Source organism: Centropristis striata, chromosome 19, assembly GCF_030273125.1.
Source record: "Centropristis striata isolate RG_2023a ecotype Rhode Island chromosome 19, C.striata_1.0, whole genome shotgun sequence".
Classification (NCBI taxonomy): Eukaryota; Metazoa; Chordata; class Actinopteri; order Perciformes; family Serranidae; genus Centropristis; species Centropristis striata.
In genome coordinates, this window is record NC_081535.1 from 30582104 (window position 1) to 30726282 (window position 144179).

At 37.3% G+C, this 144179-nt stretch overlaps 7 protein-coding genes across 8 annotated transcripts in view; 3 read left to right on the forward strand and 4 right to left on the reverse strand.

Moving 5' to 3' along the window:
• LOC131992196 (scavenger receptor cysteine-rich type 1 protein M130-like) overlaps positions 1-1793 on the forward strand; it is a gene marked incomplete at its 3' end in the record, with an annotated part of 6950 nt that extends 5157 nt beyond the window's left edge. Inside the window, exons 3-6 of the mRNA XM_059357682.1 lie at positions 1-22; positions 591-905; positions 999-1283; positions 1723-1793. The exon at positions 1-22 is cut by the window's left edge and continues 116 nt beyond it. Of these exons, the coding sequence (XP_059213665.1) occupies positions 1-22; positions 591-905; positions 999-1283; positions 1723-1793 (693 nt within the window). The remainder of the gene's footprint in view (positions 23-590; positions 906-998; positions 1284-1722) is intronic.
• A 13729-nt stretch (positions 1794-15522) lies between these two features.
• stc1l (stanniocalcin 1, like) lies at positions 15523-19424 on the forward strand. Its single transcript, XM_059357914.1, has 5 exons — positions 15523-15804; positions 16651-16793; positions 16872-16979; positions 17062-17165; positions 18701-19424. Exons 1-5 carry the CDS (start codon positions 15687-15689, stop codon positions 18984-18986), a joined length of 759 nt encoding a protein of 252 aa, XP_059213897.1. The 5' UTR covers positions 15523-15686; the 3' UTR covers positions 18987-19424.
• Positions 19425-25296: 5872 nt separating this feature from the next.
• fgfr1b (fibroblast growth factor receptor 1b) lies at positions 25297-50850 on the reverse strand. 2 transcript variants are annotated; one of them, XM_059357908.1, is made up of 17 exons: positions 50572-50850; positions 42331-42451; positions 38518-38619; positions 37929-38104; positions 37712-37835; positions 36564-36754; positions 35494-35638; positions 34330-34520; positions 33985-34130; positions 32069-32190; positions 31763-31873; positions 30831-31021; positions 30551-30673; positions 30392-30462; positions 29176-29313; positions 28074-28179; positions 25297-25926 (listed from the first exon to the last, which is right to left on the reverse strand). In XM_059357908.1, the coding sequence occupies exons 2-17, from the start codon at positions 42437-42439 to the stop codon at positions 25861-25863; spliced, it is 2112 nt and encodes a 703-aa protein (XP_059213891.1). In that variant the 5' UTR covers positions 42440-42451; positions 50572-50850; the 3' UTR covers positions 25297-25860. The 2 variants fall into 2 exon arrangements, with proteins under 2 accessions (XP_059213891.1, XP_059213890.1); XM_059357907.1 differs by having other exon boundaries at positions 37929-38107.
• A 24047-nt stretch (positions 50851-74897) lies between these two features.
• kctd9b (potassium channel tetramerization domain containing 9b) lies at positions 74898-82047 on the reverse strand. Its single transcript, XM_059357910.1, has 12 exons — positions 81906-82047; positions 81615-81736; positions 79690-79733; positions 79021-79114; positions 78866-78924; positions 78407-78535; positions 77451-77518; positions 77273-77368; positions 76919-77068; positions 76264-76369; positions 75452-75585; positions 74898-75270 (listed from the first exon to the last, which is right to left on the reverse strand). Exons 1-12 carry the CDS (start codon positions 81951-81953, stop codon positions 75154-75156), a joined length of 1167 nt encoding a protein of 388 aa, XP_059213893.1. The 5' UTR covers positions 81954-82047; the 3' UTR covers positions 74898-75153.
• A 3477-nt stretch (positions 82048-85524) lies between these two features.
• Positions 85525-91509, reverse strand: marchf5l (membrane-associated ring finger (C3HC4) 5, like). Its single transcript, XM_059357913.1, has 7 exons — positions 91374-91509; positions 90112-90201; positions 89646-89848; positions 88781-88911; positions 88525-88696; positions 87807-87967; positions 85525-85987 (listed from the first exon to the last, which is right to left on the reverse strand). Exons 2-7 carry the CDS (start codon positions 90138-90140, stop codon positions 85814-85816), a joined length of 870 nt encoding a protein of 289 aa, XP_059213896.1. The 5' UTR covers positions 90141-90201; positions 91374-91509; the 3' UTR covers positions 85525-85813.
• A 1152-nt stretch (positions 91510-92661) lies between these two features.
• On the forward strand, positions 92662-108554 carry actr1b (actin related protein 1B). Its single transcript, XM_059357912.1, has 11 exons — positions 92662-92841; positions 96675-96739; positions 97461-97536; positions 101055-101180; positions 101281-101405; positions 102403-102619; positions 103842-103934; positions 104023-104197; positions 104340-104401; positions 105036-105076; positions 107451-108554. Exons 1-11 carry the CDS (start codon positions 92794-92796, stop codon positions 107551-107553), a joined length of 1131 nt encoding a protein of 376 aa, XP_059213895.1. The 5' UTR covers positions 92662-92793; the 3' UTR covers positions 107554-108554.
• Positions 108555-128831: 20277 nt separating this feature from the next.
• On the reverse strand, positions 128832-133607 carry npy8ar (neuropeptide Y receptor Y8a). The gene is made up of 4 exons (XM_059357911.1): positions 133052-133607; positions 131670-131911; positions 129823-129969; positions 128832-129652 (listed from the first exon to the last, which is right to left on the reverse strand). Exons 1-4 carry the CDS (start codon positions 133358-133360, stop codon positions 129202-129204), a joined length of 1149 nt encoding a protein of 382 aa, XP_059213894.1. The 5' UTR covers positions 133361-133607; the 3' UTR covers positions 128832-129201.
• Between the last annotated feature and the right edge of the window lie 10572 nt (positions 133608-144179).

Genomic DNA, 144179 nt, shown 5'->3' on the forward strand with positions numbered 1-144179 from the left:
ATTGTGAATCTCACCTGCTCAGGTAAGGCCATCAGCAACACCTATGTATTCTTTCACATAAAGTCCTTTTCAAACAAGCCAAACTTATTCCTCTCATAATGGATGAAACTTGCTCACTTATTTGCTATTCATTTTTTACTACTCCTATCATGCTTGATTATGACAAAATCTTTGACATCATGTCAATAAAGTACTTTCATTACATGAGAGACAGACGGGAAGAGTTTAACTTTGAATCTCAATATTAGCCCACTCTACACTTTAGCAATATTGTAATTGTTACAGCCATGCTAAAAAAGCGTACTGAATTGAAATTTATAGGAAGGTCGATAGGTCGACAGACATCTAATGGGACGTGTCTTTTATGCCAGAAGGTTCTCCACTTTTTCTTATTTTATTGCATGTGGTAAAGATTGTAGAGTATATATATATACCTGAGCAGAACAAAAAGAACAGAACATGTTGCAACTGATAAAACAATTGATGTTACAGTGAATTCAATCTGTGGTTTGATTAATTAAATGATTGTTTCATTTTAAATAATGTCTAGTGTCTTTTATCTCCCTGTTTCTCTTCTCTCATCTCTCCAGACTCTGTCAGACTGGTGAATGGGACCAGTCTGTGCTCAGGCAGACTGGAGGTGAAGTCTGACCAGTCTAACCAGAGCTGGTCCTCAGTGTGTGAAGCTGACTTTGACCAGCAGGATGCAGAGGTGGTCTGCAGGGAGCTTGGCTGTGGGGATCCTTCAGTCCTCCAGGGGGCGCTCTATGGAGAAGTGGAGACTACAATGTGGACAAAAGAGTTCCAGTGTGGAGGAAATGAGTCTGCTCTCCTGGACTGTAGAAGCTCAGGCTCAGATAGAAACACCTGCTCACCCGGCAGAGCTGTTGGACTCACCTGCTCAGGTAGAAGAGGAGCTGCAGCTTTCATTTGGTTCATTTCTGTTCTCATCAAACTCACTTTATTCTTTTACTGATGACTCTCTTGTTTCTGTTCAGAGCCTGTCAGGTTAGTGGGAGGAGACAGTCGCTGTACAGGAACACTGGAGGTGAAACAGGGAGAGTGGAGACCAGTGAATGGCACTGACTGGACCCTGAAGGAAGCAGATGCTGTCTGCAGAAAGTTGGGCTGTGGCTCTGCGGTTTCTGTAGCACGGAGAGAGGAGTCCTCAGAGAGATCTGCATGGTCGATCAGGTCTGACTGTTTTCACGCTGGATCTGCTCTGAGGGAGTGTGTAACATCATCACTGAGTTCTTCCTACTTCCTGGACCTCACCTGCTCAGGTAATGCCATCAGTGACACCATGACAGTAATGTACCCAGGTTGACTCACATGCAGCAGCTAGAATGGCAGCAGACTGTCTCCAGCAGTTCTGCTGCTGCAGGAGTCCCCTGGACTGACCACCAACCAGCTTGAAAGAACTCCTTCAGCTTTTTTGGCCACTGGTTTCCACCAGCTGTTTCTTCACTTATCACCATAACAGCCATCAATGACCTACTGGCCCCAACTGTAAGCAGCTCCGCTCAGCCAGCCGGGGACTCGTCAGTATCTCCACACCCACGTGGTGTTCATCACCCTGGGCAACTCCATAAAAGGAGGAAGTCCAGCCCCCATCACTGTTAGGTTTCAGGAAGTCCAGTTTGAATCACTGAATGAATGTTTGTTAATGCCTTTTTATTGAGTGTCTTATCTTTCTCTGTTTCTCTTCTCTCATCTCTACAGACTCTGTCAGACTGGTGAATGGGACCAGTCTGTGCTCAGGCAGACTGGAGGTGAAGTCTGACCAGTCTAACCAGAGCTGGTGCTCAGTGTGTGAAGCTGACTTTGACAAGCAGGATGCCGAGGTGGTCTGCAGGGAGCTTGGCTGTGGGGCTCCTTCAGTCCTCCAGGGGGCGCTCTATGGAGAAGTGGAGACTCCAATGTGGACCAAAGAGTTCCAGTGTGGAGGAAATGAGTCTGCTCTCCTGGACTGTAGAAGCTCAGGCTCAGATAGAAACACCTGCTCACCTGGCAGAGCTGTTGGACTCACCTGCTCAGGTAGAAGAGGAGCTGCAGCTTTGATTTGGTTCATTTCTGTTCTCATCAAACTCACTTTGTTCTTTTACTGATGCTCTCTTGTTTCTGTTCAGAGCCTGTAAGGTTGGTGGGAGAAGAGGCCCGCTGTGTAGGTAACCTGGAGGTGAAACATGACGGAGAGTGGAGACAAGCGGATGACTATAACTGGACCCTGAAGGAAGCAGCGATCGCCTGTGGACAGTTAGACTGTGGCTCTGCTGTTTCTGTATGGAGAAATTCCTCGCACAGATCTGTGTGGTGGATCAAATCTGAATGTGTTAGGTCTGGATCTGCTCTGAGGGAGTGTGCAAATTCATGGTACTCTTCAAAAAGCCTGAATCTCATATGCTCTGGTAAGCCCATCAGTCATTACATCATTAGGTCATCTCTCTGTTTACAAGCTTGTTCATTCATCCAGTCATCTCTCTGTATTTACAGACCTTTTGCATCAGCCCAACATCTCTGCATCCTCCTTCATGGATGAGGTTTCTGAGGCCCAACAGCAGCAGCATCAGGAGGAGTTTCAGGTGTTCAGAGGCTCCAGCTTCACCATCAGCTGCTCCATCCAGCCACAGTACACAGGAGGCTCCTTCCAGCTCTCCTTCACCCCCTCCAACTCTGCAATCAACTACACCCAGCCAGCTGTCAATCACTCTGCCCACTTCCTGTTTCCTGCTGCAGAGCTCGCCCACCGAGGAAGCTACAGCTGTGTTTATCACGTCTGCGTTTTTTCTCATAACTTCTCCTCTGAGAGCCGTCAGCTCTCTCTCACTGTTGTAGGTAAGCTGAGTGTTAACATGCATGTAAAATAGAACAGGTCCAAACTGACGGAAATGCTGAACAGTTCTTCCTGGAAGACACTGTGACTATATTGTGTTGCATGTGCCATATCGTAACTAAATTTATGGCCTCAGTAAACAAATGGGCCGTGTTTGCCATGAACAGTCGACATTTTAACAATAAGGGCTGCAACTAGCAACTAATTTGACAGTCCGATAAAAGTTTTTGACCATTTAAAATAATGGACAGATAAAGTGCAAATATAAAATAGTAAATAAAACAGTAGTACAGTGCTAAAAGGCTACACAGTTAGCTCTGTAGCAGTACAGTGTGTATGTGCTGCTGCAGGAGATGTTCACTTAGCGATCTCTGTTTCTTTACAACAAGCACCGGACACTGTGCACAGTTAGCGATGTCGGTTTGTTTACAATCAGCAGCGGACACCATGTGTACAGTTAGCATGCCGGTTTGTTTACAATAAGCGGTGGCACTGTGCACAGTCATCGACAGAGGCCGCAGCTTAACAGTGATGACTGTCGGACCAAGTGGGAGGTTTGTGTTAGACATCACACACGACATCAAATATCCCACTTCGATGTCCTGTTCATAGTGGTCCCGCTTCCAACAGTCCCACCAGTTTTCTGCCTCTGTGACCTCTGGAGGCAGAAAGTTGGTGGATCATTTGATCCGGGCATCCCACTTCGGGCGCGTTCATCGTGGAGGCGAGACATTACAGAGCTGTAAATGTCCCGGCATGAAATGGCACTATCAAAGGGGCTAATGTTTTGAACACACAACTCTCAGCAAAGATAATAATGATGTAAGATTGCTCATCACTCAAAAACTCAACTCTGGAAAACAACATCAGGTCAACACACAGCATGAGAAACTTGCCCAATGACTTAACCAAATAATTAATGAACAAAATCATCTGCAACTAATTTTATCATCAATTTTGGCCTAATTGCTGCACCTCTTGTGTAGATAATATAAAGTAAGGAAAAGCATAATGCATCGCCCTTCACAGATTAGACAGATGGATCATATGACAATAACTATTAATCCTCTGGGCCGACTTTAATTTACTACCCTTTAAGGCCATTAAGGCTGAAAATGTACACTTCCAAAAAACGCTGTAAAAAAACTTTACAGATTAATATTTTTTCTACTTTTTCCTGCATAAACCTCTTCAACAACTTCCGCCCTGCTCAAAACTACTAAACATACAGTCATTTTGAGGATTTTAACTCTTTAAATGCCAGTTTGATTACAGGATGTCACTGGTTTCAAAGAAAAACACAAAAATGTAGTTATTTTCCATATAATAAATAATTTTGGATGGGGCATTGGTTTTTATCACAGCCTTAGATATGTCAAAGTTTAGCAACAAAATTGATTTTGATGCATTAATATGTTGAAGGATAAGCCTCCATGTTGAAGTGATCAGGTCACTGCAGTTTGTGTGATGTATTGTCTGTGTTTGAACAGATCCAGCACCGTTTATCATCAGATCGGTCGTCCTGCCGCTGAGTTTTCTGTTGGTGAACGCTGCCATTTACTGCTACTATAAGGTACTGACACACATCTGTTGTTTCTTGATTAAACCTGTTGGGAATACGCAACGGGGCGTCCAATATTTGGGGTATACAGATACCGATTGCCTTCATCGCGGATCACCAAAAATGTTGGGAATTAAGGATGGCTCTTTTATGAATAAATGATGACCTTGCACAGGGCGTCAAATATATTAATAAAAGGGCGTTATCATAAATGCTATCCCTCCCATACGGATACCAAATATGTAGGGATGAACCTGAGCACCACTTGTATGGATCTCACGGTTCAAGTCAGCTTGTTGAGGGGCACCATCTGTAAGAACAGAAAAATATAGCCAATTCACCTAAATCAGTCTCATAAAGTTACTAAACTATCAATTTGGAACACTGATTATTAATTATGTATATAATTATAATCAAATTACCATATTAATATTTAGTAATGGTTGAAGGAATCATGAATTCTTGTCACAGCAGAGGCCATCATATCGTTCAGAATGTACAACATTAAATAGACAGCATTTGTAATCAAAAGGTATTTATTCTAAAACAAGTAAAGCAAATAAAGCACACATCTATAAAGTATTGAGAACTACAATACAAAAGTTCCAGCTGTGAAGTCAGGTGACTAGTCAGTCCTTGCCGTGTGGCAGTGTGAGCTGTTATAAACTGTGTCCTTTTAACAGTTAATTTAAAATATATATTATGTGAAATCAGTGTATGAGCAGGTCAAAGGTTAGTAAGTTAGTTGCATATAAGACTGACATTCTATAAAGCAAGATTAACATACAACTTTGCTTGTAACACAAATATCACACAAATATACTTAAAACACACAAATCATTAATTACAGGTCAAATCCTTTCTGCTTAAGTCCTTGCTGATTGCTTATCTAAGCCCAGTTACATTACTCACAAATCTAGTTGAGGGGGGGGGGGGGGGGGGGTCCTTTTCCAGTGGCGGGCGTGGAAGAAAGTTGAGTTCAATAATTTGCCGTCTTGCAAATTAAGTTGCTGGTTGTCCTTGTTGTAGAGGTAAAGCTTTCTCTGGCAGTTGCAATGAACTTTGTGTTCATTTATGCAACTTTGGTGCGCAGAGAAGGTCAGAGTTGCATTTGTCCAGAATTCCCTATGGAAAGGAGATTCTGAATGAAGTCTCAGCAGGGAGGAGGCCTCACCTCGGCAGGGCTCTGCAGGAGGTGAGGGGAAAGAGCTGGTGGCTCCAGGCCTCTGGATCCCCTCCTGAAGAAGAGCTGTTACTCCTCTGGGGAGCAGTGGAGAAAGAGAGAAAAGGGAGAAGGCACTGGCCCCCTTATAGCAGACCAGTGGGCCTCCTGTAGTGTCAAGAATGGCTTGACCAATGAGGTGACCTGGAAGGTGTCGTAAATGCAGTGCATTCTGGGAGGGAAGTTCTTGAGAAGACACAAAATGGCTGTGACCTGCCATTTTGTGAGTTGCACAAATGTTAAAGTCCACAAATGAACCCAAGATTCACCTGTGGTACAATCCCAACAAACCGAAGAAAGGAGTGATGCAGGAATTCATATCTGAGTGCTGTCATGTCTCTCCAGGCCACCAGGGGGCAGAAGCCGATCAGACAGGAGAACATGGAGATGGATTATTATAACCTGGGTGTTCCTGCAGCTGAGGGAGGGCCGGTTGAAGAGGAAGCAGCTCAGGGTGACAAGTAGCATCCCAAGGATTTCATCTCATACCCAGAGGGATTTACACCATCAGACCATGTTTATGCTCAAGCTCACTTTGAACAACTCCATGCAATTTATGGCAATTTGCATTATCAATTCAATCCATTATCAATCAGCAGATTAATCTCTTGATTAAATGATTGGCCTATAAAATGTAAGAGAATAGTGAAAAATGTCTCCCAGGTTGTGAAATCCAAGGTGATGTCTTTAAATGTGTCATTTTTTAGTCTCTAACCCAAACATAGGTTAATACGATTTAAGAAAGAGAAAATCGGGAAATCTTTATGTTTGAGAGGCTGAAAACAGCATCTTTTGCCATTTTTGCATGAACAATTAAGCCTAATCAGCTTTAGGCCCATTGCTTTCTACTCAAGATTGAAATCTTTAACAACACCTCATAGATATAAAGTTTATTCAGAAACTAGACTTGAAAGCTGGAGTCTGAGCAGCAATCCGTGAGCAATGACACAACCACCAAGACCGACTGGGAACAATGTTGGCTAATGAATATTCTGTATTAAGTTGCAGTAAGTGGATGGATAGTCAGATATTAAGACTTCACCTTCACACTCTCTGTTGGTTCCCATGCATCATTTATTTTGTCAGCAGAATAAATAAATAAAATAATAATAATGATACAAATGAGAGCAAAAGGTTTAACACCTTTTTTATGATGGACTTTTTTCAGAATTTTAGTACATTTGTACTCTACTTATTGATTACTTTATTTTGTAATTTAGGTATTTTAATGCTTATTTTGCTTATTTTTGTACTCAAAAGCTTTAATTATTAGAATTCTGTTAAATTTTGTACTCAGGGATTATGCTTATTTCTTAAGAATATAGCTCTTTTTTTATTTAGAATGTTTTATTTTTATAAGGATTTAACTTAATTTTGTACCCAATAAATATATGTGATTTTGTAATTAAGGAATTTTGTTATTTCAAAAGAATTTTGCTTATTTTTAAACAAAGGAAGTTTATTATTTTAAGAGATTACTACTTATTTTCGTACTCAATAGCAAACTTCATTTTTGAAATTAAGGAATGTTGCTTATTTTTGTAATAATGACTTTTGCTGTTTCATAACATTTTTTACTTTTGCCGAGTTTTTTAATGAATTCCCTTGTTTCAAAAGTATTTTACCCATTCTTTTACTTAAGGATTGTGTTTAATTCATTAAAAAATATGTTTATTTTGTGATTAAATTTACTTTTGAGTAATTAAGTTTCATCCTCATCTTTTGTAATCAAACATTTTTGCTTGTTTCATAGGGATTTGCTTTTATTTTTTGGGAGTTTTGATGGATAAATGTAATACTCACAGGAGATCCATACAAAGTATTCTTATAACTAACAAAACAATCGGAATAAAAGTATGAACATGTGTACAAGGACTGAAAAGTGAATAAAAATGAAGTTTGTTCCGCGTGGAGAAGCGTAACTTTAAGATGTCTGCTCACAAACAATTAAAGGCAACATGAAAATATTTTTATGGCAGATTAAAAACACATTTACCAAGCAGATAAATGAACTACTTTAAAGGTTTTTTAATTCTTTTCCAAGCGGATTATTACTGTGGAATAATGTGGAAAGGACGCCATCATGTGACCAAAAGAAAGAAGAACATTACTCACCTGTGCAGATCTGTGTTCTATTATGTGCAAATATTCAGTTTTCATGTCTCCATTGTTGCTGTTGAATCAGGACTATGTGTTTTCTGGTAGGTTCAATACACAAAGAGATGAAATGATTAAGACTGCTGCAATAAATGTTTCACTGTTTATGTTCAAAGGAAAAAAAAACACTTTAATAAACAATGGAACTGTGTGAGTGAGCTGATTTTAGGTGGTTTTCTCTCCGGTATGGAAATGTTTTGTTTGTGCCGTCAGGAGAACTTCAAGGCGTGTTCATGACTTGATGTTTCATTATTTCCATTCAGACAAACGTCTATTTATTATAAGAACCAGATGTTGGAATTATAAGAGAATGTTACGAAGGTTATGGATCATCTACATTAGACAAGAGGTGTGATGGAGCCATCTGGTTCAAATAGCTTTTATTTCCTTGTTAGTTTGAGACTGTGGGAGATATTTCTGTGGCAGAGCAATTTGGATAGTATTAACATTATTTGTACACAATAATCTGTATAAAGTGTCTGGAAACATTGTGATCAGCTCTGAGTTGCTGTGTTGGGTCAGAAGCAGCTAAACCAGAACCAGATGTTTCATGGAGACAAAGTCAGACATCTGAGATGCATTAAAACTGGGTTTCCACGTTTCACATTTTAACATCTGTGGAGCAAAACACACAAGTTCATATATTCAGATGTTGCTTAAATAATCTGTACTGCATCGTACTGCCTTACTCCTCGGGTGAAGTTTTCTGTTTATAACCAGAATCCTGGCTTGTAGATAGGGATGATGGGGTGGGAGATGATTGGGGACATAATTACAAGTTGAAACCATTTAAGTTGCGGATGTATCTATTTTTATGTTTCATAGATTTATTGTCATATTCTTGAGAAAAATAAAATTTCATGAGTCCAAGTCCAATTTATCCCAGCCGCCTGTGCACATCGTAGTTATAAGATGTTAAGTCATGATTTTAAGATATTCTGATATTATTAGGAGATATTGAGTACTAAATATTATTGGTCGATTGATAGGGGTTTTTTAATGCCGATTATTTTGACATCAGTCTTAACCGATCCCTGATATGTGCTGTAGATTTTTTTGGGCCGATTCTTGAAGCCGATATTGCCTTTTCTCCCTCCATTTACATGATAAAAATGACACAATGATAACAAATGTTACACAAGTCTCAATTTAAACAAAAAAAGAAACATTTATTAACAAAACATATTAACAGTTGGATAGCAAACAATGTGTATGTTGTTCTAGGCCTGGAGGTGGTGGCGCCTCAGATGATTCACATATTTGATGCGTTTTTCTTTTTTCGATATCAGCAGCAGCTCCACAGAGAATGGCAGATGTTGCACCGAGCCTCGCCTGGTGTTGGCTCAGTGAAATGGGCTCATTGATTGGCGAACGCACGCACATATCGGCCAATGCCGATACAAGAAAAAAACACAAATATCGGCCTGATATATATCGGCCGGCCGATTTATCGGTCTACCTCTACTAAATATAAGGCCTGTCACCATAACACATTTTTTAGGACGATATATTTTCCCAGAAACTATCACGATAATCAATAGTATCGTTGTCGTTTGAGTTTTATAACGATATTAGAGCATAATAAGTCCTTCCTTTTCCATAGCAATGAATTTTTAAATCTTGAGAATATTAAACATTGGAATTGAAATGTGGAAAAGAAATATTAAAATATCCTAGATAAATAAATAAACTACAACCAAAACAAATAAAATGGACTTTCAGGCTCTGTTAACAAAACATCGCACTGAAATAATCATTATGTATTATGATATTTTATTATTAAAATAACATATAAACAGCTGGAATGGCTGATTGGGAAATATAGTTTTTTTTTCGGCAGTTCGTACTGCCTCTTAAACAGCAGCATTACTTTAAACACAACACAAAAAAAAGCACAAAAAGTCACACATGTACACAACAATATATTCAGCCCAGAAAAAAATGTCCATTTTTATATATTGAACGGTAAGTCGATATAGTAATTATCGTGACAGGCCTTCTAAATATCATTCATATCTGACTATTTCTGCTGAATTTTGTGTCCATGAGGATTTGGTTCACTGTGTTCAGCTGAAGTAATATGAAGTAAGATAAAATAATGAAAAATTTGACTGGAAATCAGCTTTAACAAGCCTCAGAGGTTGTTTTTTTGGCTTTGTTTGACGAGGGAGGTGAGTGTGTGCTGGAGGGGGAGTTAATGAAAACTAAAAGCGTGAGAGGAGGGAGATGTTTATCAGCCCGTTGACCTCCAGCCTACCGAGGTTCATTGCTCCTGTGTTAAAAAAGAAAAAAAAAGGCCATGATGGAAACGCAGCCACATTCACTAACGACTCTCTCACAATCTACTGATAACTGAGTGACAGATAAGACACACAGAATTTTCCACAACTACTTCAACAACACACTCATTCTGCCGGACAACTGACATCTAAATTTAAGTTGAGCGGTCTGACTTCCTGTTTCATGTGCAACACGCCTGTTTGATCGCTCGCCTCAGTCAATATAACAGGCTTTACTCGTCTATTTAATCATGTTGTGGGAGCACTTTAACAAAAATCAATAAAAACTCTAAAAGGCAGGTTGGGGCCACACCCTCAAACTATTTATGAGTGAGAGGACGACATGAAGAAGTGTCCACAGATAACATACAAGGACATTTTTAACCATTTTGCACTGCAAAAAAAAGAAAATTTGGGTGAACTCAAAATTTCAAGGCAACAAACTTCGATAAAATTTCAAGTTGGACAATTAAACTAAATATTTTAAGTTTTGTTTTTGAGTTTGCTCAACTCTGAATTTCTCTGGCACGATTGTAAAGCCGCTATGAATGTCAGCTAATGTTGTGACCACAATTTTGAGTTAGCATTGATACGCTAATGGCTACTCTTGTAGCTGTAACAAGGAGCGCCGCTAGCATCAGTTGGCCGCTAGCATCAGTTAGCCTCTAGCATCAGTTAGCCACTAGCATCAGTTAGCCGCTAGCTTTCGCTAATGACCGAATTTCACATTAAAGAAATAAGAGTTAGCAGAACTATTGTCCCTTGTTGTGAACCCCAACTTAAAGATATAAGTAACAACAACTCACAAACTTGTTTTTGAGCAGACAACTGGCTTCCTTTGTTGTGCTAACTTACATTATTGCCCTAAATGTCAGTAATTTATATTTCCAAGTTTTACCAAATTAAATCACTGTTTTAGGCCAAAAAATACAAGTTGGCTTTTCTGCAGTGTGTGTCTCTTGGTTTGAACAGCTCTAGAGTGAACAAGTAATAGTACAACAGAAGCTTATTGGTACCTCCACAGTGGAAAAGATGGCAATTTATTGTAATACAATATGGAGGATGGATGGAGTTTTTTTTCCAGAATTTTATTACATTTGTACTCTACTTAATGATTACTTAATTTTGTAATTTAGGAATTTCAATTCTAATGAAATTTGCATATCTATGTATTCAAAATCTTTAATTATTTCAGAAGAATTCTGTTAAATTTTGTGCTCAGGGATTTTGCTTATTTCATAATAATATAGCATAATTTATTAAATTTAGAATGTTTCATTTTTTAAAGGATTTTACTTATTTTTGTACTCAATAAATATATTTGATTTTGTTATTAAGGAATTTTGTTATTTTTTAAGAATTTAGCTTTTTTTTAATGAAGGAAGTTAATTATTTCAGAAGAATTCCACTTATTTTTATACTCGATAATGGCCCAATCTTGCTTCAAAATTATTTTACCCATTTTTGACAGATGGACTTTTCTCTGGATTTTATTCCATTTGTACTCTACTTAATGATGACTTAATTTTGTAAATTAGGAATTTTAATTCTTATGAATTTTGCTTATTCAAAAGCTTTAATTATGTCCTAAGAAATCTGTTAAATTTTATACTCAGGGATTTTGCTTATTTCATAAGAATATAGCATCATTTATTAAATCTAGAATGTTTTATTTTTATTTTGTATTCAACAAATATATTTGATTTTGTAATTAAGGAATTTTGCTTATTTTTAAAAAAAGGAAGTTCATTAATTCACAAGAATTCTACTCATTTTTGTACTCAAAAACAAACTTAATTTTTGAAATTTAGGAATTTTGCTTGTATTTGTAATAATGAAGTTTGCTGAGAGAGATTCGATTTTTAATACATTTTCTTGTTTCAATATGTTACCCTTCTTTTTTACTCAAAGATTGTGTTTATTCATTAAACTATGTCTATTTTGTGATAAAGTAATTTACTTTTGTGTAATAATTTTGTGCAACTTAAAAACAGTCAATAAAAAATCTCGGCAACGCTTTATAATCAGGTCCTTAATAACCATTAATTAACAAGTAATAAGGCATTGTTCTCGCTTTAGATCCGGTAGTTGCAAAAAGCATAGTTAACTTATAGTTAATTTATAATAGATGAGCAATAAAGTATATTTTAATATCAATAAGCAAACAAAATAAGATTAATAAAAGCATGGCAAAAACATTATGGGTCATGGGTGTTTGTAATGCCATTATTAACACTTATATAAGCTTATAAACACACAATAATGTTAATAAGCATCTTGTAAGGATTTACAAGGGCCTTATTACTTGATAATTAATGGTTATTACAAGGACCTTAATATAAAGCGTTACCAAAATCTTAAAGACAGGTTGGTGCCACAGTTGAACAGCTCTACAGTGAACAACTAATCTTACAAAAGAAGCTTATAGATGCCTACACAGTGGAAAAGAGGGCAATTTTTTACAACAAAATATGGAGGACCTGGTTTTTATGAAAGCTGATGTCCAGCCTGGTATTCAGGGATGTAAGGAGGGCCTGAATTAGTGGCCTCAGATCATGTAAAAAAGCATATTTTGCTAATAATTGACTCTTTTGCTGACATTACACCAATGCAAAAAGTAAATAATGTAAATAAAGACCTAAAATCCACATCAAGTGTCCACAGATAACATACAAGGACATTTTTAACCATTAATAAAATATTAGACCACTGTTGTTTTCTCCTTGCTTTCTTGTTCATTTTAATGCCTGGTACAACTAAAGGTGCATTTGTTTGGACAATCATATTGATAACAACAAAAATAGCTCATAAGGGTTTAATTAAAGAGCTGATATTGAGACATTTTCCAGCTTTCCAACATGGCATTCAGGGATGGAAGGACAACCTGAATTAGTGGCCTCAGATCATGTAAAATGCATACTTTGCTAATAATTGACTCATTTGCTGACATAACAGGACTGAAAAAAAAGTAAACAATGTAATTAAAGACCTAAAAAATCGATTTCAGTGCAAGTGTACGCTGTATTTATAATGTGTACGCTGTATTTATAATATCTCCTGCAGTTATACAGCTTTCCAAATGGGAATCTAAACTCTCTTCAAACAAACCAGACTCCATTGACAAAAACACAAATTTTACCTCACTGAACAGGGGAGTTGCTGGTTTATCTCTCCATCAGTTAGTTTGTTGGGTTGCTTGGCACATTTCCTAAATGTTTTTAATCACCAAAGTCACACAACAACACAAACACACTACCTGGTGGATGCAGCAGTGAACCAGCAGCTCCTGTGTCATGTGATCTAAAAATGACAGAGTTTTAAATGGAGTCTGGTATGTTTGAGGCGAGCAAAGATGGACGTTAACAACTTCAGTTGTCCATCGGAAAAAATGCTGTCAGGCAGAAATGTAAAGTGGAGAAAATATATTCATAATAATATTAATAATAATCAACACACACACCCCTCCTCTAGGCTATTTAACAGATTTATTACAAAAATAAATAAAACTACAACTCTTAAACGTTACAATGCCAATACACTAACCTTATATACGTTTTTAAATTCATTTAAAGTCACATTTACAAAAACACGTAAAAAGAGCAAATAATTACCTTCCCGCCAACCCAAACAGGAAGTCAAGCTAACAGACGATCCGCAAACGCATTTTATAAAATAAGATTCATAACCCTCAAATATTTCCCTTCATGGAAAGGTTTCTAACATTATCAATGAACACAATATACCCATTTATACATTTAAATATGATCATACCTAGATTAGATCAATAACATTTAAAGAACACTTGGAAACATGATAGTGGAAATGCTAACCCACATACTTCAAAATAAAAGTCTGTGCTTTGAACCATATTAAGAATACTTCATTAAAAATAACAGGAGGCCAGATTCCAGTTGGTAAACAAACATTAAGAAATAATTAATCATAATAAAATGAATTTAAAAAATAATCAATAAAAAACTAAACAATTATTTGGAATTATTTAAGTACAAATAAAGTGACTTTTTAAAAGGGAATTAAAGTTGAATGGGGTTAAAAATATATTTTTAAAATCGATATCACCATAAATTAGGCCTGCATAGTGTAAAAAAAATTGAGCAGAAATGTGCAAATTAAAATGTAAAAGTTATGTAAACAGTATAAACATTATAGATATATAAAAGTATACATTACCATGGAACGTCTTCATTTGGTTAATTAGATTAAAATGAATTTTTATATATATAGCCTATACATACATAGATACACACACACACACACACACACACACACACACACATATATATTTGTATGACAAGTAAGTCTTCTTCTTCAAAAAAGGAAATCTTAATCTTAAAAGTTATGTAATGTAAACAAGTAAAGTAAAGTTTTAAACAAATGTTATCCCCACGAAACTTCCCCATTTGTTTAATTAAATAAAGATGAAAAAAATATTTATATTTTTGCATGACAAGTTTTCTTATAGTTTATCTTTAGACATGCAAATGAGGTGATATGATATTCAAATGATGATATGTGCCAATTTGTATAAAAATTAGAGCAGAAATGTGAAAATTAAAATGTAAAAGTTATATAGGGCCTAATGTAAATTTATGTTACCTAATTTATGTTACATAAATTAAGGCTTATTTTTTATACAGTTTGATATTTTATGTTAAGATAATTATCTTATTTAATATGTGTTAATACGTTTTTAAAAATAGAGCAGAATTGTGAGTCGTGGATATTAAGTTTTTATAAAGGGAATATTAAATGCCTCTTTTTATCACTTTATTCACCAGAAAATACTGTCAACAGCCATTAAAAAAATCAATTATTGCCATGTTTTTAGTGATAAAATGTTTAATCTGGCTATACACGACTTTTACTGATATTTTTACATTGTTTTAAAACACATTTAATGTGACCACTTTCCAGGACATTACAAGCGTCCTGCTGTGTTCACAATCACTGATCAGCTTTTTCAGCTCGACTGAATCACTTCACAGGAAAAACAACAGTCGTGACTGGAATTAGAAACAGACGCATCCTGTTTCCCTCTCGTCTCGTCCTGCTATTTTTAGAAAGTTTGACTTTATTAGACCTACAGATTAAAAAAATAATAATAATAAAAAACAGCCAAATAAACGTATGTTTTGCTCTCTATTACGGTCTGAATTGGAAATAATAATTTTACAAAATACTGTAGTTGGAGATTTGAATCATCCTAAAACTTATTTTCTCCGCTATTGTTGCACATTGTGATTAGTTTTATTGAGTGTGACCCATTTGTTTTTACATTTTATTCTTATTATATTAGAAGTATAGGGATATATTTTCATTGTGCTTTAAAGGAAACAAGTCTAAAATTATGGTGGGAGTTCACTCCTGCTGGGAAATTCCGTGTAACTTGTGGAATGTGTGTAAATATCCAATTATCTGCGTCAGTTAATTACATCCATGAATAAAGCATTAAACTGCCCCCGCAGCAGCAGCAGCGGCGCGCTCTGATTGGTCAGACCCGGGAGGACCTGGTATAAATACCAGGTGTGGGTCTGTGTGTCGGTACAGTCCGGATCTGATCCAGAACGACCTGAACTCTCCTCCTCCTCCTCCTGCTGCTCTCAGAGAGACACCATGCTGCCAGGCTCCGCTCTGCTCCTGCTCCTCCTCGGCCTCAGCGCCGCCTCCTGCTTCGAGCTGCTGCCGGAGGAGGCCGCTCCCCGCCGGGCACGCTTCTCTGCAAACAGCCCGAGTAAGTCACGGTTCTTTTTTATACCTATTTTTAACCTCCTATTATTTCGGTTAAGTATTATACTCAAGTACAATTTTGAGGTACTTGTACTTTACTTGAGTATTTCCATTTTGTGTAGGCTAACTTTATACTTGTACTTTACATTTAGAGGCAAATATTGTACTTTTTACTCCTCTACATTTAGCTGACAGCTTTAGTTACTTTCCAGGTTGGGATTTAACATAAAAACATAATACATTTACTTCTTTATTAATTAAACCAAATAAAAGTATATTAAGTAGTTAGAATCTAACTCTACTTTGACAACAGTGCAATTAAATCTTACATAAATGCATCAAAAATTATAATATATTTTGACAATCTGAGTGGGTCCATTCTGCATAGCAGATATTTTTGATACTTTAAGTACATTTTGATGCTGATACTTTGCATTTTAATGCATTTCTCAGATCATTTATTTATTTAATTTTAATATTTTTATAAAATATATATTTTAGCAGCTTCTACCCACATTACCATAGTTATATAAATATTCAAAACGTATTGAGGTTAATACTTAAAGTATATATGGAAATATAATAAAACTACAGAATGTAAAAGTAGTCATTATGCAGAATAATATACATATATTATTTGGTTATTATTGAGCCATTATTGACAGTTGTCTCCTTGTCGTTGAAGCTGTATGGATAAAACGCTCACTTTAAATGTTTTGCAGCCTTTTCATTGAAAACTTGCAGAAGTGTTCTGGGGACAGTTGACTTTATCCCTTTATGTTCTTATATACTGAAGGCAGTATTGGTGTATTTATGTGTATTTTTAAGATAACTCTGTTTGTTCTTGCAGCTGATGTGGCCAGATGTTTGAACGGAGCCGTGGCTGTGGGCTGTGGATTCTTCTCCTGTCTGGAAAACTCCACCTGCGACACGGACGGGATGCACGAAATCTGTGAACTCTTCCTCCACTCTGCTGCAGCCTTCAACACAGAGGTCAGCCTGTCCATCCATATACCTGTCAGTGTGTGTGTGTGTGTGTGTGTGTCTCACTGTGTGTTTGTTGCTCTGCAGGGCAAAACTTTTGTGAAGAAAAGTCTGCACTGCATCACTCAGGGAATCTCAGCGAAGGTTTTCCAAACGATCCGCCGCTGCAACATCTTCCAGAGGATGATCGCTGAGGTGTGTGATGTCACACTCGCACATAAAAACGACAACACTCCTCTCTGATGTTAGATAAGCAAGTTTCTGTCTCTTTAAACAGGTGCAAGAAGAGTGTTACACCAGTATGGACATCTGCACTGTCGCTCGAACCAACCCGGACGCCATCGGAGAGGTGGTGCAAGTTCCTGCGCACTTCCCCAACAGGTGAGTGAGCACACACACATTTTGTGCGATTGTATGGCAGCATCTAGAATCTAGTGTGTCAGCCATCCATCCTCTGAATGCTCTAGGTCTCTAGTTTGTGGTTGTAAAGTTTCATGAGGCTGATTATCCTAGAGGTCACAGCAGCTCATTTTATACACTGAGCTCAAGTTTCACTCACTAACATCATCACACACGAAGAACATTGGGCTCATTGAATCCACAAGAGTCTCAGCTTTCAAGTCAGACCCGATTTATGCAGCTCACAGACTGTTTAGCGACCCAGGATGCACAAATAATCACATACAAGAGGACACAATAACACATTTTACTGTATTTCTCCTGGAACGTTAATGTGGTTGGTACAAATTGGTTTGAGGCCCCAGAACGGAGCCTTGTGGAACTCTGCATGTAATTTTTGCTCGCTATCGTCTTGAGAAAACCTGCATGGTTTCTATCCCAAACTACATTTGATTGGCATAAAGTGGGCATTTATGTAAAGAGGAGACTTTTGGGTACAAATAGCACCTTTTTTTTTCAGATATCTTTATGCAAGAGGTCAAGGGTGTCAGCTTTCCAGTCAGACCCAATTAATGCAACTCACAGACTGTTTAGGGACCCCAGGATGCACAAAGATTCATATACAAGAGGACACAATAACATTTATATGCATGGAATTTGCATAAAGTGGGTATGTTTGTAAAAAGGAGATTCATGGCTATCCATAGAACACATCTATATTTAGATATCTTGAGGTCGGAGGTCAAGGGACTGATTTAAAATTCACCATTTCTGATTACTGAATGCACAAGAGTCTCAGCTTTGCAATGATACCCGATTTATGCAGCTCACAGACTGTTTAGGGACCCCAGGATGCATAAATAACCACATACAAGAGGACAAAATAACAAACTGCATGTTATCATTATAAAGTGGGCATGTCTGCATGAGGAGACTCGTGGGTACCCATAGAAGCATTTTCATTCAGATAACTTGAGGTCAGATGTCAAGGGACCCCTTTGAAAATGGACATTTGGATTTCTTGAATCTACAAGAACCCCAGGATGCACAAATATCCACATACAAGAGGTGAAAATAAGACATTTTACTGCAGGTTTTCTTGCTACAAACTGCATGTTATCAGCATAAAGTGGGCATGTCTGTAAAGAGGAGACTCATGGGTTTCACAAAGGACACATTTTCTACAGGATGCATAAATAACCACATACAAGAGGACAAAATAACACAAACTGCATGTTATCAGCATAAAGTGGGCATGTCTGCATGAGGAGACTCGTGGGTACCCATAGAACCATTTTCATTCAGATATCTTGAGGTCAGAGGTCAAGGGACTAGTTTGAAAATGGTCATGTCAGTTGGTCATCTTGTCTTAAAACTGAGTCCCTATATACTCTGAAAGTAAAAATCGGGCTGACTGGCGGGCCAATTAAAAAGCCAAACTTTTCCCAAGTGATGCACAAAGGTTGAAAGAGAGTTTCCTGCACATTTTGGTCACCATCGTCCCCTTCTGTGTGCAGGTACTACAGCACCCTGCTGCAGACGCTGCAGGCTTGTGACGAGCAGACGGTGGCGGCGGTGAGGACCGGCCTCATGGCGAGGTTAGGCCCAGATATGGAGACCTTCCTGCAGCTGGTCCAGAACAAACCGTGCGCCACGGGCTCCAACCCCGCCGCCTTCAACAACCCGTCCAGCTGGAGGAACATGCCCGTGTTCAACATCCAGCCCGGCTTCAGGGGCCGCGACCCCACCCACCTGTTCGCCAGGAAGAGGTCCGTGGACGACGGGGTTAACGGCGAGCAGTAGACGCCACACGCTCGCTGTCGCGCACGCTCACATGCAATCCACACATGCAGCTTTCTACTCAGATTAATGATTACCTTCAGAGCTTTAGATGGTGATTCGGGGCCACAGTTACTATTAAATATGTTTTTATTGGAGTGATCTGCTCAGTCCGACTACCTGACAACCTGACTGAGCCGCTGGTGTTACAGACATTTGGACAAGAAGAGGCCTACTACAGTGATTATATTTATTTTCTTAAACGAGTTAATTTATGAGGCTGTTCTATTTAACGTAGTGAGAGGATAAAGAGGCGGCGGAGGGCGGAGGGAGCTCCGCGCTGGTCGTGGAGCTCCTCATGACTCCAGGTCACTTTATATTAGCTGTACGTGATGTTTAAATGACAAGTTGTGGAACATAAAACCTGAGATGGAAGCCGACTCGGCTGGTTGAAATAAATGATGTTATATGATTTATTTTTGGCTCGTGTCATTTTTCTTAATCATCAAAACCAAAGAAGACTTTAACACACATTATTTAACTAATAGTGTAATATATTTATAATGTTGTTAGGTGCTTGTTATAATCTGCATCATAAAGGCAAAAGTTTATTAATTATGAAGGTAAAGAATTATTTTTTGTTATATTTTTATTTGTGTAGTTTGTAGTTTTAACCACCAGGGGGCGTTAATGCAAATAGAAATAATTTCATCATTCAACCATTTTCTTTGTACTTTTTTTTTTTTTTTCACAGTCTGGAGCCATTAATAATTGCAACATTATTGATTTTAATGCTATTCTTTTTAATTATTTTTTAGCTGTCAGAGTATTATTATTATTTTCTTTTTTCCAACGTGTTACCTTTGGGCGGATATGTCAAATGCCTAAAACTGCTATTGAATAATACCCTGTTATGATCAAAACCAACAATTATAATTCATATATTTATTATTTCTCAGAATTTAAACTTTAAAATGATAGTTTGTTTACATAATACTGCTTTTTTTGATAAAACCAGAGAAAAATTTAATCTTTTTTTTTTTTTTACTTAATGCTAGGAGGATTTTTTATATTATATTTTTTACAGTCTGGAGCCAGACTCTAGAGAAATCAAATAAATGTCATACAAATGTGTTCAAGTAAATAAATATCAAGACTTACCTTTTTACTGTAGCTCAAGTTCTATCTTAGAAAAAAAAGTTAAGAAGAAAGTTAAGAAAAAAACTAAGGAAAAGATTAGAATTTCTTCATGAATACCAAATCTTCTTAAACTTTAGTATTTGTTCCCTCCCTGAACCTTCCCCTCATCATAACAAAGCTCATAACACTTTTCCATATCCTGAGTCATGTAGAAAGAAAGGTTTTAACCACACGGTGGCAGCAAAGTTAATGATGTCACAGACTGTCATTAAACTGAGCCTGAGAGGACAGAGGATCTGATTTTATTTTTAGAAAGACGCTCCTCTTCTTTATTTGATCTCCTGTTAGTAAAAGCTGCTAGATAGAATGAGTGCAGGTGAGAGCTGTGTGCTCAGTGTTTGTCCAGGCTGCTGGAGGTGTTAATGTGTCTCACTCACCATATGTCACAGTAACGTCTCTCACCTCCGTTTAGGCCCATTAACCCCATCAGCAGGAGACTCCCTCCTCCCTCCTCCCTCCTCCCTCCTCCCTCCTCCCTCCTCCCTCCTCTCAGGTGTCCCTGCTGACGGCTGTTAACGCTCATTTCCAGGAATCAGAGAATCTCTAAGAAAACACTCAGTGTGTTTACTGAAGAGGTCAGAGCTGCAACCAGAGGAGAATTTTCATTTTGCAGCAGAGAAACTAAAGACTTTGGATGGAGTTAGTCGATTATTCAACTTTCCACGCTGAATTTTGGAGCAAAACTATCAACAGTGCAACTAAAAAATGTTTGAATGCAAGAGAAATAAGTCTGTGATTAAAATGCATCAATGCAAATCTAAAAGTCTGTTAAAAATCAAAAGTTTTGTTTGCAAATGAGCGTTTGTTTCTCTTCATAGTTGTTTTTTGTGTCTTTTTTTGGTCATTTTATGTGTTATTGTGGTCGTTTTGTGTCGTCTGTGGTCAATTTGCGTCTCTCCCTTGTCATATTATATATATATTTTGTTCATGGTGTTTCTCTTTTAGGTCATTTTGTGTTTTTTCTATAGTTTAGTGAGTCATTTTTAAAGTCAGTTTGTGATTTCTGTAGTTTTTGTTGTCACTTTTTGATCATTCGATGCCTCTTATAGTCATTCTGTATCTTCTTATGGTTGTTTAATGTCTCTGTTGTCATTTTATGTATTTTTCTGGTTGTGTTGTTTCTATCTTTCGTTCTTCTTCATAGTCATTTTGTGTGTTTTTTCAATAGTTTGTTGTGACTAACTTCTCTGATTTCTCTAGTTTTTGTCATAAATTTTGATAATTTGGTGTCTCTTTTTAGTAATTTTGTGTCTTGTTTGGTTAGTGTCTCGTTGTCGTCATTCATGTCTTTTTTTTTTTTACATTTTGTGTCTCCATTGTCTTTTAATGTGTTTTCTTTCTATTGTTTGGAGTCTGTCTGTAGTAATTGTGTGTTTCTGTAGTAATTTTTTGACCATTTTGTGCCTCTTTTCAGTCATTTTGTGTGTTTTCTGGTTGTCTAGTGTCTCTGGAGTCATTCTGTAGTACTTTGTGTCTTTGTGGTGTGTCTGACAGGGACGACCTGATCCTGGAAATGTAGAAGACTTTGGGAGTTTGTTTGCAAATAAGCCTTTGTTTCTCTTCATAGTTATTTTTCTGTGTCTTTTTGGTCATTTTATGTCTCTTTTAGGTCATTTTGTGTGTTTTCTATGGTGTCTCTGAAGTCATTTTTAAAGCCATTTTGTGATTTTTGTAGATTTTGTTGTCTTTTTTTTAATCATTTGGTGTCTCTTGTAGTAGTTTTGTATCTATTTTTGTTGTTTAGTGTCTCTTTGTTGTCATTTGTGTCTTTTTTTTTAAACTTTTTTCTCTCTTTTAGTTTTTTTTTAGTCTCGTTTCTCTTTCAGGTAATTTTGTGTGTCTTTTTCTGTTGGTGTCTGTTTGCAGTAATTGTGTATATCTTTTTAATCTTTGGTGCCTCTTCATTGTCTTTTTTTGTTGATCATTTGGTGTCTCTTTGTTGTCATTTGTGTATTTAAAAAGAAAAAAAAAAAGAAAATTGTCTCATTGTAGTCATTTTGTGTCTCTCTGCTCAGCTGAACATCCAGCTGAAATATAGTTAGAGATCTAAAAAAGTTTGTCATAAAAATGTGGCTTCAAACTGGATAGAAAGTCAGTTTATAAAGCTTCTGATGCTGTTATCTTTAACAAAATTACACATTTCTGTGGTTTAAAAGTATTTCCACACTGCATCAAAATAATAGATTTGAGAGCAAGACTATCGGACGTGCCATGAAATGTTTTAATTCAAAGTAAAATAAGTTTGTGTTTAAAAAAGCATTAATGCAAATCCATTTTTTTTTTGTTTGCAGATCAATGTTTGTTTCTCTGATAATTCATCCACAAACTAAAATCCTTCATCCATCTAAATATAGAGTTAAAAACCACCAAGATCAAGAAAGTGGATCATTGAAATGTGGCTTAAAACTGGATAAAAGTCCATTTATGAGGCTTCTGGCAGACAAACACAACATGGACTAAGCGGCGTCGCAACGGGATTGCAGCGTGATGAAAATAAAATATTCTTTCATGCAACTGGCATGAACACTTCCAGGGGTGCAGAACAAGTTTGCTTTTGAGTTCGAATGTTCTTAGCGGAAGCAGAACTTTCATCTTAATGCATTATTTTCATGCAAGTTCTCTGCCATTTTTGCATGAATCAAAATAGTTCCAGTTGCATATAAAACTTTAAGACAGTTTGAGTCCTGGTGCAGCTCCGTAGATCTGACTGGACAGAATCTGCAGAGAAAGAAACATTTCTGTGGAAACGATTCTCAGTGAGATGAAGTTTTTATGGCTGAACAGGAAGCAGAGGAAGAGTTTGTTCTGATTCACTTTATGATGAAATAAAAAACTCAGCAGGTATCAGAGAGGCTCATCCAGAGCCTGTGTGTGTGTGTGTGTGTGTGTGTGTGTGTGTGTGTGTGTGTGTTTCTTTGTGCATGTGTATGTGTGTGTGTGTGTGTGTGTGTGTGTGTGTTTCTTTGTGCATGTGTATGTGTGTGTGTGCGTTTCTTTGTGAATGTGTGTGTGTGTGTGTGTGTGTGTGTGTGTTTCTTTGTGCATGTGTATGTGTGTGTGTGTGTTTCTTTGTGAATGTGTGTGTGTGTGTGTGTGTGTGTGTGTGTGTGTTTCTTTGTGCATGTGTATGTGTGTGTGTGTGTGTTTCTTTGTGAATGTGTGTGTGTGTGTGTGTTTCTTTGTGCATGTGTGTGTGTGTGTGTGTGTGTGTGTGTGTGTGTGTTTCTTTGTGCATGTGTACGTGTGTGTGTATGTGTGTGTGTGTGTGTGTGTGTGTGTGTGAGAGAGATAGAGACACACACAGACACACAGACACATATAGAAACACACACATACACACACACACACCTCTTGCTGTTGTTCTGCTTCTCTTTGTGGTTATGACGCAACTTTCTGTCATTCTGGGGTTTTTTTCTCTTCTAGGTCATTTTGTGTGTTTTATATAGTTTGGTGTGTCTTTAAAGTGACATCTAAAATTATTTTGTGATTTTTGTAGTTTTTGTTGTCATGTTTTGATCATTCGATGCCTGTTTAATGTCTCTTTGTTGTCAGTTTATGGTTTTTTTTAGTTGTGTTGTTTCTTTTTCAGGTAATTATGTTTTGGCACTGTTTTTCTGGTGTCTCTTCAGTCATTTTGTGTGTTTTTTTTGTAGTTTGGTGTGTCTCTGTGGTCATTTTTGACATAATTTTCCCGATTTCTGTTGTTTTTATGGTCATTTTTTGACAATTTGGTGTCTTTTGCAATATTTTTTTGGTTGTTTAGTGTCTCTTTCTCGTCATTTGTGTCTTTTTTAAAAATATTTTATGACTGATTGTGGTCATATTGTGACTCTCCATTGTAATTTTATGTGGGGTTTTTTTAGGTAATTTTGTGTGTTTTTTCTATCTTTGGTGTCTCTTCATAGTCATTGTGTGTTTTTTCTTTCTATTGTTTGGAGTCTGTAGTAATTGTGTGTTTCTGTAGTAATTTTTTGACCATTTCGTGCCTCTTTTTAGTCATTTTGTGTGTTTTCTGGTTGTCTAGCGTCTCTGGAGTCGTTCTGTAGTAATTTGTGTCTTTGTGGTGATTCAGCGTTTCTGTGAGCTCAGTGTGTGTGTGACAGGGACGACCTGATCCTGGAAATAAACTCTGTCATATTCCTGCTGAGAAAACACATTTATCTGAATATTGCTGTGATAAGAGGCAAACTAGAACATGTGAAAAGTCCATTTTGGTGTGTTTTCTATAGTTTGGTGTCAGTTTGCAGTAATTGTGTGTTTTTGTAGCAGTTTTTTAATCTGTGGTGCCTCTTCATAGTTTTGTGTGTGTGTGTGTGTGTAGTTTGGCGTCTGTTGTCATTTTTAAAGCCATTTTGTGATTTTTGTTAGTTTTTGTCGTCATTTTTTCATCATTTGGTGTCTCTTGTAATAGTTTGTATCTATTTTTGGCTGTTTCGTGTCTCTTAGTCATCATTGTGGTTTCTTTTTTTGTTTTTTTCCATGTCTTATTGTAGTGTTATTGTGTCTTCAGTTGTCATTTTGTGTGTTTCTATATTGTTTGGGGTGTTTTTATAGTAATGTCTTTATAAAATGTCATTTTTTTGATAATTTGTCTTTTTTGGTTGTTTAGTGTCTCTTTGTTGTCATTTGTGTCTTATTTGGTCTTTTTTTGTTTCATTGTAGTCATTTTGAGGTCAGGAGGAACTACAGCAGAAATTAAAAATGTATATTTCCCCAAAACTACTTTATTTTGTTCTTTTTGTTGCTCTTTTTCCATATTTATGCGAGTCGAGGAGTTTACAGTATGTGTGATTGCTTCTCTACATGTCTGTTATTATGAAAAAAATCCTCTTTAAAAACAAAACTCCCCATGTTTTATATTTTGTTACATTTTACTGTAAAAATCTGAATAAAAACCTGGTATTAAAGTCTGATGTTTTGCCTCAGATTTTTTGTCTTTTTTTGTGGTTGATAAGTCTCGTTTTTGTCATTTGTGATTTAAAAAAAAACTTCTTTGTCTGATTGTTTGAGTGTTTTTTACCGTTGTGTTGTTTCTCTTCAGTTATTTGTGTCTTTTTCGGTCATTTTTTTGTCTCATTGTAGTCACATTTCATCCATTTCAACGACAAAAAAATGTCTCAAGCAGAATTACAAATCCATAAAAATTGTTTTAATATTAATACTGCAGTTAGTCAGTTATTATTATTATCATACACACTGAGATCAGCTGGAGGATAAGTGCAACGTTCAGCTGGGACTCTGAACTCGTCTTTGGCAACACAACATCATTACTGCAAAATAAATTCATGAATAAAAATAAATAAATAAATCTATAAATTATTGATTTATAGATTTATTTCCACATTTTCTGTATATTTTATTCATTCAGTTATTTCTTTAGCTTCTTTTTTCCCTTTTTTGTTATAATTCCAGTCCAATCTTCCATACAAGAAAAAAACTATTATTTACAATATTTACATTATAATAAAGCAGCTCGAAGCAGCTCTCGGTCCCCTCAGCGAGCTGCGTCCTGAGGCCTCGCTGAGTCCGGCTCAGTCCAGCTGATCAAAACATCAAAACACCAAAACATGAAAACATCAGGTCCTCGCTGCTGCTGCTGGATGACAGGAAGCAGCTTCACTCTTGCTGGGACCGCGCCGCCGCAGCAGGACGCAGGATGAAGGTGATCCAGGAAAAAAAAGAGTTCCCAGGTTGAAGACTATGTGGAGTTACAGGAGATGACTGAAGTATACTGGACCAGAGGAGCGGACAGGTCCAGGTACTCCTGCAGGGACACACACACACACACAAATGTAATGTAAGTGTAAAATATTAAAATATCCTGAATAGATAAAAGCACAGAGCAGAAATGATGTTTGATTTCTGATTTCAGTGAGAACATGTGGACACATGGTCGCACCAGATCGCAGGAAATCCGACTCAGAATCAACGTAATACACTTCCGCCCCCTTTCAAAATAAAACACAATAAGCAGTTCATGCAGCCTAAAACTACTTCACATCAACATCACGTCTTGGCAGGAGGGGTGACCGCCCCCTCCGCTCATGCCTCCATCGTTGAAAAAGCACGCTAAACTGCCCTCTAGAGTGGTGAAAACGAGAGGAATTGCCTTATTGGCTGCCCTTTACACGTGCAAAAAATGATTTGGTGCCCTCTAAGGTGCCCCTTCATACAATAAATGTGCCTAAATGAGTGCCCCTCTAGTGCCCTTTTTCCTGTTTGGTGCCTCCGTGGATGAAAAAGTGTGCAAAAGTGCCCTCTAGAGTGGTGAAAATGAGAAAAAGTGCCATATTGGCTGCCCTTTACACATTAAAAAACGTATTGATTGCCCTCTAGGGTGCCCCTTTATACAATAAATTATGATGATGTGCCCTCTAGAGATTCTATGATATCGTAAAACCCAACTGTGAATAACGTTATGTGAGATGTTTGCTCTCATAGTACACAAAATAGATGCATTTTACTTAAAAATGTACAAAATTTCTTGCGGGGGGGCATGCCCCGGACCCCCCTAGATGGTTTGGTTCGATACTTTTAATTGTCAGTACCATATCATTAATCACTTTGATCTGGATCTCCTTTTAACTTAATGCTAATATTTCATCATACATGATGCTTCATAGCTTTTTGCACGCTGGTGGGGCCCATGTTGTGCAGAATGTGCCCTTTTTATTTTTTCTCCCCTGCCCTTCTAACAGTCTGAGTCCGCCACTGTTCTCGTTATCTTGCGTGTATACGGCTGGCTCGCTACGCTTCCACACCCGGTGGAAATCCCCCATTTAGTCAGACTAATGTCTGAGTTCTCCAACTCCGATCAAGACACCCAGATAATGCCATTGGAATAGGATTTTCGCTGGTTTGTATGACAAGACAACACACCCCCCGCGCTGGCGTACGACCCTGGAACAAAAACATCCAAGAAAGCCGGTCGCAGTAGCCGGTCAGTAGAGGAAGCACTAAGTGTCAAACTGAAGACAGGCTGCTGTTGTAGCCCCCCAACAGCATCCGTACTCTTGTCTGCCCGTCATAATCCATCTTGTTGTTGGAAAATGCCGGTTTCCCGCCTTTCTTCAATTGTTTAATATGAGGTAATACAGTCATGAAAAAAATGATTAGACTACTCTTGTTTTCGTCAATTTCTTGTTCATTTTAATGCCTGGTACAACTAAAGGTACATTTGTTTGGACAAATATAATGATATTAACCAAAATAGCTTATACGAGTTTAATTTAAAAGCTGATATCTAGACATTTAACATGGTTTTCTTGATAATGATTTTGGTTAATATCAAAGAAACCATGGAAAATGTCAAGAAATTGAAGAAAACGATGGTCTAATAATTATTTCCATTTCTGTAGGTCAACCAGAAAGGGCGTCATATTAACCTACAGAAACGACGCATATCTCCACCCAGTGTTGAGGAGGAGGACACGTTCACGTCAGTTATTCGATTTTTTTCAGTTGCATGTAAACTGATACAAGAACAGAAGTCTGATTAGACGCAAAAATCGAATTTTTAGCATCTCGATTAAACTGTGCATGTAAACGCAACTGTATAAATACTCTGCTGCAAGGAAAAATCCTGCATCCAAAATGTAACTGAAGTAAAAATTCAAAAGTAGCAGATTGGGGAAAAGACAAATAAATCATTGGGTGAAAGGTGGCAACACTTGTTCAATAAAAAGTTGAAATAGACAGATAGAATCCAGGAATTTCCCACTGTCCTTGAACGCTTCAAACTTTCAGCTCAATCTTTCTCGACAGAATGAAATGTTGGAGAAACATCTGTTCATGTGTCCGAGTGAACCTGAACATTTTATCCCTTGTTGATTTTTGCGTGAGAATGTGCTGAGGCAGCACATTTACTTTGCTGATTAAAGTCCCATACAGAGATAGAGAGCTGCTGGTTACCTGGTTGGCCATCAGAGAGAGCGTGCGGTCTAAATCTTCCACCAGCTGTTGGAACGTCGGCCGGCGAGACGGGACGGCGTGCCAGCAGTCTCTCATCATCAGGTAGCTGAACACACACACACACACATACATACATTTACACACTGCATCACTGAGGGAGTTTAAAACCTTCATTATTACTTCTCACAAGCTCAAATATATTTATAGACAAAGAGACACAGATTAACCCTCTGAAGCCCAACAAGCCGTTTCAGGGCGTTTTCGGCTCTTTTTACATTTTCCTCTCTATGTCCTTGTATCCTGCAGCTCAGTGGAATCAGCACAATCATGGCTAGAAGTTGGAACAACTCAAACATGTCTTTGTACAGAATAACAGTTAGAATGACAGAAATCAGGAAAAAAGTTGAATTTCTCTGATAAATTATTTGAAAGTGTCATGAATGTTGTTACAAACACAAAAATACCAAAAAGATACAAAAAACTCTCAAAAATACCAAAAAGACACACAAAAGATATGTAAAATAAGCACAAAAAAAAAACAACAACACAAAAATACCAAAAAGACACACAAAAGGTTTTGTCCACATATTGTACGTATTGAAGTATCATTTTGTTTCCAGCCTCTCCTGTCCTCTCCTCTCTGCTCTGTGTAAACAGCCTCTCCTGTCCTGTCCTCTCTGCTCTGTGTAAACAGCCTCTCCTGTCCTCTCCTCTCTGCTCTGTGTAAACAGCCTCTCCTGTCCTCTCCTCTCTGCTCTGTGTAAACCGCCTCTCCTGTCCTCTCCTCTCTGCTCTGTGTAAACAGCCTCTCCTGTCCTCTCCTCTCTGCTCTGTGTAAACCGCCTCTCCTGTCCTCTCCTCTCTGCTCTGTGTAAACAGATTCTCAGTGAATATTTGTCACGTGACCGTTGGTCTCAGCAGAATCAATCATGTCTTCACAGTGTCTGTGAGGAGCAGAATTTAATGTTTTGATCTGTTGAAGGACTGTCAGAAAGGTCAAACTCTGAGAATAAAGCCTGTTTTTACAGTTTCTCTATAATAAATGCTGTGTTTTGGGCGGGTTGGTTCAGAGGGTTAACTGCTGGTTGTTGGTTGAACTCACAGCTCCTGGGTGCAGACTGACGGTTTCTCCATGCGGTGTCCCTCCTTCAGGAGCTTGAAGAGTTCCTCCACAGGGACTCCGGGGTACGGGGACCCCCCGAGGGTGAAGATCTCCCACAGCAGGACGCCGAACGACCACCTGCAGCAGCACAGGACACAGAGGACACATTAGATCCACCAGAGGAAACTTATCCTCATTATCAAACAATTGAAATATTTGCATTTTTCTTAAACCAGAGATTTTTTAAAATTTACATTTTGCTGCAGCTGATCACGTATCACGTTTCTAGATGACATCGTGGCAAATGTTCAGTTTATCTGTACATTATTGAATTTACTGCAAATGTTTAATTTCCTGCAAATATTTAATTTCCTGCAAATGTTAAATTTCACAGTAAAGTCAGATTTCTCTGTCTATTTCTTATCGATCCAACCATCCATCCACCCATCCATCCGACCATCCATCCATCCATCCATCCACCCATCCATCCGACCATCCATCCATCCATCCATCCATCCATCCATCCATCCGACCATCCAACCATCCATCCAACCATCCATCCGACCATCCAACCATCCATCCATCCATCCAACCGACCACCCATCCATCCGACCATCCAACCATCCATCCATCCATCCATTCATCCATCCGACAGTCCATCCAAAACAAAACAAAACAAAACAAAACAAAACAAAACAAAACAAAACAAAACAAAACAAAACAAAACAAAACAAAACAAAGCAAAACAAAACAAAACAAAACAAAACAAAACAAAACAAACGGGAGTTTTCAAAGTTGGAAACTTTCCATGGGAATTTATGGGAAGAAATAGGACGTACTTAATTTTTCAGTTGGTGGGGTAATTAATACTTGATAAAGTTCTTCTTACAAATAAACCTGTTGAAATCACAGACATGTTTTTTTGATTTTGAATATTTCCAACATTCCCCAGCTTGACTTCCCATGGAAAGTTTCTGGATATTTACCGGACATTTTCCACTTCTTTGCAGCCACAGTAGAAAAAGTGTAACTGTTAACTAATAAAACTGCATTCTAACATTATTTCATTCATGCTGGACAGACTGTCTGAGTCTGGTCCAAAACAGCTGCCAAGTCAATTTAATATAGATTACAGATAAGATACATAATATGAGAGAAAACCACGTGGACAGCCAGTGATGCCTTTAATAAAACATAATAATTCATTGGGACTCACACGTCACTTTGATGTGTGTAGATTCGGTCGAATAAAGCTTCAGGAGCCATCCACTTCACCGGCAGACGACCCTGCAGGAGCAGCGACACATCAGAGTCAGCACATACATCATCATGACATCACCATGACATCATCATATATCATCCAGCCTGTCCTCACGTTGGTGGTCTTCTTGTAGTAGTCGATGTGGTGAACGTCTCGAGCCAAACCGAAGTCTGCGATCTTCATCACGTTGTCTTCAGTCACCAGCACGTTCCTCGCCGCCAGGTCTCTGTGGATACACTGAACACACACACACACACACACACACACACACACTTAATATAATATTCATATTTAATGGATAACACAGATTTACGCAGCGCTATGAATAATAAAATGCATTATTATTGTTGTAACTGGACTGTTCTGTGCAGCGGTCAGACGTTTGGACTCTGACCTTCTTGGAGGCGAGGTACGCCATCCCGCGGGCCACCTGGTACGCTGCAGACACCAGCTCTCGGACCTCCGGGCCGCCCATCGCTGCCTGCCGCGTCCCGCTCCAGTACTCCAGACCCGCCGGGCGCCGAGACCGCAGGAACTCACGCAGGTTCCCCTGAGAGGCGTACTCCACCACCACATACAGAGGACCTGGAGGAGGAAGAGGAGGAGGAAGAGGAGAGGAGTTAACATCTGCACACACACGCACACACACACACAAAGACTCACGTTACACACATACAGACACACACACACCTCTGACACAGACACAAACACACTTCTCACACACACACATTACACGCAGACACACGTCACACACACATTACACGCAGACACAAACACACTTCTCACACACACACACATTACACGCAGACACACGCCACACACACACACACATTACACGCAGACACACTTCTCACACACACACATTACACGCAGACACACATCACACACACACACACACATTACACGCAGACACACTTCTCACACACACACATTACACACAGACACACGTCACACACACACACATTACACGCAGACACACGTCACAAACACACACACACACACACACACACACACACATTACACACAGACACACACACTTCTGACACAGACACAGATACACACACTTCTCACACACACACACTTTACACACACACACACACACATTACACGCAGACACAAACACATTTCTCACACACACACACACATTACACGCAGACACACGTCACACACACATTACACGCAGACACACGTCTCACACACACACACACACACACACACACACACACACACATTACACACAGACACACACACTTCTGACACAGACACAGACACACACACTTCTCACACACACACTTTACACACACACACACACACACACACACTGACCGTCCTGTGTACAGGCTCCCAGCAGGTTGATGATGTTCTTGTGTTTTCCGATCATCTTCATCATCTCCATCTCTGAGATGAGGTCGGACAGATCCTTCTCTGTGGCGTCCGCTGCTCAAAAACACACATAACGTTAAAGCTCAGATAATCAGAGTTTTATAAATGAAACAGGACAAACTGAAGGATGGAAATTAAAAGTTTAAAGCTGAATGAAGCGTTCAATCAGAAGTCACAAGAGGAAACAACCTGAGGAACACACAAACAGATTAATAAATGTATTAATCATTTAGAGAAACGAGTTCTCACCTTTCAGCATCTTCACGGCGACCTTGGTGAGACGTGTTGGTTTATTCTTGTCGACGCCGACCGCCTCGGCCAGAACCACCTGACCGAAACATCCTTCACCCAGAGGCTTCCCCAGAGTCAGCCTGAGGGACACCAGGAGACACAAGGAGACATGAGGGGACACCAGGAGACACCAGGAGACACGTTACTGAGTTTAAAGTCAATATGATCAGCACTTTACTGCAGCTGCACAGTGACACAGAGCTTCCAGAAGACTTTACAGAGATTTAAGGAGCAAAGATGAAATACATGAATGTGCGTGTATTTGAAGAAATTATTCTTTTATTTTATTTCTTTCTGATTTCTGTTATTCTAACTGTGTTATTCTGCACAAAGACATGTTTGAGTTGTTCTGATTTTGTCTCTTTTTTGGCCATTTTACGTCCTTGTTTGGTCATTTTATCTTTTTTTTCTATTTGTCTTTTTTTGATGATATTTTTGTGACATTTGTCATTTTCTGCACTAAGACGTTTGAGTTGTTCTGATTGTGCTGATTCCATCGAGCTGCAGGACTTATAGTTTGATATAGATTTAATGTATTGCAGAGAAACACAAGGACCGAGAGGAGAATGTAAAAAGAAGAAAACATTTTTTTAAAAACTGCCTGAAATTAAACTTTTTTAATTAAAACATCACTATCACTTAAGCTTAAATTTTGTTATTTTTCTGGATTGAACCATTTATCACACACACAACGTGTTCAGGGACTGTTGGAAATGTTAAATCCCTACAATATTTTCTGTTTTTACAGACACTAATTATGATAAATTGTTAAATTTTGTTGATTCAAAAAAGAAAAAGAAAAGCAGCCTTTCATACAGCTTCTACAGAGTCCTTCTAAAGGACACTGGGAGGGAAATGTGACAAGACAAACGTTCTGCAGCGTCCCGGGCTTCGGAGGGTTAACGGAGCAGCGAGGCCACACACGTGGAGACGAGATGAGGATGAAATTAGAAGGTGTTCTGTGGCTTTCTGATGATCTACTGCTGCACTTTTATAGCCGCTCAGGAGACGGATATAATTTTTCATGAGGTCACAGCAGGAATAAATAACGGGTGTGGAGCTCTGACAGACTGCAGGGAGTCAGTGAACGCACCATTAATACAAATATACCAATCAGAGCAGAGCAATCAACTGCAATCAACTGCCCCTTTGAAATGTTTGCCACTGAGAGAGACAGAAAAACAGATGTGAGTTCCCCTCAAACAGAAAGCATTTTTGGCCAAAATGTAACTTCTATCATAAAACCGACTTCTTTTTGAGCATCCTGAGTTCTTCCTGAACGTCTGCATATGTGTTTTGTGAAGAAAAAAGAAAAAATTGTTTTTTTAGAGTGATCAGAAGAAACTGGCACCTCTGCTTTCCTCCAGAAATGTTCCCTCCTTTTTACCATGGTGGTCTATGAGGCTGTGGGTGGTGTTGGTGGATCATCTGTGCGTCCTACGCCCAAACTATAACTCTGACAGCTTTACCACACCAATGTGAGGGAGAATTTACCTAGGTTTCTATGTATAAATTATTTCTGTAGAGTGACATCTGCGGCCTTGAGTGCAGTTTCCAAATTTATTTTTTGAAAAGTTATCGTACACTTGTCATGGCCGAGCCGGTCGGTTTTGATACCTTTTTAGTGTATGCGCGACCAAAACGGAAGAAATAAGTGATCTTTAAGCACACTTAATTACAATAAGAAACATGCAGATGAAAGACAGACACAACGTGTGGAAACATTCAAATATATAAATGAACAATGAAATATATACAAAAGAATAAAAAAGTAAATAAAGCTATGAAGATAAGAAGTGAAATCAAAAAAATCATTAATGTAAATGTAAAATAAAACATATGAATAAAATAATAAGTGAGTGCAGGAGGCGTACCTGTCCCGAGGAAGCTCCCAGACGGGGTCGTAGGGAAGTTCATACTCCGACACGCCCGTCAGGACGGTGGTGGCGGCGCTGGAGAGACGAGACTGACGCATCAGACACATCCCAGACTGAAGAGAGGAGGAGGACTCCACAGAGACCTGCAGGAGGAGGAGACAGGCTGTCAGAGGAGGAGGAGGAGGAGGAGAGGAGAGGAGGAGGAAGAGGCTGTGAGAGTGGAGGGAGGAAGACAAGAAGAAATGGTGGAGCAGGAGGAGGAGAGGAGGACTCCATGGACACCTGCAGGAGGAGGAGACAGACTGTGAGAGGATGAGGAGAAGGAGCAGCAGGAGGAGGTACCTGTCTCCTCAGAGGGATGCTCTTCGCCAGCTTCTGGACGGCGAGCTGTCCGTGGAAGTCGCTCTTCTTCGGGGCGCAGCAGAGTCGGCAGATGACGGCGGTGGCGGTGAGGATGACGATGATGAAGAAGCCGAGGCAGTAGATGAAGATCTCCAGGTAGGTCTGAGAGGGCAGGGGGGTGGGGGGCAACTCTGAGGGAGGGGGGAGGAGAAACATCAGGCAAACACTCAGCAGGAGAGGAGGAGGAGAGGGAAGAGGAGAGGAGGAAAAGGGGGAGGAGGAAGAGGGGAGGAAGAAGACGAGGAGGAGGAGGAGGAGGAGAGGGAGAAAGCAAAGGAGGAAGAGGAAGAGGATGGGGAGAGGAGAGAGAAAGAGGAGGAGGAGGAGCAGAAGGAGGAGGGGGAGGAGGAAGAAGAGGAGGAGGAGGAGGAGGAGGAAGAAGAGGAGGAGAAGGAGGACGAAGAAGAGGAGGAGGAGGACAAGGACGAGGAGGAGGAAGAAGACGAGGAGGAGGAGGAGGAGAGGGAGAAAGCAAAGGAGGAAGAGGAAGAGGATGGGGAGAGGAGAGAGAAAGAGGAGGAGGAGAAGGAGGAGAAAGAAGAGGAGGAGGAGGAGCAGACGGAGGAGGGGGAGGAGGAAGAAGAGGAGGAGGACAAGGAGGAGGAAGAGGAAAAAAGAGGAGGAGGAGAAGGAGGAGGAAGAAGAGGAGGAGGAGGAGGAGCAAAAGGAGGAGGGGGAGGAGGAAGAAGAGGAGGAGGAGGACAAGGATGAGGAGCAGGAGGAAGAGGAAGAAGAGGAGGAGGAGAAGAAGGAGGAAGAAGAGGAGGAGGAGGAGGAGGAAGAAGAGGAGGACAAGGATGAGGAGGAAGAAGAGGAGGGGGAGAGGATAGGAGGAGGGAGAGAGGAAGAGAAGAGGAAGTAAGAAGAGGAGAGGAGGAGGAGGAGTGAAGGGAGGAAGAAGAGGAGAAGAGAGAGGAAGAGGAGAGAGGTAGAAGCGGAGGAGGAGGAGGAGAGAGAAGAGGATTGGAAAGGAGGAGCAGGAGGAGGAGGAGTGGGAGGAAGAAGAGGAGAAGAGAGGAGGATGAAGAGGTGGAGGAGGAGGAGGAGGAGAGGGAGGAAGAAGGAGGAGGAGCAGCAGGAGGAGGAAAAGGAGGAGTAACGTACCGTCGACCACGGTGAGCCAGGCGGAGTGGTGAGACACTCCGATGGAGTTCCCTGCCAGACACGTGTACTCTCCTGAATCTCCAACACTCACGTTCCTCAGAGTGAGAACCTCCATCTCCTTATCGGTGGAGTTCACACCTGCAGTCTGAGGGAAACACACAACATGATATTAAATAAAAACATGTTCATCAACCATCTGAACCCAGCAAACCTTTTAAATGACACATGTAGAATAAAGAGACTCAGACAGAAATATCACTACTTTAAGCTTCGTTTTGGTCTTTTTTTATAATGGAAATAGTCATATCCAATGATACGTTCAAGGACTGTGGGAAAGTTCAAATTCTGATGATAAAGGCTGTAAAAAGCCAATAAAAAAATACATTTCCGGCAATCAAAGATCATGTTAATCCGTGTATCTTCTGTTTAATCCATATCAGTTTGGAAATCAAAACACGGATAAAGAAAAGTAACCCGTTTTTCAATAATCAACCTTTAATTTACATTATACAAAAGTCCCACTTTTCTCTTCTTTTTTTTAACATAATGCATGACCAGGATATCAAGTATGTGAATAAGGGCCCGAATGTTGATTTAGACTCATTTTACTCTAGATGGACAGTGGACCCCCAGAGGATGTCCCTCAGCTGATTACAGGACATTCTGATGTATCATTTCAAAATAAAAGCCCTTTGAAATCTCAGATAATCTGCAATTTTTCCTCTATTTAAAAATGGCAGAATATGGGAGATTTCAAAAATCCGTCACCTTTCGTTATCTGGGTTCCGGATATGGATTGAACAGAAGATACACAGAATATACACGGATTCATGTTTAATTTTTGCTTTTTTTCTTCAGAATAACTTAATACTGAGTATTCAAATTCAAAATAATACAGTTACCCAATTTTTTTGCTTTTAACTTTTGAATATTGAATCAAAACAAGCTAAATATCTGTTTTTTAAACAACATTTAAGACACAATTTTCACTATTTTATGATATTTATTAACCAGACAAACACTCAGTTAATCAAGAAATAATCTGCAGAAAATAAGTTAGCTGAGCTGACCTTGAGGACGAGGACGTACGGGTGTCCATCGGGCGCCTCCCTGCTGCCGTTCACCGTGATGTGTTTGAGCCACTGGATGTGCGGCTGCGGGTCGCTGAACACTCGACACACAAACTCCACGTCATGACCCACGACCGCCGTCTGATTGGCCGGCAGCCCGGCCTGCAGGATGGGCCTGTGAGGAGAGCGCTCTGAAACACAGAAACATCAAATCAGAAGAGTTCCTCCACATTAAGATGTTTTTCAACCACGTCTGTCCTCGCTCCAGCAGGTTTGAAAAGTGTTTTCTTTTTTAAAAAATCACCAAAAATCCAGCCTTTATCATAGAAAGAAACGGTAAAAACAGGCATTATCATCAGAGGTTGAACTTTCCAATTTTTCCATTACAAAAAGTGACCATTACTTGTGTTAAATGTTGATATTTGTGTCAGAATCTCTTTATTCTCCATGTGTCATTTAAAATAAAACATTTGCACTAACCAGATCCTGTTAAAAACATTAAATTCTGCTCCTCAGAGACACTGAAGACATGATTGATTCTGCTGAGACCAACGGTCACGTGACAAATATTCACTGAGAATCTGTTTACACAGAGCAGAGAGAAGAGGACAGGAGAGGCTGTTTACACAGAGCAGAGAGGAGAGGACAGGAGAGGCTGTTTACACAGAGCAGAGAGGAGAGGACAGGAGAGGCTGTTTACACAGAGCACAGAGGAGAGGACAGGAGAGGCTGTTTACACAGAGCAGAGAGGAGAGGACAGGAGAGGCTGTTTACACAGAGCAGAGAGGAGAGGACAGGAGAGGCTGTTTACACAGAGCAGAGAGGAGAGGACAGGAGAGGCTGGAAACATGACAATACTTCAATATGTGGAGAAAACTGTTTTTTTCAACATTCAGGACACTTGTGGGCACTTGGAAAAGTATATAAAATAATTTATCAGAGAAATTCAACTTAATTTCTTTTTTTCTGGTTTCTGTCATTCTAACTGTGTCATTGTGCACAAAGACATGTTTGAGTTGTTCTGATTGTGTTGATTCCATAGAGCTGCAGGACTTATAGATTATAGAGATTTTATATGTTGTAGTGAAACATGAGGACACAGAGAGGAGAATGTAAAAAGAGTAAAAAAACACCCAGAGTTCTCTTACCGACCACATCCAGCAGGTAGGTGTGTTTCAGGCTGCCGTACTCGTTCTCCACCACACACGTGTAGTTCCCTTTATCAGAAGGAACCACCGACTCCATGATCAGAGTCCACATGTGGTCTCGGATCTGAAACAATCAGGATCAAAACAGAAATAAATAAATAAATACATAAAGCTGGTTAAAACAGACTGTGGTGCTTCCTGCTGGTTGTGGGCCGACCTTGAAGCCTCCGATCCTCTGGTCCTTCCTGAACTCTTTCCCGTTCTTGTACCAGCGCAGCGAGGGCACGGGGTTCCCCGTCGCCTGGCAACGGAACTTCACCGTCCGGCTGGCAGGGACGGCGTGAAGCTGCTTCTCCATCTTCTCCGGCATCACCCACTGGGGCGCCGCCGAGGCTGCTGGGAGAAACATCAGCATCAGGATCATGGGACAGGAGGAGGAGGAGGAGGAGGAGGAGGAGAGGAGAGGAGAGGAGAGGAGAGGAGAGGAGAGGAGAGGAGAGGAGAGGAGGAGGAATAGGAAGAGGAGGACGACGAGGACGAGAAGAGGAGGAGGAGGAAAAGAGGAGAGGAGGAGGAAGAGATGAGACAAGGAGAGGAGAGGAGGATGAGAGGAGAAAGGGAGGAGGAGGTGGATGAGAGGAGAAGGATGAGGAGGACGACGAGAACGATAGGATGAGGAGGAGGAGAGGAGGAGGAGGAATAGGATTAGGAGGACGAAGAGGACGAGAGAGGAGAGGTGGAGGACAAAAGGAGGGAAGACAAGGAGAGGAGGAGGAAGAGGAGGAGGAGAGGAGTGTGAGTCTCACTCTGGAGCTTCTCGCTGCTCGTCGACAGCTCGTTGGACAGTTTGTTCTCCTCTGATGATGACTCATCGTCCTCTTCGTCTTCAGACGACTTTACTGCGTCGGCTGTAAAACAAATTAAATCTGTAAAAGCTGTTCTCTGTGTGTGTGTGTGTGTGTGTGTGTGTGTGTGTGTGTGTGTGATGTTCCCTCTGACAGACAATGAGGCCAGTTTGTGTGTTGACCTTTGACCCGGCTCAGTGAGTGAAGCAGACCACCTCCTGAACTACAGAGACCTCATTAACACGCACACACACAGACACACACAGACGCGCGCACACACACACAAACACACACAGAAACACACACACACACCATCTTTATTAATGTTTCCTTTGAACTCTCTTTGACTTTGAGGTAAAACCACAACATCAGTCATAAAAAAATGATACGATTTTGTCGACTAATTGGCAGGTTTAAAAAGTATATTTCCTTTGATAAATCACCAAAAACAGTGTTTATCACAGAAAGAAACTGTAAAAACAGGCATTATTGCCAGAGTTCTTGAATGCATCATTGGTCACGAACATTTCCGTTATAAAAAGTGACCAAAACAAAGCTAAAAATAGTGATATTTCAATTAAATTATGTGAATTACCTAAACTAAAGCGTCTGCACTCACCAGATCCTGCTAGAAAGAATACAATAGTTTGAGACTGGTTCAACAGGAAGACCGTCTACAGATCAACATTTTAGTCGACTAAAATTTGCAGCCTGATGACACGGATGGCCAATCCTGTCCTGCAGACAGGAAATTGTTCTAAAACTCTACTGCATTCATTATTTCTTCTGTGTCCAGCCTCTTATTTGCACTTTGGTCCTTGCTGCATTCTGACAAAAATATATTCATAAATGCTCATGATGACCCGTTAGTAATGTTGGCAACATAATCTAGTCTTAGCAGGCTGAGGTTTTCTTTATTATAAGGCTCAAAATAAGGTTTGAGGCTCTTTTTTTGGCCAACAACTGTTCAGGCTCATAAAATTGTTGCCTGGTCTGATGAGTCTCGGTTCCTGAAGAAAATATTTCAAATTCAAATCAAATAGAAGATACAGTTTAATGTCTTTTTTGGTAATTTTGTGTCTTTTTGGTCATTTTACGTCCTTAAGTTGGTATGTTTGTGTCTCTTTTGGTCATTTTATGTCTTTTTTTGGTCAATTTATGTCCTTCTTTTATCAGTTGACGTTCTTCTTTGGGAAATTTTGTGTCTTTTTTTGGTAAGTTAATGTGTTTTTTGGTAATTTTGTGTCTTTTTTGGGTAATTTTACATTCTTTTTTAGTCATTTCATGTCTTTTTTTTGATGAGTTTGTCTGTTTTTGGTAATTCTGTCTTTTTTTGTTAATTTTATTGTCTTTTTTGTGGTAATTTTGTGTCTTTTTTTGGTCAATTTATGTCCTTAAGTTGGTATTTTGTGTATCTTTTGTTAATTTTATGTAATTTTCTGATCAATGTATGTCCTCTTTTGTCAGTTTACATTCTTTTTAGGGTAATTTTGTGTCTCTTTTTGGTCATTTTGTGACATTTTTGTGACATTTTTTCATTTTCTGCACAAAGACATGTTTGAGTTGTTCCCACTTCTAGCCATGGTTGTGCTGATTCCATAGATCTGCAAAATGTTCAGCTGCACATATTTTAATTAGGTTCTCATCTGCACATGATGCTTTGTCACTGCAGCGTATCATGCTTTTTTTTAAACTAATAATGTTTACAAAAGTAACTGTGGGGAGAGGAAGGATCCTCGCTGCTCTCACTGAGGACTCAGACTCATTTAAAGCAGAAACCCTGCAGCACACAGCCTCCCCCTCACTCTGACTCCCTCCCTCCCTCCCTCCCTCCCTCTCTCTGTGTGTTTAAAGGTGAACAGGAGAAGCTCTGGACACAAAAACAAGCCGCTAAGACTCGCGTAAAGCCGGGAATCTCCGAGCAAACCTTGTGTTGTGGTGCCGGAAATATAGATTATGGTAAATGTGCAGCTTCTGTGACACACATCAAACAGTTTATAAAAAGAGCCACGCTGCTGGTTAGACTGGGCGGGGCCCAGTTCACGACACTGACAGGAATATTCACTCGGTCCTCTCCGAGTGTGTGTGAGTGTGTGTATGAGGTGGGAAATTAAAAGCAGGCTTTGTTTATGGACATTTGATGAGAGCAAAACATGAGTTTACAGGCTGAACAACAACAGTATCACATGGAGCAGCAGGCAGCTGCTGGCCAGATGTTCCCAGCAAACACAAAGAATATACATGCATATTTTAACATGCAAACACACACACACACACACACACACACACACACGGGCATGTTACTGTGTGCCGCCGCAGACTGTGTGCATGTGTTCCCGTGTTCCTGCGTCTGCACAGGATGCACAGACCAGAACCGGCTCCCCGAGAGCCAGACCAGCGAGGCCCACTAACCGGTTTCAGATGCTGCAGAGCCGAAAACAGCCAAACTTTCCTATTAAAGAAATTCTCTCATTGGAAACTTTTATAAGCTTTTATATAATGCAGAAAGAACACACAGAGCCCAGCGGGAAGCACACACATGAAAGAGGGCGCAGACAAAAGAGAGACACACACACACTCACTCAAACACACACACACAGTTATAAACAGGCCGCAGCACCAGCAGCACCACAAACTGGGAATTTACACCAGCGGGAAGAAAAACACTCTTTTTTTATTGCACCGAAATTGGGAAAGTTCAGTTTGGAACTCACAGGAATAACAAAAATAACTCTCTTTAGAAGCTGTATGAGAGGCAGTTTTTCTTTTTCTTTGTTTAAAAATCACCAAAATTAGACCATTTATCATAATTAGAAACTGTAAAAACAGAAAATGTTGTCAGGTTTTCACATTTCCAACGGTCCCTGAACACGTCATGTGTGATGAACGGTTCAATCCAGAAAAATAACCAAACTGAAGCTTAAAAAATATTATATTCTAATTAAAATCTTTATTGTAAGTGTTTCATTTACCCCTCTGAAAACACAAAGTTTCAGCCTGTGTTTGTTTTTGCTCTTTTTTACATTCTCCTCTCTGTGTCCTTGTGTTTCACCGTAAATATATAAAATATATCTAATGTATCCAAGTCAAACATGTCTTAGTGCAGAATAACACAGTTAGAAGGACAGGAATAAAAAAAGCTGAATTTCTCTGATTATTATTATTTTTTTAAAATTGGAATAAAATGGAATTCATACAGTATATACAACATTTTCCCCACAACTGTTACAAATATTATTAAAAAATAAATAATTTTGCTGATTTATTGATGTGGCTTATTTTGGAAGCAAGGTATATTTTTTAAGTATTTTTATATATATTTTATTATCAATTTTTATCGATTTGTCTTTTTAATAGTCAAGCTTTTATTTAAATAATTTTAATGACTGCAATTTTAGGTTTTAAATCAATTTTATTGTATTTTTGTCCGAATTTTTTATTTCCTTTTTTATCTTGTTTTTAAATCTGTTTTTTATTTCATTCTGTTGCACCAACAGACAAACATTACGACAGCATTAAAATCTATTTCATTACATTTTCTTTTCTTTTTTACATTACCCTTAGTGCATTGGTAGAACATTGTTAAATTGTTGTATTTATTTTAATTTATTTGATGTCCCTTCTGCCCTCTTGTGTTGTCTGATCAGCAGCCTGTAACCTCTATAAAAGGACATAGATATAAAGTTGTGATGCGGTCGTGTTTAACACCGTGCAGGAGACAGATTCATGTCTGCAGGTTGATCAGAGTTAAAGAGGTTCATCTTTAGATCTTACCGGTGTCGGTGTGGTCTGTGGCCGGCCTGCAGCGGCCTGCGGGGACCTGCAGCAGCAACAGCAGCAGCAGCAGGACGCAGGACAGCAGGACGCAGCGCGGGGACGACATGGTGTCTTCACACTGAGGACAGACACACAGAGACACAATCAGTCCACCATCCAGCCACTTACTGCACCGTCAACTCGTCTATTGTCTGTGTTCAAAAACATTTTCTGCTGCTACACTTCTGTTCAATATAAACATTCGATTTTTACAGTTTTATATTTATTTACAGAGAGTAAAATCACTGGGAGCCAATGCATCATTATTTTGTTGAATGTGCATATTTTTATGTATAACTGGATGACAATAAAATCTGTAAGTCTAAACTAAACACACCAACAGTCTTAATGTTGGTTTCATTTATAGTCCGGCTCATGTGAAAAACTACTTATAAGTCGGTGAATATCGTGACTTTATGAGCTGGAATAAACCTTTTATATGCACGAATCACTGAGGAATCTTAGATATTATTATACATTATAGATATAATGCATTACATTGTCATCCAATTCTAGAAATGACAGAATAATAATAATAATAATAATAATAAAACACCTTTATTAATAATGGAAATAATCATGAGTGGCAGCCCTACTCCCCGATTATTTAACATGAATAATCAAATATAAACATACACTTGAAACATAATAAATAAATAAAATAAAAAAGTAAAATAAAAAAATCTATATAATAAAAGTAGAGAAAGACAATAAATATAATTATATATATATACAATTAAAATAATAATACAATATAGTATAATAAAGATAATAAGTAATCTTGAAGAATATATATATTATGTATAAATATATGAAAATACTGAAGAATATAATATATAATAAAATAAAATATAATAAATAGATACATAGCTGTTATACCAATACAAAGAGTCAAAATCTGATTATTCTTATTCAAGCCTCTCTAATGTTTAGAACATGACTAAACCAGAAAAACAAAGATGTAAAAGATGTTTCTCTGTGAGTCATGCTGCAGCAAACAAACAAACAAACACCAACTGGGAGAGTTTCTGTCACACCTGACAGCTGTTCACACCTGAAGATGATGATGATGATGATGAGGAGCCATAAACCTCTCCGACCCCCCCAGCCCCACCTGGGACCACTAAATATCTGTCAGGTGTCAAACCACACACACACACACACACACACACACACACACACACCATTTGCTGCTGTCACCATGAAGGTGTGAACCTTCATCCTGCGGAGAAAAACAACGACAGCCTTTGACCCTCTGAACCCCAAAGATCACCAACATGCAGCGTTTATAAAAAAACTGCTATTATCGTCAGAGTTTGAGCTTTTCACCGGTCCTTGAACATATCATCGGTTACGCATGTTTCTGTTATAAAAAGTGACCAAAACTTGTGTTAAATGTTGATATTTGTGTCAGAATCTCTTTCTTCTCCATGTGTCATTTAAAATAAAGCGTTTGCACTAACCAGATCCTGTTAAAAACATTAAATTCTGCTCCTCAGAGACACTGTGAAGACATGATTGATTCTGCTGAGACCAACAGTCACGTGACAAATATTCACTGAGAATCTGTTTACACAGAGCAGAGAGGAGAGGACAGGAGAGGCTGTTTACACAGAGCAGAGAGGAGAGGACAGGAGAGGCTGTTTACACAGAGCAGAGAGGAGAGGACAGGAGAGGCTGTTTACACAGAGCAGAGGGGAGAGGACAGGAGAGGCTGTTTACACAGAGCAGAGAGGAGAGGACAGGAGAGGCTGTTTACACAGAGCAGAGAGGAGAGGACAGGAGAGGCTGTTTACACAGAGCAGAGAGGAGAGGAGAGGAGAGGAGAGGAGAGGAGAGGAGAGGAGAGGAGAGGAGAGGAGAGGAGAGGAGAGGAGAGGAGAGGACAGGACTGTAAACAGCCTCTCTAGTCCTCTCCCCTCTGCTCTGTGTAAACAGATAAGACAGTGTTTTAGGTCTGTTGTAGGTAAGAAAAATAACTTATTAAATAAAAAGAAGGAGCCAAGGGAAGGGGGCAATATTCAGAGAAAAATCTCACAAATCTACCAGAAAAAAACACTTTTTTCCTGCTATTCCAATTTTTTAAAAAATGTATCAGAGAAATTCAGCAACCTTTTTGTTCTTTCACATTTAAAAGGGTCATTTCACTGGTTTCCAGCCAGTTGTTTAATGCTTTAATCCTGAATATTTGTCTCTGTCTGAGAGAAAGTGGAGCTGGAAGACAGTCAGAGGACTCATCATCTAATGAGGCTCGTAAAGCAGACGGGACATCAGAGGACACGTCTCCTTACAGGGACCGTCCTCCAGCTGCAGCACGCACGCGTGTGTGTGTGTGTGTTGGTTTATGGAGACATAATTAATACGTTACACATGTGGAACACACACTTAAATTAATGAGAGAGTTTAATGTGAAGCTGCTGCACACGACGACACAAACACACTGAACTCTTTCTGCTGATACACAAACGTCACACTACGTCACAGACACACACACACACACAAACACACACACACACACACACACCAACTGAATTAATACTGAGTCCTGCAGCAAACAGGAAACTATCAGGACATTAAATATAGATTTATGAACATGACAGAGCTCTGACAGTCAGTCAATGAGCTCGCTGCAGATATAACTCAGTCTGCAGCTGCAAATAACCGTTTTCATCATAATTTAATCTGCTGATTATTTTCCTAATTAATCGACTGATGGTTTGATCTGTAAAAACAAATTTTACTAATATTTTACACAGAGCTGAGAGGAGAGGACAGGACAGGAGAGGCTGTTTACAGAGAGCAGAGAGGAGAGGACAGGAGAAGCTGTTTACACAGAGCAGAGAGGAGAGGACAGGAGAGGCTGTTTACACAGAGCAGAGAGGAGAGGACAGGAGAGGCTGTTTACACAGAGTAGAGAGGAGAGGACAGGACAGGCTGTTTACACAGAGCAGAGAGGAGAGGACAGGAGAGGCTGTTTACACAGAGCAGAGAGGAGAGGACAGGACAGGACCGTAAACAGCCTCTCCTGTCCTCTCCTCTCTGCTCTGTGTAAACAGCCTGTCCTGTCCTCTCCTCTCTGCTCTGTGTAAACAGCCTGTCCTGTCCTCTCCTCTCTGCTCTGTGTAAACAGCCTCTCCTGTCCTCTCCTCTCTGCTCTGTGTAAACAGCCTCTCCTGTCCTCTCCCCTCTGCTCTATGTAAACAGATTTAATGTTTTTAACAGGATCTGGTCTTGGAGGTTGACTGGATATATTAATAACTCTCCCTGCTTCTGTCACCTACACAGCAGATTCTGCAGCACGACGACACCTCCGAATAGTTTTCATACTGACACACCAACTCATGATATGATGCCACACGCCTGTCTGTCTGTCTGTCTGTCTGTCTGTCTGTCTGTCTGTCTGTCTGTCTGTCTGTGTCTAGAACTGTCTCATTAACCTGCTGCTGCTGCTTGAAGTGACCGAACGGCAAGACCGGGCCTTTAAACTGAACAAATATCATCTTTAACTCACCTCAGGAGGATTTTAAGTGCTGTGAGAAATATTCTCATAATTAATAGTACAATAAAAGTAGCAAAACTTCACTGTAAAAACTCTGTTTCTGCCTCTTTTCCACACTCAAATCCAAGCTTTCCCAGCACCTCCCAGCACCTCCCAGCTGAGCTAAATGACATATTTACACAGTTCAGACTGTTTGTTCAGTCAACGGATTATTTCACTTCTTCCTCACATTAAATGAGATGTCATTGTGCTTCAAAAATATGTTTGTGTGACTGCTTTCTGCAGAAAGTTGACAGTATAAAAAAACACAAGTTTCATGTTTCAGAATGTTTCAGTGGTTTGTAAACAGATCTGGCGTCCAGATAAACTGCAGCAGAAGCCAATCAAAGCTTGAAAACACCAGATTATAGATAATTATTCTGCTTTCAAGGATTTCCAGCTCAACACAAGTCTGCAGATTTTTAAAGAGACAATTGAATAAAAACTAGTTTAATGTGTCCAAACCTCGTCTGTCTGCAGCTTTCATGACTTGAATAAAATGTTGCAGAGTTGTACAAGAAGTTATCTGATTATTTACTCAAGTAAAAAGTAGCAACTGGTAAAAATAATTGGAAAAAGTTACTAAGAACTGAAATTATCTGCAGCTTTGAGGTATTTGCACTTTACAGAAGTATTTACATTATCTGCTACTCTTTATTCCAGCTGGGACAAACAAAACTGCAAAAATCTGCATATTTTTAAAGAGAAATGAACAAAATTAAATAAATATTATTTTAATCAGTTTGACCTCGTCTGTCTGCAGAAACTCCAAGGACATTTAGCTTAAAATAATAATAATAATAATAATAATACCACATATATATTTAAATATATTTATTCATTGATGTCCATACCACTACATGCAACAACCTATTTAACATATTTAATATGCTGAAATATATTTTCTCCAATGGGCAATATCTGTTAATTGCAAAATACTCTCAAGAAAACAAACACAAAAAATATATATTAATAATAAATGCCAAATAGCAGAAATGTATGTATATAATATGTATAGAATGTATGAATATATATATTTTTCAATATTCTTATTCTGTTTTCTATATCTATATGTCTGTATCTTGAGCTGCTGTGACGACTAAACATTTTCCCACTGCGGGATGAATAAAGTCTGATCTTATCTTATAATAATTATAATAATAATAATAAGAAGAAGAAGAAGAATATCCTACTTATGCACTTTTAGTTACTTTGCAGATAAGAATTGACAAATAAAACATTCGGATTAGATAAACATCTAAAAATAATCTGCTTTGTTAGAAATTAAACTTCTAATAGTCGTTTATGAAAATATGAGTATGTTGTTAATATGATGTATACTTTTACCAAAAGTACTTGAGCTTGTAATGGAGTATTTTTACAGTTTTTCAGGATTACTTTTCTGGTTTGTAGATAAAGTTTGATGCTTTTTACAGATTTAGAGTTTATGAATGAGGTAAATATGAGACATTACTACATTAAGAAGCTTTTGATAATATTATTTCTGCACTTTTAAATAAACAACAACTTAAAAGCAGAACTTCTACTTGTAATATAGTTCTTTTATACTCCTCTGCCACCACTGGTTACTTTACAAGCTTAAGTTGGCTGGTATTCTCTTTTGAGCTCTGCTATTTTAAACCTATATTTGTTTACATTTTTGCAGCTAGTCTCCACTAAAAGCATGCAGAATTATCTGTCAGCAGCTCCTGTTTGCAGTGAACTCATGCATGTTCAGACAAATGTCACTGTTTTACTTTGACGCAGAAGAAAAGTCAAAAACGTGAAGATTCTCAGGCAACTTCTGCAGCCATAAGCAGCATCTTTGTTTCTATTATTTTCAGGCAGATTTATTGAAGGTTTTCCACGATTGTTATATTATCCACTGAAATTTTGAGTCACACTAAATGTAGTATCATATAAGTTTAGGGAAACATCATTATAGCAAATAAACTATGGTTAAAATGTGTTTATTTTGATTTTCAAGCAGATTTAGAAGAAGAAGAAGTTTTTCCACGATTGAAATGATATCCACTTAATGTAGCTTAATTTAGGTTTGGGGAAAATTGTTATGGAAAATAAACTATGGTTTAAATTGGCTGTTATTTTAAACCTATATGTGTTTACATTTTTGCAAGTTTTCTCCATTAAAAGCATGCAGAATTATCTGTCAGCTCCTGTATACAGTGAACTCATCGATATTCAGACAACTATCATGTTTTACTTTGATACTGAAGAAAACTTAAAAACATGAAAATTCTGAAGCAGCTTCTGCATCATATTTTTAGTGTGATTTTTAACTGATTTATGTACTTCCGTAAACCTTCCGGTTTATGAAAGTACAATACTTCACCATTGGAATACTGCTTTAAAGTGATCGGCACAGATTTTAAGCCTAAATTTGCAGATTTTCACCATATAAACAGCCTACATTTCTAAGATAATTATGGCCATTAATCTTCAAAGGATTAATATCTAGTTAATACTTACTTAACGTTAAAAAGAAGATACTTTTGACAAATAAACTTCTGTTAAATGATGTTCAGAGTTTGGCTGGTATTCTATTTTGAGCTCTATTTTTGTGCAGAATTATCTGTCAGCAGCTCCAGTTTGCAGTGAACTCATGCATGCACAGACAAATATCTCTGTTTTACTTTGATACTAAAGAAAAGTTAAAAACATGAAGATTCTCAGGCAGGTTCTGCAACAACTGAAACAAGATGCTGTTACATATTAAACTTCTCATAGTAGTTTATGGATACATGAGTCATTTTCTACATGAGTACATTTAGCTGATAATACATGCACTTTTACCCAAACAAGAGTTTTAATGCAGGACTTAAATACTTAAAATGCTTAAATTTTAGTCTTAATAAGTTGTAGGAACCCTGCACCAGACTCCATTGACAAAAACAGTAATTTTAGGAGAGAACTATGACATCTCTTCTACCACCGGTTACTAGTTAAACTGGTTTTTAGCTGTTAAGTTTAATGTTGTGTTACTTAAACTCTTCCTAAGATTATATATTATACTTTTACCCAAACAGCACCTGAGATGCAGGACTTTTACTTGTAATAGAGTAGTTTGTAGTGAAGTTTCTTCTCTTCCAACACTGGTTACTAGTTTATTTACAAACTGATTTTTCTACAAAACAAAAGATCAGCTGGTTCAATTTGATGCTTTGTAACAGATTAAAGTCTCCTTCATGTTTTAAAGAGTTAAACATGAGACATTTCTACATTTAGCAGCAGGATTCCTGCACTTTTACCCAAACAGTGATCTTCAGCAGGACTTTTCTTGACTCTTCCAACACTGATTACTAGTTATTTTACAAACTCTGATTTTTCTCAAGACAAAAGATCAGCTGGTTAAATCTGATGCTTTGTTGCAGAATAAAGTCTCCATGAAAGAGTTAAACATGAAACATTTGTACATTATTAAGCAGCTTTTGCTGATAATATTCATGCACTTTTACCCAAACAACACTTTTAATGCAGAACTTTTACTTAAATGCTTAAATGTTAGTCTTATAAAGTTGTATGAAACCTGAACCAGACTCCATTGACAAAAACAGTAATTTAAGGAGACCAATATTATGTGTCTTCCACCACCAGTTACTAGTTACTTTATAAATGCAGATATTTAGCAGGTAAAGTTTGATGCTTTGTTGCAGATTACAGTCTCCATGAGTGTATAAAGACTTAAACACTTCTTATGATTATATTTTTTGTTTATTAAACATTTATACTTTTACCCAAACAGCACCTGAGATGCAGGACTTTTAGATGTAATAGAGTACTTTGTAGTGAGGTTTCTTCTCTTCCAACACTGATTACTAGTTATTTTACAAAGTTAGATTTGTAGCAGGTAAAGTTTGATGCTTTGTTACATAATAAAGACTTAAACATGAAATATTTCTACATTATTAAGCAGTTTTTGCTGACAATATTCATGCACTTTTACCCAAACAACACAATGAATGCAGAACTTTTACTTAAAGGAGAATTTTTTTAACCATCTCTTCCACCACTGGTTACTAGTGACTCAACAAATTCACATCTTTAGCAGGTAAAGTTTGATGCTTTGTGCCAGATTAAAGAGTTAAACATGAGACATTTCTACATTTAGCAGCAGGATTCATGCAGTTTAACCCAAACAATGATCTTCAGCAGGACTTTTCTTTGACTCTTCCACCTCTGGTGACTTTACAAATCCAAATCTTACAAACAAAACATGTGCTTTATGTCTGAAACATGAAGCTTTGTTACACAACAAAGTCCCCAACAGACACGTTCAGTATTCTACTTTTCATCCTGAGACATTTTACTGATAATACTTGTGATATTTTACTCCAAACACACAACTGTTACTGATCCTTACAGCGCAACACTGGTTAAATACATGAGTCATAATCTGCAGCAGAACATTTTATTAACGCGACGTGTTCTTTTACACAAACTACGCCTTCAGTGGACAATTCTGACTTTGTCGCTTTTTCTCAAGTAAAACAATATTTATTCATCTGGAACAGTGTGTTTAATGTCTGTCTGGAGTAGTTTTATCTGTTTTTTTTTCATTCCACATCTGGAAACCAGTGAACAAACATGTTTCTGAGCAGATAGAAGAGAGAATGTGTGTGTGTGTGTGTGTGTGTGTGTACCTGTGTGTCCTCAGTACGCTGTGTGTCCAAAGCAGGAAAATCAAAGTCCCAGTGGAGCTGCGGAGCTGAAAAATACTTTCATACACACTCTCACACACACACCGCGGGCCGTGCAGCAGCCTGAGAGTCTCTGCTAGAAGCTTCAGCTGCTCTCCTCTCTAGTTTTAGTCCGCAGCTCGGCTCTCTGCCGCAGAGAAAACAGAAAACGTGGGAAAAGCTCCTGAGTGTCGGTATTGTCTCGATATCCAGCCGGAGAGCAGCACCGCCTCCAGGGGGAGTTCCTCCTCCCCCCGGTCCATTAACACCCCTCTGCTGTTCATTCACTGCACCCCCTCCCCCTCCCCCCTCCCCCAGGCCCGTGCACGGTCCAGTGTGTGTGTGCGTGTGTGTGTGTGTGTGTGTGTGTGTGTGTGTGTGTGTGAGCAGGAAGGGGAAGGATTTCCTCTACTTTACATTCCTGCTGTGCAGGAGCCTGACACCAGGATCTGTTTCCTCTGGTTCAACATTAGAGGTGACAGTAGGGGAGAGTGGGGTCAGCTGCAACACACACCAACAATCCAACAAACCTAGAGGTGTCAGCTACTGAACATATGTTTCTAACAGAGGTCGATACAGTATAGTATCGCCATATTAGGGCTGTTTCCACTACCGCCCAATACCTGGAATGAGGCGGGTCTCACTCGCCGAAACGCCCCTAATTTGAATACGAGCCGTTCGGAGTGGACTTTAGTCGGGGCTTTTTTCAGGGGAGAAAAAAGTCCTGACAAAAGTCCGGTTACTGATTGGATAGATCGGTAAGCAGGATGTGACGTAGTACGCTACACGACAACAACACACACTATTTGTAAAAGCCAGCGAAGCAGTGTTGCCAACTTAGCGACTTTGTTGCAACTTTTCAGATCCCCTTCGCAACTATTTTTCAAGAAAGCGATTGGCATCAAATTCCAGCGACTTTTTTTGGTGTAATTGGAGACTCGTTCTTACTCTTCTTATCGAGAAGAGTTAGAACGGGTCGAATCGGCACAGTCCTCCTGCAGCAGTCTCTCCCAGCTGCAGAGCCAAAGGGGATGTTAATTTGCTAAAATTGCTAATAGGCTAGCAGTTAGCTCCGTAGCAGTACAGTGAGTATGTGCTGCTGCTGCAGGAGGTGTTCACTTAGCGATCTCTGTTTGTTTACAACAAGCACCGGACACTCTGTGCACAGTTAGTGATGCCGGTTAATTCACGATCATTATGTTTATGATCAGCAGAGACGCCGTGCATAATTAGCCATGCTGCTTTCTTTATGATCAGCTGCTGACGTTGTGCACAGTTAGCAACATCGGCCACAGTTGCGTGTCCCGCATTTAATCCATCACTTATGTGATCACAGTCAAAACTGTCGCTAAGCGATTACGTGACGATGGAAAACCATACATCACCTCCGGAGTATCATATTAAACTTTCCCAGCGGCCACTCTTCTGACATGTCAGTATTTTCAGATAAAAGCAGAATTAACAGAAAAAGTATAAATCAACAAAAAAAAGTTGGATATCGTGTCAGGAAGTTGTTGGAATAACGCTGCAAAATTAGACTAAAGTTTTGGGGGTTGATAAGTTAATAAGTGTTTTTTTTTTCTTTCATTTTTATCTATATTTGTAAAAAATGTTTTTAAGGATATTATGGTTGTTTTTTAAAAAAGTTTTTAGAACTTTATGTTCTTATTTATTAAGACTTTTTGTCTTTAAATTATTATTTTTTTACATCTTAAAACTTTTTTTTGGGTCATTATGATTTCATTTGTCATTCTTAAAAACACTTTTTAGATTTTTATGTTTTTATATATCAAGGTTTTTCTTCTTCATTAAATAGTTTTATGTATTTTCAAACTTTTTTTGGGTCATTTCATTTTTTTATTTTTAATTGATTTTAAAAAAACTTTTTAGAGTTTTATGTTTTTATTCATTGAGATTATTTTCCTCTTTAAATTGTTTATATTTTTTATTTTTCATTGTAATATAACAACATTAAAAACTAAGTGTTTATATGATGTGATGCAGTACGTTACTACTAACCTACCAAGTATAAAGTATTAAAAATATCTAAAAGAATCTGCACACAGATGAACTACATAACAAATTAATATTTTACAAACCAGGAATATAACCTGATCAAGTTTTTTTTTTTTCATACACACTGTTCATTGCACCTTATTTGTTTCACAGCACCAAACATTTTTATACTGTAAATTCATATTTATTCTGCACTGGAATACTACTCCTTATGCTCCTTCGTTAGACTTCTTTATTTTTTATTGTATTTTTATATTTTATTGCTTGAAGTATGCCTAGGTTGTTCTTATTTAATTGTGTTGTTATTGTCTCTGTGTGTAACGCTGCTGCTACACTGTAATTTCCCAGCTTGAGATAAATAAAGTATCTATCTATCTATCTATCTATCTATCTATCTATCTATCTATCTATCTATCTATCTATCTATCTATCTATCTATCTATTTGAGTGTAAAACATTAGATCCAACGTAACACTATATAAAGTTTATAAAAGTTAACTACACCTGCGTGTATTGTCTGTGTAATAATTTAATAAATAACTCTAAATAGTGCGTCAGCAGAGTCAGACCTTCTCCTGCTCCACCTCAACCAAACTCCACTCAGAAACACACACATTTTAAAAAACTTTATAACTTTATAACTTTATAACTTGTGACGTGACGACATTTAATCCACAGAAATGATTGAGGGAGCTGAACTCTGACCTGAAGGAGAGAAAGTATCACTTTCCTGTGATCATAATCAGCTGTTTGGACTGGTTACATCACCAGCACACACACACACACACACACACACACACACACTGGGCCCACAGATGGACTCCATTGTGGATTCATTGGCAGATTGGCATAATGTGTGTTTGAGAGTGTCAGGCTGTGAACAATGAGCAGTTGTGTGTCTGTGAGTGCGCAGCGACACACAGAGAGCACATTGTGCGATCCGTCCCACCACACACACACTCCTGCATCACTGATCTTTCATTTAGCTGAATAATAATTTCCAGTAAATGTACAAAATGCTGCAAACGTCTCAGACGCCCACGAACCGACACGAGTGGAGCTCCGAGAGCTGCAGAGACAAAAATCTTTCTCAGAAACAGAAACGCTGCTGGAATTCAAACACTGACAGTCAGAATCTGCAACATTAAAATGGAAATAAATACCTGTGAAGTCACTATCTATCACTGAATGAAGCAACACTCAAAATATGACGGTTTGATTTATATATTAAGGCCACCTGGTTGTGTTTAGGCCCAAAATGTCTTCATAAATAAGTATTACTTTTAAATACAAGTAGTTAATTAACTTTATTAAGTATTGCAGTATAAAGAGAGACAAAGCCCGTGTATGGAGGGGGCGGGGCTAACTTAGTTTGTGACTATAGTTTGTGTGAAAACAAAAGTCAGCATTTAATTATTTTAACTTCAAAGAAGTTAAATTATTATGTTTGTAAAGTTGTTACAAAATAAACACTTATTTTAACCAAAACTATGATGTATTTTGTTGTTAAAGGTTATAAGCTCTTTCATTATTTTTTTTTATTTATTATTAATATTTCTATTTCTATTTTTAAGAGAAGTTTAGTAGTTTATATTTAAGGTATAGAAATTTATTTTTCTAAGTTCTTAGAGCTCTATGTTTTTATTTATTAGGATTTTTTTGTCTTCAATTTCTTTTTATATTTTTTAAGATTTCTTTTAGATCATTATGATTTCATCTTCAATTTTTTCCATGGCTTTTAGACCTTTATGTTTTTATTCATCACGATTTTGTCTTTTGAAATGTTTTTTATATTTCTTAACTTTTTTAGGTCATTTCATTTCTATTTTTCATTTAGTTTCAAAAGTGGTTTTGTCTTTCATTTATATTTATATTTTTAAGGATTTTTTTTAGGCCAATATGTTTTTTTATTTTTGAATTGTTTTTAGACATTTATGCTTTTTATCAATAACATTTTTTGTCTTTCATTTCTTTTTATATTTTTTAAGATTTACTTAGGGCAATATGTTGTAATTTTCATATATTTTTAAAGGCCTTTAGACCTTTATGTTATTATTTAATAAGACTTTTCTCTTAAAATTTGTTTTTATATTTTGAAACCACTTTTTAAGGTTTTTAGGCCAATATGTTTTTATTTGTCATTTAGTTTTAACCTTAATGTATTTCATTATTATATTTTTGTCTTAAATTTCTTTTTATATTTTTAGAGATTTTTTTGTCATTGTGTTTTTTGTTTTTCTTTCTTTCTTTTTCACGTATTAAGATGTTTTTTTCTTTAAACTGTTAAAACTTTATTTTTGGTCACTTTATTTTTAATTTCTCATTTATTTTTAAAGTGTTTTTGTTTTTAATCTGTTTTTTATGTTTTTAGAGATTATTTTTGTCATGTTATATCTTACATTTGCCAAAAAAAATTTCATCAATTTTTTTCTCTTGTTTTCCTATTAGTTTTTATTCATTTTTAAAAAGTTTATAGACCTTTATGTTTTTTTATCAAGATTTTTTTCTCTTTAAATTGTTTTTTAAATTTTTAATCTTTTTTAAGGTGATTTTATTTTTCATTTTCCATTATAATTATTATTTTTCCAAGTGTTTTTGTTTTTAATCTAATTGTATGTTTTTAGACAGAGTTTTAGGACATGAACTTAAAAAACACACGAATAAACTAAAATCAGAGCAGCTCACAGAACGACACGATGAAACGTGTTGTTCTTCACTCTGTGTCCTTTCTGTCTGTTTATTTTGAAAGGGAGCCAGTGCAATCTATATACAGGACGTATATATCCACACTGTGAACACACTGAGTGCAGCAGTCTGTGAATAAAGCGACGTGGAGACTAATGAACTCTGCTGAGGCTTCTGAGGTTAATTGAGAAAAACAGGAAATAACAGTGGACGCCCGTCACATCCATCACACACTGCTTCTGTTTATCTTTCATAAATGACATAATGAGCCTCAGAGTCTTTAGAGTGTTCTGGGTCCATAATTCAGACATAATGAGGAACGAAAGATGTGTTCCTCTTCATGTTAACTTCCTTACAGAATATAAACAAGACGAGGTCAAAGGTGTTGGATTCTCCTGCAGAGCTCCGATGAACCAGACTCCATTTAGAAAACCGTCATTTTAACAGAAGTGTTCTTGCAGACAGACCTGACAAAGCATCAATTCAGACTTTTTACACATCAGCATCATATTGGAGTTACTTCTGCATAGTTTTGATCGGTAAATTGCAATTAAATCGCAGCTAAAACAGCTTATTTTGGGTAAATAGTGTACTATTATACTGCATAAAAACCCATAAAGCATCCCATAATTTATACCTGAAATGATCTGATTTTTTCAGTTAACTTTTTAATTTATTTTTTAGAATTCATCCTTTAAAAAACTCCTCAACAATACATTTGAAACTCACATATAAATTATATCCATCGATTTATAACTTTGACTTGAACCAGACTCCATTCACAAAACAGTCGTTTTAACAGCAGTGTTCTTGTGTTCTTGCAGACAAACCTGACAATGCATAAATTCAGACTTTTTACACATCAGCATCATGTTGGAGTTATTTCTGCATCATTTTGATCCAATTATTGACATTAAATCACAGTTATTATTATGTATTTTGGCTTCATAAGGCCCATTTTTCCTTGTTGCACCACTGATTATGTCTAAATTATGGACCTAAAATCTTCCAAGGCAAGAGTAAATAATCTATTCTTTGCACTACGCTGAACAAACTGCATCTCTGAGGCTCATTATCTCATTTATAAAACAATTGCAGTCACCCTAGCTCTGATTGAACCAGACTCCATTTAGAAAACAGTCATTTTAACATCAGTGGTCTTGTGTTCTTGCAGACAGATCTGACAAAGCATCAATTCAGACTTTTCCCACATCAGCATCATGTTGTTTCTGCATAATTTTGATCCATTTATTGACATTAAATCACTTTATTTTGGCTTCATACTGATGTATTTGTGCTGTACCGGCAGTCATCCAGACAGATTATGCAGAAGAAGAATTCCTTCGGATCATATTATTAATCATGTCCTTTAGGGTTCAATTCAATTCAATGCAGTCTTTCCTAGTTGTTTATTGATATTAAATCACAGCTAAATCACATTATTTTGGCCTTATACGGCCCATTTTTGCTTATTAAGCTCCTGAATTTGTTTGAATGATGCACCTTAAATACTCCGAGTTAAGAGGAAGTAATTTATTCTTGAACAAACTGCATCTCTGAGGCGATTATTGACATTAAGTCTCTTTATTTTGGCTTCATACTGATGTATTTGTGCTGTACCGGCAGTCATCCAGACAGATTCTGCAGAAGATGATGCAGAAGAAGAATTCCTTCGGATCATATCATATCCTTTAGGGTTCAATTCAATTCAATGCAGTCTTTCCTAGTTGTTTATTGATATTAAATCACAGCTAAATCACATCATTTTGGCCTTATACGGCCCATTTTTGCTTATTAAGCTCCTGAATTTGTCTGAATGATGCACCTTAAATACTCCGAGGTAAGAGGAAGTAATTTATTCTTGAACAAACTGCATCTCTGAGGCGATTATTGACATTAAGTCTCTTTATTTTGGCTTCATACTGATGTATTCATGCTGTACAGGCAGTCATCCAGACACAGTTTCCTGGAGAAGCTGATGAAACTCACAGAATCAACGCGTCTCTGTCTGCTGACCACCGAGCAGAACGGAGCAGTGACTCACTCACATCCGCCTTCAGAGGCCGAAGGTTCTTTATCAACTCGACAGGAGTGTTCAGAGCAAAGTCCCTCACTGTGAGTTTCCTCTGCTACAGGTGTAGAAACACATGATCGCGTCACCACAGAGACACACAGACAATAACGTCTGTTCACAAACACTTTATAAGCCACAACTCATCAGGAACCGTAGCCACATCCTGCAGGACGTTTCTGTTCCACCACACACCACTTAAATAAAGTCTCCAGCCACTAAAGGTTATATTTAGTCCAATGAAAATATTGATCTTTTGATACTAATGTGCTCCATCTGTTCACAAAGTTAAACAAAGAAAAATTTCCATTTGTGGTATTTACAGAAGAATTCACAAACCTCACAAAAAAGTAATTTCTCCACTTCAATACAAGCTTCTTCTTTTTTTCCTGCTTTGTGCATTTCCTTATTACTCCCTTTTCAGGAAACTCCATTAGATTAGATTAGATTAGATTAGATTAGATTTTATTTGTCATTGCACAGAAATACAACGAAATTCAATGCACTCAGGTACTGGACTCATAAAAAAAAGCATAATAAATAGTAAATAACAAGATACATCTCATCTCAATAAATAGTAAATAGAAAAGATAAATAAATATGATGGTGACATGATGTCACATCTGCCTGATAACAACCTGCTGCACCTGCTAGAAGGTGGAGACCATTTTCTGATCTTCACTCAGTGTTTTTGGTGCAGAAACCTTTAAGCAAAGAGTTTTAAGCAACAGTCGTCAGGTGTCACGATAAAAAAACGTGTTGCAGCGACTCAGAAACATTCTTATTCAACATATTTGTGGCTCAAAAATGTAGAGAATCAACAGATCTGTGGTTTGCAGAAACATGAAAATGCCAACATTTATTCTGATGAGGTAATGGAAATGCGCCTTAAATGTTCTCAGTTACATCTGACCACTGCTTCTCGGTCTAAGAAGTCAAAGTTCTGGACTCGAGCAGCTGCAGAAACACAGAAACACACAGAAACGCTTCATATGTTCCATCACTGAGGACAAATGTTTTCATCCAGGCCTGAAAAACTATTATTAGATCCCTTTCGTTCTAATAGGAAAAGTGACTAATACCACAAAGTGCTAATACCACAAAGTACTAATACCATCAAGTATTAATACCACAAAGTACTAATACCACAAAGTACTAATACCATCAAGTATTAACCCTCTATGGTACAGTGTTGCCCTCAGGCAACATACCCATTTTTGGCCTGTCAAATTCCTACAATGCATCTTTTTGAGTGATGCGATACTTTAAAAAAGAGGGAAGAGTCTAGGGAACCAATAGCAGTGTTTTAATTTGTCACATGACCTCCAGGAGGCCATATTGAAACCCTATTTTGCGCCACAAAAAAATCACTCAAAACGTAATTTCCTGGCCCTTTTCTATCTAGAAAAAATATATTCCTACTGATAGGTGAGTAAACCTTCATTTTTGATGGTTTCATACACTTAGACTGTTCAAGACATTAATTTCAATTGTTGGTTCAATGGTAGGCCTACAATGTTGCCTAAAGGCAACATTCAGACAAGAAATTGCTTTAAAAAGTTCCTTTTAAAATGTTTTTTTAATTTAAAATGTTATATATTGTACCCTGTTGAAGCTACTGAATCTTTTTCACATGTTTATTAAATAAATTATGTTATTACCATTATGGTTCAATGTTGCCTACGGGCAACAAACCCCAAACCCCCCCCCCCCCCCCCCCCCCCCCCCCCCCCCCCCCCCCAAAAAAATAATTCTAAAATTTCTTCAGATTAGGTTTATTTAGTCTATTTTAAGACAAAAAAAACACTCCTAACATTTTTTTCCTAACTGGCATCATAATGCGTACCATAGAGGGTTAATACCACAAAGTACTAATACCACAAAGTACTGATACAACAGCAAGAAAACACTACGCTAAGGGAAAAGTCACTAAAGCCCAGAGTCCTATCAGTTAGTGAGAGTTAAAGTTCCCTGCAGCAGCAGCAGCAGCCCCGGCCCCAGCCGCTCTAACCACTGACCCCGTCCAACCACAGCCGGACCAGTCTGGACCCACCCAGACCTGGAGCCGGAGCCAAACCCCAGACTCTGGACAGAGCTGAGAGCGGGGCGGAGCCGGGACCAGCCGGCCAATAAAAAACACATTCCTGGTCACCAGGACCTCAGGACTGTTTTCGCTCTGAACAGGTGCTCTTCTCATCACAGAAAACAGCAGCGAGAGGAAACTGAAGACGAGACGAGTTCACTGAGAAACTCCTGAGATCTAGAGAGAGACAAAGAAAAGTAACGACTTCTAAAGATGTTTTCTGCTGTCAGACTCTCTGAGGCTGAAAAGACTCTAAAACTCTAAAGAAATTACAAGAAAAAAACTTGAATATTCTCTGAGATCACAGTGGCAAATATTCAAGAGAAAAAAGAATATTCTTTGTGATTCAAGTGATAAAAATATGAGAAAAACTAGTACATTTATGAAGAAAAAAACGTGGATATTCTCAGAGATTGCAGTGTAAATTGATGTAGATAAAAGGCAAAATTTACAAGAAAAGAAATTCAAATGAGAAAAAACAAAAATTCATGAGGAGATTTAAGTGGCAAATTTAGAAGAAATGAAACTGTTGTTTTAGAAAAAATATTTAGAAAAATTACAGGAAAATAAAAATAAAAAAATTTCAAGAAAAAATGAATATTCTGTGCGATTCAAGTGGTAAAATGATGAGAAAAACTAGCACATTTATAAAGATGAAAAAAATTATATTCTCAGAGATTTAAGTATAAATTCATGAGATAAAAAACACATATTTAAAAGAAAAAACAAGACATTTTCTGTGAGAATAAAGTGGTAAATTTATGAGAAAATACAACTTTTGTTTTTGGACAAAAAACCTATTAATATTTAAAGTGTACATTTATGAAAAAACCCACAGATTTATAAGAAGAAAAAACTAGAATATTCTCTGAGATTACAGAGGCAAATTTACAAGAAAAAAATAATTTCTCTGTTAGATTAAAGTGGTAAAATTATGCGAAAAAAACTAAAATTTATGAGAGAAAAAAAAGGAATATTCTGTGAGATAAGTGGTAAATTAACGAGAAAAAAATGTAGTAAATGGTAAATGTTCACTCTGTCTCCCTGATGTGTTAAACAGCCTCACAGAGCATCAGCTCATCTGCAGCCTGTTTCCACACCGTGCTCTGGAGGTTTCTGCTGCTTTTAACACTTCAAGCTGGAGTAACTGTAAAAGTTTCAGAGTGTTGATGCGTGAAGTTTCTGTTCCACTGATCCTGATTCTCTCTCAGTCACTGAAGAGTCTGAGGTTCAGAGTTTTCCAGGTCAAACTTCAGCTGCGGAAAAACCAGAAACCCTTCATGCAGATTAGAGCTGCACACACACACACACACACACACACACACACAAACACACACACACACACACACACACACACACACACACACACACACACACATTCTTGTACTTCTATCTTTGTGAGGGCCCTCATTGTAACAGTGAATTCCCTTGCAAGGTTATAATAGTTTTGGATTTTTCATCAGTTTTAGTTTTCATTTTGTTGTGAATTTTTGTTTTCAAATTCAGTTAGTTTTAATTCGTTTTTAGAGTGAGTTTGCTAGTTTTAGTTTAGTTTTTATTAGTTTTAGTTTTAGTTTTAGTTTTTTGTAATGGGGTATTTGTTGGATGGGAGATTAAAAGAGGTCACAGTAAATTTTGCCTTTATTTCCTTTGCCTTATCCATCTTCATTATATATGAAAAAAGTTGACAAAGATGAAAACGAAGGACATTTTCACTATAATTGTAGTTAGTTTCATAACCACACAATACAGTTTTAGTTAATTATCAATATCATGTAACCTTTAACCCTTAAAACAAAGTCTGAAATCTCAAAAAAGCCGTTCAAGAAGTGAGGACCGGCCGAAATGTCCTCACTCTGTTGGTTAAAAATGTGTTCCAGTCCTCACTATGTAGGAAGTACAAGAACACACACACACACACACACACACACACACACACACACACACACACTCTATCACTGTCGGTGAACTGGAACATCCTGGAAGCTCTCTGAGGTACTGGGGTGTAATTTAGCGGAGATGTTCTCAGTAATGACAGAGTCCTGATCCTTGTCCTTGTCCTGGTCCCGGTCCTGGTCCTGGTCTTGGTCCTGGTCCTGGGCGGGGCTTGATGATAATGCACAGGGACACTGCATGTGTGTGTGACTGATGCTGTGTGTTTAAATCAAGCGGAGACAGTGGAGTGTGATAACGCCGTGTGTGGTCTGTAGCTGCAGTAACTCAGCAGGGAGCGTGTGTGTGTGTGTGTGTGTGTGTGTGTGTGTGTGTGCGTGTGTGTGTGTGTGTGTGTGGAGGTCACCGAGGCTGCAGCCACAGGCAGATTGTTGTGGAGCTGGTTGGAGGTTTCTGGTTGCTGGTTGCTGGGTGGGACAGAGATGCTAAATGTTTCCATCCTGCTGCCGAGGACACATCACATGTCTCACTTAATGAGAGTACAAGTACACAAGTACTGTCAGCGTCATGCAGTACAAGTACCCACTGGATATATATATATGGAGATTAGAGTCCTACATGGAAAAAATGTCACAAATTTATGAGAAAAAATAGAATATTCTATGATATTTAGGGGGTAAATTAATAAGAAAAAAAAATTGGATATTTTCTGAGATTAAAGTGGTATATTTAAGAGAAAACAAAATTGAAATTATGAGAAAAAAAGAAACATTTAAAAGAAAAAAAAAACTATTATTTGCTCAGAGGTGAAAAACTTGGAATATTCATAGAGATTAAAGTGGATTAACATGATGGAAAAAAGATAAAAAATTTAAATTTAAAAATTTACCCAATAAAGTTCATATTTTGTGCGATTAAAGCGGTAAATGTAGATGAAAAAACGATATATTTAGAATTTTCTCTGAGAATAAAGTGTAAATTTACAAGAAAATAAACAAAAAAAGGACAAAGAAATTCTGAGATGAAAGAGGTAAATGTACAAGTATAAATATTTTATGAGATTAATGAGGTAAATTTATGAAAAAGATATTCATATATACAAGAAAAATTAAATTAAAGTGGTAAATTGACAAGAATATTAAACTCACAAATTTACAAGAAAATCAATTGTATATTCCCTACGATTAAAACAATAGTTACGAGATAAGAACTAAAAAAATACAAAATAAAAGACTAAATATTCAGTGAAAATAAAGTGATAAATTGACAAAAAAGAAAAAGCCGATTTAAAATAAATTTACACAATTTTCTTTTTATGTTTTCTGAGATTAAAGTTGTTCAAATTGAGAGAGAAACTCCAAATTATACAAGAAAAAAAAGAATAGAAGTTCTGAGGAAATAAAGAGGCACATTTATGACAGAAAAAAATCTGCAGGAAAATGAAACTGTTTTAGAAAAAAACCATTAATATTCTCTGAGATTAAAGTGGTTAATTTACAAGATAAAAGACAAATTTCCAAGATTTTTTTTTCTCTGAGATTAAAGTGGTAAATTTAATGAAAAAAACAAACCCTCAAACATTTAGAAGAAAAAAAAGAAATATTCTTTGAGATTTAAGTGGCAAATTTTCAAGAAAATTTAACTATTGTTAAAAAAAAACACATTAATATTCTCTGAGATTAAAATGGTTAGTTTATGAGACAGAAATACCAAAATTTACACGAAAAAAAAACCCCAAAACAAATTCTAGATTAAAAAGGTAAATTTATGAAAAAGTGGAAAATTCACAAGAAACAAAAATACATTTTTTCTGAGATTTGAATCTAAAAAGTAACTACAGCTTTCAAATAAATGTATCTACTATAATACAAAAGTACAGTAGTTCCTTTTGAAATGCAGTGGAGTAGAAGTATAAAGTCATGTGTAAAATGGAAATATTCAAGTTTCTAATGATGACTTAGTTACTTTCCATCTCTGCTGCCAACAATGTCAAGTGAGAAAACAGCTGCTCTAAACACACAAATATGAAATTAATCATACAGGTGAACTTTTTGTTACAGTAAGCAGAACGTGTGTGAAACTCAGTCAGTCATGCAAATCTTCAAAAGTCAAACACACACACACACACACACACAGCCTCCTCCCTCCATAAAAGAAAGAAAAGGAGAGAGTTTGAGACAGACGCACCACAAACTCAGGAATGTGGAGTTTACATGGGCAGCTTTATTTGGCCTGGAGAAAATGTTCCCTCATTGAGCTCACAAAGCCACATCCCACACACACACACACACATGGACACACACCCATACACATCCACACCCACCCACATAAAGACTATAACGGTAAAAACACCCACACACAGAGCAATCGTGCAAAATAAAGTCACATCTGTTATTAACGTTTAATATTTCTCACCGAGTCTCCTCATATCAAGCTTGGGCCGACATAGAGCATGCTGGGAGTGCGCAGGAGAGAGCAGGAGTGCGCAGGAGACAGCAGGAGTGTACGGGAGTGAGAGGTAGTGAGCAGGAGTGTGCAGTAGTGAGCAGGAGTGAGCAGGAGTGTACAGGAGTGTGCAGGAGTGTGCAAAGATTGAGCTGCAGTGTATAGGAGTGTACAGGAGTGAGTTTGCAGGAGTGTGCAAGGAGTGTGCAGGAGTGATCAAGAGTATGCATGAGTGAGCAGAATTGTGCAGGAGTAAGGAGTGAGCAGAAGTGAGTAGGAGTATGCAGGAGTGAGCAGGAGTGTGCAGAAGTGAGCATGAGTGTGCAGGAGTGAGCAGGAGTGAGTTTGCAGGAGTGAGCAGGAGTGTGCAGGAGTGAGGAGAAGTGAATTGTGACCAGGAGTGTGCAGAAGTGAGCATGAGTGTGCAGGAGTGAGCAGGAGTGTGTTTGCAGGAGTGAGCAGGAGTGTGCAGGAGTGTGCAGGAGTGAGCAGAAGTGAGTAGGAGTATGCAGGAGTGTGCAGGAGTGAGCAGGAGTGTGCATGAGTGAGCAGGAGTGAGGGGGAGTAAGGGGGAGTGTGCGGGCGTGCGCGAGGGTGTGCAGGAGTAAGCAGGAGTGTGCAGGAGTGTGTTTGCAGGAGTGAGCAGGAATCCAGTGCTCAGAGTGAGCTGCAGAGGAAAGCCTGGGCAGTAATTTATAATGTGCAGGGCAGATATAGACAGGCCGACTGGATTTATGATACATAACGTCATCATGACAAATCATGCCAGAGTCAGATCGAAGCAGAGGCCTGCAGAGACAAACTGTTCTCATGAGCTGCATGTTAGGCACATTTTATGTTTGTTAAATATACGTTTGTTAGACCTTCATATTCTGACTTTGAGTCTCTTGTATGATTCAAACTCTCGACTGTATAAAAATAGTGCATGCAGTCACCATGATGTCACCCGTTGGTTTGTGGACTCTGCTTTTGAAGCCTTTAGTTTGGCATTTTGGTCATCACCATATTGGGTTTTTTTGCAACCAGGGCATGTGCAGAACGGAGTAGTTAGCTTGGTTAGTGATTGACAATTCTTCTCTAAATGTCTTTTAGTGCAACTGAACAGTGAACAAGACGTTTATAATCGACCAAAATGTTCCAGTTAACTCTGATAAACATGCAGTGAAAGGGTCAAAGGTCACATGGTAGCCCCACCCTGAATCCTCCCGTTTTATCATCTGTTTGACTCTAATTGGACCATAATTTACTAAATAAACATCACGCTGTACTGAAGAAGACTTGAAACCAACAACTGAGACCATGAACTCAATATGAGAATGTTTACTGAGCTCAGAAATCAAGTCATAAGTAGAGTCATTTATTTATTGACTTACATACAGAGTTCTTTTTGCAGCCAGTGGAGTCGCCCCCTGCTGAACATTAGAAAGAATGCAGGTTAAAGCACTCCAAAAAACTCTAGTGCCTAAATCTACCAAAATGCAACTTTTCATAAGAGGCTCTCTGTCTTGTAAAAGCCCACAGCTGTCAAACTCAAAGTTAATGTGAAAATAAATTACCTCAGTCCACACTGCGACAGATATAAGCTGGTTTTGTGACCTCCGTTTGCTGGTTTGTCTGTTTGTGAACAGGATTACAGAAAAACTCCTGGCCTGATCTACATGTTACTTGTGGAGGGAATCATCGGTCTCTAGTGGGCGCTAGCATGGAGTTCAGTGGTTTCTGTTCCAGTAATAACAGCAGTCGGTCAAATTAATAACACAGAGCGTATTAGAGATGATCTTTCTAGTGAAGTCAGTGGAAAAGACGTGACGGGGACTCGGACATTTATTCTGATGAGCTCACATCTGAGTGGGCTGCTGTCATTACACCATCACACAGCAGGACAGACAGGCTCAGACTGAAACAGCTGAATAAATCTTGTTTTTAGGTTCATTATTGCTCACTGAGTGAGAGAGACAGAGCATCAGCACTCAGAGGAAACTTCATTCATTCATATTTCACACGTAGGACCAGAACAACATCAATGTCTTTATTTTACATCTGTCAAAATGTATCTCTCAGCAACTTCACTGATATCAAAGCAGGTGCAACTTGTTAAATTTATATAGTTTTGCATATTATAACACAGTGTCCTCCTGTACTGAAATAACAGCGGTGTTCCACAGGGATCAACACTTGGACCACTTTTGCTCTGTGCTGTCTTTTAAGTTATAGCTATAGTAGCTATTTACTTTTTTGTTTTTTTACATAATGGCTGAAAGGTTATCTGCTGAACTTAGCTTTTTTTTTTTTTAAATTAAACTAATTTAACTGTTTTGAATTTAATTTAAATGTGTATTTAAATGTGTGAGTGATTATTCTTTTATCTTTTTATTTTCACTTGACTTACAGGGTGCTTATTCACTTTTTATTACATTTGGTATTTCTTTTATCACTTTTGCACTTTTTGAATAATAAATATGTTTTTTATATTACCCAGTAAATCACATTGAACTGCCCTGTTTCATGTCGTCTACGCCGACGACACACAACTCTCTCTTCCTGAAACATCTTGTGAAACCAGATAATTTATTGTTAGAAGTCTATTACTGGAATACTAATAACATCTACCGAAATCACAGCAAAAAGTAAATTAGATTCACATCCACCGTTCTGAGGTGGAAGCTGAATAAAGTGAGTTATGTACTTACGCTCAACCAACTCTTTTCTGCTTCCACTTTCACTGCAATGATGTATTGTAATCTGGGTGAAACTTTATTCAATTAATTTGGATACTTTGCTTTAGATGTTACCAAATATTGCGACATTCAGACAAATATTTCACATTTTCTGAGTAATTTATCTGACCTTTTCTTGAATAAATACATAATGTATCTGTCAAACTGTTTAGAAATAAAAATGACAAGAAATGCAAAGAGACAAAACCCCCAGAATAAATAAATTTAAAATGCAAATTAAACAATTAATACAAAAATAAATAAAAACTTTAATGTGGGAATTAAATGTGAAAGATAAATAACTACAGAAATGTAGGTAAATAAATAATGACAAATATTTAAAGCTGAAATATAGAAATGTAGAAGTTTAGGGAAATAAAAAAAATGGAAAAATGCAATGGGAAAATAATACACATTTAAAACTGAATAAATACATTTAATTTTTTAAAATTAATAATGTAAAAAATGTTTTTTAAAGAAACAAAAAAATGAGCTAAAATTAAACAGTCATAGTTAACAAATATGGGAATTCATATAAAAGTAAAGACAATTAAAATAGATATATGAAAAATTATTAGATGAAAAAAAAATATTTCAAATATGAATCAGAATAAATAAAAACATTTAAAAATAAATTAAAAAAAAGCTAAAATTCAATAGTCATAGTTAAGAAATATGGGAATTAATACAAAAGTAAATAAAGAATGACGAAAATAAAAAATGTTAACTTTGGGGAAAATACATAGGAAATATTAAAAAAGTAAAACAAATTATTAAATTATTTTAAGTATTAATAATAATTAAATACATTTTAAAATAAAAAAGCCAAAATTAAACAGTCATAGTTAATAAATATGGGAATAAATATTAAATTAAATAAAGAATGAAGAAAATAAAAAATATAACTCTGGGGAAATACATAGGAAATATTAAAAAAGTAAAATAAATTATTTTAAATACTAATAGAAAATGAAGAAATACATGCAGGACCTTTACTTGTATTTTAGAGTGATTGTGGTATTTTAGCCTTATTTATATCTCTTATTAGTTCAATAACTTATTGCTATATTTGGCATCTGTCCTCTTTGTAACACAGTATGCTACACAGATGGTACAGCAGTGCAAACAAAGTTGAGGACTGAAGCTGAAACCATCAGAAAGTGGAAACACATAAAGATTGTTTCCAGCGACTTGCACAGACAGGAAGCAACATAAATGTTATGACTGAGTAAATATATCTCCAGCCAAAAGTTTGTTGGCATTTTTTACCCTGGTTGTGTATTCTGCTGGTCTGAAGCTTCCTGTACACTGCAAAAAAAAACCCCTACTTGTATTTTTTTGGCCTAAAACAGTGATTTAAATTGGTAAAACTTGGAAATATAAATGATTGACATTTAGGGCAATAATGTAAGTTAGCACAACAAAGTAAGCCAGTTGTCTGCTCAAAAACGTTTGTGAGTTGTTGTTACTTATATCTTTAAGTTGGGGTTCACAACAAGGGACAATAGTTCTGATAACTCTTATGTGTTTGTTGTGAAATGCTGGAAAGTGGTGAAATTCGGTCATTAGCGAAAGCTAGCGGCTAACTGACGCTAGCGGCTAACAGACGCTAGCGGCGCTGCTTGTTACAGCTACAAGAGTAGCCATTAGCATATCAATGCTAACTCAAAATTGTGGTTGCAACATTAACTGACATTTCATAACGGCGTTACAATCGTGTTGAGTTGACAAAAATCTGAATTCAGAGTTGAGCAAACTCAAAAACAAAACTTTAAAAAAAAAATTTAGTTTAACTGTCCAACTTGAAATTTTATTGAAGTTTGTTGCCTTGAAATTTTGAGTTCACCCAACTCTTCTTTTTTTGCAGTGTAGGGACTCTCTGTGCCCTATCAGGTGTGCAGAGTGAGCCACTTCAACATAAACACTTCCAGCCCACAGCCGGGCATTTTATTCCTTCCTCGCCAGCCAAGAACTCAGTATAGTCTGACCAAACATGCAGTGAAGCAACAGTTTGAAAATCCACCCACTGGTTTCCTTCAGCGCGCTCAGCCTGGAGGAGTGTTGTGTTTGGGAGCTGTCAGGATGTTTTATAGGCGCCGCGCCGCCACACAGCTGATACTGGTTACAGTCAAAACCACGACAGGATGTCCAGAATATGACATCAGGGAACATTTGAGCTCTGAGGAGAGAAATTCTGCAGGTAGAAAGGAAGACAAAAATACTGCAGAAAGCATCATTTAAAGATAAATTATTTATTTGTGTGTGTCTTGTAGAAACTCACTGTTAAGAAGCAAACAACAGAATAGAAATAAACAGATATAAAGCAGCTGTATGGTTGTTCAGACTAATTTTAAACTCACAGCACATTAGAGATGCAAATATTATCGATTGAAACTAAATATATATATATTCCGCATAAATTAAATAAATTTGTGAGTTTTTTCTCATAGAATTGTGAGTTTTTTCTTATAAATTTGTGTTTTTTTCCGCATAAATCTGTTATTGCTCTTAAATTTGTGAGTTTTTTCTCATGAATTTGTTTTTTCCGCATAAATCTGTTTTTTGCTCATAAAATTGAGTTTTTCTCATCAATGTGTTTTTTTTCCTCATAAATTTGTGAGTTTTTCGCTCATAAATTTGTTTTTTTCTCATAAATGAGTATTTTTTCCCACATAAATCTGTTTTTGCTCATACATTTGTGAGTTTTTTCTTATAAATTTGTATTTTTTCTGCATAAATCTGTTTTTTGCTCATAAATTTGTGAGTTTTTTATCATAAATTTGTTTTTTCTTCATAAATTTGAGCTTTTCGCTCATAAATTTGTGAGACTTTTCTCATAGAATTGTGAGTTTTTTCTCATAGAATTTTGAGTTTTTTCTCATAAATTAGTTTTTTTCTGCATAAATCTGTTTTCCGCTCATAAATTAGTTTGTTTTTTCTCATAAATTTGTTTTTTTCCTAATAAATAAATGAATTTGTGAGGTTTTTTTTTTCGCTGTACCAGCAGTCATCTAGACAGTTTCTGGAGAATGTGATGAAATTCCTCCGTTTCATATTATTAATCCATTTATGTTTCAATTCAATTCAATTATGTCCTTTTTTAATTAGGACTTCTTTATTGCAAATTTAAAGAATAACTGAATTTAACCCTCTGCTGTAAGGGACAGACGCTTCTGAACGATGAAGGAAACTTTGACCCCAACAATCCCAGTGATCCCAACGATCCCAGTGATCCCAGTGATCCCAGTGATCCCAACGATCCCAATGATCCCAGTGATCCCACGCTGTTTCCAGACTCTCCTGTTATTGTTTGGACCTGTAGCGACGAGGTGACATGTGGTGCGTTTGAGGAAGTGTTTATGATCGAGCTTCCCATCACAAACACTGGCCTCTGATTGGACCTGCTGCCCACTGCTGTTGTCTCCCAATAAAACCACAAACCACCAATCAGGCCCCTCCGCCCACCAGGGAGTAAACACAGCAGCACATGACGGCAGCAGACAGAACCAGTTCTCTCTCTGTTTACAGAACACATGTGGACAGAAATAAACGACAGAACAAACCGGAGCTGCAGACAAATCAGCCACTTAAAAGTCACGATCAACAATCTCCTGACTTATCTTCCTTCTCTGCTGGGATAAATACATTTAAAACACAAATTAACGTGAAAATGAATGTAAGAATAAACAACTACACTTGAAAATAAATAAATTAAGGAGAAAAATAAATATGGGAATTAATAAATGATGTATCTGTTGATCTTTCTGTTTGGAGATAAATAGGACAAGAAATGCAAAGAGAAAATGAATGAATTAATTAAATAAATAAATACATGCATACATAATAAAAAAGCAGAATAAATACATTCAAAATACAAATTAAATAATTAATACAAAAATACATAAATAAATAATGTGGGGATTAAATGGGAAATTAAATAACCAAAGAATTTTAGGTAAATAAATTATGAAAATGCATATTAAAAACTGAAATAAGGAAATGTAGAAGTTTGGGGAAATAAAAAAGAGGAAATTTTCCCATTGCATTTCCCCTTTTTTATTTCCCCAAACTTCTACATTTCCTATAATACACATTTGAAACTGAATAAATACATTTACATTATTTTTTTAGATAAATAATGTAAAAAAAAAACATTTAAAGGACTTAAAAGATAAGCTTAAATGCAAAAGTCAGTCAATAAAAATGGGAATTAATATAAAAGTAAATCAAAAATAAAGAAAATCAAAACAGAACAAAAGTTTTAAATTATAACTTTGGGGATATAAATGGTAAATAAATACAAAATTTAAACAAATTAATGACTATCTTGAATAAGATATAATAAATACATGCAAGACTTTTACTTGTATAGGAGTATTTTCTAAAGTACTTTTGTGGTAAACAGGTTTATTTTTGATGGCAACAAAGACGTTTAAATCTATAAGATTAGTCAGTGAGAGCACGCTGCCCCCTGCTGGTGAGTCCTGGTATTACACCCAGCTGACATAAAAAAAAAAACTTCACAACATCCTTTACATGTTTTATAAGTGAGTTAATTTGAATAAATACAATTTACTTAACTTCACAAGACGCAGAAGAAAGTGAGGTTTTACTAAAAGCATTTATTGAACATGATAAAATAAACAGGACAGCAGAACAGACGGATGAGGTTTAGCACCGCGGTGGTTTCACATTTCACTCAGCAGATCTGACATTTTCTGAAGAAGTTACACAGTCACTGTTGGCACCAAACACCAGGTAGAAAAACAGCAGAAACAAGCACAGAAAACCTCTTTATAACACTTCAACTTTTACAGTTTGTTATCGACCAGAGATATAAATGTGCACTATCTTTATTTCTGTTTGATAGAACTGCTGAATGAAGCATTTTATACTTTCATCACAAAATAAGAGAGCCGATCAGCAGGATGAAATGTTTCAATAAGCACCTGTTTATCATCTGTGACGACACTTTACACGTTATTTTTGGTCTCAAATATTTTTCACATTGTGTAACAATCATCATCTGAGAAAATAACACATAAAACATTTCCAATTCATATCTGATGGATTTTTCCACAACAATATGTCACTTTTACATTTATTTGGACTTTATGAGTGATAAAAAACAAGGCAGTGGTCCCTTTGTCACATCATTTCCCCACATTTTAACTTTAGTATCTGCAGTAAAAATGTTTGTTTCCATGATTGAATATTCAAGCTTAAAGCTGAAGAAGCATTCAGTGTTACAGACATTAAAACAATCAAAGAGCTCAGCTAACAACAGTTTATTTTTATTAATAACAATGAACCCTCTGAACCCCGGGACCCGCCGGCAGGTTTAAAAAGGCACAAAAAGTCTAAATTATTCCATTTATCACAGCTAGAAACTGAAACTATAGACAAACTTTCACATTTCTAACAGTCCTTGAACAATGAATATAAGATTCCATTAAAATCACTTAATTATACATGTCTGGTTTATATTAAGCAAAAAATAAAGCGTTTGCACCAACCAGATCCTGTTAAAAACATTAAATTCTGCTCCTCAATGAAAATCTGTTTACACAGAGCAGAGAGGAGAGGACAGGAGAGGCTGTTTACACAGAGCAGAGAGGAGAGGACAGGAGAGGCTGACGTGACAATACTTTAATATGTAGAATATGACGCCGTATTGGGGCAGTTGAAGAAAAAAAAAAGGAGCTGGGGGACGGGGGCAATATTCAGAGAAACTATAATATAAAAGTGTACTATAAACTTGTGCGTTTTTTTCTCATAAATTAGATTTTTTTCCCTCATAAATTTGTGTTTTTTTTCCTCATACATTTGTGAGGTCTTTTTTCTCATAAATTTGTTTATTTCTAACAATTTGTAATACGTTTTTTTCCTAATAAATTTGTGATTTTTTCTCATTAATTTATGCGTTTTTCCTCATAAATTTGTTTTTTTTCTCATAAATTTGTGTTATTTTCTCATAAATTAGTTTATTCCTCAAAAATTTTAGTTTTTTCTCATAGGTCAGTAAGTTTTTTTTCTCATACATTTTTGAGTTTTTTTTTCTCATAAATTTGTGATTTTTTTTAAATCATAAATTTGTATGTTTTTTCTTGTAAATGTGTGTTTTTTTTCTAAGAACATTGCCCCACCTCCCCAGCTTTACATTTTTTTCAAACCTACAGTGACCTTAATATGCCATCGTAGGACAATATGTGGAGCAAACTTTTATTTTTTACAACATTCAGGACACTTGTTCATATATAAACTATGTTTATTACAATTTGTATCACAGAATATGTATTTTTTTCTGATTTCTGTCATTCTAACTGTGTTATTCTGCACAAATACATGTTTGAGTTGTTCTGATTGTTCTGATTCCATAGAGCTGCAGGACTTATAGATTTATAGAGATTTTATATGTTGCAGTGAAACAAAAGGACACAGGGAGGAAAATGTAAAAAGATCTTGTTGGGGTTCAGAGGGTTAATTATAATGTGTTTAAAACTTCTCTAAAGACTAAACTTGTGTTAAAGGCAGATTACTTTTTCATCAACAAACCAAAACTACATTCAAAAGCCCGTCGTGAACTTTCGGTAAACCCAAACAAACATTTTTATTTCTACCAGAGAAAAAAAACCAAGAAGCTGCTTCTGTCTCTGACTGATAAAAGAAAGAAAGAAGCTGTTTGGACACTTGTTGATGTTTGGTTCAGAGCGAAAGACAAAGTTTGGCATTCATTGGTCATCGGGGCGGAGAGTGGAGAGGAAACAGTGTGCTTCATCATCATGAACATTTATAAACATTATGATGTTTACAAATGCTTCTTCTGATCCACAAACAAATACACCTCAACATGTCTGTATTCATTTAGTTTCTAGATTATAATTCATCTAATAATGTTTAATTTTGTTGGATTTACTTACAAATCTGTGAAATCACGTCCTTCAATTCAAAAATGCATGTTGCGTTTAGGTGCTGGGGGAAAATAGAGCGTCACTTTTTTTTATTAGAGATTCAAAATATTAAATTTTGTTTCAATGTGGGGGGAAAATGTAATATTTAATCCTGTGATCCATGCACACAGATTAAACAGTTAATTAATTAATTAATGAGTCGATCGACAGAACAACTAGAAAAGGTCAGAGAGAATCTCCTGCACAGCATCGCTCTGCTGCACCAAACTCCATTCAGAAAATGAACATTTTACCAGCAGTGTTCTTGTGTTCTTGCAGACAGACCTGGCAAAGCATCAATTCAGACTTTTTACACATCTGAATCATGCTGGAGTTATTCCTGCCTCGTTTTTGTTCCATTTTTTTTACATTAAATCACTGTCCTTTCCTTGTTGCACCCGATTCTGTCTGAATTATGCACCTAAAATACTCCAAGACAAGAGGAAATAATCTATTCTTTGCACCACACTGAACAAACTGCATCTCTGATGGTTAATTATCTGATTTATAAAACAATTGCAGTCAGCGTAGCTCTGATGAACAGAACTCCATTCAGAAAACAAGCATTTTAACAGCAGTTTGCTTGTGTTCTTGCAGACAGACCTGACAAAGCATAAAATTAGACTTTTTACACATCAGCATCATGTTGGAGTTATTTCTTGCTAAAACAGCTTATTTTGGGTTCATCGTGCATTAAAAACCATTAAAATTGGCCAAATAACGTGAAAGCATCCCTTAATTTATACCTTAAATGATCTACATTTTCAGTTAACTTTCTGTTATTTGTTTTGTGATTCAGCTTCTTAAAAACTGAATCCATAAAAAACTACCCAAAAAATGATATCCATAGATTTATAACTTTCATCGAACCAGACTCCATTCAGAAAACAGTCATTTTAACAGCAGTGTTCTTGTGTTCTGCATCATTTTTGTTCCATTTATTGACAACTAATCACTTTATTTTGGGTCGATACGGCTTATTTTTCCTTGTTGGACCCCTGATTCTGTCTGAATTATGGACCTAAAATATTCCAAGAAAAGAGGAGATAATCTATTCTTTGCTCATGAATTTGTGTTTTTTTTCCCTCATAATTTTGTTTTTTTTCTCATAAATTTGTTTTTTCATAGGTTTGAGAGTTTTTTTGCTAAAAAATTTGTGAGTTTTTCTAATAAACGTGTAAAAAAAATGTCAACCTATAATGACCCTAATAGGCCGTTGTAGTACAATGTGTGGAAAATCGGCCTCGGAAAATAGTTAATTGTGCATCATTTTAAAACATTTACGGATATTAAATCACTTTATTTAGGCTTCATACTGATGTTTGAATGTATTATATTGAATCTATTTAGGTTTCCGACTGCTGGTTGAACTAAACAAGACATTTAGAGACATGGTGGGAAATCAGAAGGTCTTCAGAAGATCAGCCTTTTCTTACTATTTTTGGACGTTTTCTAAAATAAAAACTGAACCGATTCAAAAGAGAAACCCACTGAAAGATGAATTTCTTATCTAATAATTGTTGATTGCAGCTCTAGGAATGTTTCCAGTCAGGTGGTATTTGTTTGATGATATTTGTCTGATCATGAAACACACACGGATCCCTCCTCCTCAGAGCAGTTCCTCTCCACTGGGAGTGTGTGTGGTGATTTAAAGCACTATATGGACCAGTGTGTATGTGTGTGTGTTTACCGCACACTCTGAGACATGTGCAGAGGAGTCAGCATCTCCTCGAAGATGGCTCCTTTCACGTTGGAGCCGCGCAGGTTCGCCTCCTGAAGGTCGCAGCCGGACAAGTCACAGTTCTGGGAAACACACACGACACCTGAATGCATCACGGAGTCAAACCAGTCAATGTACGTATGTGTGTGTATGTGTGTGTCTGTGTGCATCTTTCTGTGTGTGTGTGTTTGTGTGTCTGTGTGTGTCTCTATGTGCATGTGTGTGTGTGTGTGTGTGTGTGTGTGTGTGTGTGTGTGTTCTAACCTCCAGGTCTGTTCCTGCTAGTGTTGCTCCTCTCAGGTTACAGTTCTTCAGTTTGGCGTTTTTCAGCGTAGCGACCCTCAGGTTGATCCCCGTCATCTGACTGCCCTCCATGTCCACGCCCTTCAGGTTGGCTCCTACACACACACACACACCAAGGTTATAATAGTTTTGTATTTTTCATTAGTTTTAGTTTTAATTTCGTTGTGAATTTTTGTTTTCAAATTCAGTTAGTTTTAAAATTGAGTTTTCTAGTTTTAGTTTAGTTTTTATTTTTTGAAAATGCTTAGTTTTAGTTTAGTTTTTATTAGTTTTAGTGTTAGTTTTAGTTTTTTTGTAATGGGCTATATGTTGGGTGCCAGATTCAAAGAGGTCATAATATATATTTGCCTTTATTTCCTTTGGTTTATCCATCTCAGCCCCAATAAGGTTATTAACTCTTGCAGTTCTGGGTGTTTTGAATTTTGTTTCGAGTGTAGACATCCCATTCTCAGTAAACATATTCACCATGTGTTGCATGTTCAAATAGAAACACTGAATGATGAAGGACAAAAGTTGACAAAAACGAAAAACTAAGGACATTTTCACTATAATTTTAGTTAGTTTTGTAACCACACAATACAGTTTCAGTTAGTTACCGTTTTTAAAAAAACTCTAGTTTTTTTTTTTTTTTTTCAGTTAACGAAAATGTTTTTTCAATTCTAGTTTTCGTTAGTTTTCGTTAACTATAATAACCTTGACACACACACGTTTCATATAAACCTCACAGCTCAGGTGTGTGTGTGTGTGTGTGTGTGTGTGTGTGTTGTCTTCACCTTCCAGATTGGCTTTGATTCCTGCAGGATCTTCAAAGTTGCATCCTCTCAGTGAAGCTCCTTCTGCATTTGTGCACAACATCTTCACACCCTGCAGATTGGCTGCCTGTGACACACACACACACATACATTAAACAAGTGAACTGTGAACTAATCAAACGTGTCCCCATCATGTGAAGGATTATTGGTCAATTAAAGTTTTTGGTCCAAACCAGATAATTATCAGCTTAAAGCTTTAAATATTAATCCCAATTATAACCCTGAATATGTGACTCCAGACTAACTTTAGAATCATAAAATCACCACCAGATTGGTTGTGATTTGAGGTCACAGTGTCTGACTAATCCCCTGAACAATCTGACTTTTCAGTTGGATTCGGGTGAGAAATTGTGTTAAATCAACGGTTAAATTCTCTGCGTGGCTGCTGTCAAAACATCACATTAGTGAGTTTATATTTATATAACTGAAGTTCTTGCAGACAGACCTGACAAAGTTTGTTTGTGGATATTTGAAACAAAGCTTGATGAAGCCGTACAGTTATTGTGGGGACAGATCCTGGTCTTTTGGGTCTCTGACCTTCAGACCAGCCCAAACTTTAAGTCATGACCACAACTGGAGTGTTTTTACTAACTGAAATTAAATGAGCTGAACTCACATCCAGGCAGGCCAAAGACAGGTCGGCTCTCTCCAGGTTGGCCCCGCTCAGGTTGGCATGGGTCAGGTTGGCTCCTCTCAGGTTGGCCATCTTAAAGTTGATGTAGCGCAGATCCAGACGAGACAGATCCGCCCCGTTGAAGTTCAGACCCTGACAGCACAAACGTTTACAGCCGAGGGAACAACAACAAAAACAAACCACCAGCCGCTTTTACAGGTTTTCCATGTTTTTTTCTGCATTGAGAGCATTTAAAAAATATATATATATATTACACATATTAACCATAAAATGGAAGTTGTATAAAGTGACCAAAACTTGTGTTAAATGTTGATATTTGTGCGTGTGTGTGTGTACCTGACAGCGCAGCTCTGCTTTGGTGGTGGTGGCCAGCAGGTATCTGATGAACTCCTTACGGCTCAAAGGAGAGTGGTCATCAGGCGGCTGAGAGGCCTGAAACAGACGAAACACACGAGGAGTCAGACCCCTGAAACACACTTCACTCTGAATGTTTCCTCTACAAACTCTCACACACCTTGATGAGCGTCTCCAGCTGCTCAGCCAGCTGCTCGATGCCAAAAAAACGAGCTTCTTCCAGCACACCTGCAGCAAAGACCGGTCATTAGAAAGAGTTTAAACTGTGTGTGTGTGTGTGTGTATCTTTATATCTGTGTGTGTGTGTGTTTGTGTGAGTGTGTGTGTCAGCGTGTGTGTATCTGTGTATCCATCTGTGTGTCTGTGCATGTGTCTGTATGTGTGTCTGTATGTATGTGTATCAGTGTGTGTCTGTTAATGAGTGCGTGTGTGTGTGTCTCTCTCTGTCTGTCTGTCTCTTTGTGTGTGTGTGTGTGTGTGTGTGTGTGTGTGTATGTGTGTATTTATGTGTCTGCATGTGTGTGTGTTTGTTAATGAGTGAGTGTGTATGTCTGTGTAAATGGTAAATGGACTGCACTTATATTGCACTTTTATCCAAATCGCTTTACACTACAGACTACGCTCATTCACCCGTTCACACACACATTTAGCTGGTCGGTGTGTGAGTTAATTCACACACTGATGAACGCAGCATCAGGAGCCATTTGGGGTTCAGTATCTTGCTCGAGGATACTTTGAAATGTAGGCTGCCATGGTCAGGGATCGAACCACCAACCTTCCGATTAGTAGGTGACCACTCTACCAACTGAGCGTGTTTGTTTGTGTGTGTGTGTTAATGAGTGAGTGAGTGAGTGAGTGAGTGAGTGAGTGAGTGTGTGTCTGTCGCTGTGTGTCAGTGTGTCTGTGTTTGTGTCTGTGTGTGTGACTGTGTGTGTGTCTGTGTGTGTGTGTGACTGTGTGCGTGATTGTGTGTGTGTCTGTCGGTGTGTGACTGTGTCTGTGTGTGTGACTGTGTGTGTCTGTCGGTGTGTGACTGTGTGCGTGTTTGTACCTGTGTGTGTGACTGTGTGTGACTGTCGGTGTGTGACTGTGTCTGTGTGTGTGCGTGTGTGCTACCCAGGGGGTTGATGCCCTCGTTGATGATGAGCTGTCCGTGTCTCAGATAGTTCAGGATGGGTTCAAAGTAGTCTGGACTACGATCGATGAGGTACGCCCCCTGAGAGTCCTGCTTGTTCCCCCAAACATCTGGATTAGTACAAGATTGAAACATCTGGATTAATACAATATTGAAAAATCTGGATTTAAACAAGATAAAAAACATCTGGATTAATACAAGATAAAAACATCTGGATTAATACAAGATAAAAACATCTGGATTAATACAAGATAAAAAACAGAGACAACATGATATAAACAAAATGCAGAGAAACACAGAGATGAATGGGGATACACACACACACACACACACACGAAACAGTTCAAAGTTTCCTGTCATTAGATTTAGAAAACACACACAAAAATGAGCCGACATAAACAAAATGCAGAGAAATCCAGAGATGGATCATGTCTCGTCACCTTTCTCTCTGAACATGTGGGCCAGCATGCTCTCCGGCTCCTTACTGACCAGCGTGCTCCTGAAAAAACACACACACACACGCTTTTAAATTTTCATCCTCTATGATTTTTGTCATTATAACTGTGTTATTCTGCACAAAACACATTTTCTTCACCTGGTGGTGGTGAAGCAGCTTCCACCGACATTCAGCGTCAGCCAGTCAGTGTGAGTCTGATCCTTCTCCAGGTCTGTAAGCTCATCCTGAGGATCTACACACACACATATGTGGTGCACAATCAAGGAAACTCAAAGATTTGTGTATCAGAACTTTTTTTCTTCTTCTACTTCTCTCTCCCATTAATCATGTGACGACCCCTCAGATCTTTCTTTTTTTCTTTTTTTTTTTACAATGATCTGTCTAATAGTAACATAATAATGTGTCACACAGAATCAGATTTGTCAAAGTGCACATCATTACACAAATTTGATTTCCATAATTTTTAGTCATTAGATTTAGAAAACACACACAAAAATATAACATTTTGATAAAATTAATAAAGAAATACCATAATGTCACAAGCACACAGATTTTGCTGATGTCTATATTTAAATTTACGGAAGAAATGACATAAGTAGAAATAAATGAATACAAATAAATAAATAATTACATGCTAAAAAAATATTTTTTTCATTTATTTTATTATTTATTCAGGCATTTATTTATGTATTAATTCATTTATTCGTTCTTTTTTTTCTGACATATTCTCACTAGTTTCCATGGTGTTTTTAGCATTTTACCTTAAATTAGAAAGATTTTTTTTTTTTTTTTTACAGTGCTCTTTACCTTCAAATGAATCTCCCTCTGATATGTACAGCACATCATCATCTCTGCAGAAACAGAAACACACATTCACATATGATGCTCGCTCAGCGGTGGAAAGTAATATCACGTAAGATAACATAAGACTTTATTAATCTTAAAGAAAAGTCCTGTGTCAGGTCGCTCCAATAAAACAATCAAATAAGAATAACACAACGTCAGATCATCACATCAGTGAGTAACAAATATGAATATAAAGTCTCCTAGTAGTAACTGAAAATAATCACACATAAAAAGTGATATTGCACATGGTAGTGAACAGTGGTGGACTGTAACTAAGTACATTTACTCAAGTATTTTACTTAAGTACACTTTTGAGTTACATTTACATTATTTTATTATTATTATTACAGTATTTTTATGTAACTTTATACTTCTACTCCACTACATTTAGCTGACAGCTTTAGTTACTTTTCAGCTCAAGATTTAATAGTGAAAAGTGATTATTAATTAAACCACATGACAGTATACTGTCAAATCAGCCCTACTTTGAGAAAATGAAAATGTTGAAACATAAATGCATCAATAATAATAATCCAATAATATATTTAGAATACATAAAAAAATCTGAGTGAATCCATTCTGCATAACAAACGCTTTTACTTTTGATTCTTTTTGTATGTTTTTTTACTTTTGTACTTCTAATTCAGTAAACTTTACTGTAGTGGAGTTATTTCACAGTGTGGTATTAGCACTTTTACTTAAGAAAGGGTAGGGCTGGGCAATAATTCAATAGAATAATTTATCATCCGTCACTGGCATCACATCATGCTAAAAACAAACATCCAGGTGTCGTGACCCAACATTACAGTCTAATCTGTTAATAACAAGCACTAGGGCTGGACCATATGACTATATATATCACCTGAATAATATAAACATACTTGTTGTATATATTTTTCTATAATGTTTGTATCGCAGAAAATGACAAAAGAAAAAAAAATAGACTTTTATTATTACTTATAGACAATTTATTAACCCAATAACCAGAAAACAGCTTTATCATGATATGAAAGTACTTATATAGGGATAGAAGTTTTTGGCCATATCGCCCAGCCCTAAATAAGGTAAAAAAAAAAAGTAAATAAGTAAGAAAGTAAGTAAATTAACCTAAGGAGTAAATACTTGTAGTTTGCATAAGTAATTTCTTCTCTGCTACTTCATATTTGTACTCCACTAAATCTCAAAGGTAAATGTGATACTGATATTATTGTTATGATGATAATAATGATTTTAACCCTCCTGTCGTCCTTCCGGGTCAAATTGACCCAATCTGTTTTGACTATTCCTTCTTTCCTCCCTCCTCCTGCCTTCCTCTCTTCTTTCCTCCCTCCTCTATCCTCCGTCCTTCTTTCCTTCCCTCACCCCTCCTTTCTTTCTTTCCTTCCTTTCCTTTCCTCGCTCCTTCCCTTCTTTTCTTTCCTCCTTCCGCCATCTCCTTTCCTTTCTCTCTTCTTTCCTTCCTCCTGATTTCCTCTCCTTTCCTCCTTCCTTCCTTCTTTCATCCCTCCCGCTTCCATTCCTTCCTCTATCCTCCTTCCTTCTTCCCTTCCCTCGCCCCCCCTTTCCTTCCCTCCTTTCTTTCTTTCTTTCTTTCTTTCTTTCCTTCCTCCTTCCTTTCTGCCCTCTTTCCTTCCTGCCTCCCTCCTTTTCTCCCTCCTTCCTTCTTTATTTTTTCCTTCCTTTCTTCTCTTCCTCCCCTTTCTTTCCTCCATCCTCCTTCCTTTCTCTCTCCTTTCCATTCTTTCTCCTTTTCCTCCTCTCTTCTTTCCTTCCTCCATCCTTCTTTCTTTCCTTCCTTCTTTCCTCCATCCTTTTTTACTTCCCTTTGCGTCCTTCCCTCTTCTTCCTTCCTTTACCCGAGGACAACAGGAGGGTTAAGGTCTCACCTGATTAACGTGATATCGTCTATGAGGCCGCCGTTCCCGTTATAAACACTAGAGGCTCTTATTCCCAGTTTGGAGCTGGCCACAGACAGTAAATCCTCCAGAGAGCCGTACACGGCCACCACCTGTGTGATAACACCGACAACACACAGCAGATTACATTAAAAACGCCGTAGATTAATACAAATATCTGACATCAGCTTGAATTTAGCGCTGGCTAACGTTAAAGCTAACTAGCCATTTTTTGTAATGCTAACCAACACACCCATTTCCCGGTTTTATCCCACAGTTTACCTTTCCATTAGTGGACGTTCCGTTGACAAACAGCGTGACTCTTCTCATGATCAAATAAAATCAGATAAAGTGTCCACAGCTCGGAGTTTTATCCATTAAAACACATTCTGTTAGCAACAAGCTCTTTCCTGCTTCTTCTCAGCTCAAACGCCCAATGAAGTGGAAATAGCCAATCAGATGCTTAGAGCAAAAAGCAACAGCCAATCAGTGAAGAGAGTGGGCGGGACCAACACATCTGCAAAAGTTCACCAAATAATTTAGTATTTAAAAAAGAAAACAACAATTATGCAATTATTAAAAAAAAAAAAAAATTGCAAATAAATATACATGATCATTTGAAAAAAAATATGCTTTTGTAAATAAATTATTAATTTTATTTCAGCCGAGAAGGACACATTTATCAATATTAATATTAAGATTACCTTTATTAGTCCCACAACGGGGAAATTTTAAGTGTTACAGCAGCAAAGTGGATAGAAAAAAACAATCAATAGTAGACAGCAGTATGAATTAGAAATATAAGCAAACAACCAGTAAAAAATATAATAAAGTATTAACAATTTACAATGTAAACAAGTAGAAAAGAAACAAAAATAAAATATACTGTACATTATATATATATATATATATATATATATATATATAACTTTTCATGAGTGTTTTCCTTCTCTGCTACTTTAAACTTCTACTCCACATTTCAAAGCGAAAATAGATTATGTATTATCCTTGGGGGAAATTCACTAGCTAGTAGCTACCCATCAGTATCTAAAGTAATTAAAAAAGAGCTCCACCTTTACCAGCTGCAACATCACTAATAGTTAAGTGTGCAATCCTGCATAATGTTACTTTTGGCACCTTTAAGTATATTTTGCTGACTTTAACTTAGCTAAACATGCAGAAATCACTAACTTTTGTCTTCGAACAGGGTATTTATTTGGTATTGCTACCATAACTTTAGTTAAATATTTGGATGTTTCTTTTTTTAACATAAATGGTCTGCTTATATTTTTTAGCAACATTACTCACAGAGTAGCACAAATTTCAGGAAATATTTACATTTTAAATTATTCATAAATTCTTACAGTCAGATGAGATAGCTTTGTGATACTTTTTGACTTTTAAACTCCACAGTTGAGAAGTTACAATATCAACTACACATACTGATATTTAAAAAAAATTCAGAGGTGCAGAACCTGGTCTGACTTAACTAAACAATCTATACATATTAGCTTTATTTGAGAAATAATGTTTTTTTGCTTTGACGGGCTTTTAAGATTTTATTGCCAAGTGATAAAAACACAAAAGTTGTTTTACAAAGAGCTTTATTAAACAAATGATTCACCAAGACATGAAAGAAGAGCTCCTTTTAAAACAGACACATAATGACCGCAAGGAAATGTGCAACTAAAGTCCCAGAGCTTCATCATCATTTGGCAAAAAGCAGATTCATTCGATTCAAAAAAATTCAGTCCTATGATGACCAGGAACAACTTTATTGCTTTAAACCCCAACAATCAGAAATTTATTCAATATTTATCTTTATTTTCAACAGCAAGAAGAGCTTCAAACTTATAATAAACCTTTATTTTTTTTACTGAACACCTCTGTGCCAACAATAGAAGTGCAAAAAAAAGCAGCAGCTCTAAAAAAAAAAAAAAAAAAAAACTGCTGGAGGTCAAAACATTTAGAGCACAAACCAACGATTAACCCTCCTGGTATGATACGGGTCAAAGTGACACATTTCAAGATTAAAAATCGAAATTAGCAACAAACAAAAAAACCCTGCATGATTATATTACATAGATGGAGAGGGAGGAGGGATAATTACTATATCTACTTATCCATCGAAAGAATCGAAAAAATGGACACGATAGTTTTTTTCTGGACTCAATATATTATTGTTTACTAACATGTGTGACTTATTGTGCTTTTTTGTGTTTGAAGTAAAGCTGCAAATATTTGACAGGCAGCACGAATTGCCAAAAAAAACCCCTATATTTCCCAAGCAGCCATTCCAGCTGTTTATTATTATTATTATTTTATTTTAATAATAAAACAATATAATACATAATGTTTATCTTATCGCAATGTTTTTTTAACAGAGCCTGAAAGTCTATTTTATTTGTTTTGGTTGTAGTTTATTTGTTTCATTATCTAGGATATTTTAATATTTATTTTCCACATTTCAATTCCAATTTTTAATATTCTCGAGATTTAATAATTCATTGCTGTGTAAAAGGATGAACTTATTATGTGTAATATCGTTATAAAACTAAAACGACGTAGATACAATGATACTATTGTTTATCATGATAGTTTCTGTGAAAATATATCGTCCTAAAAATGTGTTATGGTGACATAAAAGCCATTGTACTTTATACGTGGGTCTTTCCAACGTGCATTTTTAAGAAAAACAAGTGAATTATCCTCATTGAACCTGATCTGTAAGAGGTATACAACACTACTGGACTAAATATTGATTTAAATGGTCAGTAATGGAGATAATAATGAAATATAAACAATGTTTATTGGGATTTTCTGGTTTCTGACACTTCTGCATAATTAAACATGTCCAACTGACCCAGAAACATTATTGCTGTTCCTGAGACAAACATAAGAACATAACAGGAGGGTTACAGTAGTGAGTGTGGAGCAGTTTGTTGTTGTCGGTTAGTTCAAAAAGTCTTGATGCAAATAACAAAGTAAAAGCTGGGAAACGTCCAGAACGTTGTGTTACAGTGTAAAAGTTGTTCTGTTGTGGAAAAGTGCTTCAGATAAGGCACATGAGAGGAAGACATTAATAGACACTGTTCAGGCTTGATGAGTGACACTGATTGTTAAATGATCACGTGAGACACAGCCAGTTTACATGTAGTCAAGAAGCATTTTAGGGCCAAAAAATGATTTACTGCATGTGAAATAACAATAAAAATGTATAATTGTGGATCAAAATCTTTAGTTTGCAAATCCAGAAGTTGAGTTGCTGATCGAGACAAAGAAAACCTTTGAATTAGAATTCATTTTTGGATCATTTTTACTCTTATATCTCACATAATATAAAATAAAAAAGTATCAAAGTACGACAGAGTATTAGGGCCACATTTAGAAAAAAAAATGTAATTACGAGTTTAAAGTCGTAAATATTGTATTAATTATGAGAATAAAGTCGATAACATTGAATTACGAAAATAAACTAGAAAATACTTAATTACGAGAATAAAGTCGTCAATATTTATTTTTGAGTTTATTCTCGTAATTAATTAAATATTAACAACTTTATTCTCGTAATTAAGTCAATATTGACGTTATCCTCGTAAAACGTTTATTCTCTTAATTAATTAAATATTTTTGACTCTATTCTCGTAATTAATTAAATATTTTTTACTTTATTCTCGTAAATAATTAAATATTTTCAAGTTTATTCTCTTAATTGAATATTTTCAACTTTATTCTGGTAATTAAATATTTTTCTTCTAAATGTTGCCTTAAAACTCTGTCTTATAAAAGAACCAGATTTATTTGTTTTTTCTTATGTTCGAAGCTTCTCCTGAGGTTTTTGAGTTAAGATATGAATGCCTGTCCTGTCGAGTGTGTTTATTATAATCAGTATTTTTTACAATGTGTACAATCTGTCGTCTGTTGACTTTAACTGCATGTAAACAACCTGAGCTCAAGTCTTATTTCCCCCAGAATGAACAGGAGTTCAGGAGAGAATTGACATTTCTTTATTTGGGGCACCGTTTTAAAAGATAAGGCAACAAATCATATTTTATAAATATCTTCAAGTATCTTTTATCAGAGTAGAGATAAAGGCTGAGAAGCCACAGAAACACTCACCTTCCCACCCACAGCGTTTTATAATAAAATAGATTTGACTTTTGCACCCCACAGTTCTCCTCCTCTGTCCATCATTCATTCCCACTGTCCTCTGTGTCCTCCGTGTCCTCGCCCCCCCCGTCCGTCTGTCCGTCTGCCTGTCTGTCGGGGTAGTTGAGGATCTGCCGGCTGGCCTGAAGGACACACTGCTGCTGTTTGAAATAAACCTTCAGCGCTCCTTTAATCAGCACAAAAGCGATGCCGCCCTGCAGAGACAGAGGAGGACAGAGTGGAGGGACTAAAGTCACTTCTGCTCCAGATTAACCCATTGACGCCTAAAACTTCCTGTAAAACCTCTTGGCGATTTTAAAATAAGCCTCTAAAACCTGAAGTTTTTCTGGAAATTCAACAGAAGTGTCAACGCTTCTACTAAATAATAGATTTTCCAGCCTCTGTAGCAGATAGAAATTAAATTCAAAAAGTATTTGAGAGCTTATACAAATACTACAAAATGACGTAAACGCTTTCCAGGCTTCAATGGATTAAAGACTCCAATAATTCGCCCCTTCCATAGTGCCGTCCCAAAAATATCTCGCTATACTGGTGGGAAAAATCTGTGCTGGCTTTTCGTCTCACCCCCTGCATGAGCGTCGCATCATTGCGGGTAACACACGGCCATTATAGTCAATGTGCATTACGCGACTGTTCTATTTTTGAGCGCCAAGCTGGACAGAGAGCAGGTAGTTCTGTCTGAGAAGGTCAGACGGAAGTTGCTGAGTGAATCCAGTCATTTTTTTCAAAATAAAACACCATGAGCAGACTCCGGGTCGTATTTCACTTTGCAACAAATCAACATTACGGCTAAATGCTTTTGTTAACTAAAACACAGACACCAAGCTTCATTCAGTCATTCAGCTTAAAACTGTAATTGAGGCCCCGTGTCCACGAGAACGCTTGCGGGTAAAAACGACAAAATATTTTATCTGAAGTGCCTTTCGTTTAGACGGTGACGGCGTTTTTGGGGCTTAAAAAACGCAAAAATCTGAAACCACCTTCCAAAGTGGAAAAGTTAAATACGCTCCGCCATAGCGTGTCCGTCTACACTGCCAAGACGCAAAACTCTGCTCAGATCTGCCAACGTCACGTATGTGTTTACGTCACATACATGCTCCAGTACAGGGAAATAAACAAACATGTGGGATTATTTCCATGGTGGGACCTTCAAGCTGCTCTGGCAGCTCTAATAAACTTACAGGAGTCTTTCCACCAAATGTACAGGATATGTACAGATAGTATTAGTGAACAGAGAAGGATCTGGAATTACCTCCATCACATTCTGGATGCAGCAATTGGTCGGAGGCGAGCCAGACGGCTGTGAACGAGACCTGGGAGATCTAGTGATGGTGGAGAACTTTGTGGAAGGAGAAGCTGATGAAAATGTGTGGCGTGAAAACTTCTGCATGCCCAAAGATGCTCTTATCGCTTTAAGTGATGCCGCCTGGCTGCATACAATCGAATTTCACACACTTTTGCGTCACCGTATGCACGCAGATTTCTTCCCGAAAATGCTCGTCTAAACGAGGAATAAAAAGTGAAGACGTGACGCCACTTTTGCGTCTTCTGTTCAGACCGTCCTCGTGTAAACGTAGCCTGAAACACCATGAGCAGACTCCGGGTCGTATTTCACTTCGCTAGATCAACATTACGGCTAAATGCTTTTGTTAACTAAAACGCAGACACCAAGCTTCATTCAGTCATTCAGCTTAAAACTGTAATTTAGGCAGTAAATAGAAGCACACAGGCTATAGTATAAAAAGGTATGAAACAACAATAAACATAAGTTAAATCACACAAAAAACACTAAAGACATTTAACTACGAGGTGAATCCCTCTGGGGCCTATTTTTGTAGACACGTTGAGTGAGTGGACATTTGAGAGGGCGTGGCCTGAGACTTTCCCCGCGGACACTTTTTACCCTGATGGGAACGCGGCTACAGTGCAGGAGAGACGCTACAGGGCGATGAATGTCCCGGCAGGAAACGACACTATGGAAGGGGCTACTGACTCCACATGAGGAATACTCACCAGCACGGTGCGCTGCAGGTTGGAGGGCATCCGTCCAAACAGCATCCGTCCCACCAGACTGGCGATGGAGGGAAAGACCAGAGCTCCACACAGAGTCCGGGACACGGAGAGGTGGTCTCCCAGTCCGTCAGCCGGGACTCTGGGCAGGTAACGACTCCCACCTGAGGTTAAACACACCTGAGGTCAAACCTTCACCGTTATCATGTGCTCTGTCTGTTACTGACTGAAATAATACACTTTACCAAAATGTTAAATATATATTTACAAGTTTTCATTTTGGTGTCTCATTGTTGTGTGTGTTTGTGTGTGTGTCTCGCTGTATGTATGTTTGTGTGTCTTTGTATGCGTATGTATGTGTGTGTGTCTGTCTCTGTATGTGTGTGTGTGTGCGTGTGCGTGTGTATGTGTGTCTCTATTAATGTGTGTGTATGTGGTGTGTTTGTTGTATGTGTGTGTGTGTGTCTCTGTATGTGGTGTGTTTTTTGCATGTGTGTGTCTCTGTATGTATGTATATATATATGCGTGTGTGTGTGTCTGTTTGTGTCTCTGTTTTCTTTATGTATGTGTGTGTGTGTGTGTGTGTCTCTGTATATGTGCTTGTGTCTGTCTCTGTATGTGTGTGTGTGTGTGTGTGTGTGTGTGTGTGAGTGTGTGTGTGTGTGTGTTTCTGTATGTATGGTATGTGTGTGTGTGTGTGTGTGTGTGTGTGTGTGTGTACCTGGCAGGCTCTTCCCTCTGTAGTTAAACCTCTGCCACATCCTGACAATGTAATCCTCCCAGCGGATCATCTTCCCCAGAACCAGCACCACGGGGATGGTGGGCAGGCCCATGAGGAGGAACAGAGGGTCGGCCCGCTCCATCACATACAGACCCTTCTTATGTCCCACCACCTGAACACACACACACACATTAACAGAGCATTGTACCTCTCCTTGGTTTCAGTCTCTCCTGTCTGTAGTGTTTTGTGATCTGACCTGCATGACGGTCACGGCTCCGTAGGTGACGGCGGACCAGTAGACTGTCCCGACCACCACGCCCACAGCAGCGAAGGGACTGGCCCGGGACAGAGCTCGGTCCACCTGCTGCAGGAAGTACACCAACGGTCCTGAGGAGAGGACAAAACACTCAATTAACACCTTAGAAAAGACAAAAGGTATTGTGTGTGTATCACAGCTTGACACATGTTCTTTCTCTGTTCTAGAGAGCAGTGTTTTTCAAACTTTTCACACTAAAGTGCAAGCCAAAATCTCAAGGCACACCTGTATTCATATCCGTGCAAAATAGCCTCTATTACGCGTTATTACACTGCTGGCTGCTCTCTCTCTCTCTCTCTCTCTCTCTCATAAAATCCTGTGGGAAACACTCTACACTGATCCTTATCATGCATATTTTAATGAGTTTGCCTACATGATTGTAAACATGTATGGAATTATTGTGAAGGAGAATAAGGTTTTTTGTATGTTTGTTTTTCAGGGCATCATATTTTTACAGTCTTAAATTCTGTGGTGGACACACACAGACACACACAGACACACACACACACACACACACACACACACACACAGGAACTAAAAATCCGCCACTGAAAAAGGGTTGTATTATATATGGTTGGACAGTCTGATTAGTCGCTTTTACAACGAGGTCCAGCTTGTCAGGATCAAGCTTCTGTGGAATGAGCAGCACAGCTAAACATGCCCAAACCCCCACTATCTCCTGTTAAACGATTTATGCTCTTATTGAGTTTGATATATTGTTTTTATGCCTGCAGGTTTTGATCCCGAGGCTTTTCATACTTCTCTTTGTCTGTGAAGGTTTTCTCTCTGCCTGACCGTGACTCACCCATCTTGGGGAAGGTGATGAGGTACTCGGTGCCACACTGAGGACAGCTGACGGCTCCCTCGCTGTTTCCTTTCTGCTTCTCGTCCAGCCAGCGCTGCAGACAGGCCTGGTGGATCCACTTGGTGCAGCCTTTACACCTGCAGGGGCTCACCCACTCCGCACTGTGGTCGTCTCGCTCCGTGGCAAAACACACCCAGCAGTGTCTGCACGCAAGAAAGACAGTTCAATAATAATGATAATAATAATAATAATAATGGCTCACACATACACAGACACACATACATACAGAGACACGCACATACACACACACATACATCGACCCACACATACATACATAGACACAGACACGCACACAGACAAAAAAAACACACACACACATACACACACGTACACACACGTACACACACGTACACACACACACAAATAAATAATATTGGTTCTCTAAGCCTGCTGTGACTGCTCGTACTTCTCAGGCTGCTCCTCAGCGAGGGCCATAGTGCTGAACAGACTCGGCTCTGCTGGTTCTGATCAGGAACCATCAGACTGCAGCACACACCTGACAACAACACAAATATTACATTCAGTCAAACACGGTGCTTATAGAGACGTCAAATATCTGTGTAAATATCTGTTCAACCAACAAATGATCCGTCTCTGTAGCTGTGCTCGGATGCAAGAGTTGGTTTGGGCCAGAAGTCATTTTAAATCAGTCAAATGTTTTATTTTTTAACCATATATATTAATTGGCAATGCAGCTGTCTCTGTTACATAAACATCTCTTTGGTCAGCATTGACACGATGCATGGGATTTGTTTCTTTGTATTAAATCTGGATATTTATAAGTACATATTTACTTCCTGCCATGCTTAGTTACTTATATATAAATCCGTATACCGAGAGAGACTTTTAACTTTATAAATTCTTTAGAAATGGTTTATATGTAGCATTATTCACTACATCAACCCAGTATATCTATCTATATATAAATGTGTCTACTGTTATGTATCACTGTTTATATTATTATTATTATTACTACATTTTATCTTTTATGTTTTTAATTTTAAGAATTGTTTGGTGCATTCATATACATGTATCGACGTATATATCATGATATATATTTTTATAAAATATTGAAAACACAAATAATATATTTTTGGGAAAAGAATGAGAAAAAAATGAGGAAAAAATATATCTCAGTCAGCACTTCTTCCACTAGGTGACAGGTATATGTCCAGTTCACTTTATCTGTAGCAGAGTGAGACAACCTTTGCTCGTCCTGAACGTGACACCAGACTGCTGAAACTAACTTTGTCCCCAAAACAAATTGTTAATTAATAAGTAAATTTTAAGTCCAGAGTTTGTGTTGAAATGCGACCTGTGACACAGCATTTACCAAACTGAAAGCAACAGTAAAAAAAAAAATAGTGTTTCGACACAAGTTAGCTGTGGACACAACTTACAAAAAAGAAGAAAGTTATTGAAATTCTCCTAAAGTCCATGCCTCTTAATTTAACCGACTTTTATGTAGTTTAAAGGCACACATTGAATAAATTTCACCTGTTCTGACCTCAAACACGAAGCTCTCATGCTAATGCTAACAGCTAGTTAACTTTAGCTAAGGTGTTGTTACTTATGAGGCTCGTAAAGGATAATTAAGCTAAGTTATTTCTAGTAAAGGTGTCAGTTTAACAAACAGCTATGTTATAATATTATAAGAACACCACCTACCTGAAAACAAGAATATATCCAGGTAAAATGTAATGTTTTTACAGTTAAATCCGTCAGTGTTTGTGGTTATAACGACACTAGGCTAGCGGAGCTTTTAGCTGCTTCCTGATTGGTCTGCGGCGGCTCTGACGCAACATGCTGCATTCAAGGCTTGTGGGATATCATATAATCTTATGTAATTATATTTTTTTCAACAAAAAGTTATTTTACTTTGAGTGTCTTTAATTTAATTAATAATTTAATTTAAAAAAAGATGCCTGTCTGTATCTGAAATTCTGTCAGAGATGTTTGCTTGAAGAAGCCAAAATATTTTTCATTTATTTATTTATTTATTTGTTATGTATTATATTATAATAATGATTTTTAAATTAACCATAAATATAATAGCTATATTTTTTCTTACCTTGTTAATTGAACTGGTTGGATTTTTGATTTAAAAAAAATGTTTTTTAAATACACGAAATAATATAATAACAATAATAATGAATAACACAAACCATTATTACATTATATATATATATATATATATATATATATATATATATATATATATATATATATATATATATATATATATATATATATATATATATATATATATATATATATATATATATATATATATATATATATATAATGCTGTATAATTAGGTATTTTATTTTATATGTCCATTGTAATGTATCCTCCTGGTGTTAATATTGATATTTTAATGGATATTATATTAAATAATTATGTAATATAATGGAAGTCTATTTATTTATTTGTGTGCGTGTGTTTGTGTGTGTGTGTGTGTGTGTGTGTGTGTGTGTGTGTGTGTGTGTGTGTTTGTCATTTTAAATGAGAAGCTGTTCTCAATTGATCTTACCTGGTAAAATTTAAATATATATATATTTTTAATGTGAATGTAAAAGAGTATAATATACTTTCTAATTTCATAAACCTTTTATAAATTAGGTTTTTTTTTATTTGGTGCATCCATACAGTAGATCCCAATAAACCAGATAAGTCTAAGTGGTTATTTTTCTCACAAAGAAAAGCTGCTTTCTTCCTTTCTTCCACACAAACACGAAAAAAAAAAAAAAAAGAAAAAAGGATGCTGCTGCTCGGTGACAGCAAACAAGTCTGGAAACGCATGGCTCTTCGATTCAACGCTGTGATTGGTTCTCTTTTCCTGTCAGTCAAAGCAGCGGCTAATATGATTGGCTAAGCTGTCCTGTCAGTCACAGCGGGCGCCGCGGTGGTGTTGTTGTGGTGGTGTGGAGGGGGCGGGCCGAGCGGTCCCAGCCTCGGCAGCAGCAGACAGAGAGGAGCGGCTCGGAGCGGAGTGACAGCGCCTTATCTTTTACATGGTTAAAACACGACGCGGGGACCAAAACACGCACGGATCGATAGAAACTCTTCTTAAACACCCAGTCCGTCATGGAGTCCTATGACATTTTAGCTAACCAGCCCGTTGTGATTGATAATGTAAGTATGATGATGTCATTCATCCACACCCTAACCGGCCCAGGCCGCTGACTGGCAGCTAGCGGTTAGCTGCGCTAGCTATTGTGTTATTATCGCTAATAAACGCGACTGCTCCACCTCGGAAAGCCTTTTATTTAACCTGCAGCGGCTACCAGAGTCTGCAAAACCCTGCTCCACCTATGTTAGCTTAGCTCCAGGTGCTATCTTAAACAGCGCTTATTGATTTATTCAAGCTAACAGCTAGCTTCGAACCGGCTAGCTAAGCTCCGGTGTTGTGTCCTTACTGGTTCCCGAACTATTTGGTGTCCGGACTCGTGTTCTGCCTCAGTTAGCAGATTCTTCACGTATTTAATAAACCCATACAGTCACGGAAAACATGATTAGACCACCCTTTTTTTCTCCTTGCTTTATTGTTCATTTTAATGCCTGGTATAACTAAAGGTACATTTAGTTTGGACAAATATAATGATAACAACAAAAACAGCTGATAAGAGTTTAATGTCAGAGCTGATATCTTCCATGGTTCTCTTGAGAAGGATTTTGGTTATTATCAAGAAAACCATGGAAAATGTCTTGATATCAGCTCTGTCATTGAAGTGGTATGATGTTGTTTTGTTGTTATCATTATATTTGTCCAAACAAAAGTACCTTTGCTTCGACCAGACATTAAAATGAACAAGAAATGGAAGAAAACTAGGGTGGTCTAATCATTTGACTGTAGAGGTGATGGTTCATTATCCTTTACCGCTTATCCACACTGGGGTCACAGTGGCTGGAGCTGATCCCAGCTGACATTGGGCGAGAGGCGGGGTTCACCCTGGACAGGTCGCCAGACTATCGCATATAGAGACAAGACAATCACGCTCTCATTCACAGGCACTTCAGAGTCCCCAATTAAACCTAAGTGCATGTTTTTGGACTGTGGGCGGAAGCCGGAGTACCCGAAGAGAACCCACGCTGACACGAGGAGAACATACTAACTCCACAGACAAGAGCCGCAGGCGGGAGGCGAACCAGCAACCCTCTTGCTGTGGGAGAGAGCTAACCACTACACCACTACAGTTTCAATGTTTAATATTCTCGAGATCTAAAAATTCATTGCTGTGGAAAAGGATGGACTTATTATGCTCTAATATCGTTATGAAACCAAAACAACATCGATACAACGATGCTATCGTTTATTGGGATAGTTTCTGGGAAAATATATATCGTCCTAACAAATGTGTTATCTTGACAGGCCTACCTGGAAATTGCCAGTTATGTTTATTAAATACGTGACATAATCTGCTACCTAAGGCAGAACACAGCTGCACAGATGAGTGCGGCAACCAGTTCGGTGGAAACCAGTAAGGACACAACACCAGTTAGTCACCAAATGTTAGCTGTCCGTGGTGCTGCAGCTGCATTATTACAAATCTTCTTAATGCTAAATAGCTAGCCGAGCAGGCTGAGCTGTCAAAAGGGGTGTGACACTCACCCGTTAGCTCCAAAATGTAATAATTGTCTGTATTTGTGCCACAAACAGGAGCTTTTTTGCTTGTGTGTTAGCAAAGCAGTCAAAGGAAAACAGCAAATACCGTTTCTGCAAATGTTTGTCATGTTTTTTGTTCACGTTATCTAACCAAACAATCATACAGCTGCTTTATATCTGATTATTTCTGAGATTCTAGTAGAGACTGTTCGTCCCAAATAGAATCTCTTATCAATTTAGATTTTATGATGGATTGTCCATGATAACTATTTCTGTTAGACGATATATTGTCCCGGAAATCATTGCAATAACTGAAATTTTTGTTATTTTAAGACCAAATTTATGCTCCTGATTATTGGTAATCTAACAGGATTACAATGCAGGTAAACTCTTTCAAAGAACAATGAAAAAACATGTGAAAATCTTCGGAATAACTAAAAACAGAGAGCAGTTTTGTTTCTGTTCATTGGGCTAATTGTGCGTCCAGCTCTTATAACGGGCGCTAAAAGCTGCTGTTTGTCAAACATCATGTTGGACAAAGTGTTTCTTACACGGTTAAGTTTAAAACTTGCAGGAAACACAACGGGAGACATGGAGGTCAGTGTTAGCATAGCAGTCAGAGGAAAACAGAAAATACCGTCTCTGTAAATGTCGTCATATTTTGTTCACGTTCCTGCTCTCTTCATCTCCATGCAGGCCGTCCTCAGCCTGTGAGTCTGTGTACCTGTTTAATATGTCTATATATTTCACTCTGAGGTTTAACTCCTCAGTTAGTGGAGAAAACCCAGTTAGAACTGTCACAATAGTTCTGAGTGTGTCGTGTATTACTCTATTGTTTCATCTAGACCTGTCACAATAACACATTTTTAGGACGATATATTCTCCCAAAAACTATCATGATAAAATATAGTATCGTTATATAGTTGTTGTTTTAGTTTTATCACGATATTAGAGCATAACAGGTTCATCCTTTTCCACAGCAATACATTTTTAAATCTCAAAATATTAAACATCGGAATTGAAATGTGGAAAAAGAAATATTAAAATATCCGAGATAAATAAAACAAATGAATAAACTACAATTAAAACAAATAAAATATACTTTCAGGCTCTGTTAACAAAAAATGCACTGAGATAAACATTATGTATTATATCATTTTTATTATTAAAATAACATATAAATAGGTTGTGTTTTTTTGCAGTCCGTGCTGCCTGTCAATCATTTGCAGCTTTACTTTAAACACAAAAAAGCACGAAAAGTCACACGTGTAAATGACAATATATTGAGTCCAGAAAAAAAACTATCGTGTCCATTTTATATATTGAACAATAAATCGATATAGTTATTATAGTGACAGGCCTAGTTTCATATACAAAATGTGAAATAATTGTTAAATAACGCCCGTTGTATTTGACGAGAACCCAAAATGATGCATGCAAATGTTTTGTTTACCTTGTTTTACATAAACAACAAATCCGAAGCCAAAAGTTACTCAGTTTACTTTCATGCATGGAAAAGAAAAGCTTCAAATGTTCACATTTTGAGAAGCTGCAACCTGCAAACTTACACGTTTCTTAATTAAACGTGTATGACTTATTACAGAACACTATTAAAATAAAATTAGAGCACAATCTTGGGGCATGAAAATATTTTTGCATCCTATCTAAATTAGGGGTGGGCGATATGAAAATAAATCTCGATTATTTTTTAAAAAATTTCGATAACGATAATCTGATGATATCCTTTGAATTGTGATTTCTTTACCAAAAATGCTGTTATAAAAGTTAAAAAAAGTAAAAAAAAAAAATTGGAGCACAATCTTGGGGCATGAAAATATTTTTGCATCCTATCTAAATTAGGGGTGGGTGATATGAAAATAAATCTTGATTATTTTTTTAAAAATTTCGATAACGATAATCTGATGATATCCTTTGAATTGTGATTTCTTTACCAAAAAATGCTGTTATAAAAGTAAAAAAAAGTAAAAAAAAAAAAATAGAGCACAATCTTGGGGCATGGAAATATTTTTGGATCCTATCTAAATACTATTTTTAGTGGCAAAGTTGCAGAATTTTTAATCAGAATTTGGTGAAACACCAGTGTTGCGTTCTTTAATTGTGTTTTCCTCTGTTGGATCAGAGAGGAAACACAAACAAATGCAACAGATAGAAACTTTAGCAGAGCACCGGCAGCCTCGCTGCTCATGACAGAGCAGGACAAAGTGTCTGTTGAGAGGCAGGATGTGTGACTGCTGCAGGCTGCAGGCTGAGTCTCATGACCTCGCTCTGCTGCAGATTAAAGCTCAGCCAGAAACCCTGTGATGTCAGCCTCAAATGTCATGTCCCTCTTTTCTCCCTGCAGGGTTCAGGGGTCATCAAAGCTGGTTTCGCAGGTGACCAGATCCCCAAATACTGCTTCCCCAACTAGTAAGTGTTCCTTCACCTCTTAACACAGACATCATCAACTAACAGCTGGTTATAATGTCGTTTGTTTGCTCTTGGGCTATAAAAAATGCCAGAAATGTGCGATAGAATCTAATTGGACATGTTCAGGTTGTTAATCCGATTTAATTAACAACCTTAACCTCCAAAAATATGAATTTATGATGATTTAAAACAGAAAATACTAACATCTAGAGACGCTGGTCTCTAAATGCTATGTTTGGCACTTATGCTTGAAAAGTGATTTAGGTTATTTGTTGACATTACATTATTAAAAACCTTTTTATTCTCCTTGGCGTTCAGTCCCAGCTCGGCAAGAATCCTTGGCTTTAAAAAAAAAAAAAGTTTAAACTTTTAACTTTTATTGTTTTATTTCCTATTTAACTCTAACTCTGTTTTTAGATTGAGTTTGTATTACTGTTTTATTGTTTTTTAGTATTTTATTGTTTTTATTGTTTTTATTTATTACTTTACTATTATTACTATTTGTTTGATTTGATGATTTTTGTCGTATTTTAATAACTGTACAGCACTTTGGTTAATTGAGGTTGTTTTTAAATGTGCTCTATAAATAAACTTTGACTTGACTTGTTGACAACCAATAGAAAGTGTTTTTTTGTCCATTAATGATTTGTTTTGCATATTTGGTGCCTGTGTGTTTTTACATTTATGTTCAGTTGTCTAAATATGTGTGTGTGTGTTACAGTGTGGGTCGTCCCAAGCATGTGCGCGTGATGGCAGGAGCCCTGGAGGGAGATCTCTTCATCGGACCCAAAGCAGAGGTAACACACACACACACACACACACACACACACACACACATTTGTGCAAATGGAGGAAAAATTAGCCGTCGACACACACACTGAAACGACACAGTAAAGATTCTTCCCAGATAATTCCCGAGGATATGTTTCCAGCAGAGTGTACAGTTTGTGCTTTTATTCTGAAATAAGGGTTTTCTCCAGTAACACACTGGAGCTTGTGATTCTGTGCCAGCGGGTGTTACAGCAAGATGTTCAACACATTTAAAAGTTTTTGGAGCATTTCCAACACACTCTATTGAGTCGTTCATCCCCACTTGTCGCCATACAAACGCTACAAAGCTCAGATTTTCCAATTAATGGAGTTTGTTGCATCGTCTCTCCCTCCCCGTCAGCTCTCTACTGTCTGTAATAAACACATAAAAGTGCCCAGCAAAATGTCTCAGACTTCCTCTACGTCAGTTGGATTTAGAAATTTGATTCAGTGCAAATTTGTGCACCTTTCAAAATAATCTATAACTAGAAGGGCAGACTCAGCTGAGGCATGTCCTGTCTCGCAGGGTGGAGAGGGCGTTCACATCATTTTTTCTAACAGGCTGCACAGTTAGCTCTGTAGCAGTACAGTGTGTATGTGCTGCAGCAGCATGTGTTCACTTAGCAACCTCCGTATCTTTACAGCAAGCACCGGACACTCAGCGCACAATAAGCGATGCCGGTTTGTTTACAATAAGCGGTGGATGCTGTGTACAGTTAGCGACGGCGATGTTGTGCAGCTGAACTGTGATTGGACGACTGTCGGACCAAGTGGGTTTGGTTTGTGTTAGACGTCACACGCAACATCAAATACCCCGCTTCGCCCCGATGGCTCGTTCATAGTGGTCCCGCTTCCAACAGTCCCACCAATTTTCCTCCTCTGTGACCTCTGGAGGCGGAAAATTGGTGGATCATTTGATTCGGGCATCCCACTTCGGCCGCGTTCATAGTGGAGGAGAGATATTACAGAGCCGTAAATGTCCCGGCATGAAACGCCTCTATGAAAGGGGCTAATGTTAAAGTTAATGAAAGTGAGAAATAATTTGTTTCCACCCTGTTGAACCTTAACCTCCTTGGTGGGGGAATTAATCCGAGTATGATAAAATAATCTCTATGTCTTGTAGAAGGATCCTCTATTAAAATGACATAATTATATCATAAATAGAGCTAGTATTATTCCAGGAGAGAAGTAGCGGTTCAGGGGTGTACATAGAGGGTGTCAGGTTAACCCTCAGCATGACCACTAGGCTGTATCTGCTAAAATACAGTGTTTGGATTACATCAAGTATAACGTTTTGGATCCTAAAAGCTCAGTTTTCATCAGATCACACAGACTGTTTCCACTCTGTCTCCCGGGAGCTTTCAGGGAAATGCTCACAGAGATGTCATGTGAGTTTTTCTCCAGCAAACCTGGTGACGCAGCCAACAGCTGCTGGAGCTCGCTTTATTTGCAGAGCTTCTTTACAAGGAGGAAACGCCCAGTAGCAATGAATGGTTGTAAAAGTTGATTTCAATTAGGGCTGGGCGATATGGCCCTAGAAGAATATCACAATATTTCAGGGTATTTTTGCGATAACAATATTCTTGACGATATTAAAAAATACTGAAAAATATACAGAAACAACAAAATATAAATCAATCATAAGTCCCAAATTTAGTGTAAAGTGCAAAGCTCAACAGTTGCCAAATACAAAAAAAATACTCTTGACTCTTGAGTATTAGCAAATAATAAAAAAAAAGGGGGGTCCGGAGCTAAATGTGAGCAAACACCTCACAGAACAATTTTCACAGTCAACATGCTTTCCACTCGGACATGGAGCAGCCAGACTGTGTTGAAAAATAGTTGCGCCCCCCTAACTTGGGGGGCAAATTCTTTTTTTCATAAAGGCCCAAATTTGGTGCCTCTCACAGATTCTAATGCCACTATTTCATCATATACACTGATCTTATCATTGCATATTTTAATGAAATATTGTAAAGGAGAATAAAGGTTCTTGTATGTTTAATTCAAGGCATCTTATTTTGACAGTCTTCTTGTAAATTCTGTGGTCGATTCTATTAACACAATGTACTCTTATTTTGAAAGCTGCATGTATTTAGCGACGGGAAGTAATAGTAGCTTTTTATGATGAAAACAACTTTAATTATTAGCTAATGTTAGCTCGCGGCTAACGAACGGCATAAAGCAGCAGTGTGTTTGGACCTGACGGCCCAGACAGGTTGATGGTATTTAGTTCAGCTCGTGCATACGCATACAGAGAGATGATGTGGGGACGAGACTGATACAGACTGATACACAGCAGCTCGGTATATTCAGTGCGTATGTCCCAGAGGAGGATGGAGAGGTGGATCGGGGTTTAGTCTGACTGACTCTGCTGAGCAACGTCAACACAACACAGCACAAAATAACTTGATATTATGAATAGTGTAGATATACTTTCAGTAGCTTGAAATGTGACGTTAGCGCAGCACATGAGGCTATAGCGGGTAGCCACAGTCTAGGTCATTAATGGGTAGGGGTGTGCATTGGCACTGCCCTCACAATTCGATTCGATTACGATTCACCAGGTAACGATTCGATTCAATTCAATTCTACGATGCATCACAATTATACTGCACACAACAAGGGACATTTTTCGTCAGTCATGAGGCAATACAAGCAGTCAGATAGGCCTAATAACAATAGATTTTATTGGCTATATTTTGAAAAGATGGCAAAATGAATCTCCTGCCTGAGTTCATCTAAAAGTAAGGAAAGAGAAATGCCTCCTCCTGCCATAAAAAAGGAACCTGCTGAGGTGAATTTACATCAGCTAAATGTCGAGCCCTTGTCCCTGAGGTAGGGAAGACGTTAGCGATATCCCACCTAGCTAGCTATCGCTAGTTTTCATGACGCAAAAATGTAACCTTAAGGCGTCGACTTTAAATAGGCAAATACAATGGTAATTACCTATCAATAGTACTTTCTATAAAAACGTAAATGTTAAGTTCTGTCAAATACTACCACATACTTCAGTCACAACATATCAAAACAGCTTGTCCCGCTAGCTTACCTGTGCTGCGCATCAACACATGGCTCATTTGAATATTCAAATTAGCCATGTGTTGATGCGCACATGTCTCGAAGGACAGGGAGTGGGTCAGGTTAGAGTTGTTTTTACTGGAACTTTGACAGGGGCGCAAAGGCCACCTTTGCCTTAAATTGAACATTTTTTCACAGGGCATCAAGGCCAGAGTGTGAAATTCCCACCCTGTCCCCCACAACTTTCCACTGGAGGACAGGAAATAAACATAATCGATTATGGCACTTTGCCGCATCGATGCTGAATCGTGCATGCCCCGCATTGCGATGCATCGCCGAATCGATTATTGTTGACACCACTATTAACGGGAAACCCTAACGCCACATACGTGCATTTTTTTACTCATAAAAAAATATACCGGTATAATCGTGAACGATATGATATGGCACAGCCCTAACTTCCACCTTGCTGCCGTCTCCTCAGGAGCACCGGGGCCTGCTGTCGGTCCGGTACCCGATGGAGCACGGCATCGTGAAGGACTGGAACGACATGGAGAGGATCTGGCAGTATGTCTACTCCAAGGAGCAGCTGCAGACCTTCTCAGAGGAGGTGAGCTCTTCTTCTCCTCTTCCTCCTCCCCTCTCTGCTGCTGCTGATAACAGGTCATGTGATATGTGAACGTCTCTGTCTGTCTGTCTGTGTCCTGCAGCATCCTGTGCTGCTGACTGAAGCTCCCCTCAACCCCAGCAAGAACAGGGAGAAGGCTGCAGAGATATTCTTTGAGACCTTCAACGTTCCTGCTCTCTTCATCTCCATGCAGGCCGTCCTCAGCCTGTGAGTCTGTGTACCTGTTTAATATGTCTCTACTTCGGTTTTCACTCTGAGGTTTAACTCCTCAGTTAGTGGTGTGAGTAGAGAGAACAGTGTTAGAACTGTCACATTAGTGTGTGGTGTATTAATCCATTGTTTCATCTACAAAATATGAAATAATTGTTAAAAAATGCCCGTTGTATTTGACCAGAGCCCAAAATGATGCATGCAAATATTTTGTTTACCTTGTTTTACATAAACAACCAATCCAAAACCAAAAGTTACTCAGTTTACTTTCATGCACGGAAATGAAAAGCTTCGAATGTTCACATTTTGAGAAGCTGCAACCTGCAAACTATATTTAGTTTCCATCGATAATCTTTGCATCTCTACTGTGCTGTTAGTTTAAAATGAGTCTGTTAACCATACAGCTGCTTTATATCTGTTTATTTCTGTTGTAGCTGCTGAACAGTGAGTTTCTAGTAGAGACTGTTCGTCCCAACTAGAATCTCGATGATTCCAAAACTTGTTCAATAACTCAAAACTTGTTCAGTGACTCCAAAACTCGTTTAATAACTGAAAAAACTTGTTCAATGATTCCAAAACTTGTTCAATAATTCAAGTCTTGTTCAGTGACTCCAAAACTGGTTTAATAACTGAAAAACTTGTTCAATGATTCCAAAACTTCTTCAATAACTCAAAACTTGTTCAATGATTCCAAAACTTGTTCAATAACTCAAAACTTGTTCAATGATTCCAAAACTTGTTCAGTTACTCCAAAACTCGTTTAATAACTGAAAAACTTGTTCAATGATTCTAAAACTTGTTCAATAACTCAAAACTTGTTCAGTGACTCCAAAACTTGTTTAATAACTGAAAAAACTTGTTCAATGATTCCAAAACTTGTTCAATAACTCAAGTCTTGTTCAGTGACTCCAAAACTCGTTTAATAACTGAAAAACTTCTTCAATGATTCCAAAACTTGTTCAATAACTCAGAACTTGTTCATACCATAATGCAGGTACGCCACAGGTCGCACCACCGGTGTGGTGTTGGACTCGGGGGACGGCGTGACCCACGTGGTACCCATCTACGAGGGCTTCGCCATCCCACACTCCATCATGCGCGTGGACATCGCCGGCAGAGACGTGTCGCGGTACCTCCGCCTGCTGCTGCGTAAGGAGGGCTACAACTTCAACACGTCCGCCGAGTTCGAGGTCGTCCGCACGGTGAAAGAGGTACGACGATCAGCAGGAGCAGACTGTAACCCTCTCAAGTCTGAACCATGAAATAATTGACAGAAAATTCTATTTTTTTAAAACTGGGGTGTTTATTGAACCTGCTGACAAATTAATTAATTTTTTGTTTAATATAAATTTGCATGCATGAATTCTGATTTTTATCATATTTGATGCATCAGGTCTTTCTGTGCAATTTGTTGCTCACAGTTTGTTCTAAAAGGACAAGATATATAGGAAAGTTAACCTTAAATAACTTATGTTGTGCTCTTATGTTATGTATAGGGGTGCACCGATTGCAATTTTCTGGCCGATCACTGATTTTTAAAAAGCCTGACCTGCCGATTCCGATTTTGGCCGATACCGATTTTTTTATAACTCACAGCATACACCTTCAATGTTTGAATCTTATTATATTGAAAAAATAATAACAATGCCTGAGGTAGTTAATAAAATATTTAACTTAAAATAAATAGCAACAATTTACAGGACAAACTAACAAAAAAACTGCAACCATAAATAAAGTGTTTTTTGTTCTGTACAACATACAGACAACGAGGGAGGGCATCGATTTTTGAATATTCGAATTCATTAAATCATAAAAAATCGAATAGTTCATCATATCTGGAAGAAAAAAAAGTTGTATTACTGGTGCCTTCCACACGGGGGCAGCGTAACATTTGATGATACAGTGTGGCAGACTAGATGCCAAACTGTAGAAGAAGAAACAAACTGTAGAAGAAGAAACAAACAGGGGAGAGGGTTTTCCACGGCAGTCTATGGGCGGGACAAACGGAGATTGCTAAGTGAACACCTGGGCAGCAGCACATACACACTGTACTGCGACAGAGCTAACTGTAGCTAACTGCGGCTCTTCTTAACGAGCCGGCCTATTATCTTTGTAGATAAGATCGGTAGATAAGATCGGTTTGACGTAAATGCGGAATCGGCCGATTGCCGATCCCGCAAAATTAAGGAAATTGGCGCCGATCGATTGGTGCACCCCTAGTTATGTAGAAAATAAAATGACCTTGATTGTCAAGGGGGGGCGGGGGTGCCGTTATATAATGGTAGGGGAAACACTGCATCAGGTTTTTCAGGAAGAAAAAATCACCCTGATGATGTAGAGGTCTCAAACATGTGTATCAAATAAGATACATTTGGCTTTATAAGGTTAAGATGTGAATAACTTTGATCTAAGCGGTTGTTTCTGTCCCTGCAGAGAGCCTGTTATCTGTCCCTGAACCCGCAAAAGGACGAGACTTTAGAAACGGAGAAGGCGCAGTACGTCCTGCCCGACGGAAGCACTTTAAATGTGAGTGGGCTTTAAATATCTCCATGTGTTCCCCGTGAAAACCTCCTGACGTGACTGAGTGGTGAATAAAACCCTTATGTGTTCACAGATCGGTCCGGCAAGGTTCCGAGCTCCAGAGCTGCTCTTCAGACCCGACCTGATCGGAGACGAGAGCTCGGGGATCCACGAGGTCTTGGCCTACGCCATCCAGAAGTCTGACATGGACCTGCGGCGCACACTCTACTCCACCATCGTCCTGTGTGGAGGCTCCACCCTGATCAAAGGTCGGTGTCTGTCGGCTGCACAGACTCGTGTCACTCTCATTTGTGCTGCACTCACTCTCTCCCTCACTCTCTCACTCACTCACTCACTCACTCACTCTCTCACTCACTCACTCACTCTCTCCCTCTCCCTGCTCTCTTTTAGGTTTTGGGGAACGACTACTAACTGAAGTCAAGAAGCTCGCACCCAAAGACGTGAAGATCAAGGTGAGTCCAGGTTCTGCACGTCTCATTCACGCCTGAATGAATGAATGAATGAATGAATGAATGAATTTATTTATTTATTTATTTATTTATTGCCATTTGACTAAATATTATGCAACAATTTAGAACTGTACCAAATCTGTATTCATGACACTGACGTTAGAATTATGAATCAAAAGTTTTTGCATGTTTGTTCACATTGTTTAAACAAGTATTACTGTATCGTTGCATATCACGGTCACACTACAGTTATATTATTATGAGCAGTAGATTCCAGTTGCTGCGTATTGTTGCTGACTCATGTGATACAGACATTTCAGTAACCCCAAAACTTGTTCAATAACTCAAAACTTGTTCAATAACTCAAAACTTGTTCAATAACTCAAAACTTGTTCAATTGAAAACAAAACCGTAGTAAGGTTACGGACACAACCGTGATAGAAAAAATACATAGAAATATAAAATGATAGTTCTAATTTTAACATGGTGGAAACCTTTTTAAATTTAATCTGTTATCACTTCTCGATGAGTTTTAATCGGCTTGTTTTCTTTGTAAAACTTGAAGCTGATCTGAAGGATTCAGGGACATTATTTGTTTATTTATTTGGACATTGTTTTTGTGATTTTTCTTTCCCAGATTTCGGCTCCCCAGGAGAGGCTGTACTCCACATGGATCGGGTACGAATTCACCTTCCACACTCTGTTTTATTTTAGTTGACTAAATTACATTATACTTTTTATTTCATAAATTCACATTTTTTTTAGGGAACTTATTACATTTGGTTAAAAATAATTTATTTTTCTAGAACTTTTTTATTTCATGATTTCACATTTATTTCAGGAGATTTTTATTTCGTTTTTATTTATTTATTTTCAGGGATTTTTATTTATTATTCCACAATTAACTTTCGTAGATTTTTTATTAAATCACATTCCATTTTAATTTTACTTTCTACATTTAGACTTATTTCATGATTTCATGACACATTTTATTTTTAGGTAACTTATAAGTTACGCTAAAAATTATTTATTTCTTAGGGCTTTATTATTTCATGATTCCACATTTATTTCAGGAGAATTTTGTTTCATTTTCTATATTTATTTTAGACTTATTTCATAATTTCACATTTATTCATTTTTTTGGTAACTTATTAGATTAGCTGAAAATAATTTATTTTCAAGGTTTTCATTTAACTGTTCCACATTTATTTATTACATTTCTTGTTTTTTTTCTTGTTTTTGTTCATTTTATATCTTATTTATTCACCTTTTTATTTATTTTTTATTAAATCACATTACATTTTTATTTTATTTTCTACATTTAGACTTATTTCATAATGTCACCTTTATTTTTTTTGTTAACTTATTACATTTGGTAAAAAAATAATTAAAAAATCAGGGATTTTTTCATTTAATTATCCCACATTTCACAGTTTTATTAAAAAATGTTTTTGTTATTTTCTTTGTTTTAGTTTTTTCTATAATTTAGGATTTTTATTTATTATTATTCCACATTTATTCCCTGAACGTGATTTTTTTCAATAAATCTCTTTTTTTCCCCCACATTTAGACTTATTTCATAATTTCACATGTATTTATTTTTAGGTATCTTATTACATTTGATTAAAAAAAATTAAAAAATCAGGGATTTTTTCATTTAATTATCCCACATTTCACAGTTTTATTTGTTTTAGTTTTTTCTATAACTATTTTTTATTTATTATTATTCCACATTTATTCCCTGAAGGTGATTTTTTTCATTAAATCACTTTTTTTTTTAATTTTCTACATTTAGACTTATTTCATAATTTCACATGTATTTATTTTTAGGTAACTTATTACATTTGGTAAAAAATAAAAATAAAAATAAGGGATTTATTCATTTAATCATCCCACATTTCACAGTTTTATTTGTTTTAGTTTTTTTCTATAATTTAGGATTTTTATTTATTATTATTCCACATTTATTCCCTGAAGGTGATTTTTTTTCATTAAATCATTTTTTTCCCCCCACATTTAGACTAATTTCATAATTTCACATGTATTTATTTTTAGGTATCTTATTACATTTGGTAAAAAAAAAAAAATAAATCAGGGTTTTTTTTTAATTTAATTATCCCACATTTCACAGTTTTATTTGTTTTAGTTTTTTCTATAATTTAGGATTTTTATTTATTATTATTCCACATTTATTCCCTGAAGGTGATTTTTTTCATTAAATCACTTTTTTTTTTTCTCCATTTAGACTTATTTCATAATTTCACATGTATTTATTTTTAGGTATCTTATTACATTTGGTAAAAAATTTTAAAAAATCAGGGATTTTTTCATTTAATTATCCCACATTTCACAGTTTTATTTGTTTTAGTTTTTTCTATAATTTAGGATTTTTATTTATTATTATTCCACATTTATTCCCTGAAGGTGATTTTTTTCATTAAATCACTTTTTTCCCCACATTTAGACTTATTTCATAATTTCACATGTATTTATTTTTAGGTATCTTATTACATTTGATAAAAACAAAAAAAAATCTGACATTTTTCATTTAATTATCCCACATTTCACAGTTTTATTTGTTTTAGTATTTTCTATAACTTAGGATTTTTATTTATTATTATTCCACATTTATTCCCTGAAGGTGATTTTTTTTCATTAAATCACTTTTTTTTAATTTTCTACATTTAGACTTATTTCATAATTTCACATGTATTTATTTTTAGGTATCTTATTACATTTGATAAAAAAAATAAAAAAATATCAGGGATTTTTTCATTTAATTATCCCACATTTCACAGTTTTATTTGTTTTAGTATTTTCTATAACTTAGGATTTTTGTTTATTATTATTATTCCACATTTATTCCCTGAAGGTGATTTTCACCTATCACTTTTTTTTTTTTTCTCCATTTAGACTTATTTCATAATTTCACATGTATTTATTTTTAGGTAACTTCTTACATTTGGCCGTGTGTTTTGACTCAACATTTGATACTAATAATAATAATAATGAATAAAGTCTAATTGGCCGTGTGTCTCCTGTGTCCCTGCAGCGGCTCCATCCTGGCCTCGTTGGACACCTTTAAGAAGATGTGGGTGTCGAAGCGGGAATATGAAGAAGACAGAGCGCGTGCCATCCACAGGAAGACCTTCTAGTCCTGCGACTGTCCCCAGAACTGCCCTCACATGTCCCCCATCATACTGTCGGAGACCCCCATCCTCCTGCACCTGTCCTCTCCGGGTCCCTCGTCCTCCGCCACCCTGCCCCCCCCCCCTCCCTCCCTGCTTTAACCCCGTCAGCCTCCTGCTCCCCCCCCGCCCGCCCGCAGAAACACACACGTTTATGTGTGCTGGTTTCCATATGTACCTCCTCTCTCCCAGCTCCTCCTCCTGCTCCTCCTGCTCCCGCTCCACACCCAGAGGGCCGTCAGGTCTGAGAGGCTCGGCGTGGACTCTCCTCTACACTCTAGTCCACTCTGAAGTATTGGTATTGCTCTCTTGCCTACAAAAGCTCTGCAAGGTGTAGAATATCATCAAATGTCAATAAATCTGAATGTTTTTTTTTTCTTTCTTTTTTTGCTACTGTTGAAATTTCCATTCCAGACCGAAGATTTAGATTTTTATTTGATGTCCGTTTTGTAGATTTTTTTTCTGTTTGACATGGATTATTAGCTCGTCCAGAACAAAAGGTTTGTCTAGCGGGAAACATAACCACTGTATTATATATATATCTGGCCCATTATAACGCGGTTAATTTATCATCATTATTACCAATGAAATGTTTCTACATGAACAGGACATGACGTGTTTGTGTTGATGAGGAAAATGTTCAGTCACTCGGTCAGCTTTTTGTCTCAGCTGACGGGATTAAAAACAAAGTCGAGAAAAATGCCTTGATTTTTATTTTTTATTTCATCTCTGGGTTCCACGTTTACAGCAGTCCACATGCACACTAATAAAGCATTTTTAAGCCCGGGTCTTATTCTCAGAACTGACTCTGGCTCTGCAGATAAAAGATGCTCAACTTTAATTTTACGGATATAAATTCAAACATTCACACACAGGAAATAGGCCTTGCAGTTATAAACATTTTTTCATTATTGTATCGTGTTAAACTTGAAACATACTTTAAAAAATTAAAGAGATATTACAAATTGTCCTGGCTGCAGTTGTTTATTTACAGGAAAAATTCTGGTTACATTTTTCATTTTATCAAAGAGAAATGTTTGAAATTGTATCAGTAGAAAGTCAAAAAAGTATTTTCCAAGCCTGATCAGATTTCTCTCGTGTTAATGACCAAAAACTGGTTAAAAGAAATAAAGGTTTTGCCGGGATAATTATTCTAGTAAAAATTACTAAAGTGTTAGCAGGTAAAGTTTTTTAGTATGTTTGTTGTTGTAATACTCATGTTGGCCACCAGAGGGGGTGTGCACCAGTGAGTCGGACTGAAGGTGAATTTAAATGATTCCATGCACAATAAACATAAAGGTGTTAAATAAATTAAATGATTATTGTGGCCAAAGTGAGTATGACAACAAACACTGGCATAAAAATAGTAAATCACCTTCCAAAACTTTTATTATCCCCCCCACCCCTTTTTTTAAAGATTAAAAAAATAAGGAACTCAGGAGAAAATAAAGATTTTTTTTTTTCAGATTATTTTTTATTTTGGACAACAACAAAAAAAATCGCGTTTTCACAAATGAAAAAAAAAAATTAACTATTTTCACCGGACAATTCTTATTTTACCCACTAATATACGAGAAAATTTAAGTGAAACTAAACCTTTGTTTTTCGCCTGAAAGTTAAAAAAAAAAAAAAGTTAAATGGAGCACAATTTAGTAAGTAAACTTAAATAAATATATGCACATTTAATTTTAACTTGTTTTAAAGTCCTAAACATGAATGAAAACAATTTATATCAGACTTTTAAAAAAAATGGGTCAACAGAATTTTTTTCACACGTTTTGACACGTCTTTTCCCCACACTTTCTAGAAATGAGACCAAATCTGATGAGAGTAAAGTTATTCAGTTCTGAGAATAAAATCCAGGTAGAAAAAAATCATTTTGTCCTTTTGAATAGTTTCATCTGAAGTTGTAACAATCAGCTGATAAACAAATCGTTCCCTCGTTTCTGTTTGAACCTTCATCACATCATCGTGTTCAGATCATCAGAGACCAGGAGGAGGAGGAGGAGGAGGAGGAGGGGAGGCTCTTCCTCCTCCTCCTCTCCCTTTATTGCTCTCTCCCACCTCCTCTTCTCTCTCTCTTTCTCCCTCCTCCTCCACCTCCTTTCTCTTTCTCTCTCTCTCGCCACCTCTTATTCCTTCTCCTCTTCTTCTTCCTCCTCTGTCTCTCTCCCTTCTCCTCTTCCTGTTTTCTTCTTCCTCCTCCTCTCTTTCTCGCTTCTCCTCCTTCTCCTCCTCCTCCTCCTCCTTCCTTTCTCTTCTCCTCCTCCTCTCTCTCCTCTTCTCTTTCTCTCTTCTCTTCCTCCTCCTTCTCCTCATCCTCTCTCTCCTCCTCTCTTCTCCTTCCTTTCTGTTCTCCTCCTCTCTTCTCTTTCTCTCTTCTCTTCCTCCTCCTCATCCTCTCTCTCCTCCTCTCTCTCTTCTCCTTCCTTTCTCTTCTCCTCCTCCTCTCTCTCCTCTTCTCTTCCTCTCTTCTCTTCCTCCTCCTTCTCCTCATCCTCTCTCTCCTCCTCTCTTTCTCTCTTCTCCTCCTTCTTTTCTCTTCTCCTCCTCCTCTCTCTCATCTTCTCTTTCTCTCTTCTCTTCCTCCTTCTCCTCCTCCTTCCTTTCTCTTCTCCTCCTCCTTCTCCTCCTCCTCTCCTCCTCCTGCTCCTCGTCCCTGTGTACCAGTAACAGTGTGGATCTTCTGATTTCCCGGTGGCAGTGAAGGCCTCGTCAGCCTTGTGTACAGTGGGAATCTTCGCAGGATAACAGACTAAAAATGTACAAAACTGTTTATTCAAGTGTTTGCTTTTACTTTTCTTAAATTAAATATAATAAATAAGTTAATGGCTGCTGCTCGGATGTCTCCTCGTTGTTTTTAGACCAAAAAAAATACAGAATATATACTGTGTGCACAACTTAATGAGTTATTGATTAAATTTGAAATGTATTAAATTAGATTAATTGGCAATATATTCAACATTTATCATTTATTTATAAAATTACCCTGAAATAAATAAACATGGAATTATGAAACAAAAATCCTCCTAAAAAAGAAAAAAATGTAATAATTAAATGTGAAATTATGAAATAAGTCTAAATGTAGAAAATAAAATAAAAATTTACTGTGATTTTTTTTAAATCACCTAAAGTCAATAAATGTGGTATGATCAAATAAAAATCCTTTAAAATAAATACAGACTAATTATATAAGAGGCACCTAAAAATAAATGTGAATTTATTCAAGTAAAAAAACAAAAAAAGAAAGTAAAATGCAGCATAATCTATAGAAAAAATAAATAAAATGTAGCATAATCTATAGAATAAAATACAAAAAAATCGGAACAATGTGATTCAGCTAAAAAATTATTGTGGAATAATTACATTTAAAAAATCCTTGAAATAAATAGAAAAATTAAGTATAATTCTCCTGAAATAAATGTGGAATCAAAAAATAAAAAGTCCTCAAAAATAAATTATTTTTAAGAGGATTTCTATTTTATTTTCTATATTTAGACTTATTTCATAATTGTTGACTTATTTATTTTAGTTGATTAATTAAATTATGATCCTTTTTTTTTTTCCTCCAGGGACTTTTATTTCATAATTTACCATTTTTTTAGGTAACTCAATAGATATGCTAAAGACAATTTATTTTCACGGTTTTTTATTTAATTATTCCACATTTATTTTTTAATATCTTAGGAGGACTTTTATTTCACAGTTTATTTATTTCAGGGTATTTTTCAATTTTATTTAATATTTACATAATTATTTTTATTTCCCTTTTTTTATTCAAGTGGACTTTTATTTTATTTTCTACATTAAGACTTATTTCATAGTTTCCTTTTTTTAGGTAACTTATTACATTTGGCTAAAAATACTTAAAAATCAAAAATATTTTTTGATTCCACATTTATTTCAAGAGAATTGTATTTAATTTTGCTACGTTTTACTTCTTCTTTTTTTTTTAACTTTCATAATTCCACATTTATCTTCAGATGCCTTTTTATTTAATTTGTCTGTATTTATTTTCAAGGACATTTATTTATTATTCCACATTTATTCATTTATTTTTATTACATTACGTTATTATTATTTTCATCTTAGAGACTTTTATTTCATAATTCCTTGTGTATCAATTTCAAGGAACTTTTATTTAATTAATGCCATTTTTTAAAAGCAGTCAAAGTCGTTTCACATGAGCTTTAAATGAGTTCTTTATGTTTTTACAGTCATTTTGTGAGAGTGATGTAATGTGTTTGGTGCCCAGCAGGTGGCAGTCAACAGCATCACTGCAGAGAAACACAGAAACACACTCAGGAGCCACTTTATTAGGTACACCTGCCAAATCCTGCTGGTTAGTAGAAAAGTTCAAATGTAAACGCAGGAATTCTCCATTCACTCCCTCACTGATGCTGAAATTAGTTGAATTTGATTATAAGGAAACGAATGAACTGAAAAGGAGTCTAAATGAGGCTGGTTTAAGTGTTTAACCCCACACAGAAAAAGAGAAAAGTGGACAGAAAATACAGCTTTTATTCGAGACCGGACTCTGTATGTTTTAAACCAGAGTGTTGTGTATCAGGAGGAGATGTAAAAAAAAAAAAAAAGTGTTAGAAAATCACCTTTTCTTCTTATTCTGATGCTTTGTGGCTTTATTTGGTCATTTTGTGTTTTAAAGAAAAAACATTTTTCCCCAGAGGAAATTGTGAAAGGGCTACGGGGGCTACTGCCGGTGTGTGTACACTATGATGTGTGTGTGTGTGTGTGTGTGTGTGTGTGTGTGAGTTTGAGCTCTGAGTTTCACTGAAACTATCGGCCTACGAGATGATAAACGGCATGATTGAACAGAAATACAAAATAAGCCGATCCACTGAGAACTAATCCAGGATCAGTTTGACAGTAAGAAGAAGAAAGTGCATTAATCCTCCTGCAGGAGTCTTTATTCTGTCATTTATACGTTTATATTGCACCTGCAAGTTTTATTACAGCTGCATTCATAATTATTGCACTGATGAGTTAAAATGACTCGTGATGATTCTGATGTCCACAATGACCATATTTCACTTATAAATATGTTTTTATTATATTTATGTCCCTTCAAACGTCTAACTTTGACTTGGCTGCAGAGCTGCAATGATTAGCCGATGTGTCTTTTTAAAAAAAATAATAATTTTGTGTCTTTTTTGGTTAATTTGTGTCTTTGTTGGTAATTTTTCTCAATTAAATCTATTTTTGCGTATTTTTTGTGATTTTCTGTCTTTTGGTAATTTTGCATCCTTTTGTAATTTTTTGTATTTTTTTGTAATTTCGTGTCTTGTTTGGTCATTTTGTGTCTTTTCTTGTAATTTTGTGGTTTTTTTTGTAATTTTGTCTATTTCTTTGGCAATTGTCTCTTTTTTAATATAATTTTGCATCTTTCTTTGGTAACTTTGTGTCTTTTTTTGATAAGCGTGTCCTTTTGTTGCTAATTTTGCATCCTTTTTGTAAGTCCGGTCTTTTTCGTAATTTTGTGTCTTATTTAGGTAATTTTATGTCTTTTTGTAATTTTGTCTCTTGTGATATTTGTAATTGTGTCTTTTTTGTTAATTTTGTTTGTAGTTTTTGTCTCTATTTTGTAATTTGCATCTTATTTTGGTCATTTTGTCTAGTTTTTTGTACTATTGCGTCCATTTTTGGTAATTCTACATCTTTTTTTGGTAATGTGTTTCTTTTTGGTAATTTTATGTCATTTTGTGTCTTTTTTTCACGTCTCCTTGCTTTGTTTGTTTGCTCGTCCACTAGAGGGCGCTACTACTAACTCCAAATATAAATACTGATGAAGGATCATCTTTATTTATGTCACACTTGCTTCCCATAGACAAGATAAAATAACAACCAATAACGGTTTATAAAAGAAAGACAGAAAGTTAGAAGCACACAAAGTGAGCATAACAAAAAAGAAAAAAGACTGTAGACTGAAGCTGTAATACATCAACAGATTAAATCTGAAACCATAGAAACATCTAGTATTGTTACTGCAGGAGTTGTTTTGTTATGTTAATCATAACGAGGCCTAAATATGAATCTAAGACTGTTCAAACATGTCCACAGGGGACTTAACTGGAGATTGTCGTGTGGATTTTATTTTGTGTGTGTTTTGACACTGCAGGTTGTTTGATAAAATATTGAGTTGGCACATTTATTTTATGGAAAACACGGCCATGAATTATGGATGAGATATCAGATAAATATCCCTGAGAAATGGCTGGTAGCGACAGACTCCGGAGGAGGAGGAGGAGGAGATCTGAGAGCAGCAGGTGGAGGAATCAATCCTGCAGAATGACACGAAACCAACCAGAGAGTCTCTGCAGGACTTTAAAGATGAAGCGACAAAGACAGAAAATCACCCTGAACATTATATAGTTACATCATACACAAAAAAAACAATAAAAAGTCAACACTTACTGTCAAAGAACAGTTATTTGGTAATATTTGTTATATATATATATATATATATATAAAAATACAAATAATATATAAAATAATATAAAAAAATATATAAATAATATGAAAAATGTGTTATTCTACGTATATATATATATATATATATATATATATATATATATACAAAAAAATATATATATATATATACAAAAAAAAAAAAAAAAAATATATATATATATATATATATATATATATATATATATATATATATATATATATATACGTAGAATAACAATTTTTTTTTCCCTTTACTCATTTTACTTCTTTTTTGGTCTTGCATGTATTTTTGGATTTTTTGGGTTTTTGGGTGTTTCTTTTTTGTTAATTTTCTGTCTTTTCTTTGGTAATTTATATTAAAAATGCAGCAAGATTTCTGTAGAAAAGCATATTTAACAGTTTTTCAGATCGCTCTTACAAAGCTATTTCTTAATTTTTCTTCATAAAAACATATGTAGCTGTTCAGGAAGAACTCAGGACGCTCAAAGTGAAGTTGGATCAATGATAGCTATTATGGTTTTGCTAAAAATGCTTTCTGTTTGTGGCCAGAAATTCCAATCTGTCAACCGCTCTGCTCTGATTGGTCGACCCCAAACTAGTACTAACATTACTAGTATTAATTGTTTGAAATCTCTGAAGAATCTCATCATAGTGTACACACACCGGCAGTAGCCCCCATGGCCCTTTCAGAATTTCCCCAGGGGAAATTTTCTAGTTTTATATTATTTTGTGCTAATTTTTTTTGTCATTTAATTTCTGTTTTTGGTCACTTTGTCTGTTTGGTAATTTTGTGTCTTTTTTAATAATTTTGTATTTTTTATCTTTTTTTTTGTCATTTTGTGTGGTAGTTTTGTATATTTTTGTGCAAATGTTTGTGTTTTTTTTGGTAACTGAATTTCTTTTTTGGTATCTTTGTCTGTTTTGACAATTTTGTGTCTTTGTCGGTCATTTTATGCCTTTTTGTAATTCTGTGTCTTTTTTGTTTTCCATCTTGTTTTCACATCTCGTGGGTGAAGTTCCTGGATTTGTTTGTTTGTTTTACAATGTGTGTGTCTTTTTTTCTTTTCTGTTTTGTTTTAACTTCTGTCTTTTTTGGTAGTTTTTGTAGATTTGTGGGGAGAGAGGCTGATTAAAGGAAACGAGGAAAAGAGGTTAAACACAGCAGACTCTAATTAACTGTCCTCTGCTTTATATTAGAATAAAGACTTGTACTTGTTGTACTTATAAAATATTAAGTTGAGCCTCATTACTGCCTGAAATTACGTTTTTGTATTTATTTTTTATTTGTTCCACAGCAGGAGGTTACAGCTGACAGAATGAGGCTGAAAGTGTCAAACAGCTCATTAAATTAACAATACATACATTTATTTATGAACAGATCTACTATGCTATATATTATATATTATAAGTCTGAAATAAAAAAGTCCACACACTTGATAATGCTCCCATGAACACATTTTTTATTTAATAACCAAACAAAAAAAAAGATAAGCCCAGAAATGAAGTGTATTATTTTATAGGGTTTTCTACAAATATTAACAGTTAATATTAACACTAGTCTATTATCTTTTGTTTCATGTTAAATATATAAATAATTTATTTTGTTACACACTGTAAAAAAAGACATACATTTACTGCTTTATTTGACAGTTTTTCTTGTCTAATTTTTTCTTCATTAAAGTGCAAATGCCATTAAAAAAAAGTCAATTTATTCCATTACAAATATTAACCATAAAATGGACGTTGAAATCAGTAAATTAATTTATCATTTACAGTATTATTCATTGTTTAATGCTATTGAATGCCAAATTATATACAGGTATTTATATATTTCTGAATGTAAAATCAAAGCAACATTCTGTATTCTTACAGTACAAATTTAAATTAAATCCAAAAATATAAAATAAAATAAAATGGTAAAAACACTTACGGTAATAGCTATTCTAGATGACCAAAAAATACATAAAACTACCAAAGAAAAGACACAGAATATCAAAAATAAAAGTTACGAAATGACCAAAAGTCCAAAAAAATAAAATGGCCAATTAATACAGATATATTAAAACATATATAAATATACTGTATATTATCTGTAGATATAAAGAAATTATCTTTTGACTTTTAAGGTTTTTCTTCTTTTTACCGTCATTATTATTATTATTTATTATTATTATTACTTTACAGTGCAGCTTCGTGGGAGCACTGAGTGGTTCTTCAGTTTTTTCAGCATCAGATTGAAATGAACTCACGTCCACAGATCTGTTTCAGATTGTTTTCAACAGTTGGTGGAGAGCTCTTCAGCCGAGTGCTGCAGGAAACAGCTCTCAGCTGTTCAACAGCACTCACACACTCAAATGTGTGTGCGTGTGTGTGTGTGTGTGTGTGTGTGTGTGTGTGTGTGTGTGTCTGTGTGTGTGTGTGTGTGAATGTAAACACTGTAGATTTCATCTTATCACTACAGGGATGTGGATTTATTTATCTCACTCTTTAATCCAAAGTGATTCAGATATAAGTATAATAAGTGCATTCCAGTGGTGGAATGTAACTAATTACATTTACTCAAGAACTGTACTTTACTTGAGTATTTCCATATTATGTTACTTTATACTTCTATACTTTATAGTCTTGCACTACATTTATCTGACAGCTTTAGTTACTTTTAAGTTTGAGATTTAACATGAAAAACATGATTAATTTAAAGTTATTACTTATTATTATCTATTTATTTTTTATTTTTTTTACCTCATAACAGTATATTAAGTAGTTAAAATGTTTGTTTTTGGTAATTATGTCTTTTTTTTTTGTATTTTTTGTGTCTTTTTTGTAATTCTGTCTTTTTTGTGATTTTGTGTCTGTTTGTGGTAGTTTTGTCTATTTCTGTTTCTATGTCTGTTTCTTCTTTTTGGTAATGTGTGTCTTTTGATAATTTTGTGTCTTTTTTTGGTAATTTTGTGTTTTTTGTAATTTTGTGTGTGTTTTTGGTAATTTTGTCTTTTTGGGTCTTTTTTGTAGTTTTGTGTGTGTTTTTGGTAATTTTGTCTTTTTGGTATTTTTTTGGTCCTTTTTTTGGTAATGTGTATCTTTTGGTAATTTTGTGTCTTTTCTGTAATTTTGTGTCTTCTTTAAAGTTTTGTCTTTGTTTGGTAATGTGTCTTTTTGGTCATTTTATGTATTTTTTGTAATTGTGTGTCTTTGTTTTTGTAAATTTGTGTCTATTTGTGGTAGTTTTGTCTATTTCTTTGGTATTTTGTGTTTTTTTTTTGGTCATTTTATGTCTATTGAAATTCTGTGTCTTTGTAAATTTGTGTCTATTTGTGGTAGTTCTGTCTATTTCTTTGGTATTTTGTGTTTTTTTTGGTCATTTTATGTCTATTGAAATTCTGTGTCTTTGGTTTTGTAAATTTGTGTCTATTTGTGGTAGTTTTGTCTCTTTCTTTGGTATTTTTGTGTTTTTTTGGTAATTTTACATCTTCTTTTTGGTAATGTGTGTCTTTTGGTAATTTTGTGTCTTCTTCAAAGTTCTGTCTTTGTTTTGGTAATATTGTGTCCTTTTTTGGTCGTTTTATATTTTTGTAATTCTGTGTCTTTTTTGTAATTTTATGTCTATTTTTGGTAACTTAGTCTATTGTTTAGTATTTTTTTCTGTGTCCTTTTTGGTCATTTTACGTCATCTTTTTTATCCGGCTGATGCCGTTCATCACATGGTGACGTTCACAATACGTCTAAACGAGTGGCGGGAGAGTCGACCACGCCCCCTCAGGAGACAGGAAATGTATACTATATCATTGCATTGGTGAAGCTTGTAATGGAACCATCTTTTTCTATCTGCTGTTTTTGACTGCAGTGCTAATTTGCTTCCACGTTAGAAGTGAATACTTTATTCCCTCTCAGAGAATGGAACGGATAGATTCAGAAGCGTGTGAAGGAAATATGACCTGGAAAACAGGTTAAAAAAATCTATTTCATCAAGCACAGAACAAAATACTTTTTCTCCAGATGGCCATACATGTCTGAAGATTCTAGAAATTTGGTTAAAAATAACCAAATTTGCTTTAAAAAGACCTTGTGGTGTTTTTCAAAGATTGTCGGTTTATAATGTTTGAGAGAAACCTCAGTGACCTAAATACATGCTGATACATGACTGGCACAAACGGATGCTTCAACATCAGCTCACTGAGCCTGATATACTGTGTGCGTGTGTGTGTGCGGGTTTGTGTGTGTGTGTGCGTGTGTATTTGTGTGTGTGTGTGTGTGTGTGCGCGCATGTCAGGTGTTCAAACGGCTCTCACAAAAAATGAGTCCACCACATTTCATAGCAGACTGGTGAAATGCTTCTTCACTCTGTGTGTGTGTGTGTGTGTGTGAGATTTACGAATAGAAACTGCGTGTGTGTGCGCGTGTGTGTGCGCGCCAATGCAGGTAACCAAGGAAACGGGGGGGACGAGGGGGGATGGCAGTGCTTCCCATTTCATTTCACCGTTCGGCCACAAGCAGAAAGAGAAAAAGAAGAAGAATGTGTCGTCTCTGCAGTTTCTCGTCTCTCCTCTGAAATAAAAATCCTTGAGTCGTCTTTGTTTTTTTGCGTGGCTGTTAAATGTCCTCTGTTCGTCTGTGTGTTTATTCTTTTTATAAATCAAACTAATGCTAATGTATGCAAAGTGAGTCACCCAATGCGAAAGAGAGCCCAGTAAATCCCTGTGCGGTTCAGATCGGCTGTGTTCTGCTGCCTGTGTACAGTGTCACACTGTGGGCTGCTGCCTCGCCCCCCTCCAGCGGCCCCCGTCGACAGGGACTCGAACAGCTGGTGGGAAAAACATCTTATCTTATCTCTGTGTACTTGTCATGTTAAATAACAGGGATTTCTTGAACACACAGCTTAAAAATCTGACGAACCGTCACCATTCATGTGCAGAAACAGTCACATTGCCTGCTGCAGGACCTCCTCACTACAGCCTCACAGCCACAGTAAGCTTCCATAATTGAGGTTTAAAGGGATGAGGGGCAGAAGACGTGCTGAACAGGACCTCGTCCGACCCCGGACCCCCCAGGGGAAATCAGACTGGAGCAGCTGGATCTGTTGTTGCTGTTTGATGTCGTGCTGCACGTTTCCTTTTATCTCGATGGAAATCGGCCTTGGAGTTAATCTCCTATCGACTCATTATTGCATCACGAGCAGCAGAGCTGGAGACACTTCATGTTTTATTACAAAAGGAGACAGAATCAAGTGAATGTGTAAAAATCTGTGTAACAGACGCAGTATTTGATTTATGTTGAAGTTATCTGTGGTGAGAGTTAGATAGTATTAAACTCTACAAAATTGTCAGTATTTTAAGTGAAGTCCCTGCAGCTGTAAAGTAGCCAGGAAGTCAAACTTCTCTTGGAGGTTGTAGCAGGTATTCATATCACATGAAACTAGAAGATGTAAGGAACACATTAGCACCAACCACGCCATAATATCTTGTTGGTAAGGGGGAGAAATTATGCACCAAAGTTAGGCAAAATTTGGGCAAGGGAAAAACTGATAAGGGGTCCCTTTATCTCTGACCTCAAGATATCTGAATGTGGGTATTCTATGGATAACCACGATGGATCACCTCCTCTGAACAGACATGCCCACTTTATACTAATAACCAACATGTCTCCTCTGTACAGACATGCCCACTTTATATTAATAATTCACAAGTCTCCTCTTAACAGACATACACACTTTATATTAATAATTCCCAAGTCTCCTCTTTACAGACATGCCCACTTTAAATTAATAACCACGAGTCTCCTCTTTACACACATGCCCACTTTATACTAACAACTCACAAGTCTCCTCTTTACAGACATTCCCACTTTATATTAATAACCCATGAGTCTCCTCTTTACAGACATGCCCACTTCATACTAATAACCACGAGTCTCCGCTTTACTTACATGCCCACTTTATGCTAATAACTCAAGAGTCTCCTCTTTACAGCCTCTTAACAGACATGTCCACTTTATATTACTAACCACGACTCTCCTCTTTACAGACGTGCCAGGACAACATTTATTTAGTTATTTCTCTCATCGGGGCACCAAATAGTGTAAGGGCTCAAAAGTGGGTTGAGATGGCTATCAGAATATTAACAATTAATATAAATGTATTGTTAATTATAAAAAATTATAACTTGATTTACTCAAGTCACCACGAAATGGTGCACCACTATGAAAAACAGAGAAAAGAGCCAATACAATTAAATCAATCTCATAAAGTTTCTAATCCATCAATCTGGAACTCTGACTAATAATTAACTTAATTATTATAATCAAATTACCACATTCAGTATGTTTGAAGAAATTTGGAAATTGTTTCATAGAAGAGGTTGGCATCTTACACAATCATGTGCAACATTAAAAAGGACAGCGCGTATGTTCCAAAAATATATTTATTCTAAAAACAAAGTATAGCAAACAGAATACACAATATCTAATCTAACAGACTATTTACAGTGTGAAAATGTGGGAGAGCGTCATACATGCGTGTGACAAAACGTCTGTCCAGGGTTAGATCACACAAAGGATCAGATCAAATCAAAATGGCCAACAGTCCTTTGTCTTTGGAGAACAAAGGACCATAATTACTTTGAGTCGATATGTCTGTTAAAAAGCCACTTTCAAGTATACTATATGTGAATTATTAAACCCGACCAAAGATAATTTGTTGTTAGTAAAGGCCTAGTGTTTGCGTAAACAAGACTAACATTCAACTTCAAATGAACATCACAACAAATAGTACTTAACAACATACATCCGATCAAAACCATTGATTAAAGTTTAAAACTTGTTCTTGCTTGTTAACTTATCTAGCACAATACTTTACCAACTCAGTCCATGAAGGGAAGGGGAATCGCTCTGTTGGCTCCAAAATCTTAATGTAGATTCCTTTCATATCTCAAATATGCCACATGAATCTCAGCACAGACCCATGGATTGGTTTCTGGGCCTTTTAGGCCAGGTGGTCCCTTTTGGGGAGAAGAGGGACGTGCTGTCTCTGACAGACTCAGAGAAGAAGAAGAAAAAGGAAGTTGTGCAGAAGGCTTTTGTCTCAAGCTGACAGTCCTGTTTTCTTGAGGAACAGATTCTGTAGCCAATGAGCTTTTCAGACCTCAGGTAGGCAATCCACACCTGGAGCTGCGACAGAGGTTTGTGATCCTTTGTTTGGAGAACAAAGGGAAGCTCCATTTTGGAGAGATTTTTAAGGAGCAGGTGAGGTCCAGGGAGGAGGAAGAGTGCGATGATGTTACACACTCCCTCAGAGCAGATTCAGACTGAACACAGCGAGGTCAGATCCACCACACAGATCTCTTTGAGGACTCCTCTCTCTGTAATACAGAAACAGCAGAGCCACAGTCCAACTTTCTGCAGACAACATCTGCTTCCTTCAGGGTCCAGTCAGAGCCATCCACTGGTCTCCACTCTCCCCATTTCTCTCCAGTGTTCCTCCACAGCGACTGTCTCCTCCCACCAACCTGAAACTGTCAGGCTCTGAACAGAAACAAGAGAGTAATTTGCTCCAAAGTTAATTCTACAAAGAAGATATCATTCTTATTTAAGTTAATGCTTCTTTCTTTCTGATTTTATCTGTGTACCTGTTGCATTGTGTTGTCCTTTAGTCTGGAGTCCTGGAGACCAACAGAAGAGAAATTGCAGGACAAAGCAGCATGATCAGAGTGGCCATCCTATTTTTTCTTTATTTAAGTATTTACATTATCCTAAATGTTTCCAACAATTTTAAAACCCAAAGAAATCTGTAATTTTAAAAAGGGAACTCTCTGTCTTCTTAAGGTCGCAAGTCAAACTAGAATTTTCTCTAATTTTATCCCTCAATATTTTGTATTTAAAACATTTCAGGGTGTCATAATTCATGCCGAAATTACACCTACAAATGCAACCCAAGCTGTACACTGACACATGTTCATCATACGTAATTGATCATATCATGTTTATTTGCTTGTTCATTTCAAATGCTTTAAAAAGCAATATAGTATTACAATTATAACAAATGAAAGAAAACATACAAGGAAACAACAAAGTCAGGTTCTGTTATCAAAGCTTTAGCAAAGGTTTAGAACGTGTTAAATAATCTGAGCACTGACAGTGTTTAGGGGTTTTAATCTGTGGAAGACCGTCACTTCTAAAGACAAACAATTTCAGCTATGTAAAATTATTGAAAATAAATACACTGAATACCTGTTAGTGAATTAATAATCTGAAGGATTATCACTAATTTGTTTGATTTTCAATCTATTTTCCATCATTTTGAGTCTCTGTCCTTGTCATTTAAAAGTGATTTTCAAACTCTGTGCTCTGAAGTGAACTTCCGAACTGTTTTCCTGTGTAACTTGGGTTTCCATGACGAACAAGCCACGCTGAGATGTTCCTGTCAGATAAACACTGTAAGTGTGGTCGAGTCATCTCCAGTCACCTGGAGGTTATATTGAAGGATGGAATAAAATGTTTAAAGATGTCACTTTGAGGCAAATGTGTTGCAGGTTGACACATTAATTAATATCTGAGGTTGTTTTTGGAATGACTGACAGTTGCAGGTCACCAGTGAGGAGAAGAACAGTAGCATTATTTAGCATTATTTAATTGTATCATGGCCAATGATGGCTTCAGAAAAGACATACATTCGTCTGGTGAGGAAAAAAAGAAGAGGAAAGATGGTCAGAGGGTCACGGTCAGGCATTTGTTCATGATCGAGATTCTGTAGTTTGTATTTGTGTTCTTTGTGTTCTGAGCTAGCGTGCATGTGCTATAATGTTATAATGCTAACGTTAGCCTTGAGCTCAATTCACTGCAATGACTTGTAGTGCCCTCTTCTCTCTCCGACTGTATTTGTATTCTGTGGTAACTTGATAACTCTGCTGGCTTAGTTAGAGACTCTTTGCCACATTTATTAGAATCTTTATTGTGACAATGTGGTTTGCGTATTTGAAGAAGAAAAAAAACTGCCTCTATTCCTACACCAGAGTAGTATTTGAGAGTCATTACAACACAAATTGATGAATTGAATACTGTCTGACTGTTAATGCTGCCACAGTAAGAACCCAAGCTACAACCATATCATCAGTAAGGTACAAGCTGTCCACTTTGTAATGCCCTGCAAAACATAGGCCAAAATATTTCCTCTGTTTTATTTAGTTATCACTTATTTACCTTTGTTTTGATTTCTTCAAGAGTAGCGCATTCAGATGAAAGCAAAAAAAAAAGGCCTGAAAAGGACAACTAGTGTGTGTCTCAGGTTGTGGCATGTTGATACATACAGAGTGGATGGATATGCCTCATCTCCTTCTGTGTATTTTTAATCTTAAGAGCTCATTAAGCTCTTTAAAATCTGAAATATCAGAGTTGAAATTGTTAAAGTGTGTGTCTCTTACTTCATGAAATGTTGTTGGTTGTATCTATGGTTAGTCTCACCTGTAGAGCAGTGACCACATATCCTGTTTTCTTTTTGAATGTTTAACTGTTTGTGGTCAAGAATATTTGAATTGAATCTTTAAATGACAGATAAAACTGCTCAAACACATCAAACTCAGTTTTTTTCTTCTTCTTATCTTCTTCTTATCAGCTGTAATGCACTTTCCTCAGAATGACACTTTGCTTAGAAGGTGACCACACTGACGTCTCTGTTAATCATGGTTTCCATCGTAACAGAAACCACAGGCCTATAATATGTCAGATTCTTATCAGGTCATCAATGCCAGAGAATTGCAGTTCAGAGATGTTCACTTCAGTCCAAAGAGTGTAAATGTCCTCAATGGAACAATTTATCAAAAACAAAGAGACAACAAATTATGGAAAATGTACTTTTAAAATTAAACACGTTAAAGTTGTAATCCTTCAGATTTTCATTAAATGAAACCAAGTTGTGAATCTTTTATGGATCAATTTCTTGCTTTTGCAATATTATTCACCATGCATTCATGCAAAAAAGCTAATAGAAATTGAAAAGAAATGAATTGTTAGGCAGAGTCCTACCTGAGCTCCACAGCAACAGCAACAGCACCAACAGGTGATCCATGTCCACCTGGACCGTCTCTCTGCTCTGATCGTCTGTCTTCTTGTCTCTCTGCTCTGATCGTCTGTCTTCTTGTCTCTCTGCTCTGATCGTCTGTCTTCCTGTCTCTCTGCTCTGATCGTCTGTCTTCTTGTGTCTCTGCTTTGATCCTCTGTCTTCTTGTCTCTCTGCTCTGATCGTCTGTCTTCTTGTGTCTGCTCTGATCGTCTGTCTTCCTGTCTCTCTGCTGTGATCGTCTGTCTTCTTGTCTCTCTGCTCTGATCGTCTGTCTTCTTGTCTCTCTGCTCTGATCGTCTGTCTTCTTGTCTCTGTGCTCTGATCGTCTGTCTTCTTGTCTCTCTGCTCTGATCGTCTCTCTTCCTGTCTCTCTGCTCTGATCGTCTGTCTTCCTGTCTCTCTGCTCTGATCGTCTGTCTTCTTGTGTCTCTGCTTTGATCCTCTGTCTTCTTGTCTCTCTGCTCTGATCGTCTGTCTTCTTGTCTCTCTGCTCTGATCGTCTGTCTTCTTGTCTCTCTGCTCTGATCGTCTGTCTTCCTGTCTCTCTCCTCTGATCGTCTGTCTTCTTGTCTCTCTACTCTGATCGTCTGTCTTCTTGTCTCTCTGCTCTGATTGTCTGTCTTCCTGTCTCTCTGCTCTGATCGTCTGTCTTCCTGTCTCTCTGCTCTGATTATCTGTCTTCCTGTCTCTCTGCTCTGATCGTTGTCCTCAGTGTATATCCGCGTACAGGAAGGGGAGGGGCTTAACTATACATGATGTCACTTCCTCCAGCTGTGTGGGTTGGTGGGTTGGTGGGTTGGTGGAGACATGTTGTCTGAACCAATATGGCCCTCTGACATTTGGATGATGTGTGAGTTTAAAAGAGAAAATGGATTAAAAAACTAGTCTCAGTGTTTGTGCAGCCAGACCGTTACCTGGATGTAGAATTGATCTGTTTTCAAATTAATTTCTATCAGTTGAGTTGGAATCACAGCTCCTCAGTTCATGAAACTTCCTTAACACTGAGTTAACTGCATCAAATGCACCTGTATGTAAATGTGAACACATTCTGCAGTGTGAAAAGCTCAGCAGACTCTATCTCCTCCTAATAAACTGGATGATTCGTTAAGTCTGAGCCGTGTTCTTCCAACCAGCAGATCTGAATAGAGGCCTCACGCCATGATGATGTCACATTTGCAACAAAGATCAAAGGAGTTGTGGCGTCCGCCGCCCAGGAAATACAACTAAGTGTCAAAACTAGGAGAAAAAAGTAGCATATTTATGAGATTAAAAGTGGCAAATCTAGGAGAAAAACGTCACAGATGTATGAGATTACAAGTGACAAATCTACGGGGGAAAGTTGCAGATTCATGAGATTAAAAGTGACAAATCTAGGAGAAAAATGTCGCAGATTTTTTACATTAAAACTGGCAAATATAGGAGAAAAACTTCACAGATTTATGAGATTAAAGTGGCAAATCTATGGGGAAAAAAGTCACAGATTTATGAGATTAAAGTGGTAAATCTCCTCTTTACAGACATCTGTCTACTTGCTAACCTGCAGTTTAAGGCAAAAAGCCCACTGTGTTTCTCATGCATTATTTTCACCTCTTGTGGATTCAATGGGCTCGATTTTCTTCATATGTGATGATGTTAGACATGAGCACAGTGTATAAAATGAGCTGTTTAAATTTTATGCATAAAAAATTACAAAAAATAAAAAGGAAAATTAATTCGTAAAAAAAACAGTAAAAAGTCAACTTTAGTTATCAGAAATGTAAGTTTGGAAACTTTTTCTGCCAGACTTTTGACCATTTTTGTTTCTCAGCAGCTCCGTTACAGTGAAAAGGTAATTCAATTTGTGTGTGATGAAACAGGAAGTCAGTCTGCAGCTGGAGGCTGGATTCAATCAGCCGCACAGCCTGAAGTCCACTCACAAGTCAGGGAGCCACACACACACACACACACACAAAGCTAATTAGACTGCAATGATGTCAGCAGAGCATCCGACCACACACAGCTTCATCCTGAATGAGGCTATAATGAGAGTGTAAGTCTCGGCTCGCTTACTAACGACAATCCCCTCGATGAGCGCTGCCACTCTGCCGACAGTCTCATCATCTCATCCTCTCATCCTCAGCTCCGTGAGGAAAACTCAGCTGCTGTCAAACATCTGCCTTGACCGGGAGAGAGACAGAGAGAAACACCTGTGAATATCTTACAGCTCTGACTCTGAGCAGAGACAAGTGAATATCTGTATTTCAAAGAAATTATCAGTAAAATAACTGTTTACTGTTATATGATGGTAAATGTTTGGCAGACTATTTACTTTTTTAACAGTTCTTTGCTCTTTGAAAGGGTGTCCTTGCTAGGGATGGGTACCGAATTCTGTACTTTTATAGGTACCGACCGTATCGGTTCAAATGTGAAAGGTACCTATCCCTAGTCCTTGCATTAAAATCCTACTTAATTATCATTATATCATAAATTGGTCTTAAAATTACAATAATTTCCGAACAGAAATAATGATGACAGGCCTACTTGTTAATAAGTTAAAACGTTTTTGTTTTAAGTGTATTTATAATGTTTTTAAAGAGTTCAATAAATAAATAAATAAATAAAAGCCAAGTCAATATGTGGGTTATATATTCAGCTTTAATATTATTCCAGGAAAATTTGATGAATATCTGGATATTGTTTTGTTTTTATATTTTCCGTCACAGTAATTTGATACCGTCACATCCATAAGTACTTACAGCTGGGTGCTGAAACAAACCTTTTAAGTGTTTATATGACAAAAAAATATAATGTTGGGGAGCCTACTGGTGCCTAGAAAACAGTTTTTTACACCACACGTTTACATTTTTCACACTCTGTTTAATGACATAAAGAACCAACAAAGGCGACAGAGAATTCAGAAAAGAAACAAATCCTATAAATTATGTTGCTTTTTTAATTTATAGTGGGATGTTCAGTCTGATAGCTTCTACGAAACTTACCAACATCCCTACAAAGTTTCATCTCATTCAGGGTAAAAAGTAAGGCTGAGTGGCATCAATACAAACTACATCCCTCATAGACTTTATAGTATTTCTAACTCAGCCACTGAAAATAGTTTCTAAATTGTTTTTTAATGAAAACTTTCATAGCTAATGAGTCGTTTAATACACTTGTGTTAAGCAGTCTCACTCGTATTCTCTACCACGTTTTCAAAAATGCTCATAAACAGTGTTTACTATCATTATGGGGTAATTGATGCTTAGATTTAACTTCTGGGTAGTTTCTCCAAATGTGTTTCTACATGTAAGCCCCAAATAATTATTTAATGCTTTATAATCCAGTATGTTCTGTCTTTCAGGACAATATCATCAAGAGCATCATGAGGACCTTTTTACATGGTTGTTGTAACACTTTTTCAACCGACTCACTGAGCTAACGTTAATTTGCTGCCTTGAGCATAAATTGTTCAAATCATCTTATGACAAATTCACCAGCGAAAAGCTACGACTGAAACTGAGGAGCTGTTCAGGTTGACTACAACCTGAAAAGTGAAACCAAACCTGCATTCTTTCTAACGGCCAACAGGGGGCGACTCCACTGGTTGCAAAAAGAAGTCGGATTGTATAGAACTGTATAAGAAAATTTGCCTAATTCTGACTTAATTTCTGACCTCAGTTTCTCATAATGAGTTTGTGGTCACAATTGTTAGTTTTAAGTCTTCTTCATTAGAGCATGATGTTCATTTAGTAAATTATGGTCCAATTAAAGTCAAACAGACGATAAAGAAGTGGAAGATGCTATCTTATGATCTACAAGTTGCTATCACCGCGAACGGTGTGTTTTCATTTCAGGACTTTGACCTTTTCACAATTTGTTCTCATGAAGCTCATAAAAGTTAACTGTAACATTTTGGTCTCGTTCAGTGTCCAGTCGCTCTAAAATACACTCTAAAGAGTCGGCTATTCATTGTGAATAACAGATGCACCTTGCTATCCAAGCCTGCTAGCTAGTGCTAACTTAAGCTGATAATGTAGCGGCCTTACGGCTCCTGATGGACAATATGCCAATCTTAAGGCTTCAAAACTGGAGTCCACAAACCAATGGGGGACATCAGATACAGATACAGAAAGAAGTCTGGTTGTATAGAAGTCTATGAGAAAATGAGCTTACTTCTGACTTGATTTATTACATTAGTAAACATTTTGCTAAGGAGTTTATGGTCTCAAGTTTTGTTTTTTTGTAAATTATGGTCCCATTTAGAGTAAAATACACGATAAAGTAGGGTCAGCTTTAGGGCAGGACTACCTTGTGATTGACAGCTCACTACCATGGTGACCTGTCTGTTAGAGTTAACTAATATTTTGGGCTTGTTCAGCACTCAGTTGAACTAAAAGACACTTGGCTGAGTCGGCTGTTCATTTTCGATAACACTTTGCTAACTAGTTTAGTTAGCCTTAGCTGAGAACTTAGCATCCTCCTTCGCCAAATATGGTCACTTCTGGTAAAAAAACAAAAAAACCCAAGCCATCGACGACCAAAATGTCAAACTCAAGGCTTGAAAAACAAAACAGAAGTCGACAAACCAATGATGTCACGACGACTAGGACTACTACTGGTGTCTCGTTCTAGAGTTCTTGAACGTTCTAGAACTCTTGAACATTCTAGAATTCTGCAACATTCTAGAATTTTGGAACATTCTAGAACTTTTGAATATTCTAGAATTCTGGAATGTTCTATAATTCTAGAATGTTCGAGAGTTCTAGAATGTTCCAAAATTCTAGAATTGCATTCTAAATTGCAGAGATCAAAGACCAGCAAGTTCCACCAACTCTTCTTCTGCTTCCTCTCCGTGTCCGTCAGCAGAGTCCATTTACAACATTTTTGATTCTCGTGTTCTGACTTGAAGTTACATCAGCCAAGCTCCATCCAAACTTTCCTGCCCCTGAGCACTCAGTGAGGAATATAAACTGTTTCACTGCTGCAGGAAAGTTAAGGGAAGTGAAAGTTGGAGAAGTATTTGACTCAGAGGTCTCAGACAGCTTGTTACACACTGTTCCAGCTGTCAGCTGCTCACACTTTGCCTGCGAGCTACTTGTCAGAAAAGAGTTTGGTGCTCATTATTAGGTGTTAGCTGGTATTGTTTTCGCTGGTATTACAGAGCTGATCTCAGGTCTGGGCGAGGGAACGCACACTGATCCCATCCTGTTGAAGGACGTAGCTTTTGTCATGCCCTCGCTGCCCACGGTGGACAGAGGGAAGCTCTCGTAGCTCTCCGGCGCCCGACTGCCGCACTGGCAGCGCTGCAGTGTCAGCTTCAGCTCCCTCTGGAAGTTACTGTTGAGGAAGCCGTAAACCACGGGGTTAATGCAGGTGGATGCCATCGCTGTGAGGTGGCAGGCTGAGAAGACGGCGTCGTGCTGGCAGTCGGGTAGCGCCTGGTGGTGCCAGTCAAACAGCGTGTTGAAGACGTTCAGCGGCAGCCAGCACAGAGCGAATGCCACGACGATGGCTAACAGCATGGCGTTAATCCTCTGGGCTCCCTGAGTCCTCCTGCTGCGCTCCAGCATGTCCCTGCACAACACAGCAGGATGCCTATTGTCAGACAATTCACTGTGAAATACCACACCAAACCTACGGCACAATGAAGCGATATAAATAAAGTGCCAGCAACACTGTATGTTGATTTGATAAAACAAAAACTGCATGGCAAAATAAAGTGAGAAGTAGTGCAGCGGTGCGACCTGCGGCGCCTCAGGCGGAGGAAGATCCTGAGGTAGCAGAGCAGCACCAGAAGCAGAGGCAGGCAGTACTGGAAGAGCAGCAGGGAGGTGGTGTAGGCCAGACGATGCTTATCTGATGGCCACAGCTCCATACAGATCAGATGGTCCCTGAAACAAAGCAAGAGAGGAGATACAGTATTTATTTTCTCATGTGGCCTCTGAGGTATCTGTCAAACATGTGGTGTGAGGGCTTCCCAAAGGGCCCAATTCATGACTTTATAAAGTGATCCAGTCCAAAGACTTCTTCTGACGTTGTGAAACAGTGGCAGTTTGGTTTGGATGACAAGCACTTTTGTTCTTCAATCTGCTGAGAAACTTCCCTTACTGATGTGGTGATGCATTACTACACAGTGTTGTTTGATTCATTAAGAAGTAAAATACTATTTTGGTGTTCAGTTGTAGTTTTAGGCAGCAAAACTATGTGGTTTATGGTAAGGCAGAAAGTACGTGGCTAGGTTAAAAAAAAGTAAAATAAATGGACTAAACTAACACGAGTGAAGTAGTTTTTTTGTGGACCTTGTTGTTCTTTATACTGAGACGTTTTAAGCTGCTGTAAAAAAACAACCTCACATAGGTTCTTTTTTAGGGGACGACAGTCTCGTTCACAGCACACATTCAAGACAAGATTTGTTGTACTTTCTATTTGCAAGTAAGTAAGTACTTCTCTGTCTAACTAGCACTTCTGAAAACACACAGTTAGCCACAAAGGCACACGGAAATATAAAATGAGTGGAAATAAAAGACACTACCAACACAGATCAGATTAAATATGAACTGAGACAGAAGACAGGGATGGAGATCTGTGAAAAACCTTTCTGATAAAGATGTTGTTTTTTTCATAAGACGCTTAAAAGATCATGTGCAGCGGTGTGTGAAAACGGCACTGTGATCAGTGAATATTGTAAAAGACGAAAGAGAGCAAACAATGAATTCATTGTTCCACAGCCGAGTGCTCAGAAGCACCTGAGGGATTAAGTTTCAAAGCAGGCGGATAATACACTAAACATGTAATTAGCATACACACTTCAGATCATGTCTGTGTGTTTTCTGCCTTTGTAGTGTTCATACAGATAAATGTGTACTTGGAGTGCTGCAGATGGTTTGTTCCAGCTGATTAAGAAGAAAGATGCTCTTATTTTACTTTTCTTTGAATTTATTATTCATCTTTAACTGTTATCTGGCTTGCCTGTTGATGAGGAGTATCAATTTTTACTTTGTCTCTCATTTATATACACAAGTCTTTTTCAGATTATTTCCAACTTCTATAGCCTCTGTGAGTCTGCTGCAATAATTGCAGTGCATTTGCAACAAGACGCAATCTGAACAGGCACAAATGCAATTAAAATGTCAAAATGAGCAGCAAATTGCACTGCAAGCCATGAAATGACAAAAAAAAAGGTGCAGATCAAGAGTAGTGGCTTAAACCTGCATTCTATCTAATGTCCAGCAGGGGGCGACTCCACCGGCAGTTACGGACGACCAAACCTGGGCACACACACACACACACACACACACACACACACACACACACAGGTATGTATGAAAGTGAGAATTAATGTAATAGATAATGTAATAGATATGAATGTAATAACTTATTCGGAATGATTTCTGATGACGTATATAATAATGTCTACAATGTTTAATTGTTAAGTGATTTTTGTTTTGTCTTGTGGACCCCAGGAAGACTATCTCGTCCCACTTTTGGTGACAGCTAATGGGGATCTTTTTAACAATAAACACACACACACACACACACACACACACACACACACACACACACACACTGTGTCCCAGACACCTGGGCTCACCTGAAGGGGTTGGCGGGCAGGCTGATGTTCTGGAAGGGGTCATTAGTGAGGATGTTGAAGGAGAGGAAGGGCAGAGAGATGAAGCAGGCCACTAGCCACGTCAGCCCCACAGCCAGGTAGGAGTGCCCGGCGGCCGGGGACCAGCCGGTGGGGTGCAGGATCAGCTGGTGGCGCTCCAGAGCGATCAGCACCAGCGAGAAGACGGAGACCGTCACTGACATGCACTGAACGAACGGAGTCACCTGGTGCACAAACACAAACAGCTTGAGATATTTTTATTATAGATTATAGATATTTATATTATCCAGACCTTTCTGGTCTGAAGTTGCTGAGATAAACTCATTTTCTCTCAATCAATCAATCCTTAATTTATTGTAGAACTGTTGCTATTGTTATTTCTTTTCAATATTTAAGGTGGCTCGGTCAGCTATCATACGACTAGCCTGATACCTGGAGTAAAGCTGATGACTTTTGCTATTAACAATATTTCTAGCAAATGATTTCAACCGTATTTCCATCATTATTCCAACTAGTTAAACAATTTATAATTTGCTTTAAACAAACTATTTCAACCGTTTATCAAAAAATATTTTAGCTCAAGAGTTCAATATTTTATGAATTACTTACTATTTTTAGTAACTATCTTAACTGACATCACAATTAATTAACTATTTCATCCAATATCAATAAATGTTACTTTTAGGTATCTGTTTCAACCATTTCATGATTTTTTTTTTTGGTCATCCATCAATTACTTTAAGCGAATAACTTCAACCATATTGAGCTATCTTAACTGTTTCTCCACCAACATTTAACTAACTATTTTCATTAAAGTTACTTTTATCTAACTATTCTTGATGTTTATAAAGTATAAAGCTTACTATTTAGCTCATACTTTTATCTTATTATTGACACCATTTATTAATGACCAACTGACTAAAGCCTGGAGCTGTGTGTGTGTGTGTGTGTGTCATTGTGTGTTTGTTTGTGTGTGTGTGTGTGTGTGAATTTATGTGTATGTGTTTCTCTGTCTGTGTCTCTGTGTGTGAGTGTGTGCGTGAATGTATGTGTGTGTGTGTTTGTGAGTGTATGTGTGTGTGTCTTTGTTTGCGCCTGTGTGTGTGTGTTTCTGTGTGTGTGTGTGTGTGTGTGTGTATGTATGTGTGTGTCTCTTTGTGTGAGTGTGTGTGTCTGTGCCTCTGTGTGTGTGTTTTTGACTGTGCCTGTGTATGTGATTGTGTGTGTCTGTGTGTGTGTGTCTGTGTGTCTGTGTATGTGTTTGTGTGTGTGTGTGTCTGTGTGTGTGTGTGTGTCTGTGTATGTGTTTGTGTGTGTCTCCTTATGTGAGTGTATGTGTCTGTGTGATTGTGTGGTCCCCTGACCTTGCACAGGGCCTCCCCCAGCACCCAGCGGTCCATCAGTGTGTATATGACGGTGACAGGAAGACACACAACGCACATGAGGATGTCGGAGCACGACAGGTTGGCGATCAGGATGTTGGTGACGTTGCGCAGCTCCTGTTGCCGGGCGATGATGAACACGAGGCCGGCGTTGCCCAGCAGCCCGATGGCAATGACGGCGCTGTACGCCACGATCAGAAAGGTCGCCCCGCCCACCGAGGGCGGGCACTGAGAGGTGTTCGCCCAATCGGTGGCCTCCCAGGCGGCGAGGAGGCCGCTGTCGTTGGACATGGCAGGGAGAGGAGGAGGGGGAGGGGCAATGAGAGGGGGTCAGAGGTCGTCCGGACCCGAGCCCTGAGGACGCTCCTGAACTTCTCTTCCAGCCAGACGAGAGCAGAGGTGACAGGAGGAGCGAGGGCGAGGAAACGGGGTGCAGGTGTTCAGTTTTCAGAGCGGTGTTGCCAGCCGTTTCAGATATAGATGTTGTCCTCTTCCTCCTTGGCTGTCGACATCCCCGAGGATCCGCTCGGCAGCAGCAGCAGCGTTTTCCTGCCATGCACACGACAGAACAACACAGCGTTATTTTTGGTTTTGGTGATTTTGTCTCTTTTTTTTGTCACTTTGTTTCTCATTTTGGCCACTTTGTGGATTTTTTGGTAAGTCTTTTGTGGTCATTTTGTGTCTTTTATTGGTCCTTTTTTTGTCTTGTGACTCTAAGATGAACTGATTAGACTTTTGTGGTCATAGTTCACTGTGGCCTCAGGTCATTTTGTGACTTTTTTGGTGATTTTGTATCTTTTTTTGTCACTTTGTGGAATTTTTTGGTCATTTTGCATCTCTTTTAGTAATTTTGTGTCGTTTTTTGTCACTATGTTTCTCATTTTGGTTAATCTGTGGATTTTTTGTGGTAATTTTGTGTCTTTTGGTGATTATTTTGTGACTTTTTTGGTTATTTTGTGTTATTTTTGTCACTTTCTCTTTCTTTTGGCCGTTTGTGTCTTTTTTGGGTCGTTTTGTGTCAAAAAGAGCCACATGGGGCTCCGGAGCCGCAGTAGCTCAGTGGTTTTGTAGCCTTTAGAATGCTCTGCTCTGTACCGTGAGCCAGCAAATGCTCATAGGAGTCTATGGGAGCTGCTGACAAATGATCTGTTTTGTCATTCAGGTTGCAGATCTTGTTGTTTTATCAAGGTGAGTTATGAATGCAGGACTTTTACTAACAGCAGAGTATTTCTACACAGTGTTGTTGTTATATTTTTTTAACATCAGGACAGTATCTCTTCCCCCTCTGGCAGCTCCATCATAATTTGAGAGTTAAATCCCAGCTGACTGAATTCTCCTTCATTATACATTGTACCATATGCCGCCACAGCCTTTCAAACATACATTAACCTTGCACATATGCATGCAAAAAAAACCTCATGCACAATAAGTACCCACAATCATGTAAACACACAAAATGTCACGACTCTCATAAAAAACAATCACATATAGATTTTCCTTGTTTGTGCAGTTTTCTCCCGAGGCAAAGCTTTGATTAAGTTGCAGCTTATTAGCAGCCTCTCCTGAACATCACAGCGTCTTCTCCACTGATTACAACATTAATCAAAGCCTCGCTCTCATTAGCATACACACACACACACACACACACACACACAGTGGATACAATCACCCTTCACAGCTCAGTCTGTCTCTGCTCTGAGTGGGACCTGAGGGACTGAAGCTGTACTCGCAGGTGTAACTGCACATCCATGCTAACTCACAGGCTCCATCTGCCCACTCGTCTTAAAAAAAGCTTGCTATCTCCCCACCACAAGCGTGCAACGCACATTCACACCTTTTCAAAATGTCTGTTTATCTGAACAAACACAAAAAACACCCAGAAAACAAACCAGGGACATCTGCTGCTGACTGCTGCAAGTATGTCAAAGTACAATTTGACACACTTTATTTAGTTTATTTGCCGTTTTATGCTCTATACTTCTACTCCACTACATCCAACACATTTGTCCCACAACTTTTAGTACATTTGCACTCTCAGATTAATTATAAAACATAGAAATCAACTAATAAATAATGATGTAAAATTATGGATCAAGCCACAGCTACAGCGGTATAAAAATCTGTTTAAACGAGCGCCACATTTACCAGCTGCAACATTTAAACGAACGCATCAATGCATCAATAATTACATTTGAATGAGATAAAACATATCATTCTGCAAAATGAGTGTTAATGATTGTGCTGTGTATTTTCACACAGTGGAATTACTTTTTCAACCTGCGCTGTACTTTTCCTTCTCTATTGCAGGAACGTGACAGTGAAGGCATCATATGTATACAGACAATTCTCCCTGAAGTAAACAGTCTCCGGCTGTTCACATTCTCTGTTTGGAAACACCGGTGAATGGGTGTCAATTAGCATTTAGTCCTTTTGGTCATTTTGTGGTTTTTTTTTCGGTCATTTTGTGTCTTTTTTGGTCATTTTGTGTCTTTCTTTGGTCATTTTGTGTCTTTTTTGTAACTTTGTGCCTTTCTAGATCATTTTGTATCTTTTCCTGTTTTTTTAAATAACCAACACGGTGCTCATGTTATGTTTATTTGCTGCTCTTTTACTCTTTCTTTTTGGTAATTCGGTCTTTTTTGGTATCTTTGGTCATTTTGTGTCTTTTTGTCACCAACACATCCTCTCATTTTATGTATTTTGGTTTGTATTTTACTTTTATTTGGTACATTTTTTTTTTGGTATTTTTGTCATTTGGTGGTCATTTTGTGTCTTTTTTGGTCATTTTGTGTCTTTTTTTTGTCCTTTCATGTCTTTTTTGGGTCATTTTGTATCCTTTCATGGTTTACTAACACCATGCTCATTATGTTAATTTGCTGCTCTTTTATTACTTTTTTTTGTAATTCTGCCTTTTGGGGTATTTTTGTAGTTTTGTGTCTTTTTTTGTAATTTTGTGTCTTTTTTGTCATTTTGTGTATTTTTAGTTATTTTGTGTTTTTATTGTGTCTTTTTGTCATTGTTATGTCCTTGGGGTACAGTGTGTGTGTGCTCCCTGATGTGCCTCAGGGAGCAGTGTACGTCATCAACGCCATCAGAGGGAATCCCCGCTGGGAAACGCCTCCGTCACATGCTGACAGCAGGCCGTAGTGTTTCCCTGGCTCCGCCCTCTTCTGCTCGATCGTTCTGGCGACCAATCACCTGCAGCCTCTGCCTCCAGCACAGCGTTAAGAGCAGCTTCGCGGGGCTGTGGAAGCCGCTTCTTTTGTCTTTGTATGGCCATGTATAAAGTGTCTTTAGCTCTTACGGTCTTTGAGAACCCTGTGTGTTAATTTAGAGGCATTTCGAGGCACTGGAATTGTGATCATTGTTTGTACTGGGCATTAGGTTTAGCTATTCTTTTTCACATTTTTTTCACTTGTTGCACTTATGTATTTTTGTTTGTGTAGATTTTTCGTTTATTGTCTTTCGACAGAAAGTTAGTGTGGGAGAAAACGGAGGTAGGAAGACTGTTTTAGTTTGTTTGTTTTATGAGTTGGCGCCACCCAGCTCCTTTGTTCACTGCCTCACTTCTGTATTACGTTATCAGCCTGAAGAAGGTTCTCCTTTTGTTACTACTTGTTACCGTTTGCTATTAACCAATAAATGTCTTTATTTGCCACACCGTACACGGGCGTTGTGTCACATTCCATTACGCCTTAAACTTGAGTTGTAACAGTCATTTTGTGTCTTTTTTGTAATTTTACTTCTTTTTTGTCATTTTGTGTCTTCTCCCTCCCTCCCTACAACTTTTGTGCTTTAAACTCCATCTTCCCGTCATTCACAATTAACAGCCTACTGTAACTACTAGATCTTTACTCGTGTTAAAAAAAAGCATTTTTGTCTAGAGACGCTGTACAATCCAGTAACAAGGAAGGTAATATTCAAATGGTTTACCAGCAGCAATCCTCCAGAGTGATGCAGAAAGTTCTAGCTGAGGGATAGCAGCATGTCTCTACTTTTACTGAGACGGGCTGACAGGTCTGTGTCAGTGTGGAATAAAATATTCATCAACACACAAAATCACAGCAAGATAAAGAGATGGCACCCAAGGAGGAGGTTGGGAACTGTGACAGGAAACACGAGCGTGTCGGCAGAATCACAGCGAGAAGTGTCAGGTTATCGACCTCGCTCGTCTTTTAACTCTCTGTCGTCTCGTAGATGTGTGAATGTGTCGATCTAATGTGTTTTAAAATGTTCAGCACAGAAACCGCTGCAAAAAATAAGAATTACAGAGCTGTACTCTGAGAAAAAAAGTGATTTTTAAAAATGTGCTGAATCATTTTACAGTTTTTCTAGTTTTTTTCTACATTAAGTCCAAAGGCCACCAAAATAAGTTAATAAAAAATACCTTTATTACAAATATTGACCATTGAAATGGAAGTGGAAATCTTTACATGAATATAATGGGAAATTATAGATTTTTTTTTACAGTAATCTTCAATTGCTTAATGGCCTTGAATGTTAAATTAAAGTTAATTCTAAGCAAAACAAACAAATTTGGTTATTTTGTATCTTTTTTAGCCTGGCTAATGCCGGACTATATCACAACTGAGATATAGTCTGGAGACCACCTATCCGTAGAGGAGGCGTGGTTAATGATCCTCCAGAGCCGTTTATTGGGCGCTCCGAATGTCTATCATAAGCGTCTGTAGGTAGCTCTTAGCCAATCGTATCAGTTATACCAGATGACGTAGTAGAGCGACAGAAATTCGAGGAAGCATCAAGGAAGAAGACGACTGATGTTTACATAGCCAGACTAGCCCATCTCTACTTTGGGACTAAAATGCAAAATTCTGCTTCTGCAGCGTTTTTCTGCAGCATGTTCTGACTCTGGCTGCTCACAGTCTACCGGCAGTGTTGGTGTGTGTGTGTGTGTGTGTGTGTGTGTGTGTGTGTGTGTGTGTGTGTGTTGCTTGCTGCTTTGCTTCTCCAGTTCTCGCTTTCTGCAAGATTATTTATTTTTACGCCTTAATCCCCCTCATGTCATTCAGCCACACACATCCAGTGATTTTATGGTCAATAGACGAGCTGCTGCGGGTCTCTGGGCGGCTCCGCTGTCCCCCGGCTCGTAGCAAGATCACCGGCGTTACAGCAGCGAGCGGTAGCGGGCTAGTTGGTAGATTAGGCTTTGGCCAAATCCTGTCGGAAGCATTAAGGCTAAACATCCTTTTTGGTGGTGAAACACGAGTGTAAAGTCAAACGTTGTTCTTCTTTTAAAATAAACTTTGGCTCTTAACTATTTAAAACACCATCTACAGCTAAAGAGAGTTTCATGTCTGCTGCAGCCATGTTGGATCTGTAAGAAAACTACAAGCTTCCGTCTGTCCAATAGTACGTGTCATCGTCTTGCCGTCCCTCCCCGTTCTGTGATTGGATCCCTAAAACAGGGCTAACAAACGGCCATTGACACCAGACTGTATTGCTGTTCGAAATGAAGTCGAGCGTGCAAGGCAGCATGGGTATACCCAGGCTATATCTTTTTTTGTAAATTTGTGTTATTTTCTAATGTTGTGCCTTTTTTGTCATTTTGTGTCTTTTTTAAATGTTGTGCCTTTTTCTAATTTTGTGTCTTTTTGCCCTATTGTGTTTTTTCTCTCATTTTGTGTCTTTTTTGTTGTCATTTTTTGCCTTTTTAGTAATTTTTTGTCTTTTTTGTCATGTTGTGTCTTTTTTTGTCATTTTGTTTCCTTTTTTTTTCATTTTGTCTATTTTTGTCATTTTGTGTCTTTTTTTTTCAACCAAAAACTGTTAACTGACAGACAAGTGTTTGGAAACTTTTGCTGCCAGACTTTTAACTGGTTTTGTTTTTGTTTTTACATTTTTTTTGTAACAGCAAATCTGATATCTGTGGTGCTTTATTACCTCCAAGCAGGACGCAGACATCTTAACTACAATCAGCTGAAGAGACACAAACCAAGTAGATTAATTCTATATCGGTTCTAACAACAATGCTCATAATTAAATTGATAAACCAATATAAAATGCAAGCAAAGCCATAGAAAAATAAATTCACAGGATGACAGAGATGTCCCTCAAATATTTGTCTCTGGGCTCAGTTTGCCTCTCACTGTGTGATGTCAGGATGATGTTTGGACTGTGAAGCTGCAGCCAAACACACAAACGTCGAGCCAACACATGAATTCAAAGCAGCGCTGGAGGACGTTTCAGGACATTTTGCTGAGCTACAAAGTGAGACAGTATTAATGGGGATCATGGAGGACTGTATTATGTCAGATAATGAACTGCAGTGCAGTGCAGCATGTTTTTTTGGGGGGAAATCCGAGGTTGAATTTAATTTGTTTTCAATCAATTTTTGTGGACCATGCCATGAATGTGTGTGGACGTGGAGTAGAGCGATGCTACCCTTTAGTACACTGTAAAGAATTTACTGTGATTTTTACAGTAACTTATTGGCAGCAATTAACAATTAACTTACTTACTTTACTTATTTAAAGTTGAACTACTGTATTTTTATTTACAGTACTGTTTTTTATACTGTAAAATAAAAAAACAAACACTGTGATTTTTGTTTTACTTACAGTACTGGTTTCTTTACTGTAAAATAAAAAAAAATGAAACACTTTTTTTTGTTGTGTTTACAGTACTGATTTGTTTACTGTAAGAATAAAAAACAGTTAAACATTGTGAATTTTATTGGTACTGTATATGGCAATACGGAACAGTAAACAATGCTGTTAATTTGATAATAATTTTATCATTACTTTTGATAGAAATAACTAGTAATTGCGTGTAATTACTCTATACACTACAAGAAAATAATATCAATACATTCATTGTATTACAATTGGTTTCCATACTGTGTTTTGTGTGAAAAACTTTACTTCAAGTTATTATAATTATTATTTAACCCTTTGATGCACAACATAAAGACACCTTTGTTGGAATATCTTTATTTTTATTAAAACAGATCATTATATCCATTTTTCCTTTCATACTTTATGAAGAAAAATAGTTTTTGTATTATTACATCAAGTTTACACACATGGGTCAATAATGACCTTGTGCATTAGAAGCATAGTGATACAAAAAAAGGGGGTTTTATTCAAAAAGTAAGAAATAAAAACAAAAAATTAGGACGTATGATGATCAAAAACAAGTTAATTGAGGAAAACCTGGAATACTGAATGATGAAATTAATTTATTGCAAAGATGTAAAATATAAAAACTTAGTCGGGTCACTTTAGACCATGTTGTGCATCAAAGGGTTAAACAGCATTTGTGTAGGAATGATGGTAATTAAAATTATGATAAAAATGTAAAAATACAGTAGTCTACTTTACTTTTCATAGGACTACACTGTCTACTGTGTTTTTTCCACAGTAATGTTTTAACTACTGTGATTTTGTCACAAGGACTGATTTTTATTGTAAATTATACAGCACTTCTGTAAAAATCAAACACGGTGATAAACTGTGCATAACTGTAGATTTCACAGCGATTATTTACAGTGTATTTAATAGCTTAATTTGTTTTTTGTTACACAGTTAACTCACCTGTTGTTTGGTTTAAACTCATTCTGGTCGAGAGTTTTTGTTTTTCTGCACTGAAAACAAAATCTGGATAAATCTGGATGTTATCACACTGTCGAATGGGTGTTTAGTAGCATTTAGCTTCCTATAAATCTTGTCATTTTGTGTCTTTTTTCATAATTTTGTGTCTTTTTCTTCCAGTTTGTGTCTTTTTTTGGTCATTTTGTGTCTAATTTGGTCGCTTTATGTCTTTCTTTTTGTCATTTTATGTCTTCTTTTGTCATTTAGGTTTGTTTTTTTTGTCATTTTTTGCCTTTTTTGTTATTTTGTGTCTTTTTTTGGTCATTTTGTGTCGCTTGTATCCACTACACTATTTAATATCCAAAATCAAGAACTATCCCTTTAATGTTCCTTCTAACATACTTCAGCTCTTACTTAACTTATATTAAGACATGAACACATACATTTAAAAACTTCAAACATCTAGAAATGCATTGCTCCCTTCTCAATGCAATTTTGTTACGACTGCTAACTACTGGGAGGTACACAGTAAGTAAAGTATTGATAAAGAATATTTACACTGTGATTTAATGTTCAACCTGAAGCATTATCCTGGAGTCTGTGCAGACATGATGGAAAATAAGAGTAAACGTTTGTGCAGATAAATCCAGTGTGCTCTCTTCTGCTCTATCATTATATATGATTAAATAAATATGCATACGCCTGCTATGTTATGCTCAAACAGCCTCTGTAATTACATTAATTGATTTTTTTCAGAGCACCATCCTGCCAAGTGGCTTCATATTTAAAAAAAAAAAATGTTTTCTCTCATTAAGCTTCTCTTTCAGATGACTTACCAAACATTTAATCACAATTCCCAACATGTCATCCTAAAAAATAACTGCAAATAAACATAATGCAATGAAATAAACAAGTTAATTATCTCCGAGCTATTAAAAATTCATAGTTTACACTGCATGGACAATTAAGTGATTTCATAAAGCTTCACTGGAGGCGAGCGGAGGATCATCTAACGACAGAAAAACAGATATCTGCGTCGCCTCAGGACCACCACGCACTTTATTTTATTATATTTCTCAACAAGATGTCCCAGTTTCCCTAACAGTTTCACTTCTAAAGTTCACAGATGTAAATCACACGTAATCTGCTGATTTAGCCGATGAGACGGGAACATTCTCCTGCTGCTCCGTCTCCACACTCTCACAGAGGAGCCTCGATTTAAAGCAGAGGAAGAGAAAAGCAGCGCCTAATTTTCAGCTGTAAATTAATCACAACAATCTGGCTTCTTAAGGTTTATTACAAGTGGTCTCGTTTTGAAACATCTACCTTGTGAAAGAGTCTTAAATGTGCACACAAATAAGAAGATCTGCAGCTCAGCCTGTTTTAACCGCAACACCATTTTATCAGATGATATTTGCCGATCACAGACATACAACTATTTCTTCTATTATAAGGGCCACGCGGCAATTACACCGAGCACTACTGTTATACCGTGGATTTTTCTTCTTCCTCTTCCGGACACAATTTCGTCCCGCTACAAATTATATATCAAAACGTGCGGTTTGTTCGGGATCGGTGTGCTATTACTTTTCTCTACGGAATATGAATTTTTCGCGACGCAAGTTGCGAAAAACTCATACCAAAAACATACCAAAAACCAAAATTTTGCATTGAAGTGAATGGAACGGCCGAAAAAAAATAAGCAAAAAAAAATAATAATTGGAGATTTTCAAACAACTATTTCTCCGGCATAATTAATGCCGAAAATAGTTCTCTTTATTGTTTTTTGGTCGCTTTGTATAATTTTTGTCATTTTGTGTCTTTCTTTTGTAATTTTATCTTTCTTTTGTCATTTTGGATCTTTGGTGGCCATTTTGTGTCTTTTTTTGGTCATTTTGTGACTTTTTTTTGGTCATTTTGTGTCTTTCTTTTGTCATTTTGTGTCATTTTTTGTAATTTTGTGTCTTTTTTGGTCATTTTGTATCTTTCTGGGTTCTGATCATTTTTGTATCTTTTTTGTAAATGTGTGTCTTATGGAAATTTTGTGTCTTTTTTGGTCATTTGTGTATTTCTTTTCATTTTGTCTTTTTTGGTAATTTTGTGTCTGTTCTGGTAATTTTTTAAATCCTTTATTAATTTAGTGGCTTTTAAGGTAATTTTGTTTCTTTTTTCATTTAGTGTATTTTTTTGGTCAGTGTGTGTCTTTTTTGTAATTTTGTACCGTTTTTGGTGATTTTGTGTCTTTTTTGTTGTTGTGATTTTGTGTCTTTTTTGGTCATTCAGTGTCTATTCTACTCTGTTGATCAGTCCTGTACAAAACTATGTCTGTCCCTCCTGGAAGGGGGATCCCTCCTCTGTCTCTCTCCCTGAGGTTTCTTCTTTTTTTTCCTGTTAAAATGGTTTTTTGAGGAGTTTTTCCCTGGCCGCTGTGAGCGTCTAAGGACAGAGGGTGTCGTACCATGTACAGTCTGTAAAGCCCTATGAGGCAAATCTGTGATATGTAATTCTGGGCTATATAAATGAAATTGACTTGACGTGACTAAGATAACTGTGCAACTATTATTGCTGCAGCATGAAATGAAACGTGGAAAACCGAAAGTGATCATGTGAAAGAAGCTGCTGGTTAATCACCAGACTGGGAATCAATAAAGAGACAGACTGAGGCTCCGGATACGAATCTGTGTGAGGGCTGAATGTGCTGCAGGTTTTTGCCTTGAGGTGTGTGTGTAGGTGAGGAGCGTCGGTGGCTCTGTATGTTGTCATCACCTCGTAGAGGGAGGCGAGGGCGCTGAGATAATAATGTCTTCTGGTGAGTGTGAGTGTTGTGGCTGCACAGATATAAATAACTTGTGAGTGTGGAAGTGGGACAGCCAGATCGTAGTGCCGTCTAATCCCCTCTGGATTAAACTTCGTCACGGTTTGACTTTATATTGAAAACGAGGAGAAGTGTCGAGTCATAAAAGGCTTCACCGAGGTCAGAAAACAAACGATTCTTGATCCTAGTTGTGACTTTGAGATCTGCACGCATTGAGACGAACCCTGCAGGTTCTTTTTTTTATCGCTTTGTGCCTTTTTTTAGGCAATTTTGTGTCTTTTTTTGGTCATTTTGTGTCTTTTTTTGTCATTATGTCTTTTTGGTCATTATGTGTTTTATTCTAATTGTGTGTCTATTTGACCATTTTGTGGGGGGGTTTTCGGTCATTTTGTGTCTTTTTGTTGCTTTTTGCCTTTTTTTTGGCAATTTTGTGTCTTGATTGGTTGATTTCTGTTTCCAGTGTCTTTTTTTTTGGTCATTCAGTGGGTTTTCTTGTAATTTTGTGTTCTTTTTATTGCCCAATTTGTGTCATTTTGTCTTCTTTGGTCATATTGTGTTTTTTCTAATTGTGTGTCTTTATTTGGTCATTTTGGTGTCTTTTTGGTGGCTTTGTGCCTCCTCCTAAAAGGAGAAATGTCGGGTCATAAAAGGCTTCACCGAGGTCAGAAAACAAACGATTCTTGATCCTAGTGCGACTTTGAGATCTGCACGCATTGAGACGAACCCTGCAGGTTCTTTTTTTTAT

Bases quoted from the DNA above. Each gene is read 5' to 3' on its own strand.
- kctd9b (XM_059357910.1), bottom strand. From the start codon at position 81,953: ATGAGAAGAGTCACGCTGTTTGTCAACGGAACGTCCACTAATGGAAAG. The intron at 79,734-81,614 runs GTGAGACCTTAA...CTGTTTCTGCAG, and splicing joins GACGATATCACGTTAATCAG to AGATGATGATGTGCTGTACA. The intron at 79,115-79,689 runs GTAAAGAGCACT...GTGTGTGTGTAG, and splicing joins AGAGGGAGATTCATTTGAAG to ATCCTCAGGATGAGCTTACA.
- npy8ar (XM_059357911.1), bottom strand. From the start codon at position 133,360: ATGTCCAACGACAGCGGCCTCCTCGCCGCCTGGGAGGCCACCGATTGG. The intron at 131,912-133,051 runs GTCAGGGGACCA...TTTGTGCACCAG, and splicing joins TGGGGGAGGCCCTGTGCAAG to GTGACTCCGTTCGTTCAGTG. The intron at 129,970-131,669 runs GTGAGCCCAGGT...GCTTTGTTTCAG, and splicing joins CTGCCCGCCAACCCCTTCAG to GGACCATCTGATCTGTATGG.
- actr1b (XM_059357912.1), top strand. From the start codon at position 92,794: ATGGAGTCCTATGACATTTTAGCTAACCAGCCCGTTGTGATTGATAAT. The intron at 96,740-97,460 runs GTAAGTGTTCCT...TGTGTGTTACAG, and splicing joins AAATACTGCTTCCCCAACTA to TGTGGGTCGTCCCAAGCATG. The intron at 102,620-103,841 runs GTACGACGATCA...CTGTCCCTGCAG, and splicing joins TCGTCCGCACGGTGAAAGAG to AGAGCCTGTTATCTGTCCCT.
- marchf5l (XM_059357913.1), bottom strand. From the start codon at position 90,140: ATGGCCCTCGCTGAGGAGCAGCCTGAGAA. The intron at 88,912-89,645 runs GTGAGTCACGGT...TCCTCTCCTCAG, and splicing joins CATCACCTTCCCCAAGATGG to GACCGTTGGTGTACTTCCTG. The intron at 88,697-88,780 runs GTCAGATCACAA...GTGTGTGTTCAG, and splicing joins GAGCCGTGACCGTCATGCAG to GTGGTGGGACATAAGAAGGG.
- fgfr1b (XM_059357907.1), bottom strand. From the start codon at position 42,439: ATGTCGTCCCCGCGCTGCGTCCTGCTGTCCTGCGTCCTGCTGCTGCTG. The intron at 38,620-42,330 runs GTAAGATCTAAA...TTTGTTTTACAG, and splicing joins CACAGACCACACCGACACCG to CCGACGCAGTAAAGTCGTCT. The intron at 31,022-31,762 runs GTCAGTGTGTGT...TTCCTCCTCCAG, and splicing joins GGGAGCCTGTACACAGGACG to GTCCTCTGTATGTGGTGGTG.
- stc1l (XM_059357914.1), top strand. From the start codon at position 15,687: ATGCTGCCAGGCTCCGCTCTGCTCCTGCTCCTCCTCGGCCTCAGCGCC. The intron at 16,794-16,871 runs GTCAGCCTGTCC...GTTGCTCTGCAG, and splicing joins CTGCAGCCTTCAACACAGAG to GGCAAAACTTTTGTGAAGAA. The intron at 17,166-18,700 runs GTGAGTGAGCAC...TTCTGTGTGCAG, and splicing joins CCTGCGCACTTCCCCAACAG to GTACTACAGCACCCTGCTGC.